This window comes from Athene noctua, chromosome 16 (genome assembly GCF_965140245.1).
Source record: "Athene noctua chromosome 16, bAthNoc1.hap1.1, whole genome shotgun sequence".
In the NCBI taxonomy this organism is placed as follows: domain Eukaryota; kingdom Metazoa; phylum Chordata; class Aves; order Strigiformes; family Strigidae; genus Athene; species Athene noctua.
Window position 1 is genome coordinate 1,176,715 of NC_134052.1, and position 141,233 is coordinate 1,317,947.

At 53.9% G+C, this 141,233-nt stretch overlaps 2 protein-coding genes across 13 annotated transcripts; both read right to left on the reverse strand.

Annotated features, from left to right (window-relative positions):
- Positions 1–4,555: 4,555 nt before the first annotated feature.
- AAR2 (AAR2 splicing factor) lies at positions 4,556–15,062 on the reverse strand. Of its 3 annotated transcripts, XR_012634623.1 has the most exons (5): positions 14,259–15,062; positions 12,773–13,002; positions 8,985–9,751; positions 7,900–8,048; positions 4,556–6,461 (listed from the first exon to the last, which is right to left on the reverse strand). XR_012634623.1 is itself a non-coding variant. In XM_074919978.1 (3 exons), the coding sequence occupies exons 1-3, from the start codon at positions 15,004–15,006 to the stop codon at positions 9,584–9,586; spliced, it is 1,146 nt and encodes a 381-aa protein (XP_074776079.1). In that variant the 5' UTR covers positions 15,007–15,062; the 3' UTR covers positions 8,938–9,583. The 3 variants fall into 3 exon arrangements, 1 of the variants encoding a protein (XP_074776079.1); XR_012634622.1 differs by lacking the exon at positions 4,556–6,461 and having other exon boundaries at positions 7,787–8,048; XM_074919978.1 differs by lacking the exons at positions 4,556–6,461; positions 7,900–8,048 and having other exon boundaries at positions 8,938–9,751.
- Positions 15,063–15,926: 864 nt separating this feature from the next.
- Positions 15,927–85,733, reverse strand: EPB41L1 (erythrocyte membrane protein band 4.1 like 1). Of its 10 annotated transcripts, XM_074920348.1 has the most exons (26): positions 85,636–85,733; positions 77,014–77,063; positions 47,857–48,052; positions 47,058–47,222; positions 44,147–44,251; positions 44,026–44,068; positions 43,289–43,364; positions 42,758–42,976; positions 42,565–42,652; positions 42,113–42,265; positions 41,230–41,327; positions 40,906–41,081; positions 40,339–40,487; positions 39,730–39,765; positions 37,575–37,766; positions 36,148–36,246; positions 28,725–31,406; positions 28,049–28,156; positions 26,413–26,811; positions 24,918–25,004; positions 24,415–24,495; positions 24,160–24,222; positions 22,242–22,337; positions 21,197–21,277; positions 20,196–20,312; positions 15,927–18,998 (listed from the first exon to the last, which is right to left on the reverse strand). In XM_074920348.1, exons 3-26 carry the CDS (start codon positions 48,031–48,033, stop codon positions 18,990–18,992), a joined length of 5,499 nt encoding a protein of 1,832 aa, XP_074776449.1. In that variant the 5' UTR covers positions 48,034–48,052; positions 77,014–77,063; positions 85,636–85,733; the 3' UTR covers positions 15,927–18,989. The 10 variants fall into 10 exon arrangements, with proteins under 10 accessions (XP_074776449.1, XP_074776453.1, XP_074776454.1 ...); XM_074920352.1 differs by lacking the exon at positions 39,730–39,765; XM_074920353.1 differs by lacking the exon at positions 36,148–36,246.
- Between the last annotated feature and the right edge of the window lie 55,500 nt (positions 85,734–141,233).

Genomic DNA, 141,233 nt, shown 5'->3' on the forward strand with positions numbered 1-141,233 from the left:
GTGCTGCCACCTGCCTGCGCTCGGCAGGGAGCGGGCCGGCAGCCTGCCTGCACAGCCAGGCAGGGCCAGGCAGCACTCATGGCCCTGGGGCTGAGCTCTTCACTGCTTGGAGCCCTGGACTAGCACATCACAGGGAGGAAGAGCTGCAGGGGGGCTGAGGTCATCTTCCTCCACTCCATCCAGCTGTCAGATTTTTCTGTCCTTTCTCATCATACCAGACACATCCTGTCTAGCTTCCCCCAGCTCAGAGGGTCAGCTATCCATCGTACCTGCACCACCCCTTGACTTATTCAAACAGCTCCCAAAAATGTGTTTCTAGGGTCTTCCTGCCAAATCCAAACAAGCACTCACGTTGCCATCTCCTGACTGACTCATCTCCTGATGACACAGGCCACCATCCACAGATGTGGAAAGTCTTCAGAGAAACCACTGCTCTCCTCAAATCCACAGGGGTTCAACCAACACAGTGCTCTCATGGAGACACCACCGTGTGTTTCCTTGGACGCAGCAGGGCTGCTGGTGCCAAACAAGCTCCAAAGCTGGGAAGGAGCAGGACACTGCCAGCACCTTCTTAGCCCACCCCACGGCCCCTCCAGTCCTCAGCCCCACACACTTCCCCTGCCCAGCAGCCTGCCCAGCATCCCCACACCTCCCTCACACCTCCAATGAGCCGTTCTGGTGAGATCAAACTGGTGTCCTTGTCACCAGCAAAACAGCTCAGACGCAGTTTCCGTTCCTGCCTTTGACTCCGCTGGTTCTTCAGGGCAAAGAGCATTTCCACTGTACACTGTCATCGTAGGACCAGTCCCACCACCCTGGGCACTTTGCTTACACATGTGCTGTCCAATCACACAGGGCAGGTTCCTGTCAGAGTCTCATGTTCCAGCCACCACCAAGCAGGAGCTCACAGCCAGAGGAAGGGCTGCCCTGCTGCTGATACAGATCAAGGTGCCTCAGGCACTCACCCACCCACCCATCCCCATCCCCTTTGGGAAGCAACCAAGTCAGGGAGGCAGGAAAGGCGTGCAGGGCTCTCCTCCACTGCATCTTCCCAGCAATTCACAGTAGAATCGGGAAAGGCCAGGATAAGTAACAAAGAGGGAAATCAGTGGGGTTGGGAGGAGGAGAAACAGCTTTGAAACCCAGATGCCTGCTGGTGAATAGCAGTATTCAGGGAGCAGCTGAGCAGGAGACCCTGCTCCTCAGCTCTTCCCTCACCTCCACTAACTGCAGAACAAGCATAGCTGCTGTTGGCTTAATTTCACGAGCACAAACCTTTGACATGGGCACCACAAGGGCTGTAGAGGTCCTGTCCCAGCAGCCAAGATGGATGCAGCAACCCTCTGCTTGCCTACCAAACAAACCAATTTCATTGCCTTGCACTGTGCTCTGATTACCGAGACATCCTCAGGACAACCCAGGTGTGGTCTCACTTGCTCCTTCCTCCATGGAGCACTTTACACCTGCTTTGCACTGGCACACTTGGAGCACGTTTGGTGTGTGTTCAGAAGGTGGAGGGCTGGCTGCAGATCCAGATCCTCTCCCTAGGCACTGCTCTCTTCAGCACCTCCCATCCTGCACTGCAAAAGCAGCAACTACACAGGCTTGAACCCTCCGATGACCCACCACGCGATATGAGGGAGAAAGAAGGTATTGAGAGGCACTGGCAGTAACCAGGGGAAGAAGTCACCCAGCTGCTCAGGAACTCCAGCTGTGTGATGCATACGCTGGTAGCTCAGCTCCGTGTGCATCCACACACCTACCACTTTGCATACACAAGCTGGTCAGACAGCTCTGAGGGACCCTACCTGGTGGCACATGTTAAAAAAAAAAATCGTTTACTGCTGGCACAAGACAAAAACTGCCATTTCCCTTCAGTACTGAAGCATGGGAAGACTGATTGACTTAAGTCACATTAGAATTGGATTAAGACCCCTGACACAATAAGAGAAGTTGTCTGGTTTTTTGAAGTAGCAATAAATGTTTTGTTACTGAAGAAGCAAAGGGGGAGAAAAAAATGTAAATCAAAGGTAACACTTTCTTTGGGAGTTTAAAAGAATCTTTGCAGGGAATGGTGGATAATAAGGAAGGTGGAACATCTTCTTGCTAATGCAGGAGAGCTCTTGACCTGCCTGCTTCTGCTGAGGAATAAAGTGAATGAGAGCCCCAGAAGGAACATTAGATCACACTGGTTATTGGTCTTGTTAAGAAAATAAGTCCATTAAATGAACACACTTAGGCAGCGTGAACTTCTAGTGATGATGAACATGCATAGGCCTCCCCAGTGAGCTCCTGCTAATGAAATAAAGCCATTAGAGGCCCTGAGCAACCACACACCACAGCTGGGTGATGTGTTTAACAGCTCCCGGCTGGATTGCACATGGAAGGTCTCTCAGAAGTCTGTAAAGCTCACAGCGACGATCAGCAGACTCAAGTGATGCTTTTTAAATCACAAAGTGGCTGTTTGAAAAACAAAATGAATATACCACCGGACAAGAGGCCATGCTTAGCACAAATGGAAGAATTGAGCGCAAGGGGCCACCCAGCACTTCTCCTGCCTGAATTGTTTCCTCTCCCCAGTTGCTGCGAGGTCTGCCAGCTCATCCCTGCTCCATCACCTATAGCAGAGACGACTGGAATTCACTTCAGCAAAATTTGTGACTCTCAGATGCAGCCAGGCATGCCCGGTGCGGACAGGCAGTCCTGCGGCAGGGGCAGGCTGTACCCTGCAGCACTGCTCTGCTCCAGGCCCGCCAAGCACAGCTCTCCCTGCAGAGCACCGATCCCATCGGGGGAACAGCAGCGGTCCCCTCGGCGCACACCTGCGTTCAGGTCACCCAGCATTTAATCTGTCTGGGCAGCTCACAGCAGTTTGAAGGGCACAAGGGGAGGAGCAAGCATGGAGTGAATATTTATTACTGTAGCTACATAAAATCCTCCAGCAAACCTTATTAAAAGAACAATTCAGCTTCCTATTACTGAGAACGGTCAACCTCTACTTGGAAGGAACCACCCTGAAATGCAGGTTGTTGCAGAACTATATGGTGCAAAGCCTGTTCTGTTACTCCATGGAGCAGGTAATACTGGGTGCTGGAGCAGCCAGCCCCTTTCCAGATCAGTGTGTGACTGTGGGGCCTCAGCACATGTGTGAAGCATCAGCTTCCCAGCTAGGATGTCCACTCCAGACCTGGGACACCTCACCAGTGCTCAGTGATGTGGCAGTGCTCCCAGGGATAACCACCTGCTATAAACAATTCCTTGACTGACCAGAGCAAGACTGTCTCCAGCTAGCTGCATTAGCCAGGCATGAATATTCACTGCTCCTGAGGACTTAAAACATAAGGATGGATCAGGAAAATAAAGTTGTTCATGTAGTACTCATGCAGAAATTACACTATCTAATGCCAAGTTTGTGAAGATGGAGCCACCCAGAGGTCCTTCTCCTTCCCTGAAAATCCCTTCTCTGCACAGTAGCAGCTTTCTCAATCCAAACAAATTTTAACAGTAAAATTTGTTTTAAAACACATGATGACGGCCGTGCTCCTGCCAGTGATGCCCTCCTCACAGGAACCTTCACAGAAAAGGCAGGGCAAGTGGCCCCTCCCTCCCAGAACACAATTTTTTGGGGGAAAATGTGAAAACTCACATCATTAACAGGACTGCTCCTAGAACATTAACTCACAAGCTTCTTACCAGTTCAGTAAACTACGAGCAACTTCCACAGTATGGAAGATTCCCCCTGGTAACCTGTGCCACTGCTAACCTTCCAGCTACAGAATTAGCTTGGGATACCCAACAGAGGCTCCTGAAAAATTAATTAACAGGAACTCCCACTGTTTAAACAAAGCTAGCTTCATTAAAAAAAAAGAAACCCACAGGATGAAGCAAGTCAGATTCTCAAGGGAATCCATGTCCCTTGGAGATCCTTTCCCAGCAGACATAGCCACCTCTTTGCTCACTCAAGTGCAAGAATCCCAAATTCTGTCCAGTCAAAAGAAACAGCTCGTTTCACACAACATCTCATGAAACAAGGACAAAACTGTGCCTACTTCAACGCTGAGAAGGAATGTCTTTTCCAAACCTAGCTTTTTCAATAACATCCTTGATGTCCCTCATTTCCAAACCTTAGCCACGTCCTGTGAGACCACAGCTACTCCTGGGTTAAGCCTTCCTGGATGTCACCAGCTCTTCCTCACACTTCCAGCTGCTCCACAGCTGAGGGAGAAATCAGGGATTTTTGAATATAGAACAATGACCATTTCCTTTTAATTTTTTTAAATGACCTTTAAACTTGTCATCATCTACTGTAATGTATAAAAATCATAGTAATTACCTTTATGCTGCCCTCTCATCCTAATGAATGCAGACACAGTGATCAGAGCTGGGGAGGAGAAGCAACTTTTGATTTTAAAATGAAAGTGCTGAAACCTGCAGCACAGGATAAAACCAACTCCCCTTCTGGTGAGCCCTGCACATGCCCCAGGCAAACTGCCCGCCCCCCGCCCCCCCGACATCCAGCCCAACCCAGGGGCTTTGAGCAGCTCCAGTGGCCATCCCCATCTCCCTGATCAATGCTGCACTTTTTACCACTCTTCCTTTATTTCAGTTGATTTCCTGAATTATTTAACGACTATGGTGGGAAGAGACATGATTTTTACAGGCAGAGGGACAGTAAGTAAATTGCAAGGGGGCACTGCAGGGGCATTACCAGGTCAGGCTTGCATGGCATCTGTAAGAGTCACTGTGCTGCAAACTCCCACGCAGAGGGGGAAAATCAAGCTATGGCTTCAGGGAGCTGAAGTCTGGGAAACCTCTGGACTTCACCTCACTATCCCATTTGATCCTCTGCAGGACAGTGGAGTCACCTCTTGCCAGTCAGGCCACTGACACAGCCCTCCCAATGGCTGCCTGAGAGGAAAAGTTAACCCTCTCATCATCTCCTTCTCACTCCTTGCCTGCCCGAGGTTGAGACCTGGCAGGGGCTGCCTCACCTGGCAACCACGCCAGGATGAGCACAGCCGTTTTGTCTCAGATCCGTGGAGTCCCTCAAGCCAAGGCGGAGAAGCGCTGCTGCACAAGCTGAGCTCTGCTGGACGCGGGCAAGGTGCAGAGCTGCCACCTCACTGGCCAGGCTGCTGCTGCACAACCCATTTCTGCTGTGCCCTGACACCAGCTCCTTCCTCATGCAAACACAAAGCCCTCTGGAACAGACCCACTGAGGCAGAGTTGGACCAACACACCCAAAGCAGTGGCTCTGACAGTCTGTGTATATGGATTTTTCCTCCTATTGATTAACCCATTTGGAGTTTATTTGTATTAAGGCTGCCTTGCAGCTCATTTATGCTCTCTTAATGAGGCCCCTGCAGAGTCAGTGCCTCCTGTGCATTAATTACAGGCTCCAGCACAGCCCATGCTTTACAGAGCATCCTCCACCCATGCTCCACCTCCACTCTGTGGTTTGTACACTTGCCTCCCTGGGACAGGCCCTGCACTGCCAAATCCCAGCCCTGGTCTGCCCAGCAGACTGCAGCTGGACAGGAGGTACACATTCTCGGAGAAGGAGCAGAAATAGCTATGAAATAGCTGACCACATTGGGAAGGAATGACCATTCACAGCACAGCCCTTTTATAGTAACACGGCTGTAGAATAAGCCACCGTCGTATCTTCCTTCAACAATGAACAGCACTATCAAGGGAAGATGATTTCCTTTTTCAGAGAAAGGAATCAGGATGTTCCGTTTCATCTTCCTGCATATTCCAGAAGCTGTGTCAGCCCCTCTATCTGCAGCAGCTGGCACAGTCTGTGTCCAGCTGTGAAAGTAGTAGCAGAAATAAATGCTGTACCAAATAAAGGTGGTGTGTGTCTAAGAGACCCCGAAAAATCTCTCACTCCTGTTAGAGGCACAAATGCCAAATTGATATCTACGATTTGTTATTTCTAGACTAAAAAACCAAGGGTACTATAGTAACAAACACTAGAAAAGCCTAATAAAAATAGGAAAAGACTTGAACTGAAACAAGACACACACAGAAAGGCTAGGTTTACCACAAGAAAACACTGAGCAAGTAATGAAAAATTCAACTTACCATGAATCAGTGAAAGTGAAAGCACCAAGGAAGAGTTGCTCTTTCAAAAGATTAACCCTGAGCTCATTTCAGATTTAAAACCACAGCACTAACAAGCCACACAGAGTCACTGATCACCTTCTAAAGCTTCCCCACCTGCTCTCTTTCATCTTTAGTTTGCATTTAGAGGACAAGAGCTGTGGGACATAAACACCTCTACATGTCTGGGTAACATCTAACACTATACGAACCTAGTGTGGGTCACAGTTTGCAAGCACTGTGGTCACTGGAGTTAAAGCATTGCTGAGGCAGCTGCCACACAAAACCGATTTGAACTGCAAACTACACTGTGGATGTTCATCAGTGACATGATGAATTCATCGGCAGCAATCCACCTGAAAAGAGACAGAAGTGGTCTGTCTACTTTTTTTGCAGCTGGGGAGGAGATGGTGGGAATCATAAAGAATGTCACATGAACTGGCAGAGCAAGATGTGCCATTTCTCTTCCCAATAAAAAAAGGGTGTATGATACTGGGACAGGAAGGCAGCTTTCTACAGCCTCAGGTGGCACATTCCGTACCTCTGAACTTGCAGGATTGATGAAACAAGAAGCAACTCTGTGGTGTAGGACAACACAGAGGCCCCACACAGGCTAAATATGTCTCAAAACTCTGGTTTGGCTAATGTTATTGAACCTATGGGAAAAGTGAAAAAAATAAAAAAAGTTGGACTAGCAGCTCTCAGGGTTGAATACACTCACACTGGGCCTGGCATTGTAAATGCAGTGTGCAGTGCATCTTTGGGGCTATCCAGTGGTCAGCTTGTGCCACTGCTGATTCACAAGTGATGAGCCTCACCTAAGTCTAAACAGGGCCCATGCTCCAACACAATTTGCAGTGAAAGCACATGTAACAGGACAGGAATGATGCCAGTTTGCCTCACTCGCACAACTCTGGCAGCCGGACAACTCTCCACATAAGCAGGAGGCCAACGTACCTCATGCTTCAGTGCCACTTCACAACACGCCCAAAGCTGCTTGTCCTGACCCTAATTCATTGCTGAATCACTGTTGCAAACACATCACATATTACACTTCATTAGTTTGCAGTAATGTGTATTTATACACACACAGTCTCTCTTTTGCTTTCAGATCATACTCGTCTTAGCTAGAAAAAGCGGTAGTGTTATCATAGCCATGGCTGGCCTAATGCTATATATGGGCAAGAAAATATTCCTTCTATTACATGTTACCACTTTCCTTTTATCCCCTCCTTCCTGCTGACTTCAACAGGAACAGCACTCTTTCCCTCCCAAATTTATAAAACCCCCCTTGCAAATGTCCAACATATGTTGCTTCATGTGCCATCAAAGTGTTCAATATAATGGAGTTGAATTCTGAACACCTCAACCTGTATTTAGCTCAAAGTTCACTGCTTCTGTTTCATGTCCAGCAAAGGGTCTGTTCCCAAAGCCCTATTTTGTGGGTCTAATAAGAGATTTATTACCTCTCCTTATTACTACCTTGCAAAGAATTAAAAAAGCACAGTGGAAGTATATTATATTCTCTTCTCTGAGTTGCTAAAATGGTAGTTCATCATGGGAACCTGACTATAACACACTTTGGAAGTTAATTTTCAGTTATTGTTTTTGAGATTTAACAAAGACACACTCAAATGACCTACCATCAAACATGTAGGAGCACTGCCAGGACAGCCTGCAAAGCACTGACACTGCCTGGCCAGCCCGGACTGCAACCACAGAGCGCTGTTCCTCCCTCCCTTACAGAAAGGCAGTTCCCTGGGCTCTGAGCTACCTTCACTACTTACTACTTACATCACTGATTGATGTTCTGCTCCGAAGCAACAGAACCAGTCATCAGGTTGGTGCTAAGAGCCAACAAACCGAAAAGGCACCTTTCCTCAAAGCTGGGACCATTCATTACAAATGACTTGTCCAGCTGGCAACTGGAAAGACAGCACTGCCTGTGGATACCAACAAAGAGCAAAAAGACAAGACGAGAGAACAGTCAAACTACTGTACAAAAGATCTCAAGGGTGTTAAGGACAAGAAAGCATGGAAAGAAAGATTTAAGAACGTGACACTTGCCAAATCAAGAGTAACCTCCCCTAAGGGTGTGTGGTCAATACCAAGGTCATTTAAAATGGACAAACCAAGACAGCAGCACAATGAAGTGCAGAGCCCTTGAGGAAAGGGAGGAAATGGCACCCAGCAGTAGACAAAAGCTTCCTGCGGTAAGTTCCTGATTACCTGGAAACACCTTATCACATACCTTCTTCCCAGAACCTGCTGTGCTTTCTGCCACGTACCGTTTTACTAGGAGTTGCCCTTGGATGTCACAGATATCAGTGTGATCCTACTTCTGGGGCCACTGGACATCCCAATGAGAAAGAAAGGGCAGCACCACTGTACCATAAGCTTTGGCTACATAACTAAAAAAACATTTGTACAGATGTTTTCTGTAGGCAAGGCTCTCGAGGTTTATTTTGAACTATAAAAGACTAACAAATAGCATTGTCTTGTTAGACATGCATACAGACAAATTCCTGAAGGAGTCTAACAGCCAAGAAGGTAACAAGCGAGTGGTAGGACTACGTCCCTGTGCAGCTCTGAATGACCACCACAAGTTTTCTTACAGCCTACCTGTGGGAAATGGGGAGAAGAAGAGACTGTCACAAGTGAAAATATGTAAGATTTCCAATTATAACAAAACAGAGGATCCAGTTCATGTGGAAGTCTGACCTTTTATCTCATGTTGGCTCTCTTCTTCAAGACCTGGATGACTACTGTCCAATAACTCTATTTCTTGTTACCAAACTCTTACCTTTCTTTTACACGAGGCTAAACAGAATGTCAGCAGTAAATACAAAAGGCTTTAATAAAAGGGAGGAATAAGATACCTCAGTATTAGGGGTATGAAATGGGAGGAATTTTGCTGAGGCTTTGGGTCCTCCTCCACAACAGATCATTGCAATAAGTCACAGTAAGCAGCATAAGCATCCAAACCAGTTCCAAACTAGCTGTGGTGACATTCCTGTAACGCAAGCCTAGGAAGAGCAGAGCTTTTCAGTTCACAGCTTGGGGTCGGGCTGTCAAAAGCTGCAGTGACCAGTCATGTGGGCTTTCACTCCTCGCTCAGGAGGCATCAAATCGGAGCAGCAAAGGCTTCAAGTGTAAACCACAGATGCTCTCCAAACAGGGTGTCACCCCAAGCCCAGGAGGACAGAAGGGACCAGGGAGCTAGAGGTCAGCTCCGTACAGAATGAGATGCTGCAGCTGTCCGAAACAGCCACGTGACAAAACTCCTCCAACAGTTGTGGTCTCCTCACAAAGTTAGGAATCCTCCTGGGTTTTCCACATCTGCTTCTACAGGACAAAGAGGAGTCAGCCTCAGAAACAGACTTTAGCAAGCTGGCAAAGTTGGAGAAGACAAAGTTGGAGAAGACATGAAGAAAAGACTTATTTTAGAAAACTGTTTGTTTCTAAGTGAGCATTTTGTTTAGTCTGCCTGCACACCCCCAGGTAGTTCTACCACTACAGGAGCACAGTCATCAGGCTCTGCTTCAAAGTCCCATTTAAATTTCTTCGTTAGGTGAGCCTTGAATTTTTCAGCCTTTTTCCTTAGGGTCCCATCAACAGCAGCACTGCACGTGCAGGAAAAAAACACCTAAAAGAACAGAGTAGAAGTCAGTAAGAACTCCATCATAGTACAAGCTGTGCATCTCTTTCCTACAAAGACATCATGAATAGGGTGCACTTTCAGGTTAGGCCACTGGTAAGGGATCTACCACACTGGAAACCACTCCAGCTTTGGGGCTACCTCAACAATGCCTACACTTCTCTCATCCCACAGGCAAGAGAGACATCCTACCTTCACTCCGAGTCAGCATTTGAAATATTTGCACTAAGGTATGAACTTTGTTTCAAACAGGAGTATGTATGCAATTAAGTATGTACTATGGAATTCTAAAACTCAGTTAAGTGTGAGCAAAGAAAAACGTCTGGGCAGCAGGAGAAAAAAAAAAGAGGACTATCAGTTTTCATGGCCACAAAATTATACCCACCTTTTTGATGGCTGGGCCAGGAGATGCCCCAAAGTATTTTTGTAATATAGTATCATCAACACCTCGGGATACAGAGGAAACTTAATAAAATTTACCTTGAAGGTAAGAGAAGCTCCCTGGAAAAAGTCCAGTTATCCCCAGCACAGCCATTACCTTGAGCAAAGGGCACTGAAATCTGGACTAACCTCTATGGGTGGCTCTCCTCCATCATCCAAACACACATAAGTCTATTAACTTTTCACAAACTCACAGCTTCTGTTAGCACTTTGAGAGTTAAAGCACCTGTGTACGATTAAACAGGGCATTTAGCCTCAGAGCCCATCTTTCATCAGCCTGCTTTTGCTCCTCTTCTGAACCTGTGATCCAGAATTCATTTCCATGGGAAGAATCTTATATTTCAAAGCCAAAAAAAAAAAAAAAATCATTGCATGATGGCAGTGAAGGGAAAGCCCTCTGGGGAAAAAAGCAGTTTCTTATTTGGGAGAGACATGACAGCAAGCTAGATAAAACACTGACAAGGAGCAGCAAAGTTCGTTTCTTTGTTTATGATCATTTGCCTTTGCCCTGTTCATTCTACCATCAAACTGACCCTTTATAACAGAACCCTCTTACACAGCAAGGCTGCTATTAAAAACATAATTTAAAAAAAGATTTAAAGATTATACTACCCATTTCTCAATGAACTGCACATTAAATTAGTTATTCCATCAATATTTTTTTCCTTTAAACACTGTTAGGGTTGCATATTCAGTGGAGGTTATGCTGTACTCTTCTTTCTTAGATCAAACTCCAAAAATAAAGTTGTTGTATTCAAAGCTGAGCAAAAGCTAACACAGATAATACACTCCCCCCACACAGACCATTTTGCACCTGCCCACATCCAGTTAAGACTGTTAACTCTGATGGCTGTGTACATAAAGTGACTGGGTAAGGCAACTCCCAGAGGTTCCCTGGCACTGTTCAGCACATGAGTGAAATCCCCCAGGAGCAGAGAAACAGAGAACTTTTAGCAAGGAGAGGCTGAGTTCAACCATAAGGCAATTTTTTTCTTTGTTACTAGCAATGCAGCGACTCCTGCTAGGGCTTAACAGAGACTGCTGGAGCCAGTGCAGCCACCTAAAGGCATCAGGTTCTACTGCTTAAATAAAAAACACAGACCGATGAAATCCAAGGGCATACAAGATTCAGGTACCCAAAAAGGGAAGATAACGAGCAAGACAGGGTGCTTCCAAAATTCCCATCAGATGGAAAGAATGCCTGGTTGACACATTCTTTGCACTGCTGTAAACAGTGTAAAGTATTGGCCTGCGAGTGTGCTGCAAAGAGAGCTGGGTTTTCCAGTCCTATAATGGGATGGAAAAAACAACCACCAAAAATAAAATAAAAGTAAAAAACCAAGACATTTATGAATCTAAACTGAAAAAAAAGTGAAGAAAGTCACTTGATTAAAGCAATGCTTCCCATAACATTTCACGCAGCAAATTAAAAACAAACACCTCCACCCTCCCCAAAGCTACAGGAAGAACTTGGGAGTTACAAGTAGAGAAATGGAACCATTCCCTGAAAAAGGAGAACGCACGACCAGTTTGCATCAAGCACCTGCAGCAGAACTTACTACTGTTTCTGCTAGGATTAAGTTTCCATTGCTGAACTTCACCAGTGTATATGGTTTTGGCTTTTCTTTTTTTTTTTTTTTTTAAACCAAGCTCTGCTTAGTCTGTTTCCTGAACTGTCAGTGTGGTCACAATCAGTGGAAGTAACAGGTTCTACTAGTGCCGAATTACAGATTTGCCCTGGCCTGTCTTAGTAGAAGCAGTGTTTTCTGCATTTTGGACTAACCATAAATTCTCTCTGGATAAGAACTTGATTATAGGCAATCTTCAGCTGTGCTTAAGGCTAACAGGAATGGAAAAGCTTCTTAAATACTATCAATGCCCTAAGCTCCATGAGGTTTCACTGCAACTTCTCTCCATACTAAGCATACCATTCAAGCTGGCCAAAAATCAGCATCATCAGTCTTTTATGTCAAAGTTTGGTTGGTTTTTTTTTTTAAAGAATGAAAGGCATTTGGGAAAAAAAATAGCAGACACCATATTGCACTTGCTCAGCCTCTCTCACAGCTGTTCAGCTCAATGCAGTCCAAGGCCTTAAAAACTTATAGAATAAGCATGCTGGTACTGTCCAGTTGCAGTAGATGCACCACTCCAGAACTCTAAAACCATGGCAATGTAGCAGGCTACTTTCAGCACTATTTACAGGAAAACATAATAAAACAAAACAGTTCCCATTCTCTGTTGCAGCCATCTTTGTTAGCCTTTCCTGTCACTGCCCCATTTTGCTGGCCCCTCTGCATGCAGACTAACTCAATTTTATACTGCATTAGACTCTTCTGGGCATAGCTTGAGCAGATCAAGCTCCGAGATGACAAGCAAATGGTATTTCTTTGTAAATAACACAGGGAAAAAGCAAAAGAAAATATGTGTGTGATCAGATAGACTCACTATCTCCCACACAGTTCACAACAGTAGCTTAATTCCTTTTGCAGCTTCTCCCTGAAGTTGCTCTGATGTCCTGTATGCCCTCTCCTCCCACTCCTATTTTTCAAGAGATAGTCACAAACATACCTGTAAGGTGCTGGTTAAAAAGTTGTCCTGGGAGACAATGTCCACAAAAAAATCAGATGGGATTTCACTAAGCTGATGATAAAGCACAGAAATTAGATTGATGTAAAGGTCTTGATACTTCCCTATAGCATCTTCAGATCGGCAGAGGATGTTTAAGAGTCTTTTCCAGTGCTCAAATGCATCATACACGTTCCCGATCAGGAAGCAGATGAAAGCAAACTGCAGCTCAGCTGTGAATATTCAGCAAAGGAAGACAAAACAAAACACACGTAAGATTAAAAACATATCCAAGGTACGTGTCCTCTTAAAAACTCTGTAAATGATTGCATAAAACTGGGTTAGCCTTCTGCACACACATTCTGCCCTTCTGGCAATTCTGCTAATAGCAATCAATACTCCAAACATTGACTATGTCCTAATGCTCTGCCCTTCAGCTAGAGAAAAAGCAAAGCATAATTGGGCAGGTCCACCTGTAACTGTAATTACCATCTTTGGAGAGTGATTTTACAGGCAGAAAAAACAGTCACCTAAGGCCTTCCACTGTCATCCGTGTTCTCAAAATGACACTCAAAAACTCAGACATTGCAGTTATTCTGCAAGCTTTCAGTCCACGTGTGCCTGGGTCTCCAGAGGCACATGGGAGTGCAAACGCTACTGCCCTCGAATGCAAGGGCTGTGGGAACACTGGGAGTGGGAGAGGTGACCAGTGCATCGACTAATGTTTTTTCCTCGCTGAATTAGGAGCCAGGCTTTGTCTCACTGGATGCTTTTTTGCTCAAAAATCAGCTATTTTGACAGCATGATGGCATCACCATTTCCTAAGGTAGTTTATTCTTTGTATATCCTAGTTGTCTTTTGATAATTTTCATAAATTGAGTAACATTAATATAGAGAAAACGGATGAAGGGAAAAACCAAGATTTATTCCAAACCTCAGCAGCCTCGAGGTTTCAGCTTGACTGGGTTCCCAAGCCCTCCTTCCATCCTGCCACGAAACAGAACCACACTTCAGGACCTCCTGGGCAACCACCCACTGGGAAACCCACACAGGAACAGGAGTCTGAAAATTATGATGTTCAGCCCCATTCAATGCGCCCAGAACTCCATAAGCTCCATCCTCAAGAGGTTCAGTTGACAGGCAGATTTGCCTTGCCGGTGCCAGACCACAGGCACCCTTTGTGCGAGATGTGGTTTGTGGCCACTCGCGATTGCTGCTTTTGACTTAATTTGAGGCAATCTGGGCCCCAAGCACAGCACAGAGAGGCAAAGGCTGGCAGCTCCGGCCACCTCACACCAGTGCAAGTGCAACAGGCCCTGCAGCTGCTAAAAACTCCACAAATTTCTGTGCTGCAATTAAGAGCGATGCCTGCGGGTGCCAGGGCACAGGGCCCACAGCACAGCACAGGGTTCATCCCGGGGCTCCCGCTTTACAGAGAAACGCCGTTATTCTCCCAAAGCGGCCCAGGACTCCCGCGGGCAGCGCTCACCCAGCAGCTCCAGAGGCCGGCTGGCGTAGCGCTGGGTGATCACTTTCTCCAGGGTGTAGCTGAGGTCCATGCTGTGCCTGGTGATCTCCTCCGGCGTGGCACCATCGGGGTACGTCTGCTTCGGCAGCTCCGTGAACCTGATCTCGGTGCCGGCTTTGGGCTTCATCTGGGGCAGCCGGGCCATGCCCTCGGCCAGGCTCCGGCACTCGGCGTCCACGGGGGGCAGGCGCTGCTCGGCCCGGTCGCGGGTGTGGCGCCCGGCCGCCACCGGCAGCACCTCCGAGAAGGCGCAGATCTGGCCGCTCTCCGGCTGCAGCTTCTTCATGGCCGCTTCGCTGATGAAGCTGGTGAGGGAGACCCACTTCTTGAGCGTCTCGTAGGGGTAGGGCCCGAGGAACGGGTCCATCTCCTGCAGGTGCTCTCTGAAGGCCGCCGCCTCCCCCGCGGCCTCCCACACCGCCTCGCGGGCGGCGTCCCAGCGCAGCACCCGCACCTCCCGCCGCTGCAGGCTGAGGAAGAAGCCGGTGCGCGGGCCCGTCTCCCGGCCGCCCGCCGCCCGCCCCGCGCTGCAGTGCAGGAAGTGGACTCCCGGCGGGATCATCTTGACGCCGCGGAACCTGGGTCCCACGGCCCAGGCGCTGTAGTCGATGCCGAACTCGGTGCCTTCGGGCACCCCCAGCACCACGACGGCGGCGCCCTCGAAGAAGAGCTGCCTGGCCAGCTCGGGGTCCGGCCGCGGGCCCGCCATGGGCAGCGCAGGCCGCGACCGGCACCCCCGGCCCCACCGCCCGGAACCGCCGCGCCCGCCCGGTCCGCCCCGAGAAGCGCCCGGTCGGCACAGCCGTTCCGGGCGCGGCGGTTCCGGTCGGCACAGCCGTTCCGGGCGCGGCGGTTCCGGGAGCGGCCGGCGGGGGGGGCCGCCCGCACTGCCCAGCCGCGCCCCGGGCCCGCGGTGGGTCCCCCGTGCCCTCGCCGCAGGCGGTTGTGCCCGCGGCCCCCGGCGGGCGGGGGGCCCTGACACCGCCCCCCGCTGATCCCCGCTGGCTCCCCAGACCCCAAACCCGGCAGGTGTCCCCCGCGGCCCTCCCGGGACCCTCCATGGCTGGCGGCTGCTCCACTCCGACCCGAGGGTCCCCCAAAGACGGGCTGACTCCCGCAGAGCCCCCAGCTGGCGGCCATTCCCCTGGCCCCCCCGTCCGCCCAGCCGGGGACTGAGAGCCCCGCAGCGGGACAGACGGACAAGAGCCCTGCTGTGGGACAGACAGACAGACAAGAGCCTTGCAGCGGGACAGGTGGCCCGAGACCCCCCCAAGCGGGACAGACACACAGAGACCATCACAGCAAGGCAGATCTGTGGGACGGGTGCCTCATAGCACCACGTCCTGCCCCCGCAGGAGCACAGATGGACCCTGACTCCTCAGGGACAGCCGCCACCTCCTCTCGCACCCACCTTCGCTGCCCCACGCTGTGTACGAGGGTCGGCAGCTGCCGCATGAAGCTACCCCCGGCTCCACCAGCCCCAATACGTGACACGGGGGCATCTTTCGACAGAGCAGGGCCCACTGTTTGCATGTGCAGAGACCCCAGCTGCAAGGTCCCCCCTTCCCTTCTCCATCCTCCTAGTAGGAAAGAGTCCACTGAGGCATCAAGCTGATTTAGCATCAAACACATTTATTTCACTTTTATTGAATACAAGAACAGTGAGCACACACGCATACACCACCGAGCACTGAAAAGGAGTATGACCGAAGGGGGGAGAGGGAGAACAAGGGAAAAGGAGAATTAGTGAAGGAACAACAGAGCGTTGCAGTTGGTTGGTAAGGTGCTTCTCAAATAAAAATAAATATTATTGTTATTATTGTTGCTGTTATTATTACTCATGCATTTGCAGGCCAGGTTTGGAATGAATTTGTGGCATCAGGTAAAAACAGGCACTCGTGTCTCCCACCCCTTCCAACAGAAAGGCCCCTGGAAGAAAACAAGCAGTGATCAGCTATCAGAAACAGCAAGGTGACGGGCAGGCTGGGGGAGCTGAGCCCGTGGGGGCCTCAGTTGTTGCTGAGCAGCAGAAACCCACACCTCGCCAGGCGAACAAGCAGTGAGCTTTTTTTTCTTTTTTTATTCAAAGTTTTTAAACACTGCCACCCATTAGACACGCTGCGGAAGCCAGGGACTGGATCTGCTCACTCCAAACATAACTCCTTTCAGTCCAAGCGCACATCAAGTCTAACTCTGTAAGGCCACTACTTTTAACAGTAACCGATTTTGGAACTATACACAATGTCAAAAGGAAGTATCTAGTTTCACAGTAGCCTCTGGTGGGTTATAAAGGTGCCAAAGCCAGGTGAGCTCCTCCAGCTATGAACCACACAGTGTGCTGATGAACATGAGCACTGTGTGCAGACGGTGAGCCCGCCGCCACCCCGCCTTGCTATCTGAAAGTGTCACTGCTGTTTACAGCTGGTTTGGGTGTATTGAAAAAAAGAAAAGAGAGAAAAGTAGCCTATTTGCAACTGCCTTAATTATTTTATGGCTGGGGGTCTGATCTCTAAAGGTAGCTGAAGGTGCTCAGATGGAAGCTGGGGAGACCCTCACGACCTGGCAGCACTGGTGCCAGCCAGCAGCTCTGCCCATGTCCCAAGCAGCCTGTGCTCACACCTTTCACGCTTGCAGGAGAAACCCCTCTGCCAGGAGAACAGACTTCACGGGGACATACCAGCAAACAACTGGTGAATTGTGGCTGCCAGGGAGCAGGCTCTCTGCTAGGACAGCAAAGGCGGTGAGCGGAGTCTGCCCACAACATCCACGGGGTGCAGGCTCTCCTGCTCGCTGTCTCCTCTGAGACGTTACAGGACCTGGCAAAACGCGCCTATTTCTGGGCACCGTCTGTGTGAGAGGTGGGAGACTAAAGGCAAAATGGTGCAGAATCGTGGGCCCTTCTGTTTCCACAGGAGCTAGAGACGATTCCAAGAAGGAAACCCGTTTATTTCCTTTCCTTTCTGATTTTGGTTCCGAGTCTACCCTAACCGCCTGGTTCACAGTGTACGAGGCCCTGGGCTTGGCCCATGATCCTCTTCCAAAGGCAGCCATAGAGGAAGCCTGTGGCTAAAGGCTGAGCTGGGATGAGTTGGGGGAAGGCAGCTCCACTGACATCTCCTCAACATGCGCCTTCTTATGCAGAGGGCTCTCTCACCCAGCCTGGGATGGCAGGGACGCTCTGCACTGATGGAAACAGCACTGTCTCTCCAGTGCCCATCCCCAGGCGGGGCGGGGGAAGGGCTGCCATTGCCCCACCACTGCTGCCACCAGCCCTCAACGCCTCGGGCAGCCCCTGCCATCACACCCTGGGCAGTGGGGGAGGCAGGGCAGGAACAACCTCTCTGCCTTCGCCCCTACTACAAAGCTCAAGTAACTTCATTACTGGGATCCAGAAACAAAGCAAAACCACCCCGACCGCCGGCATGGCTCAGTGGGCTGGAGAGGAGTGATGAACGTGGTCCTGTGGCTGCCACCTTGCTCCCAGCTGACTCCCATGGCTCTGGGTGGGGGCCGGGGAGATGATCCTGCCTACAGCTGCCAGAGCCGCAGCCTCAACCTCCCTCCCTGCCCCTACAAGTCACCACTGACCTTCCACATCCAACCACCACACACTGCAGATCAGCCGTCAGGACATCTCCTGTCTCTCACCCTCTCCCCTTCCCGCCCTAAAACAGCAGCAGCTGAAACCTTCCCCGTTCTCTTCTTGCAGGACTTAGAGTCCCACATGTGATCTCAAAATACACGTGTCTCAAAATACACCAACCACAGTCAATCAAATAGTTAATAATTTAAAAATGTTGTCATTATATTTACCAGCACTGTTGAATTATTTCAGTATTGTTCCCTCCCTCCCCCCTCGTTATATATAATATACATAACTTAAATGCACATCCATATGAAACCCTACAGGCTGCTTTTTTATAAATGAGAAACCATATACATATCATTTGTTTTGTTTGAAATGAAATCCATTCTTAAATACCTTCAGAGAACAAGAGGTTGGACAAGTGCACAGAGAAGAAGATAAGGAAGGGAAGGGGAAGAGTTAACAGAACCCCAAAAGATGCAAAAGAACCAGCATGGAATGAGGAGAAGGGCAAAACGACACTTGAGAATCGGAAAATAACTCTAAGGTAATAAATTCAATGGTTTTCTCTCTTCTTTCCAGAGGTGGGGAATGGTTTTGCTTCTGCTTGTGGTTTTTTAGTTCAGTTTGCTTATTTCTTGCTTTGTTGCAAAGCAGTTTTCCTTTCCATTCAGTGTGCAACAAATGAACTCATGATTGTGTATCCTTTAATGTAACATGCAAGATGGTGGCTTATTGTGTTGTTAACAATATTATTGTTGTTATTTTTTTTTAATCTTATTTCATCACCAATCCTGTAAATTCTTCAATTTTTCTGCAGAGGGTTGGCTTTGTTTGTTGTTGGTGGTGTTTGTTATTCATTTCCAGCATATAGCAGCAGTGCAAGGATGCATTTTGTTTCCTGTTTTTATATATATATATATATATATGTATGTATGTATATATATATATAATATATTTGCTATTCCTTTTTAAAAATTTTTGTCTCTTGCCATGAACATTTCAGCCAGGATGTCTATGTCTTGCTGACAAATCCAGCATGAAGGCTCCTTCTCCCGCTGTTCTCCAGGTTTGAATACAGATGCCAACTTCCATGAACATGTTGGTCAAGATTCCTGTACAAGGCAGATGGAAATGACCAGTCACGGGGTGCTGATTTCTTTGGCTATAAAAGGGGTCCTCTTTGTATGAGGCCACTGCACAGTAAATTTGCAAACACTTGGGGCCACAGTTTGCATTTAATTACCAAGACCTCTGGCAATTAGCAGGAACTCTTAATTCATTGGGCTGGTGTTGGTGCATGGGGGAGATGAGGATGAGTCACTGCTCCCTTATTTTAAGCCATTCAATTAAAACTGGGTGGCTCCCTAAAGTGATGCTGAAGTGTCTAAGGCTTGTTTGTTTGTACTGTGTGACAGGAAGTAAGATTAGACAGATGCAAGAGCCTCTTCTGACCTTCCAAGCTGCAATGGAGCTGGTCGCTTTTCCAAGCTTAAGAGCTGCCAATCAAACCCTTCATATGATAAAGAAACACAAAATCATATTTCCAAAGAGGCCTCTCAAAATGCACCTGCAGCCTGGCTGGTGACAGAGCTGCTCATACATTTTTCAGCAGTGAAGCTGCTTTCAGAAGCTCCCCCTCTCCTTCCCACCGTGCTCCCCCGCCCCTCAGCTGCTCTGACACAGGGGTCTGTTGGGCTGTGCCACCCCCCAAGGGCTGCAGCATCCCGCCTGATGGGGAGCAATGGGGGCAGAGTAGGGGGCTAAGAGTGGGGCAGGAGTGAGTCCTCAAACCAGCTTTTGCCCTGAAGAAAAATGTCTGGGGCTATGACTGCTTTGGGGCATCTGCAGGGAGGCGCAGACCTTGTGTGCTGCTGGCCGCACCTGCCTGTGTATGAAAGGACAACTTGGGGATCTGAATGGGCCTAAAGAAACCTCTTTTTTTACAAACACTGGTCTGATACTTTGGACTGGCTTTGCAGAACCTGTAGCCAAGTTTCTCAGCCCATCCACAAAACTGGTATCACCAGGTCCTTTCTTCTTTACATGCAAATGACTCTGACTCCTCTGCTGAGCAAGGTGACATCTGCAGAACTGCTTCTGGTAGCATGGCACCGGCTTTCTAACCACAACCAGGTGGCCATGCCCAGAGCCACCATCACACAGGGACAGCTGGCCAGGAGCTGCCTCTCTTAGTGCCAAGGAGCAGAAACACCTACCAGCACCTGCAGCTGGTGGGGATCAGAGACACTTCCCCAGTCACATGCACCCCTACGCAGCAGGTATAAATCTTACCTGGTAGCTTCACCTACCTGAGGTTTCTTGTCCCTTTCCTCTGGAGAAGGTTCTGTTTCTCTGTATACCACAGCTTTGGTTACCAGCATGTCGGGATGTTGTAGTTTTGCCTCTTTGATTGCTAAAGCCAGTGCCTAGAAACCAGAAGGATGAAAGCATTTATTGTCACTTCCCTTAAACCTGGTACGTTGCTCTCAGCCAGACAGAACAGGTGGACAGAAAGCAGCTGGAGCCCACCACTGATCAGGGATTCGTACACCACTGGGAAGCCTCATGCACTGCCTTTCTCTTGCTGTTTTTTTCTGTAGATCTGTGCTATGTACCAGGCTCCCTAATGAAACCCAAGCAAAAGGAATAGCAGTAATTCTCTCTGCAGGAAAAACCTAGAAAAATCTACAGTAATAATCTAATTATATTTATTATAGTTCTAAAAATGTCTAAGAATTATTTAGAGCATTTTAAATACTTTAGCTCTTTATTATTTCTTATTAAGCAAAAAATCCCAAAGGGATAGGCCACAGGAAAATGACCCTGTGGTCCTAGACGTTTGTGTCAATCCCTTTTATTTCATCATAAAAGTTTGTCACTTTTTGTTCCTCTTTTACAGAGGCAGGTGTCTCTACCATCACTTGGAGTGAGTCAACCTGTAATGAGACTGTGGTGGAAAGAGAGGAATAACCTGCATCACTTTGGAGTATTTTCACAGAGAAAGGGCAACTGGAAATGTATTTTAAGAAAATAAAAAGGTGATCCCATCACTGGGATCTGTGCTGCGATGTAACCTTTACCACTGCTCCACTGCTGCAGTGGGCACTGATGGGAGCTGGGCTGGGGCTTCACATCGGTGCCACTGCACCCTGTGGGGACCTGCACTGCCAGACAGAGCTGGTAGGTTTGGGGCATCAGGGGCCAGTTTTTGGAGAGAAGGGCTAAACAGGCACAAGCCAGAACCAGAAGCATGTGGCACTGCAGCTGGGGGCAGCCAGAGCCGGGCAAAGCCAGGGCATCCTGCTCCTACCTGGTCCTGGTCCACATCCTCATCTCCTGTGATGATGATGCGCTTCTCTATTCGGGTCTCGGAAAACCCTCCTTTCACAGTCTGCGCAACAAGAAGGAAAGCACTCACCCACAGCTCTCTGAGAAGTCAGCTCCTGGTAGATGTAGCTCTGCCCATGGGAGGAAGGACAACGCCAGAATTGCCTTAGGAAGTCCCCCCATAATTTAGTGTATCTCCCACTATGCTAGACTCAGTGAGTGGTGAGAACTGGCAAGACACAGCTGGCCACAGGTGGGAGGAAAGGAAAAGGCCCAGGAGGCAGGTACTGAGACCCCTCCTTCCTGCTCAGCTCCCTCACTGAGCTTCTGCTTTCATCTATGTGCACTTAATTTGGGAATGAAATGGCCATGGGCGAGGTCCTCTGATGCAGCCTCATCTCCTTCATTCCCTACCAGTGCTCCCCTTGCCTGCACCACTCCAGCTCTAATAAACCCAAAGCACCCCATGCTAACATGGCTCCCATCGCTGACACAAGGCCAGACGCTCCAGCACTGTCGCTGTGGGCTTCTTGGGCCAGGGGGACCTGGGGTCTGGTTCTAGGTGCATCTGGGAACACTCACCCCTGTTGCACAGGCAGGGACTCGCATGCACGCTGCTCAGCCTAATTCAGAATCCCTCCCACCCATGCAGTTGGCTTCAGGAGGTCAGTGATGCTGCGTGCTGCTCACCTTGTCACCCCAGCAACTCCCTGCCCTCCCAGTCTACCAAGGAGCAGAGATGGTCACAACACGTTCCCAGTCCCCGCAGGTGGTAGGCAGGGGATGAACACTCGATGCCTGGCTGTCCCTGCCTGCAGCCTGCCATGCTCATCCCTGGCTGGATGGGACAGGCTGACCTGGGCACAGGGTGCTGTGCTGGCTCGTCATTCCCCCACGGGACAGCATACACTATTTTGCCTTGTAAGGAGAAGAGGGGCATTTTCTGCTGGACCAACCACAATATAAATCCACCCATCCTCAAATTCCAGTGGCTTGCGTCAGGTTGCCCCCTCTGGAGCTGCTCTTACCTTGGTAACGTGGGTAGTGGTGGAAGTGGAGAGGGTTTCTGCAGTGGCACTGAATATGCTGGTGAGCATTTCCTTCCCGGCGGAGCCGCTGGTGATCTGCAGAACAGAGATAAGCAACATCAGTGGGGCTACTGAAGAGCTGGGACCTTCCCACTGGCATGTACCTACTCAGCCAAGCAAGGGAGGGAAGCAAGTGGCAAGGAAAAAAAAAAGACACTGTGCTGTGCTTCCAACTGGACCTAGTTTTTTGGGTGGGCCAGGGAGAGGTTTCCAAGGTACCCCAAGCCCAGAGCCCCAGGAAAGGGCCTCTGCAGCAAGGAGTTGATTTCATGGCTGCATTTCACAGAACCACAGAATCATCTCAGTTGGAAAAGACCTTGAAGCTCCTCCAGTCCAACCATGAATCTCACACTGACCGTTCCCAACTCCACCAGATCCCTCAGTGCTCGGTCAACCCGACTCTTCAACCCCTCCAGGGATGGGGACTCCCCCCCTGCCCTGGGCAGCCCATTCCAACGCCCAACAGCCCCTTCTGCACAGAAATCCTTCCTCAGAGCCAGCCTGACCCTGCCCTGGGCAGCTTGAGGCCATTCCCTCTTGGCCTGGTGCTGGTTCCTTGGCTCAAGAGACTCATCCCCCCTCTCTGCACCCTCCTTTCAGGGAGCTGTAGAGGGCCAGGAGGTCTCCCCTCAGCCTCCTCTTCTCCAGACTAAACCCCCCCAGTTCCCCCAGCCGCTCCCCAGCAGACCTGTGCTCCAGACCCTGCCCCAGCTCCGTTGCCCTTCTCTGCACACGCTCGAGTCATTCAATGGCCTTTTTGGGGTGAGGGGCCCAAAACTGAACCCACCCATCCAGGGGCGGCCTCACCAGTGCCGAGCACAGGGCTCAGATCCCTTCCCTGTCCCTGCTGGCCATGCCAGTGCTGACACAAGCCAGGATGCCATTGGCCTTCTTGGCCACCTGGGCACACTGCTGGCTCATTATGACCCCCCCCCAGGTCCCTCTCTGACTGGCAGCTCTCCAGCCACTCCTCCCCAGGCCTGTAGCCCTGCTGGGGGTTGTTGTGGCCCAAAGGCAGCCCCCGGCATTTGCCCTCAGTGAAACTCCCCCAGTTGGGCTCAGCCCATGGCTCCAGCCTGTCCAGGTCTCTCTGCAGCCTCCCTGCCCTCGAGCAGATCAACACTCCCACCCAACTGGGTGTCCTCTGCAAACTGACTGAGGGTGCACTCGATCCCCTCGTCGAGATCATCAGTAAAGATGTTAAACAGTTTCACTCTTCCCCCTCTATCCTCAGGGCCACCCTAAGTGCAGAGCTCTCAGCCTGCTTCTAGCTTTGTCCATCCCTGCACAGCAGGGATTGAGAAGGGTGTGCTGGTGCTCCTGGCTGCATAGAGTGACAAGCCTGGTGCACCACGTGGCATTTGGCCAGGCCTGACTCCATCAAAACAAGGCAACAGAGTAGAAGAACATTTTACAGAGGAAGGCCTGCTGCTGGGCAGGGTTGCTGATGGCCATGACCTCCACTGGGAGTCAGAAGACTTTGTGTGTGGCCTTGGGTGGCCAGGCAGAATACCCAGGGCTAAAGATATCTCAGCCTGCTATGTGACCAGGGACTGGGCTTTGTTTTAGGAATTATTCTTTCCCAGAAGATGCTCAAGGTGCATATCTGGTACAGGAGAAAGGCCATGGGTAGGGGGTCCCCTGCCATCTTGCTCCCCAACCTTCCAAGCATCCTTTTGCTTCTCCCAGTACCAACCCACCAGCCAAGGGTGTTCTCCCAGTACCAACCCACCAATGGAAGGGGACCCTGTTGAACCAACTCCAGCCTACCCCCAGCCCCCGCAGGGCTGCCTCCCTCCCTCCCTCCCTCCCTCCCCACCATTTGGCCTGGCTGGTGGTGCCACATCCCCCTCCTCACCGGTGAGAGGGAGCGAAGGTCTGTCGTGGGAACAGCCCCTTTCCCAGCCTTGGTGCTGTGGTCCTGAAAGAAGAGCAGATGAGCATGTTGGCTTGGATGCAATGTGGGGGCAAACACAGCAGGTCACCCTCCGCAGACATCCCCAGGGGGGCAGGGTTCCCCCCCAGCACAGCCAGCCCCAGTCGCCCTCGCCGGAGCAGAGGGACCTCAGGGCACGGCAGGTCCCCCAGCACTCAAGGGGTCAGCCCTGCTTACTGAGGTCGCCAGTGCAGTCTCTGCGGTGCCAGCGTGAGCAGTGGCTGCGGTGTCCCTGCTGCCCGGGGTGCCTCCTTCCACCTGCCAGGGCAAAGGAAACCCGGTGAGCCTGGAGGTGCCAGGGAGGGGGTGACACTCACAGGGATGGTGTGGCCATCCTTGCTGCCAGAGAAAGCCAGGGAGGGCCGTGAGGCCATGGACACGTGCAGTGCAGCAGGTATGGTGGCCATCACCCTCTGGAGATTGTCCCTGTGTGCCAGCGCTGCCCAGCAGCATGGCAGATGGAGCCAGGGACATACACAGAATATCTCTGGGTGGGCTTTGGTTTGGTATTTTGGGGACTCCAGCAAGAAAAGGGTGAGCAGAGGCCCCCTAACCCGCCCTCCCAGTGCTGCTGCCTGAGGACAGGTTTTGCTGGACTGAGGCTTGGCAGAGCCATTGGGGAGCAGGGCCACAGGAGGATGTAGCCACCACGTCACCTGGGCTGCCTCTGTGGTGCTGACCTGGTGGGGAGCAGAGCCATCTGCTTCAGGCTTCTTCACGCCTGGGCCCAGGCCGACGGTCACAGCATCCATTTTCGGTGCTGATGACTGCAGAGGAAACACAGCAAGTCAGGCACTGGGGTACGATGCCAACAGCCCTGAGTTTCCTTATGCACCAGCCCCCACGAGCAGAGCATCTCTGCCCCACTCCTTGGCAGGTGCCACACACATCTGATGTCCTTCAAGCCGTTACGCAAAGCCCTACCTGGCAAAGAGCAGAGGCCAGGCTGCTGCCCTGGGCAGGTGGCCACTGTGCAAAGGGCCCTGTGTGACTGACATACCCCAAATCAGACCTGATGCTCTGTCCCTGGGGTTTTCAGGGATTTTTTTGGATACAGACACCATGGGTTATGTCACACTCGTCTTCAAAAGGTGGGTGACACCCACCAAATACATCTCACTTGTGCCCTGCAGCAGGTTTATGATCTGCACCAGCTCCCGGCGGCTGTGGTTATACCCAGGGAGTCAGAACTTCAGGGGAATGGAGATAGGTTTTCAGCGCTTCCCTGCTACAGGAATCTGGAGCTGCCAAGCACTCCTGCACAGGGGCTGCTTCGCCAGTGCTCAGCATTCCTGAGCCAACAGTCTACCCTGCCCAGTGATGGCCATGGGGCATGGTGGAGCTCATCATCCATGTCCACAGTCCCGCTGTGACCCTGCATCCCATGGCACAAGTTTTTCCAGGTTGGTTCAGAGAAACCTCCCTCTAATTCTGCAGCTTTATCCTGGCTCCAAGTCTGGACTCGCCCTGGCAGCTCCAGGCAGCGTTGGGGACTCACCTGTCAGGGCTGGAGGGCTGCCCCAGCACTGACTGGGCAGGAGATGGCCCTGGCCTGGCACAGAGGCAAGGCTACATTTCGTCCGAGCTGAGGCTGGCTCTACCGTCCTCTCCCTGTGGCATACACGCAACTTCCACACGCATGCTGCATGCATTTGTCTTAGCCCTGTTACAGTCACTCCCAGCACAGGAGTGACCCTCCACGAGCTTTGGAGAGGCTCCCACAAGCTACTCTGTAAATCCCTCCCAGCCCCGGCACGACCAGAGAGATTAGTTGGCAGCACATTTCTCTTCACTACACAAACTGGTCACTGACTTCATGCAAAACACAAGGACAGAACTGCTGGTTAGTGACACGTGCCCTTCCCAGCTGCTGACATGCTGTAGTGGTGCAAGGGACAGGGTGGGCAGTCAGACACGGGGGATTACAAGATAACGATGACTTCTTATGGTTAGCAGTGCACAAAACACACGATATAGCCATGCAACGACAGAAGACAGCGTGCGCCAGGGGAAAACAGCTACAGCGGACAGGAACCTGGGGATGTTTGAAAGCTAGCATGCTCTTCCAAACCAGCGTGGGAGTGCACACCAGCGAGGTAATACTGGGCACCAGGACAAGGCACATGGAGGCATGATGCATGGAGACAGTCTCAGTGGAATGGTGTCCCTGTGTACCTCTAGATGGGAGACATCTGGGCTGGGTTGGGAGCCCTTCTCCCTGCCTTTGACATCCTCTTCCAGTCCGGGAACTACTTTGTCAGTGTGCTGGAAGGAAACCAGGCCTTCGTCTTCTGTTTCACTTTTGTCCTTATCCAGCTCAGGCAGGCTCCGGGAGATGTCCTCAAAGGCTGTGCCATGGAAGTCACCAATAACTGTGAAGTCCACCTCTGCTTCCAGGCTGGAGGTTGAGCTGACCGTGATGCTGGAGCACTTGCGCTCGATGGCCAGGTGGTTGTCCTTCAGAAAGACCGAGTCCTTCTCCTGGTCCTGCTCCTCATCGCCGGTGTCACTCTCAGGAGCCCTGTGCCGAGGTGGCTTAGCTTTCTCCTCGGCGCCCTCCCTCAAGCCCGCTCTCTGAATGAGACACAATGGCGGAGACAGACGGAGACAGTGAGCACCACACGGCATGGCAGCGCTGGCAGTGCCGACGGGGCAGAGGGGAGGAGGAGGAGGAGGAGGAGAAAGAAGGCTGCAGCAAACATCACAGAGTAGAGTCAAACACAACTCAAGCATGGAGACTCAAACCTTTCTGACAGCAGCGACTTTGCAGGAGTGGAGTGGGGGAGAAGTGTTATTCAATCTGATTTTGCCAAAAGTCTATTGGTAATTAATCATCTCACAAAAGGGTCAGTCACACAGAAAAGCTTGGCCAGCTTGGAGGCACATCTGTGCACCCAGTGGAAGCAGATGTATGCAAAACAACAGGTCTGTTAAGAGACATTCAGAAACAGCTCAGATGCCAATGCTATTTATGTCAGTAAGGTTGGGCACTCAAAAAAAAAAAACCAAACAAAACAAATGAAAGGAAAGAAAGAGAGAAGAGTTTGAAAGAAAAGGGCCCCACCAGCCACACGTGGTGAAGGAGAAGCGAAGGAGTGTGCCAATTCCAGCATCTGTGTGGGCCCTGCGGAGCGCCACCCCGGGGGGAGGAGGACCAGCCACCCCCCAGCCCTGCACGATAGGGCAGCTGCCTGCGCTGGGGAGTGAATCTGGTCCCCTACCACTACAGAGGCCTCACGCAGCCGGGGGTGAGTTTTAGGGATGAACTGGTTGAGTGTTTGGTCAGTGTAATTGACAGCACGATCAGAGCCAAGGGATGACCTCCCTCCTCCCTCCGTTAGCTCTACACCAGACATGGACATACCTCTCAACTCCACCACCAGAGGGTACATTTGTCCTCGCCACACTTTGCCATGAAGCCATGGGAAATCTAGATCCATGCTGGACTTTGCATCTCACTCTAGGCAGCTCTCCCTTAGGAACAGCTCTAAGCCCACTGATGCCAGAGGAAACCCACCTCCTGGACTCTGGTCCAAGTGTTTGCCGCCAGAGCCACCCCTGCAATGGGCCAGGCTGTGCCAGCACAACCTTCCCTTGGCACTGCTGGGAGGTTGAGAGGTATGAGAAACAGGGTGTCAGAAAAACTCAAGAGGAACACACCTGCATACATGTTTTCGTGTGTGTGTGTATGTATAAATATATACATAACAGCTCTGCAATGGGGAGAGGAGCTGGAAGCACACAGCCCTCAGCTGGTTAATGTGAGCTTTCACACTACAGTAAGAAGCAGTTAGTAAAACAGCACTGAGACCTGGAAGACCACTGGAACAGCAGTCTTTAAATTCTCTTCTTTCAGGCTGGATTTTATTGACGGGTGAGATAAATCCTTTTCTTCCCCACCTGGTTCCTGAGATTTGCTCTGGATTAGAGAAAATGGTTAGTTGTAAGGAAATGAACTCTACAGGCGCTGATCTAGAGCTTACAAGAGCGAAGAAAGCTATTTCATCATCCAGCCACCAGCTTGCTGAAGACAGGGGAGGGTGGGTGAGGCTGGCGAGCTAAGCAAGAAGGGATATCAACATAAGAAATGCAAGGGTGAAGCTGGAAGCGTGGGCACGCTGCTGTTAGGTGTGTGTGCGTGTCTGTGACAGTCGCAGCTCCTTCAGCCACCCCCCGTCTCCCTTTCCTGCTCCTGGACACGAAGCTTGGGTGCCCGCTCTTGGGTTTAGCGAGCAGCATTCTCCAGGGAGCCAAAATGTTGGGGGGGGGGGGTGGGGGGGTGTCACAAAACAGAAGCTAATGAACCAACTGGCCAGCGGGTCTGCATTCAGCAAATAAGCCTGACCACACACACACATAAAAGGACAGGGGATGCGAAGCGACTGCTGTCAGTCAATGGATGTGTGAGGAGCCACTGAACATGATAATAAAGAGCCACACAACATGCGCATGAACTTTCCATCCGGACAGTTCATTGGAAGAGTTACCACGGCTTCTGCCAGTGTGAGTTCGCAGCCAGAGTCAGGGGAGGCCAGGTCAGCACTGTCTTCTCCTTCGTGCTCCGGGTCAACAGAAACATCTTCCTTCAGAGAGAGAGGCTGGGAGGCGTCTCCCAAACCAGCCCCTTGCCCGAGGGCCAAGGAGCCCGCACTGGACGCAGGTCCCACCGGAATGACTGGTGCCACAGGTGCTGAGGCGAGGCCTGTGTTCAAAACCATATCCTGTGCCAGACCCATCTTCCCCTTTGCTTTTGCTGATGTCTCAGCTTCAGGCACATGCTCTTGTACCTCCGGGGCTGCCCTTCTCTCCACTTCGCTTTGCTCGAACATCTTAATCTTAGAGGCTACTGAGGTTTTCCTGTAGCTCTCACTGTCCTGCCAGCTACCTGGGGCCACAATGACATCTCCATGCTCCTGCGATACCAGTCCTGTCCTCCCAGCCACACACATCAACAACCCAGACTCTGTTTGATGTGCCCCACTGCTCACATGCAGCTCTCCCCCACCTTCGTAGATCAAGGTAGAGAGACGGTATGTCTTGCTTCCTTGACACAAACCTGCTACAGGGGTGTGGGAGTGCGGGACATCAGCAGCTTCTTTGGGAGGAGACTTATCCTGTGGAGGCTGCCCCAGAACACGGTCACTGTCCCTGGTGGTTTCTCCTACTGTAGGGCTCCTGCCCCGCAGATCTTGTCCCACATTAAACTCTGAGTCCCAGGATGGCTCTTGTCCTTTGGGATCTGCAGTGTGGAGCAGCCCTCTAGCCACAGGACCCTCTTGGGGCAGGTCTCTTATTATGGCCTCAGTCTGTTCCTCTGATTCTTCTGCCTTGGGAGGCAGCTCTTCCAAGCAAAGGCTTTTCTCAGGGGACAATTCTTCCATCCCACAGCCTTCATCTCTGGTCAGCTTCCCTGATGTGGGTCCTATGTCCTGGGAGAGCTCTTTTATCATGGGCTTCTCCTCCTGGAGCGGCTCTTCTGTGGCAGGAACTTTCCTCTGGGTTGCTCTCGCTGTGACAGGGTCCATGTCCTGGGCCACCTCCCCTGTGGCTGAGTCTCTGACCTGGATCAGCTCTGCTGAAGCATCTGTGTTTTGGGGTAGTCCTCCTGCAACAGGACTTGCAGCTTGGTGTAGTTTCCATGCAGCAAAGCCCACGTCTTGGGGTTGTTCTTCAGACTCAGGATTGGTACCTCTGGGTATTGTCACTTCTGCTACAGGGCTGATGTCCTTGGGTGCTCCTCTGCTGACTACAGGGCTTGCATCCTTGTGTGCCACCTCCACGGAGGGGTTCACATCTTTGGGTATGCCCACACCTCTTACAGGGCTGGTGCCCCGAGACAGGTCTCCACCCTCAGGCTCAGCGCCTGGGGCTGGCTCTGCAGGGGCAGGGCTGGACTGCTGGGGAAAGGACATAGGGGTGGGAATGCTGGGTTTATCCCCTTCCAACTCTGCAGTGGCGTGAGGGTGGCCCTGCTGAGGTACAGTTGATGGAGGTGACTTAGTCTCTATCTCTTCCATCTGAAGAATCTCTTTGGCACTTTCCTCCTTGTCACCATCTGCTCCAATTCTTCCCGAGACCCCCAACGCTGCTGTGCTGAAGTCCAGGCTCCGCACTGGGCTCCCTCTGTGCTCCTCAGCCTTGTGGCCATCCCCTGCCAGGCCACATGGCTTCAAGCCTCCCACTGGGCTTTGCAGATCCACCTCCTCTGGTCCCACCTCTCGGGAGCACGGCAGGGCTTCGCCTCCCTTGAGTGCTTCACAGCCTGTCAGCTCAGCAGATGCTTTCTCTTGCTGTAGGGACAGCCCTTCCTCCCACCCTGAGGTGGGACATCCTGTCCCGGGCTGCTCTGGTGCTTCAGCAGGTTTTCCAGACACTGCCCTGTGTTGCTGACTGGCTGAGGAAGGGGGTTGGAACCCTTCTGCCGCAGGTGCTGCGTGCCCGGATCCGTCCCTGGACACGTTCACAGGGGCTTCTGGTCTCTCCTCCAAGCCAAACCATCCACTAGTCTCCAAAAGCAGGTGTGCTTTACTATCCTTCTCCTCTCCCTCTGGATCTCCTAAGTAGATGATCCTCTGGGTTGCAGAAGTCTCCAAGCTGTCATCACTAGCCTTCACTTTAATTTTAACGAGCTCTGTGGCTGTGGCTGGCACTCTGGCCTCCTGCTTCCTGGAGGCTGCAGAAGCACACTGCTTGGAGATCACCTCACTTTCTCCCTGGGGAGGCTCTGGCCCCAAATTATTTGCCCTTTGCCTCTCCTCAGGCTGCTGACATGGTTTGGGCAGACCTGGCTCACTGGTGGTTGCTTCCTCGCTCTGTTCTTGGGGCTCCTCCTCTGTGCTCACAGCTGGCAGGTGCTCTGCCTCCTGTCTGGGCTCCCCGCTGGTTTCCTTCTCATAGATCTCATCCTCCCAGACAGACTCAAAATCCTCTGGACTAGCAATCATTTTTGCTCTTGTCCGGGTATCCAGGGCTGCATCTGCTGGCTCTTCCTGGCCTGCCATTTCCTTGGCTTTCCCTATTGCCATCTCCACTTTCGATATGCTCTCACTCATTTTCACCTCTGAAGTACCTGCACGTGTTTCTTCTTTCTTGACTCCCAGAGCTTTCTTTAGAGCTACTGCTTCCAGCCTAGGAGTTTCTCTCTCTATAAATACCCAATGCTCCGAGCCCTGCATTGCAATTGGAGCAAGAAGAGTTAGCATCAAACATACTTTACCTAACAGCTGATGATTGCTGTCATGAGTTAGAGAAAGCTGATCTGCCTCAGACAGGACTGTCTGAATGATTACTATTATTCATGCAAGAGTTGAGGTAGGGTCTATACAAAGAGCCTGGCAACTCGCTGATGGAGAGAAGTGACTGAAAATAAGGGGTCTGATGCTGTGACGGGGACTGAGATGCTCTATCCTCTCCAGGGACCACTTTTTGCTCTGGGTGGTGGCTCACTGACATACCTGCAGTATCTGCAGCTTTCTTGGAAGTACAGAAGTGGGAGCAATGCTCCCAGCAGACGCATTAGCAGCCATCAGGGTTATCTCTCATGAGGCAGGGGAACGCAGCTGGTTAAACCCAATGGGGACTGCCCATCTGACTCCTGTTTTCCACTAGCTCTAGCAATTTCCATGAGCAAAGGGCGAGATTTCATCGTAGGCAATAGTCTCTGTTTTGAGTAGATTCACTCTCAGCTTCATCCATGTGCCCTAAGACTATGTCAGACTGCCAGAAGCATGAGAAAGAAAAGAAACCACCTTTAGGCATCAGAAAGGCCCTTTCCCCTTCCTACCAGATGCTGCAGCTCAGATTCACTCCAAAGTCCGTCCTTCCTTTCCCGCTAGCCAGGGAAATCTCATCAGAAGCAGTTATTTAGCAGAGGTTTGTAGCAATGCTGAAACCAAGTGGTTCAGAAAATGTAAACTGTAAAAGGTTACCTGTGAAGCGTAAAAGAAGACCCTGGGCTTGGCAGCTGAGACAGCTAGGGGTTCTGCAGCAAGGATCAAGCAAAGGTTTTGGAGCATCCCGCAGTAAGGATGCGGTGGGTATGTGATATACGCCACAGTGTATCTGCACTGCTGCACAGGGGAGGATGCCATGTCCCTGCTACTGTCACAGCTTTGTCCCGTGAGACAGCTAAAGACTCCACAAGGGACAAGAACAAAGCACTGCTAAAATCCAACCACTTCTGGAACAGAAGGTAGAAAATAACTCATGACAAGACAGCAGCAGGAAAACACTTGTGCTGAGGAAGCTCAGCAGCCTCCCCAGCCATCCTACTGCAGGCAGCACACACGAAGGGCAACGCTGCAGGCACGGTCCTGCGGAGGTCGGCACAGGGCTGGCTCTGCCCATGACACAGGCTGCCGGGGCACCAGCCTGCAGGCAGAGCCAGCGTCACTTCTGCAGGCTGGGCAAGGCTGACCTGCTGTGGCACCAGGATGCACTTTGGCCCCAGAGAGCAGAGGGGCTGGTTGCCTGCTCCCTGCTCAAACTAGGAAAAATAATCCATGAAAATGTGAGCCATGCCCCACGCAGGGGTGTCAGGGTGAATGTTTGGAGCAGTTGCACCCAAAATGGAAACCTAATAACTGATATTGAATAAGGGGAAACGGGGGAGCAGATGGAAGCAGAGTGAGAAGGAAGGGAAAAGAAGATGAGATTAGAGAGAGAGAAAAGACGAAAACTGATTATTAGTGGAAGGGCTTCCACAAGGAGGGGAATCAGAAACTGGTGAAAGCCCCGCGCTGCTGCCTTCCTCATCAGGTGCCAAAGCAAGCAAAGGTCCCTAGCCTCAGTGCCCCAGGCCTTGCCCGGGCAGCACACACACCTGCCCCCCTGCCACGGGCTCCGGCAAGAGCATGGTTGCCCCCTGAAAATCCCCCAACGAGCTCCTGGGTGGGAGGCACAACGGGGGCTGACCGCATCCAGCCCACCGCAGGCCCGCTGCGAGAACGCTGAGCCGCCTGAGCTCAGAGGTGACTTCGGGCTCCTCGCGCTGCTGGCAGGGACAGCCACTGGGGTGGCACGTGTGCGCTGCAAGCCATGCCACACACACAGCAGTAAGGGCACCCTCCTCCCCAGATGGAAGACAGACCCCTGCCAGGGGCTCTGCCAGGGCACCTGCACCCGGCCACAGCGAGGCAGCCCTGTGCACACGTGCTGGAGGAGCAGCTCTTCAGGAGACCTGTCCCATGCCAGCTCCCACAGCATCACTTGCACAAGCCTCTCCGATATCCCTTTACCCTGCACTCTCAAGCACCATCTGCTCTCCATGTCCCTTCCTCCACACCAGCCTCCAATGACGGTTTTATTTCTTCCTAGTCCATGGAAATCACAAGAGGCAGTTGGTGACTGCCAGGTTGCACCTAGGCCTTTCACAGTTGAGGCTGACCATGAAAGCAACATTATCACTAACTTGGCGGCTGCATTCAGCCTGCCGGGAAGCCCAGGTTGGTCTCTGGCATTCCTTTAACACCCGTCTTCCCATTCAGTAGCGATGCTCGTGAGCAATTCAAACAGAAGACTGCTTACTTTCCTGAGGGAACAGGGGCTTCTCATTGCTGAGCCCTTTCCACAGCCAAGGCAAGGACAGACAGGTGGTGAACACATGTACAAAACTCTTTAGTGAAGCCCTCTCGTCCCCTTCTCTGGCCACAAATCTCTGACCACAAAGGGAGGAGACCTTCCCTGGACAAAGATGATGAGATTCTTCAGGCTCCCTTCTCTGAGTTAAGGCTTGAGATATATGTTGTAGATCAAAAAGCCTTAACACAAGTCTTCTGAAGCCTGGAATAATGTGTTCTTCCATGGCAGGACCTCTTAACCAGTAAGGAAAACCCAAAAGCTTCAGGTTTATTTCCAGACCAGTTTCCTTTGCCTCAAACTTTGCTGGGATGAACACAGCCCACTCCAAGGGAACGGCTCTGTGGTGTGATCTGAACTCTGGCTCAATGCCAGCTCCAGCCACAGCTCTAGCTCCACAGCTAACGGCAGCCCTTGTGTCTCCAGAGCTTGAGGACTCAGGGATGTTCAGAGCAAATACTTGAGTATGTCCTCCAGGAAAGAAGAGAGCTTCTGGATCTTTGGAGATCAGCAGTCTGGCAGGCCAGAGTGTGTGCCAAGGCAGGAGCTGAGTCTAAGAAGTGATGATGCTGGGAAGGGTCTGTCCATAGAGCAACCCTGACTTCCCAAGGGATAATTTACTTTCACACTTCCCCCCTGACAACACATCTGCTCTAGGAACAGGAGCATTTGGGAAAGCCGTTTTCCCTGTGGCCTAAGCATCACAAGAGAGAGTAAGCTGGTAGAAAGGAAAGAAATGATGGCATAGAGCAGAGACAGCCTTCTGCCCCTATCAACAAGGCCCTTTGGCATCCGTCAATGTCCCTGCCACCAAAGAAGAAAGCATGAGCTTCATGACAAGGAGGGGAGAATGAGTTAATCTGAGACAACAGACTGGGTTGCTTTGTCACCCAAAGCCAGAGAGACTCCTGTCATCTCCCAGCTCAGCATTCTGGTCCTCCGGCAGGAGTGAGGAGGGTGGAGACGCGTGTAGCTGGGGGTGACTGGTATCCCAACCTCAGTGGCTCTGAAGCCCATGAGCACTGAGGGACTTTCTGGCTGAGCATGATGAGAGCTCCAAGCTCTGCATATGTGCTGTACTCATGTCATTACCCTCTCAGGGCCATGAATTCCTCATGGTGACCAGAGGCCAGGGGGGTGCAAGTTCCCACATATCAACTGCTGAGTCTCAGCCACTAATGCCTGGAGAGAAATCTTGGCACCTGCACCCCAGCGCAGCCCTGGCATCCCAAGGGTCTGTGGAGGGCTGAGGGGAAGACTGTCCACATCAAGAGATGTGTGTGCACCTCAATTCTGCTGTTTCTGTCCACCATCATGTAAATACTGGCACGTAGAGGGTCCCAGCATCGATCAGGAGATGCACTGCAAAGCCCAAGCTTCACTGAAGGTGCCTGTACCCTTGCTGGAGCCTGAGGCTGTGCTAAAGCCCTCACTCACCCCCACGCTGCCTCCTAGGGACACATGCTCCAGCCAGCCCAGGTTCAGGCTCAGCCTTGCTGACGTTGGCAACTTCTGCACTAAGGGAGATGACAGGGTGCAAGAGTGGGACCAGCCTCGTCTGCCCCCCTGCCTGAGGCTCCTGGCTCCTGCCTCCTGCTCTGCTGTCTTCCCTGGGGGCACTCAGACAGGACATGCACCCCAGAACTGCTTAGCACCACACCGCAGTGTGGCTGAGTAAACCACACCAGAACCAAGTCTCAAAGACTACTTTCTTCTGCTCAGTAGTATTTCCTCCTGGCTGTCCTGGGAAACAACCACCATCACACGAGATAAACCCTGCACGCAAACAGTGCTGAGAGCCCACATTCCTCACCTGTGGGCACTGCACGAGGACATGGAGGGCAGCATGACCCTGCTTTGCACAGGCGTTAAGTCCAACATTTCTGATGCCTCCAAAGATGCACTATTTCAGGATGCCTGGGCCTGGGGAACTGCAGCCAAAGTGAAAGCACAAGGGATTGCTGAAGACAGCTTGTAGCTGCCTGTTTGCTTGCACCCACACAGTACCTGTGCCATAGGGCCAGCACTGGCCTCCAGCATGGCCCCTTCACCCAGCACACAGCCAGGCTTGGGGGTGCACAGCAGGGCTCCACTGGAAGGTCCCTGCCCAGACCCTGTCTCACAGCCCAGAAGGAACAGTCAGGGGAGCAGATTTCAGCAACAGCCCTGTCCTGGTGAGGGATCCTGCCCATCGCTGGAGAGGGGACCCACCCAGGGGGGCCAGCGATCGGCTCAGGCTCTGCTCAGAGGGCAGGAGCCACCTTGGCAGGCCAGAGGGCCCCATGGGGGGGAAACGGTGAGAAAGAAGGGTGGGAAGAGGAGGATGGTGACAACCTCAGGAGAGGAGACAAGGCTTTTCTGCGTGAAAGACTCCATGCTTAGGGAAGCTCCATGCTCAGATGCAAGATCGTCTAGGGTGTCCTCTTCCATCGTCTGTGCCAGCACGGAAACCCCAGCACCCACAGGGAAAGAGAGAGAGAAAGAGACAGACAGAGAGACACAGAGAGAGAGAGAGCACATGAGAAGGAATGAAGGAACAAATGGTGGGTAGGTGGATGGGTAAATGGATGGCTGGGTGGATGAACAGAGGTCACAGCTATACCAGCTCTAGATGCTCCATTTACAACTCTGCACTTCACGTATTTGCTTGTAAAAGAGATGTGGGATGAAGTCCCTCTTCCTCTTCCCAGCTCAGTGCTTTGATGAGGGGCTGTGAGTTCACCTCTGCCCGGGTCACCCTGCAGCCCCAGGTCTCCGGTCAGTGCTGGGGACCAGCAGGTGCACGTGGACATCACAAATCCCCTGCAGAGAGCCACTAGCCCAGCCACCCTGCAGCATCACGCACCCTCCCCACAGCCCAGGCCCACGGCCTCGCTCTGCAAGACTGTCCCGAGAGGGAGCCAGGGCAAAGTGGACTCCACACGTGGCATCCACCCTGCCCACAGCCATGCCCACAGGTGCGGGCACATGACAGGCTCCAGAGTCCCCACAGGGAGAGGAGAGCAAGCAGAGAGGGTCCCTGTCAGGGAGAGGGCATCCAGGCTGGGAGAGGGGATGCCCTTGCCACATACTGCCTGTGCTGAGCCAACCAGGAACCCAGCACCACAGAGCACCCAACTGTGCCACATCCTCGCACAGCACTGGGGGCTCTGCGTGTCCCAGCAGCCCCAATTCCAGCACCCCAGGTGCCTTCCTTTCACACTCGCAGCCCCACCACAAAGCCAGCAGGAGGGGAGGGCATGCGTGCAGGATGCCAGCGTGGCACTGCTCACCCCTCCACTTACTCCCACCACCCAGGTCCCAGCAGGTGAGAGCACCATGGTGCACCTCTGCACAGCTGCCGTGTCCTGCTCTGCTGAGGACACTCCCTGGGCCAGAGCTGCACCGCACACTGCCACGCAGCAGCCCAGCTGGGACAAGGGGTGAGGAAAGCCCTATCTCATGGGCCAACAAAGCCACAACCCAACTCTCAGGTACTCCCAAAACACAGCCCTCAGAGAAGGATGAGAAGTGCAACTCCATGCAGTGCCTGAGCACAAAGGGACATCACTACCAGGATGTGAAAACGGTTAGCTCGTTACAAAACTTAGAGACAACAGCCTGGCCAAAGGCCTCCTCCCTCCACCCCATGTCCCCAGCACGTCATTTCCACCATGCTGTCCCATGGTAGCACAGGAGGCAGAGATCCAAAGCCCAACAGCTGAGGAACATCTTCACGCAAACAACCTGACCCCCTCCATAAGAGAAGCAGCGGAACAAACCTCGCTGGCCTTTTCTGGGGTTCCCTTTGGTGTTTCATCTTCATGCTTGGGTGAGGAAGAGGCTGGTGAGGAAGGCAGCCTCCTGTCCCGGTCCCTGTGAACCAGCTTGCTGTTGGGCTCCTTCAGGGTCCGTTTCAGCTCATTGATGCTGGCCTGATGCTTCAGCAAAACATCTTCTGGCTTGTCTAAAAACTTGGGGAAGGAGAGAGGAAGATAACTATGATTAAAGCACTGGCCAAGGCAAAAGAGATGAGTGGGGGCACTGGGAGGGTTTGCTTCACACTGGGCTTGAGTTTAGGGTCTCAAAAGCCAAATGAACATTATGTCAGAGCACCCTGATCTGCAGTTCTCACTAAGACCATTGCAGGGAGCAGCAAAAAGGCAGTACGTGGCTGAACGCGCGTGGCAGGCTTCCCCCCCGTGCAGGGCACAGCACGCCCCTTTGGCATCTCCAGCACGGCCTGTTGAGGACAAGCTAAGCCACCGGGAGGAAGAGAGTGGGCTCTCACTCGGGATCAGCAAGGGATTGGACCCTGTTGGAAATACCAGCAGCCTCCTCTGCTGCTCTCCTGTGTCAGGCAAAAAAGGAGCCTGAGCTTCTGTCCCAGCAGGGCAGGGAACCAGCATTTCCAACGGAGTTCCTTCAAAGCGGGCTTCTGCCAAAGGGCAGGAGGTGAAGTGCTGGTCAGAGATGTCCAGCATGGATCACCATGGGCCAGCCTGCCCAACAGCAGTCTGGGGTGGGGTGGGGTCTGTCCTGCTGTGGAGAGAGGACAGCTCAAGAGCGATCAAGTGCAAGGGGGCGTTTAGGCATTAGAGCATCGTTTTGTGACGATGGCACAGGCACCAGGGTGGCTCCCCTCGTCCTGCCACAGAGGTGGGCAAACTGGCTCAGAGCAAGAACCAGTAAGAACCCTGGCTTCTCTTTCAAACTCAAACCTCTTCTGAGGTTCGAAAGGAGTCACCTAAAACACCTCTCTGGTACTTCTCCTCAGCAACAGCCCAAGAGAGTCCCATGAAAAACCCTACCAAATTTTCCAGATCCTGAAGGCTCAGTGCAACTCATGAAAAAGCTCCCTCCATGGATCTGTGTGTCTGAGCCGTGGAGAAGAGCTTCGTGGTTTGCCCACCTCTGGGCTCGGGGTGTGCCAGGGGAGCAGCACATGCACATGCAGCGAAGTAAGCAATGAGGTGGTCAGGGGAGGGACCGGGACTGGTGCCCACTGCCCTGGCGGGGTCTGCCCTGCGGTGCCGAGTGGGACAGTGAGAGCTGGGTGATGCCAGCACAGCAAACCCCATCTCTTGGCCGTGTTTGCGGACAGCTCCAGCAAGAATCTAGGTCCCACTGTGAATAGAGGGGAAACCCCCAGGGGGCAGCTGTGGATTTTAGGCTGGGATGAATCATTCCTGATGGGGGGCCACCATGGATGTGGGAGTTTGTGCAGGGGAAGGCACAGCCTCCCTCTTCTCTGTGACAGCCTGCTCTCAGGGCAGGCAGCTGCCCTCTGGCACAGGCTGCCAGTGCCTGCCCCCACGGGCAGCGGAGCAGGCGCTGGAGGCAGATCAGAGACTCATTTGCCATCGGCAGGGTGGGACGGCAGCTCGGCGCAGTGAAGAGCTCCAGCCCTGCTCTCCGTGGAGGAGAGCCACGCTGCGGGAATCAGGGTTGGGGGGACTGTGGGCGGCTGCGGGAGCGCAGAGCCGCTGGGCAGGGCAGGCGGCGGAGGCAGGTCAGGTCCGGCAAAAGCACAGCACAGGTTGGGGTGCCAGCAGGAGCGATGGGACCAGCCTCCACAGGAGAGCTAGGGCTGCAGGGCTGGACGGAGAGAAGACACGAGGCGAGGACATGGCAGAGCCAGTAACACGAGCAGAAGCCAGGTCTTCCCAAGGACTCAGCGTGGGGGCCTGGCCCTTGCGCCTTGGGAGGGCTCTTGCTCACACGTACGATTAGGACTACCTTACTTAGTGGGATAGAAGATGCCGTGCGCACACTGGGGCAGATCCCCAGCTGTCTGCTCATTGGGCTTCTCTAGCATCCAACCCCCTGCCCCGGTGCATCTTGTATTCCAGTAAATAGGGTGACACACAGTGTTGCTTTGGAAAGGATGGACAATATGATGCACCAATGAGGACTAAGATACTCCAGAGAGAATACCTCCTGCTTGTGCCTGGGGGTTGTTTCGTGCTCCGGCTGGCAGCAAAAAGAGGGTTAGAAGTAACCAGCAGGGTCAGTCGAGGGAACTTGTCACAAACATCACAGTTAAGCTGATGGGCTGGTAGGTGCAGAAGGACTGGACCCCCCCTCCCCTCGCAGCGTGTGGCTGAAACGGCCTGGGGTGTCCCTTGGCTAGCCTGGGGGCCAGGGCAGGGAGCGGGTGGGCTGTGCCTGGGCAGTGGCAGGCACGAGTGTGCACTGGTGTGCCTGGCCTGTCTCCATCCTTGTCCTGGAACAGGGCTGCTCCCAGGTCCAGCCCTGCCTGGAGACGACCCTTTAGACCACCTGGAGGGTGCTGGAGAATCAGACTTGAGCCAAACCCCAGGACAGCCCCATTTTCACCAGCGAGGCCAAGAGTTGTGTCCTAAGGGTCCCATGAGCCTGGGGCAGAGGTGGCAAATAAAGGGCTGCAGGGGACCGTGCCCCGAGATGACCCTTACTGCCTGCAGCCCAGCCCTGTTGCCTGTGCCCAGTCCCCTGCCTGCCCTCTTCAGGTGTGAGCCAGCCTACCCCTCGACATCCACCCTCCTCTGCCCGCCTCATCTGTACCTTTAGCTCCTTGATTTTCGTTGGGGTGGTCACCTCCTCATCCTCTGTCTCGGACCGTCTCCTGCTGCCAAACTCACCATCCTCATCCCGCTTCTCGCCCTCCGCCCCAGCGTCGTGGTTCTCGCTGACAGAGGCTGGGCGCGAGAACTCTGCCCGTGGGGGAGAGCCCAGGTCACCCCAGCCCTGCCACCCCCAACCCCCACCCCAGCCCCCCAGCCCCTGCCCCCCACCCTGACAGCTCAGACCTGGGGGCTGAGCAGCCCCAACGCCCTGAGCAGGGACAGCTGGTCCCAGGGCATAGGGGGCCGGGGGGAGCCCCATCCCCAAGCTGCCTGAGCCCAGCCCTGCCATGTCCCCCTGCTCATGCGCAGTCTGAGCTATCACTTGGGGTGGGTTAAGACCCTCTGCCACGGGGATGCCGCTGGGGTCAGCCTCCAGAAGGAAGCCTAATGGCTGCTGTAACCCTGCCAAACAAGCCAAAGAGCTCGCCGAGACGAGCCAAACAGCATCCCCCCTTGCTCCCGCCAGCGAACCAATCTCCCACCCCCTCCCCAATTTGGGGCATACCTCCGTCAAGGCTGCGAGACATGGTGTACCGTTTGCTGGAGGAGCGCTCGAAGAAGGGAGCCGGGCGGTCGATGAGGGCACTGGCCTGTCGTGTCTGCGCCTGCGTCCGCCCGCTGTAGCGAAACTTGGAGCCCATCACCAGGAAGCCCTTGGGGGGTGGCTCTGGGGACACCAGCCTAAGGGTGAGAGAGGTGGAGTGTCATCAGCAAGCCCCAGCCATGCCCCGTGGTGCTGCTCCCCATGTGTACCCACTGCCACAGAGGCAGAAGCATGTCTGCCTCCAAGAAGGGAGGCCTGGAGAAGGTCTGGAGAAGGTTCCCTCACCTGAAGAAGGTGTGATGCTCTATGCAGACCTTCCAGAGACGCTTGGCAGAGCGGTGGTTGGGCAGCTTGAAGCCAATGGTGCTCTCAAACTGTTCATACTTGGGGGAGACAGAGACACACTGTTACAGGCAGATCCTGCCCTAGAGAACATGATGGGATAGGACATGCCTTGCCAAGGCACTCAGGTTCCCATGGCACAAGCATGACCATGCCAAAAGCAGTATTCTTCAAAGCAATGCTGGAAAGGTTCATGCCCAGCCCCACTCGGTGGTGGGATCACACCCCCACACTTTTGGCTTAAGAACTTTCCTCAAATGTAAATGGCTTTTCAGTGCAAGATAAATTCCCTCAAGAAACACAAATCTTTTACAGCAAATTCTGGTGAGAGGGCATCACTCTCCATTTTAGATGCACTGTCTTTTGTCCTCCTGCCTGCTGGAAAATGTGGGTGGAAATGCATTCTCCCATCAGTGCACATAAAAGTGAAAAGAGTGAAAATAAAGTTTGAAATGAACGAAAAAGCCTCCTGATGTCTTTCTGTGAAGCATGGAAGACACATCAAAAAGGGCCCTTAACCCCCCTTCCTGGGCAACCTCCCTATGCCAACAGGGTCACAGTGTCTGGCTGGTGGGGAAAGGAGCCTGGGGGTGCCCTCAGCCTGCTGAAGTCACTTTGCCAGTGCAAAATGAGAGAACGAACAAGAAAGCACTTGCTGAAAGCCTCCGTACACCTCAGGAGATGTGGTCTCTTGGCCAGCGTGGTCATTAACTTGGGACCCTTGGGGCAGAGGCTGGAGCCAGGTGACCTCCCCATGGGGCAGCCCCAGTCCAGCCAAGCAGGCACCCTGCTACACCCTGAGTCCGCACTGGCGCATGGCACCCACCTCACCCGGGCGGATCTTGATGTAGAAGTTGCTCCTCTTGTAAGAAATTTTGAGGATTTTGGGCCAGGCAAAGCGGTTGATCCTCAGCCGGTCCCTGTAGATGAGGAGGCCATTGGCGCAGACACCCAGCATGATGTCGATGCCCTCTGAGTCCTGGAGGAGGCAAGAGGGACAGGAGGGGACTGCTCAGCTGCCCAGTAAGAACCAGTCTGGCCATCAGTGCTATGTTCCCTCCTCTTCAGTGCTCTGCTACTGGGGACTGGCTGACAGAGACATTGAGACTGGACCTCTGAAAGCCCTCTGGTCCAGTGCAGGGCCACCCAGAGCTGGCTGTCCAGGACCTCAGTGAAGCTTCAGCGTGTGAGGAAGGGGCTGGGCAGGGAAGGGTGTGCAGGCAGCAAGACAGGATGGGGTGGCACTGACCATTGCTCTGGCAGCCCCACGGCCCCTACCTTGGCGTGGTGCAGGTCCACCCCGTACATGGAGAGCTTCTTGGCGTTCTCCAGAAAGTGGATCTCTGCTTCCCCAGGGGTCATCCCCCTGCAGGGAGACAGAGAGGGGGACACATGGCCGAGCGCCCCACCAGGCGTGGGCCAGCTGTCTGGTGCCTTCCTCACCACCAGCCCGTCCTCTCTCAGGGCTCACCGGTAGGTCTTGTGCAACTCCATGATGCGCTCCTCCAGCTCCCGCGTCTGGTTGGGGGCAAAGCGGAGCTCGCTGACGTAGTTGCCCACATGCTCCTCGGTATCGTAGTCGCCCAGCTCAGCCTGCACTGCATAGGAGCCCAGCAGGGCGTGCGTGACGAAGGAGCAGGGCAGGCGCCCCGTGATGATGTCCGCACGGAGCTGCAGGCACAGGTAGTATCTGCAGGAGGGGGCAGAGGGTGAGAGCGGGGCAGAGATGCGTGCCCTCCGGAGCAGATTGGGGCTCCCTGGGAAGCAGCAGCGTGCACCCCACTTCGAACTGCTCTCCATGGGGACCGTCACCTCCCACAGCCACCTTCCTAGCCCTGCACTGCATGATTTAGACATTCCACATTCAGTGGGAAGGTAGTGAGCCCCCAGACACCTCCCTCAGCTGCCCATGTCCTGCCTGAGCCCTGTCCCTCCACATACTCCCAGCCCATCCTCTGGGAGCTGCCCCAGCCACTGTGCCCATGGAGGGTATGGTCCTCACCTTGTGATGTCCTCTGTGAGCTGGGCAGGATCTGGAGGGTAAAACTTCACCGTGAAGGCAAAGTTCCAGGGCCCACCTAGGGAGGGGAGAGAGCAGTAAGGGCAGCACCTCCACTATCTGCGCACAGGCATGCAGGAGCACCCGGGCATCCACTAAAGGTCCCCCAACTCCCCCCAAGCCCAGCACAGGGCAGGGAGAAGGATGCTCCAGAAGCTGCTGGGAGAACAGTCATCAAGACTCCAGCATGACTTGGTTAATCCTCCCCAAACAGCTGAGGAGAGAAATGCATCGCAACTTCAGCAGCCACCAGCTCAGCATGACTGCCAATGTCACAGCAAAAGGCTCACATGTCCCAAAAGGTGACACCTTAGGCAACAGCGCTTCTGCTGCCCCAGGAAGTCAACCTGGGCAAAGGCACCCCAGGACCTGTCCCAGCAAGCCCCCGACTCTTCCCCCCATCCCTGTCCTCTGCTCAGGACAGGTGAGGATGGCACCCGGAGAGGGATCAGGTCTCAGCCAGCTCTCCGGTGGCAGAGATGGGGTCCTGTGCCCCCCCGCCTGTCACGAGTAAGAGGAGAGGTAACAGGCAGCTGAATGAGCAACAGTATCTCTGTCCACAGGTCAGCGGCCAAAGGCCCCTCCAGGGCAGGTGGGGAGAGGACCCACCAGAGGACAGCTACAGCCAAGCCATCTGGAGCCCCAGGGCTGAGGAAGACGGACCCTCCCCGGGCACTTACTGCGGATCTGCTTCTTGATCTCCTTGGAGGGATCCAGCCAGTTCTGCAATGAGGAGACAGCAGGTCAGGGCAGCCCCCCACCATGGAGGGGGAGGCCGCAGAGGGACCCCCCCGTGCTCACCTTCTGGCTGTCCGAGTCGCAGAAGGTGAGGCCAAAGTAGTCCTTCTCCAGGAGGTTGAGGTGCTCACACACCATGTCGAAGAGGACCTGGCCTCGGGCATGCTTCTGTTGGAGACATGGAGGCTGATGTGAGCTGGCTCCCTTGTGCTCTTGGGAGACCCAGCAGGCACAGGCAGCACCCGCTGGGTACAGGCAGGGAGCACTGGGGAGGGTCAGAGCAGGCCTGGCCCTCCAGGCAACTACTAAAAGGTGCTGGACTACCTCTGAGAGCAGCCCTCTCACCCAGCAGCACTGCTCTGGGGATGCCCAGGCAGTCCCAGGGCTGCAGGGACAGGGCACGGTTGAGCCCAGTGTGGTGCAGGCAGCAGGTCCCACGGGCCGGGGGGACCTGGTGCCCACCGGTTCATCACCCATCACACCAGGGGACAGTGATACCAAAGCAGAGAGGGGTCCAGCCAGCCTAGGAACCTCCACTCCAGACCAGCAAGCTAGGAGAAATGTGCCCTAGAGCTCATGGCAGCCAGAGCTGCCCATGGGACAAGCTCCTTCCCAACGCCCTCTTTGCTGGTGGCAGTGGTGGCTGGGTCCCCAATCACAGCATGTCAAATAAGAGCCACAAAGAGCCTGAACCACATGCAGCGATGGAGGACACCCTCATTATCCAGTCCTTTGAGTTCCCCTGAATTTCCCTCCATTACTGGTGGCAGCAAGGTCCAACCTTGTTCATGGAGATGGAAGAACAACCCCTCCCATGTGTTTCTGCCCTATTTACAGCCTTCCAGCCTGGCAGCTCCCACCTCCCCTCTCCAAGGCACCCATTTACCAGAGCACCCTCACAGGCAGCCCAGGGCACTGAGCAGCTCAGCCCTTGGTAGCTCACTGCCCTCAGCTGCAACCCTGCGCTCCTGCTGCCTTGCAAAGCTTTTCCAGCAGTTGCAGTCATCCTTCCTGAGTCTCCTTCCTCCTGCTGACCCAGATTTTGAAGGCAGGGGCTCACCTGTGGCACATGCCAGGGTGTCACACTGAATGGCTTGACTCCCTTTTTTGATTTTTATTGAATTAAGCCCTAAGTAAGCATGTGGGTAAGGCACAACTATTCCCACAGGGCCTATGAGAAAGAAAGAAGAAATGTAGCACCAGCCTTTCTACACTAAACCCTCACGTCCCAGGTGGCTTATTTAGAGAGCCGCAGCTCTCTCAGAGTTGGCCCCATCCTCTGCATTGCAACACCGAAGAGCTCGTCCTTACCCACTCCCGGTGAGGGGCACTGCTCTGCTCACCAAGCTGCCAGTGAGCCTGCAGCCTGGGTTTCTGCCTGCATGCTGGTTTTGCTTGGCCAGAGCTAACGGGAAGAGCCAGGAGAAGGACAACCCTGCAGGGCTCGCACAAGCCGCTCCTGTGCCCCGTGAGTCCCCTGGAGCCCCTTGAGTGCTCTGATCCTTTTCCAGGAGGGCTTTCACCTTTTTGACAACCCTTCTTCCCACAGCTTTGTGACAAGTGACAGGGCTGCTGGGGCGCAGAGATCAAAGGTGCTGGTGCTTGTGTCGCGGGCCTGGGGCCAGATCCCCCACTGCCAGCTGCCTCGGGGTGCTCACTCACCCCAGGCAGGCACAGCGAGCAGGCAGCCATGCTCCTTTCCTTCATGAATCCTGTGCAGCCAAGCCCTGGGGGAGGCAGGACCTGCATACAGATGCAGGTCCACTCTGCGCAGCCAGCTCCGAGCTGCTGCCAACAGAAAACTGCCTGCCCACTCGCCAGCAGCAAGTGCAAAGGTCTTCCTGGCAAAGGTGCTGGGATTTCTGCTCCTGAACAACCTCAGCTTTTGCACTTTTAAGCAAAGTTGCCAGTCCTTAAAAATGTCCCTCCCATCAGGACAAAGCCGCAGTCAGAGCAGCGCTGTCCTTCCCAACCTACAGCAGGAGACAGCAGCAAGTGCTGGGGACAGAAACAGGCACTGCCAGCAAGTACTTCTCCTCCCAGCTGGTTTTGCCCCTTCAGCAGGGCTCCAGGACCCTTCCACAAAAACAAGCCTCGACTCTTGATTTAATCCCACGTGTCCCCCAGCCTGCCCTAGAAGGGAGAGGTCCCCATGCTGACAGCGGCCGAAGCAGCGCTGCAGCATCTCCCACTGCCAAGGCAGCCACTGGCAGGCACCAGTCCCCCCAGTCCCTGCCCCGGCATGGGAAACGTGCTCCCCAGCGTGCGTGCACTCGTGCACACCCACGCCACACACTTGTGACACTGCACAAATAGCGGGTGGCCCACACACCCAGAGCTGGGGGCTGGACCACCTGCCCGGGCACACCGCCCTGCCTGCACACATGAGGATGGGCACGTGTACCACACTCATGTACACGTGTGCACACACACGCGTGACACTGCCAGGGTCTAACACACCTCCCCACGCCGTCCCTGGCCTGCTGGCTTTATGGGGAGGGACAGCAAGGGATGAGAAAGTGAACAGAGAGAGGATGGGCTCAAACCCGCCTGGGGCAGCCGTGAGCCTCCATGCGTGTCAACCTCTTCACACCAACACATGCACACACACCCTGCACCTCAGTGTGGGGGACAGCCAACATGCTGGGCTCTTGAGGTGTCGGCAGGCAGGCTGGCATATGGATGTGTGATGCACATGTTGTTAGGCAGAGCTCTATCCCCCATCTATTAAGCTTCTGCTTTTTTCACTGGGCTGAAATTCCCTGCCAGGGTCTGTCTTTCCGGATTTCTTCCTTAGTTTGCAATTTCAACTTAAACAGCTATTTCTGTGGAACCTTTTCCCTCGGAGAGAGGTACTACAAAGATTTCCTTGGAAGAGCCCTGATGTCGGGGACTCACTGGGCTGGGCAGGGTCCCCGGGCGGAGACGTGTCCCCTCCTTGGTGCCAGCACAGTCCCCTGAAGATAGGACTCACCTCCACCTCGCATTCGTACTCGGAGCCATCAAGCAGGGTCACTCTGCAGAGAGCACTCTTCACTTTCTTGGTGGTTTTCTGGGGTGACTTCTGGGTCTTGCTGGGGGTTGTTTTGTCAGAGAGCCCATCTGTCTCACTGTAGTCCTTCTCCTCCATCTCTGTGCCCTGGAGCAGGGAGATGCACAGGGTTAACAAGCACCAGTGCCAGGATGGACGGACAGAGGAAAGCCCTCCAACAGCAGGCAGAAGATGGCAGGGAAGGCCGATGACCTCTTGGGACTCCACAGCCAAGCCCAGTTCCTCTATCCTACACTGCCAGCACAACCAGTGTCCTAGGAAAATGGACACCCAGGAGCCTGCGGTCAGTTCTGCACCAGAAACCTCACTGCCCAACTCCTGGGTGCAGCAGGCAGGGCCAGGGCAGCACCGTGGCTGTCACTGGGGTGCAGGCACTGCTCACAGCCCTGCCAGGGGCAGCTCAGTCCTGAGACACAGGGCCACCCACTTCCTCCCCCTGCCCTGGCCAGCAGCCATGGCAGGGCCATTTCCAGCACAGTCAGCACTTCGGGCTGCTGTACCGCTCCTTCTGCCTGTCCTGCCTGCAATGACCCGTGCAGGCACCCATGAGGCAGCCGGCAGAGCCCATCCACTGTCTTGGTTGTAGGGGGCTCCCCCCCCTGCAGCCCCCGTGCTGCAGCAAGGACACAGCGATGGGCAGCAGAGAATGGTGGCACGTCCCCTTCGTCTGCTGCGCCCTCCCCTCTGCACATCTCACAGCACCCAGCCACCCTCTACTCACCGGCTCCATATTTCGGGCATCAGCCTGTGCCCCAGGCTTCTCATTGGCCTCAGCGTCGCGGCCGGCGGGGTTGGCAGCCGCGGCGGTGGGGCCGTGCGCGGCCACCTCCAGCTGCTGCTGCTGCGCCTCCTCCTGCGCGTTCTTCACCTCCGAGCCGGGGCCCGTCTCCGTCGTCATGGCCACTGGTCACCCCGTTCTGCCACCACCACCCACAAGGAGAGACAGGAGGGATCACCTGGGTGTGTGGTGACAGAGGGTGCCCGTCCCCGCCCCGCTGCCGCCACACACCGCCCCGCTGCCAGGCACGGGCCAGGAGGTGGCTTTGCAAAGGGCCGGTGGCAGCAGCACGGGGTATCAGGATTTCATACTCGGTCAAGCCGGAGAAGAACAGCCGGTGGTGTGGGGAGGGACCCACCATGGTCAGGGCAAAGGGCTCACGCCCCATCCCCATGCTCACAGCAGGGAGCAGGGCTGGCCGCACCCCCCAGCTCCCCCCAGCCCTGGGGCCTCCGGTACCTTCAGTAATATTTTTTATGAGTGGGAGGGTTTATTCTGGGAGGAAAACCCAGGCTGTGTGTCAGCTTAAAGGCTGCACTGACACAGGAAATTGCAAACATAGACAACTCCACACATTACATCTGGGATGGCTGGGTTTTTTCCCCTCTGGACTTCCCAGCAGCAGCAGCACGCTGGGTTCCCACGGCCAGCGTGGCTGGACCCTGCGCGGTGGCGGCAGGACAAAACCTGCCTCCAGCTCCAGCAAGATGAAAAACAAACCCGAGGTCAGCAACAGGGGATGGGAAGGCACTTTCCATGTGGGGTGCTCAGTAACATGTTTTTGCAACCTTTATGTTTTTGAAACCTCTATGCAAATGCAGCGTGGGGCTGGCAAGTGCTCCTGGGATGGTTCACACACACACAGGTCATCGAGTGCCTTTTGTGACTGTCCCCTGTCCACCGCTTGGGCTGCTCAGCCCCACTAGCCCCCCAGGGTTGTGCTCCCCGGGCTGTGTCCAGCCATACCAGACCAGTTGGGATCTGGCCACCTCCACAGAGCCTGAGGGCTGTTGCTGTGGCTGCTGCCAGAAGAGCCAGCTCAGAGCACTGGCCCACAGTCACATCGCCTACAGAGCACTCACACAAGCAGCCCTGAGTAATGCCTGCAACACCCAAAAAAATTAACTTTTTTTGAGTGTGGAAGACCACGTGGGATATTTCTGATCCCCATTTCTGGAATGACAGTTCATGTGGCCTCTGGGAGAAGCTGCCAAATCCCAGGCTTTGCCCCAGCCTTGACAGCACTAATGCAGGGATGAGGTCCAGCACAGCTCCAGGCCATGGATGTGGCCACTCTGGGGCTGGAGGAGTTGCTTGGTGACATGACATCCCACTACCATCACCTTCTGTAAGTCCCAACTACCTAAACGCTGTTTTAGCAGGTATGGGAGAGCAAAAGCCCGGTCAGGACCATGACCTAAGGCAGGTGGAGAAAGACCACTTTTAGAATCACAGAATGGTTTGGGTTGGAAGGGACCTTCAAAGACCATCTAGTCCCATCCCCCTGCCATGGGTATGGACATCTTTCACTAGCCCAGATTGCTCAAAGCACCGTCCAACCTGACCTTCAACACTTCCAGGGAAGGGGCAGCCACAGCTTCTCTGGACAACCTGGTCCACTGTATCACCCTCATCATAAAATATTTCTTCCTTATGTCCAATCTAACCCTTCCTCTTTCAGCTTAGAACTGTTGCCCCTTGTCTTGTCACTACAGGCCCTGGTAAAAGGTGTTTCTCTGTCTTCCTTATAAGCCCCCTTTAAGTACTGAAAGGCCACAATAAGGTCTCCCTGGGACCTTCTCTTCTCCAGACTGAATAATCCCCCAACTCTCTCAGCCTTTCTCCACAGGGGAGGTGCTCCAGCCCTCTGACCATTTCCGTGGCCTCCTCTGGACCCACTCCAACAGATCCATGTCTGTCTTGCACTGGGACCCCAGAGCTGGACACAGGGCTCCAAGTGGGGCCTCACAAGGGTGAAGCAGAAGGGGAGAATCCTCTCCCTCACCCTGCTGGCCATGCTGCCTGTGATGCCGCCCAGGACACGGTTGGCTTTCTGGGCTGTGAGCACACGTTGCTGGCTTACATCCAATTTGTCACCCACCAGTATCCCCAAATCCTTCTCCGCTGGCCTGCGCTCAACCCATCCACCCCCCGGGCTGTGCTGGCACTGGGCACTGCCCCAGCCCAGGTGCAGGACCTCGCACTTGGCCTGGCTGAACTTCACGAGGTTCACATGAGCCCACCTCTCCAGCCTGCCAAGGCCCCTCCAGATGGATCCCTTCCCTCTGGGGGGATCAGCTGCACCCCTCAGCTTGGTGTCATTCGCAAACTTGCTGACTTTCTTTTACAAAGAAAACATCTCACACCACAGATCATGTCCCACTTCTGCCTTTCAGGTGTCCTCAGCACAATGGGAAGATGTGAAATCTTACCCAGAAAAACTGCTAAAACTGGCTCCGAGGGGTGGGAAGGAATGGACAGACAAGATGGAACGAGTCAGCCTGCGCCTCCCGCAGCCGGGCTCAGCCTGCCTGGGAGCAGCCCTCTCCCGTGGCTGCTGGGCAGTGACACCGCCACTGGCCCCACTGGCTGGGCAAGCACGGCACCGTCACCACAGAGGACTTGGTTCACACCAAAACAGCCAGGATTTCACCCCCTTGCCCCAGGGTCATGCTCTCCTGGCCAGAACAGGCAGGATAACCTGCCACCAGCCCCTGGGAAACATCAGCTCAGCTTCTCTTAACAGACCCTAGTGCTCAGCAAAGGGCACGAGAAGATTTCAAAGGTCACCAGTGGTGTATTTTTTCCACAGAGGAAGCAGGGCTGCTGTTTTTCCACTGCAAATTCAAGCAGTTGCACGCTCCCAGCTCCAATCCCTGTGTGGATCATTCCTAACCACTTCCGTTTGGACCTCAGCATGTGAATTTTTTAATCAATGTGAAATCTCTAAGATGATAACCATTACTTTGGCCAAAAACAGACTGAGTTTTTCACTCAAAGTTTCTAAACTTTCTTCAAAGTTATGTTTTTCTTCCACCAGGAAGCACCAATTCAGGTGCCAGTGGGGCACTGGTGCCACATCCATGTGGGTAGCGGTGCTGCCTGGGACTCCCTGCCCACGGTGGAGCTGAGCCGAGGCCGGGAGCACGGAGCCAGGGCCGCCTGCAGCCCTGGCACGCGCAGCAGCACTGGCAGCGGGGCTGGGGGCTCAGGGCTGGCTGGGCACTGAGGGTCGGCCTCAGCCCGGCAGCACCCAGCCCACCAGACCAGCAGTGGGATGCAGCCACCCTCCACCACAACCTGCTCGCCTGTACCAAGGGCTGCTGCAGGCCCATCGTGAGAGGAGGCCACCGCAGTCAGCATGACCACCAGCCCCCCAACCGTGCCCTCTGCCAGGCTAGGGCAGTGCTCAGCACCCCGGGGGCAGGACTCGTGGGGACCTGGCAGCACTCATGGCGAGGCAGCTGGTACAACCCGTCCCAACCCCTTCTGCCCCCTGGGGAGCTAGATTTTTTCCTGTGCACTTTCTGACAGTGCTCAACAGCTTCAAAAGCAGATGATGTTCATTTCGGGAGCATCTCTGTGCCTTAAGCAGAAACCACCCCTGATGTGACAGTGGAAAGCACACTTTCAGGCTGCAAGAAGCCGGCCAGGTGGAGCGCCTGCCATCACACAGCACTTGCCAGATGCAAAACTCAGCTCCTTCTGCCCCACCTTGCAGGACAGGCTCCAGAAGACCCTGATGTGGGGGGCCATGGGTTGAGAAAAGACAGAAGTGCCAGAATGCTGCCAAAGGGACAATTTAACCCATGTATTAGCCACGACAAACCTTTAGAAGAGGTTTAGAACACAACTACAGCAAACTTGATTGAGATCAGTGGAAATGATGTCCTAAATAGTACCCCCAGCAGGAGCAGGACCCAATCCTGCCAGGCAGGCAGCCCACCCAAGCTGTCCCAGCCCTTCCCAGCACTCAGCCTTGCTCACACATGTTCCCTCGGGAGCGAAGCCAGGGCCAGAGCAGCTCCCATGCTGAGGTTGGCAGCTGCCCGGGCAGCAGCTGGCAGAGGCAGGACGCAGCAGGCACCATCTCCCCAAACCCCTTCTCTGTACAGGGTACGGATTGAAGGACTCCTGCACACCCACGGTCCCCAATGCCACGTGCCAAGCACAATGCTGGTTTTCAGCAAGGGCTGGCTCACTTCTGCAGCTGGACCCAAATTGGACTGGGGAATGTTTTCCTTGGGGTAAATATCAGGTGAAATGGCTGGAACCCGTTGGAGCTCCAGGCTAGTGAAACAGGCACGTCAGAACAGTGACTGCTAAGAAAGCCTTAGCAGGATCAGAGGTAGACCTGCTCATCATGCCTATAATCTCCTCCCATCATCTCCCTGCTTGCTCCTCCTTCCCTTGGTGTTTTCTTCTTCCCCCGCTTCAAGCTGGAGTGTGGATTCACAGCTTTCCCAGACGCTCTGCCCCCGCACTTCCCCAGCATATCCCAGCTTCAGCCTCCGCAGCACTCCCCTCCCAGAGCCCTTCCTTTTGTGCCACCTCCAAACAGGGTTTTGCCCAAGTCTGCTTTCCCCTTCCCCATTCACTCCCTGTTGCTGGGCTGGTTTTCAAGGCTGAGCACCTCCCTTTGCTTCTGGGCTCTGCTTCTCCCCCTCACTCCCCGCTGAGGATGCTGCCCATCCATGATGCTTCACTTCTGGAGCATCACGGACACAGGCAGGCAGGAGTCTCTGTGCAGTCCCATGCTGAGTGCCCAAACAGGCCTCCATGGGCTCCAGTGCAACTGGGGTGCACAGAGCTGGGCAACAACCAAGCACCCTCCTCCCTTGCAACTGTTCAGCAGCAGCTGCTGAGGGGTCTGTGGGACTGATCCTGGCAGCAAAGCCCACTGCCACGTGGTGGGACAGACGGCTACCACAGAGACAGACGGACATGGGGAACAAGCTGGGCACAGGCAGCACCCTGTGAGGGTGGCAGTGGCTGCATGACAGGGGGTCCAGGTACTTGCTGGCCCTAAGAATGGAGGAGCTCAGAAGGGCTGCAGCACTCAGCACCCCTGCCATGGGGCAGAGGCTGAGCTGGCAGAGGACAGGCAGGACCGCAGCACAGGCAGTGCCTTGCAGCCATCCTGGAAACATAAACGGAGCCCCAGCAGTGAGTCCTAGGTATCCTCCAGAGACACATAAAAAGCGAACAAGGAAAGCAGTCCCCAAGCCCCAGCAACATGCAGCACCCATGTGCCCTGCCGTCACCCAGCCTTCACCCCCCCCAGCACTAGGGAACGTGCAAATCCCCAAACCGCTCCACAGTCAGCCCGGAGAGCTCTCCTACGCTGCTCTGCAGCAAGGCCAAAAAAAATAATCACATGAGCTGCCCTGTTTATGCTGAAGGGGGCCAGATCAGAAAAGCAGGGTGTCCCCAGCTCCTGGAGACACACACCACTCCTCCTCATGTGGGACTGGCAGGGGCAGAGATCTGCACTGCCCTGAACTGTTCCTCAGATGGAAAAATGCCCCGTCCCCACCACCTCCCGAGGCTCCAGGACCCGCATACCACCCCAGGCTGACAGTCCCCGGCGCTGGGCACCCACTGCCGGCTAAAGCCAAGAGCATCCCGCGGAGTTGCCTTCTCCATGGCAGGGCCGGCCATACCTTGGTGCCGGCTCCCCATGTCTCCAGCACAGCTCGTCGCTGCCAGGCTGCTGCCGCGTCCGAGGCAGCGTTTTCTGCAGAGCCGCCTCTTCCCCAACCCCAACACCCCCGCGCAGTGATTGATGTGTACCGCAGCCGCAGCCGAGCTGAGAACTGGGCTGCCTTCCCATTCTGCCGCCGGGCTCCCCCCTCGCCAGGAGTTCTGTGCCCACACCGCAGCCCCCTGGCGCGGCAGGAGGGTCCCACGTGGGTGCTGGTGCCAGCCCCATCCGTCCCCCATCTCCTGCAAACACCTGACTCATCCTGGGCCAGGCAGCGGGCGCAGGCTGCCATCCTGCCAGGATCCTTCCCTGTGCACGCACTGGCAGGGAAGGAGAGCTCAGCTCCTGTGCTGGCTGCTCAGCAAGGAGCTGGACCCACTATCCATCTTCATCCCAAATTAACCTGGCACTTTCCTGCATCACCCGCCCCATCTCTTCCACAGGCCCCAGGGCAGCAAACACTGCGCTGCCTCCAAACCACGTACTCGAGCACCCCGCTAGCACGAGTCAGCCTGGAGATGTACCAGCAGCGAGAGCTGAACAGAGGCTCTTTCATTGCCCTCGTCCGCAGTGAAGTGCACAGCGTGACACCCAGCACATCCCTGTCCACAGGGCCCGTGGCTCCTTGTCCCCACCTTGTCCCTTGAGAGGCACAACAGCCCAGAGCAAACGCTGGGGGTAGGTACTGCCCCGCAGAGGTGCCTCATACCTGGTAACACACAGCACAAGGTGCCCGTAAAGCACAAGCGCTGACAATGCCACAGCCAAGGGACAGATCCTGCCTTCAGAGAGCAGTGGGAAAGCCCAGAGTGTGGGCAGGGGCACTGCCAGAGCAGCTGGAGGCTGGCAGCGGGTGCTGCCCATCACCCCACACCTGGGCAGCCCCGGGGAGCAGACAGGGCTGGCTGTGGCTGGGCAGGCTGTAGGTCAGGCAGGTAATTCTGTGATTCTGTAACATTTATACCAAGTGTAGGCAGCCTGATGGGAGCAGTAGTGCTCAGGTAGCACTCGTCACTTTGCACACATGCTTATGAAAACTCCAGAGCACACCAAGCCATCAGGAGCCCCAGGGGAAGAATCACAGAATCATCTCAGTTGGAAAGGGCCCTGAAGCTCCTCCAGTCCAATCATGAACCTCACACTGACCGTTCCCCAACTCCACCAGATCCCTCAGCGCTGGGTCAGCCCGACTCTTCAACCCCTCCAGGGATGGGGACTCCCCCCCTGCCCTGGGCAGCCCATTCCAACGCCCAACAGCCCCTTCTGCACAGAAATCCTTCCTCAGAGCCAGCCTGACCCTGCCCTGGGCAGCTTGAGGCCATTCCCTCTTGGCCTGGCACTTGTTGCTTCGGTCAAGAGACTCATCCCCCCTCTCTGCACCCTCCTGTCAGGGAGCTGCAGAGGGCCAGGAGGTCTCCCCTCAGCCTCCTCTTCTCCAGACTAAACCCCCCCAGTTCCCCCAGCCGCTCCCCAGCAGACCTGTGCTCCAGACCCTGCCCCAGCTCCGTTGCCCTTCTCTGGACACGCTCGAGTCATTCAATGAATTCAAGAAGCACAAGCCAGGCAAAGTCTGGCAACTTTCTGGCAGACTCCAGGTAGGCTCCTGCTTTTGGGGTGCAGGCACCCACCCACATGGTACAGCCACACAGAGCCTGACCATGCTGGATGCAGAGAGAAATCCCCACTCATCCCCAACTACCCAGTTGCTCACCAGTATGAGTTCTCCAAATGGTACCCATGGGTTGGGATGCTCAAGTTTAGCCGGGTCAAGGACCAGTGGGGATCACAGCTTCCCCGGCTCCCCTGGGAGCAGCACTCAGGCAGCCCCATATGCAAGAGGGTCTCAGCATCCTCAGTGGCATTTCCAGCCTTGAGCCCCTCCTTGGCCTCACCCCGGGGGAGTTGCAGCCACAGAGGTGTGGGGATGGGGGCCACCAGTTCTCGGCTGCTCAGCACCGCTCCCACTGTGGTCAGGGCTGACATCACCAATCTCCCAGCACCCACAACTATCAAACCTCCTTGTCCAGAGCTGCCACATGAACAACGAGGAGGAGACACAGAAAGCAGAGGGAAGAGTCAGCCCAGAGAAGAGAGAGGAGACAAAACACAGACAGGAAAAGGAGGGGGAAAGGGAGAGACAGCAGCAGACAAAGATCCCAAAACCCCAGCCATGCCTCAGACTGGACGTGACACGTGATGGGAAAGACCGAATTTATCACATCCTGCACAACTCCCTGCCCAGCTCAGACAAACCTCCCCCCAGACCGGGGGAGCGCTGCCCGAAACAGGAGGGGGGCAGCAGGAGCTGCCACTGCCCCATGCCCGTTTGCCTCAGGGGAGCGAGCAAGCCAGCCTGGGGGGGTGGGCAATGACCATGGGACACCCCCCCTCTGATCAGCACTGAACCCTGTTTCCTGTGCTGGTTCCATGAGGTAGTCTACAGAAAACAAGAGCAGAAGAGATCTTCCCTCCACCCCTGGCAAGAAGCAATGATGCACCCAGCCAGAGCTGCTCCGGCACCAGCGTGCCAGGCTGGAAGGAACCCACTAGCAGGGATGGAGGTGCCTGTGGAAGCATTCTTCTTCCTGGCTCCAAACTCTGCCACTGCTGGGACTCATGGGGTGCCCAAGGCATTGGGGAGACCTGAAGAGCCATGAGTTTCAAACAGGGCCCTGCTGGCACCTTGGCCCCTGTGGTATCCCACTAAGGACCCCCCTGCATTGGCTCTTGAGTATCTCCATGGGTGGAGCCTCCACAACCTCCCTGGGCCGCCTGTGCCAGCGCTCGGCCACCCTCACGGTGCAAAAGTGTTTCCTGATGTTCAGAGGGACCCTCCTGGGTGCCAGTTTGTGCCCACTGCTCCTGTCCCTGGGCACCACTGAGAGGACGCTGGCTCTGTCCTCTTGGCAGAAAGCCCTGGCAGCAGCCAAGAATGGCTCCCGCTGCTGGGGAAGTTGCCCCGAGGATGAGCTCCCCCACTTTTCACACTAAAGAGTGGCACATGAACCCCACATGGTGGCACAGACCAACTTGTGTAACACACTTTTCCCTTTAAAAGGGAGGGGATGGCAGAGTCCTGGGAGAGCCCAAGAGACCTCCATGTGCATTTCAGCAGAGGGTTCAGGACAGCAGGAAGATGCCAGCCATGGTAGCACCCCACAGAAGAGCACCCCTCACTGCCGTGGTGCCACTGGGCTCAGCGAGGACGCAGCTAATGCCTGAGTTGTCCCACAGAGATGCGACTCATGGGTTGGGCCTGATCCTGCACCTCCTCACCCACCAAAATACCACACCAAGACCCCTCCCAGGGAAAGGACATAGCCTCTTGGATTTTGAGCATCAAAATATTTCTGATCAATTTGGTAGAAATTAACCTTGGGCTGGGGAGGGCTGACAAAGCCAATCCCTACCTGGGAAATGCTGGAAAATCCATTGAAAAACTTCATTCAAACTCACATTTTTTTAAAAAAAAAGTAGCTTCTGATGACCACTAGCACTGGGCACATCTCTCATGTAAGGAAGGCTTAAAGAGAACAACCATCCCCATATTCTGACATCCTGATGGAGGGCAGCTCTGGGGCGAGGGCAGGGTGCTCTGGGGCCGCTGCACTGCCAGCCCACCCGGGAAGGGGCTGCCCAGGGCTGAAGAGCGGCCAGCACAGCTCGGGGCCAGTGGGAAGGGCTGCCCAGAGCAGTGGGAGCACAGTGCCAGGCCCTGGCTCGTGGCTGGCTCTCCGGCCCATGGGGACACACAATGGCTTTCCCCACTCAGGAAGGGTCTGTGGGGCCAAGGGGCTGCAGGGATCAGGAGACTCACCCAGTGCTTCTGCACCACCAGCCCTTTGCCTCGTGCTGGAGTGAAAGCACCTTCTCCCCTGTGCCGTGTCCCCCAGGGGTGCCCTGCCATGAGGTCCATCCCCCTGCCCCAAGCCCGCACACTGGGAGCATGGTGACGTAGCGCTCACCACACCAGGAAGGCAGACAAGGAGGGGAGGGTGGCACAGCCCTGCCGCTGCCTTGCTGCCGGGCCTCCTCCACGCACCGCCAGCACCAGCCAGAGGCTGGGAGCTTGCCCGGCTCCTGGCAGGGGAAACTGAGGCACACGGAGGGGAAACTGAGACACACAGGGCTTGGTGACACAGCAGCCATGGCAATGCTCTCTCCCTGCCTCTCACTCTGGTGGGGGATGTATTTGGGACAGGCCTCATCCTGGAACCATTCCCCCTGCCAGGAGCCTGCACCCAGCTGTCAACTCAAGCCTGTCACTCCCACAAGAGGGGCACAAAGGGGTAGGCATAGGAGAAAACATGACATTATCCTCAGAATGCTAATCATTACTTGCAACCTCCAGCCATCAGAAGCACTCACAGGCACCCCACGGCAGGTCACCCTGTGCAGGGACACTGTGCCTGTACCTGCCCTGCTGCCCTCCACAGCCCCAGCAGGAGGGAGGATTCGGGAGGCCAGGGGCTGCAGCACAGCACACCTGGTCCATTTCCCAAAACACCCCACCTGAACCTTGCATTAGCAAAAAAAGAGTTCACACCTACCTCGAAGGTTCGCACAGGCTGAAGTAAGTGCTGGAGGGGCTGTTACTAAAAGATTTGTGGGTTTTAACGCAACTCCCCTGTTTTTGGGATGCCTGGATCACGCTTTCTCAATGCCTAAAGACACCAGCGTAGACTTCACTCTGGTTTCTCCCCATCCAACCTTCTCCCAACTATGCCCAGGAACGGGGAGCAACAGCACCCCTGTGACTGCGCAGCTGTGAACCGCATTCCCACCAGTGGCAACAGACTGACGCAGGATCAGGATTCTAAGAAATCCCAGAGCATCACCAAATGAGACTAAATAACATAAGCACATGCAGCACAGCCACCCCTGCCCACCTCGGGGTTCAACATCCCACTAACAAGCCAGGTTGGGGTCACTGACCCACTGGACGAGGCGAGGTCCGCTGGGGCAGCGCAGGCAGCCAGGGCAGGAGCGAAGCAGGGAGCAGCCTGTCTGCTGGTGAAGACCCACAGCTCCAACAAGGAGCAGGAGGGCAGGAAAGGAGGAATGCTCTCCTGTGCACAGAAATAGTCCCCCCAGTGCAGCAACTTCACAGGCTGTTGCAGAGAAGGACACGCACCCTCTGCGGGTGCCCAGACACAGGAGAAAAGAGCTTTTTAGCTGTTTCCAAGACAAGGACAGCTCTGAGGCCTCGGAGATGTTTGAGCCTTGCAGGCAATTATCAGAGATAAGAGACAAATGTTTTAAAGGCCAAAAGGGATAGAAGAGGGATAAAAGAGGGTGTACAGTAGAAAAAGCAAGTCACAGTGGGGTGGGGAGCAGCACAAGGGCTTTCTTCATGAGATCTGACCTTCCACACAGAGGACAGCTTGGGACACAGCCAGGACTTGGGCCAAGTGGGCAGATCTGGGGCTACTGAAGAGAAAAAGAAATGGTGCTGAGGAGAAGGTACCTCAGTCCTGCGCCAGGACTGCAGCTGCACTGTGGGGTGCACCCCAGCCCACCCAGACACCCCACTAGTGCTGCATACACTGGGGTCCTGTCACCTCCCACCACCCCACGGGCAGGACACGCTGTGCCGTGCCCCTGGGACCCCCACTGCTTGGGAAAGCCTCTAGGGGCCTCTCACACTGGCTAGGTTCATCCCCACCTACCCTCACATTTTCCAGTTTGTCTGGGACAGTGCCCCAGTGCCCAGGGTCCCCAGAGACCTCCTTGGGCACCCCCAGACTTGATGCAAAACTCACCAGGAAATGTGCTGGGCAGATCCAGGGCTCTGGTGGGGACCCGCTGAGGGGAGCGCCCCACTTCACTGGACCGGGGCTTGGTTCCATAGGGTAAGCCTCAAGGGCAAGGAGGAAAGGGACCCCCAACCCTCCCCACCCACTGTGGAGGAGACAAGGAGGGGACAGGCCATGCCACCAAGCCTGGAGGAACAGGAGTGGAGCTGCCCCAGCCCCTGCACTCTCCCACTTTCACAAGCCCCACATATTCCCAGTCCCCCTCTCCTCTCCCATCAGCTCCCCACCAGGCCACATTCCCCAGGAGCTGGGACACCGTCAGCCCCCAGCCCTGTCCCAGCTTCACTGTGGCACAACATGAGAAGTGCCCACACACCAACCAGTTCTTGGCCACAGATTTGCTCCGATTCCCTCCTTTACCTGTCCCCCGTTTGTCTTTCAGCAGCAACTAGCCCTGCCCAGGCTGCTTTCCCTGCCCGTTTTATATTCAGAATGCATATATAATGTATTACATACATTAATGCAGTGTCATCACCGTGCAGTCAAACATGCCGTGCACCATCACTTCAGAAGGTCCAAGTCCCAAAGCCAGTGCGATGTGTCCCCCCCAACACTGCAGCGCCCGCTCCCACACCTGGGTCCTGAGAGATACATGCAGCAGAGCTGGATTCCAGCTGCTGCAGGGAAAACTGTAACTTGGAAATTTCCATGCTCTGAAGCATTTCACAGATATGCAAAAGGACCAACAAGGTGTCAAAGGAGCTTGAACAAGTCACAGGGCTGAGCAGGAGCCAGAAATAGCAACCAGGAGTCTGGGTTCCATGTGCTGAGCCAGACATGCCCCATCAGGCTGCCCCATAACCGAAAACACCTTCAAATGCTTGTCTCGGTAGAGATGGACGGCAAGACGTTCATGGCCTTGAACAACCTTTATCTGGCTCCGACTCTACTTTGCTAGTCTCACTTCAATAGATATTGGCAAGCAACAGCATTTGTCTCCCTGCAGAGCTGGGGAGAATCCGTCTTCTGGCATCTGAGTGCCTGGACACCACAGACACCCAAACCACAGACAAACAGAAAACTCCTCAATGACTTGCAAAATGCAACAGAAAAAAGCCTGCCATCAGGCTTCAGCTTGCTGCAGGGCACCTGGTCTGCAAATAAATTCTTCAAACGGAAATGAGAGGCTGGCAAGCACCGACCTGGACATGCATGCACCGAGGACACGGTACTCCAGCCTCTGACCCATGTGTGAGCTACAGCATCGAGGATGGGGCCAAGCCTTCCAAGAGGATGTTCCGACAATTTACGTCTCAGGTTGAGGGTATCTGAGCCCAGAAAGGACACAGAAAGATGCTCAAATAATATTTTTGAAGCATAACAATTTTACTTGTCTGTCATCCCTGAGTTGGTTCAAAATAGCTCAGTGGATTTACAGTTGTGCCAGATGTGCTAGGGGTTAGCTGGCTCCCATCGGGAAAAGGGAGGCAGGTGACCTCCAGTTTTCCTCTGAATTACAGAAACATTTGATCAGCAAGCAGACTCACAGCAGAGTTTGCAGGGACCAGAGGTCATCCCATCCTCCCCGCCAGGTCACAGGAGGGCAGGGGCTGCCTGTGACCGGAGCAGCATACCAAGAGGTCCAGCCATGAAGGGGACTGTGCTTTTGGGTTAGGACAGTGATGGCTGGAAGCAGCCACCAACTTGCCAAGGTGCCAGAGCACCAAACCCTGTGCCACCACCACTGCCATGGAGGGGTCCAAAAGGTGGAGCTCCCTTTGCAGGCAGAGCGCATCTCTCTCCAGGTCGGTGCTGGCATACCTTGTAGCCAGGCTTGGGAAATGCCAATAAAATAAGGGAAAACATCTCTCCCTCCTCTCGCACTGCTCTCCCTCCAGACAATTAATTTCAGCCCTGCACCAGCCCGTGGCTGTCTTGCAGCGCCGCTGTGAATCATCAGCAGCGAAACGCTGACTCACAGAGGTGAGGCTCCGGATGCAGCTGACGCAGAAGCCCTGGTCCCCGCAGCCTGCTCCTGAAAACCCTCCTCCAGGTCCCCACAACATCTCTGCGAGCCCCAGGGAGGCTGCAGCAGCCACCCACTGCAGCAGGGAGATGATGCTTCAAGAGGCCATTTAATCCCACTTGGAGCAGTTCCATTCATATTGCCCCAACAAGCCTTTAATATTCTCTTGTGGTGGAAACTCCTTTCCCTACACCTCTGTCTGTGCCAGAGCTTTACCCACATCAGAGGTATTCTCCAGCATCTCACCAAACCTTCTTCCCTGTAGTTTTGGGCTACAGGGCAGAGCTCCTTCTGCCTTTCCATCATTTCACAGAATCATAGAGTGGTTTGGTCTGGAAGGGACCTTAAAGACCATCTAGTTCCCATCCTCCTGCCATGGGCAGGGACACCTTCCACTAGCCCAGGTTGCCCAAAGCCCTGTCCAACCTGGCCTTGAACCCTTCCAGAGAGGGGGCAGCCACAGCTGCTCTGGGCAACCTGTGCCAGAGCCTCACCACCCTCACAGGGAAGAATTTCTTCTGAAATCTCATCTAAATTTACTCTCTGTCAGTTTAAAACCATTACCCCTTGTCCTGTCCCTACACCCCTGATGACGAGTCCCTCCCCCCTTTCAGCCCTGGGAGGCCGCTCTAAGGTCTCCCTGGAGCCTTCTCTTCTCCAGCTGAACACCCCAACTCTCTCAGCCTGCCCTCACAGGGGGTGCTCCAGCCCCCCGAGCACCTTTGTGGTCTCCTCTGGCCCCACTCAAGCAGGTCCATGTCCTTCTGCTGTTGGTGCCCCCAGAGCTGGACCCAGCACTGCAGGGGGGTCTCACAAGAGTGGAGCAGAGGGAGAGAATCTCCCCCCTCAACCTACTGCCCACACTGCTCTGGGTGCAGCCCAGGACACAGGTGGATTTCTGGGCTGTGAGCTCACATTGCTGGCTCACAGTCAGTTTTCCACCCGCTAATACCCCCAAGTCCTTCTCAGAGCTGCTCTCAATCCACTCGTCCCCCAGCCTGTGTTTGTGCTGGGGATTGCCCTGACCCATGTGCAGGACCTTGCCCTTGGCCTTGTTGATCTTCATGAGGTTTGCATGTCCCACCTCTCCAGCCTGTTCAGGTCTCTCTGGATGGCACATCCCTTCACTCTAACATGTCACTGCACCACAGAGTTCGGTGTCAGTGGCAAACTTGCTGAAGGTGAAACTGTCCTTCTCACCAACAAAAACATTAAGCAGTGCCGGTCCCAGTACAAACCCCTAAGGAACACCATTTCAAGCTCTGCAACTCCCAACCGTCCCCAGGCCACTGTGACCCTTCCACAGGAGCAGCCCCACAGAGAGCCAGTGGCAGCTCAGCTCTGCACAGAGAAGGCAACACTCGTGCCCAAGGATGGCAACCTCCTGCGGCCACCATTCAGCCAGCAGGACCTGCATCCATTCCAATGGGAAAGTTCCTTCTCAGGTCAATCAGGTTCCAGGTTTGGTCCTTCCCAGAGGTGATCTGGAGGCCCTCAGAGAGGAGCAGCTCTTCAGAGCCACTGAACCAAGGCAAAGACAGTTGCCCAGGAGGTCCCTGCAGGACCAGCCCCAGGAGCTCCTCTCTGCTCAACCCTGAAAGAGCAGAAAACGGCTGGCAGAGACATGGGCAACTGGGCATAAGAGAGCTGCTGGGTGCAAACCAAAAGCATTCAGTTCCTCCTCCTGCCATCAGTGTCTTGGCTGTGCCATGAGGGTCTGGTCCATGTGCCCTTGCTGCCTCTAGCTGGATGGACCTTGGGGTTCACTTCTGGTCTGTGCCTGGCTCCTGCAGACCCCTGTTAGCTGGAACAGCACGGCTCTGAGACTGCAGCACTGAGGTTTGCCATCTGGTGCGTAACCACAGCTTTTTTAAGACCCTTCATGCCTGCACACTTGTCTCAAGCCCCCGTCTCTACATTTCCTCCTCATGTCCTGCTATTTTCTCTGTTCCTCAGATCAGTCACACAGATGGATGTTGTAGCATCCAAGTCTTTTTCCAGATAATCACAATCTCTTCTGATGTTCTCCATTTACAGCAAAGCAGTTCCCCCTTTGCCTCACATCAAAGACATACTCCAGTTCCCAGTGACCCAGCTCTGCTGCCCAGCAAGCACTCAGAGGTGCCCACAACAGCCAGGGCTAAAGCACATGAGCACAGGCACTGCATCCTGTGGGCACGCACAACAGAACTCAATGACTGCAGAAGCAGCAGGGCACCGGGGTGCTGGGAGAAGCCTTATTGCTCACCCATCCCCTGTCACTACCATTCACCTCATCCAGCCCTCCCTGCAACCACGGGGTGCTTGCAGGCACCCTCCCTCCATCCACCCACAAGCCTTGCACCACACGTCCCTCCACGCCGCTGCATACACATGTAGTCTCGCAGCCACACTGCCCACAACTCACCCTCTTCCCATCACCTCCAAGCCTGCTCCCTCCCACCCACCTGCCAGGAACATTAGGAAAGGAGATGTTAGACCAACACAGCACGATGTTCTCCTGCCCAGCAGGATGGTTTGAGCTCAAGTAGGTCACACTGAGAACACAAAGGATAGTGTCAGTGTTCCCTCTTCACCTCAGATGCCTCTCTCCCCAGCCTGTGAGCAGACTTTGCGTTGGCCCAACTGAGCTCTGCTGCTTGTCCTGCTAACCAGAGCAGGGCTGGCCCACCACATGACAGCAGAGCATCAGGAGGACCCAGCCCTGCCACCCATCCTGCCTTCAGGTAGGGAAGAGCACTGAGGTCTGAACCTGCTGGTGGAGACGATCACCACCAACTAACCACAGGAGGCCGCTCCCAGTGAAACTGCAGGGACACGTCAGCTCCTGTCCCTCCAGCGGCAATGACAGGTCTAGCTCAGAGCCTGTCTGGTGATGGAGGGCATGAAGGTCTCATCAAGTCTGTCTGGACCAGTATCTTCTTGAAGACAAGCCCAAGCCTGCCCTGTCATGGGGCCTTAAATCAGCATAGGGCTTTGATGGCTACTACAGACACCTTTGTCAGGAGAGGTGGTTGCTTTCCAGCCCTAAGTAAGCTTGGGCTGTTGAGTTGGCATGCTCTGCAGTCACTGACCTGACCTGGAGTTCCTGAGGGACTCTGCACTGGGGAAAAGGAGTCAAACCCAGGGCTGCAGTAGCCACTGAGCACCACAATGAGAAGTGGATGGTGGCTCTTCATCAACAGGCTGACGCTGTCAAGCAATGAATTGGGTCAAGTGGGGAAAAATATAAGAATAAAGGCAGCAAGGATAAGATGATCCAGTGGCAACACACTCATGTGAGAGCAAGTGATCCTGTGTAACACCCCCAGAGGCTCTGGGATCCACCATGTGGAAGGAGCCCACGGTGTGGGGGTTTCCCACCTATCTGAACAGGGCTGGCAAAGCTGCTCTCCTGCAGCAAGCTCAGACTTAATTGACACATGTTGAATCTGTGTTTGGGCAATTATGTATTTATATTATGTCAGCAGTTGCCAAGAGCCTGGACATCTGCTCACTCATCATGCGTGAGCCAGGCAGCGCGGAGACATTTGACCCCAGAGCAGGATGCTGGGCTTTTGCAAATACAGATGACAGGCAGAAAAGTGCCTCCCCTGCCACAAACAGCACTGTTCTCCACTGGCATTGCCTTCGTGAGATGGGCAGTGACCTGCTGCCCACAGTGGCATCCCCCTGATTCAGGGTTAATAAAGCAGCCTGAGCTTATTTCACCAAACTACACTCTGGAAGCTGGGCTCAGCTCCCCTGTGGCTCCAAAGGCATTGTGCCATGGGTCAAAAATGAATCATGAGCAAGTTAGGGGAAAACAAAAACAGCAAAGTTAAGAAGCCACTGAGTTCACAGAGAGAGGGGCTGTCCCCTAAGTCAGCCTTGAGTTAGGCAGAGACAGCAACTCACCGCCTCCCTGGCTCAGCTGCCAGCACCGAGAGCAGCCAGGGCAGAGTCCATCCCGAGAGACCAAACGCTCCCTTCCAGTTTGCTCCCTCCGTGCTTTGGCCCCAGCCCTTTTAGCACCAGGAAAAACCAGGGAAGAGGAGTATGACTTCTGCTGTGTCCCCGGGGTGGGGGGACCAGGGCTGAGGCACCTCCTCCTCCAAGCCTGCCAGGAGGCAAAAGCAGCATGTCCCCTCCCTGCTGCCCTGCTCCCGCCACCCACAGCGGCACACAGTCGTTTTGCAAGACCCATGCAATTTTGGGCCATTTTAAAGAAGGTTTCACTCCTACCCTTTTGAGTGACACCTCCCAGACAAATAAATAAGTTCAGGAATAAATCGCTGTGACCCCTCAGAGCAGACAGCTTGGAAAGCCAGGAAACACCTTCCACACACCATCGTTAACATGCAAACGAAGATCTCTCAACCGGTGGGTCAGGAGAGCAGTGATTCAGCCCCTGCAGAAACACCCTGCGTTCTCCAGATGGAAGTGCAGCCAGACACCGCCCATCAGTGAGAGGAACGAACCCGCGCAGGCTGCAGCCCCCAGGCACCCCTCGGCTCCTGGTTTGCTCTCCCCGCTCCCAGAGGCCCACGTGAGCACATGGGATGGGACCGGCAGCACCAGCCATGGGATGCCACGTGCCATCGCTGAGCCCGGACATCACAGCATTGTCTCACTAGCAAACCACAGCCTGCCTAGTGCTCTGGGGATTTCTTTGCTTTCCTCAGCACCCATGGGTCCCTACAGTCTCACCTGCTTTCCCCTCCAAGAGCCAAGTCCAATCGATGCCCTCGGTCACACCAGGCCCGTGCTGGCGCCTGCCCAGCGCAGCCAGGGCAGTAGCTCTGCGGTCCTGCAGCCTCTGGAGGTGCCAAAGGGACAATGCTATTCCAGAGCTCTCCGGTTTCAGCCCGACTCCCTCACACTTCAGCTCCCTCCCCCTGATGACAGCCACTCAGCAGCACAAGCAGAAATGCCTACCTGTCACCAGACGGCTGAAAACCATCCCCTGCTCCCAGGCAGAGCTGCTGCCACAGCTCACAGAGAGCCATCCGCACTGCCTGCCGGCCACCCTCCCCAAAGCGGCTCCAAAGCAGCTCAGCAGGCAGATGCAGGCAGCCACCGCTGCCTCGCTGACTCCTCAGGAAGACTGCCTGGCTGCAAGGCTGAACCACACCAGCACCATTGCTGGCTCTCAGGAAAAAGGACATGTCTTGGCAGGGAGCAGCTCACCGGTCCCCTCCCTGCCCGAGGACAGCCGCACCACCACGCAGCACCTTCGTGCCAACACAGCCACAGCAGTCCACAGGGTGACAGGGACCCCAAAGCTCAGCCCACAGCCGGCCCACAGCACAGGCTCCTGCCAGCAGCGTGGCAGCTCAGCCCCTCGGGAGCAAAGGGCAGATCCTCACATCAGCCGCAAACCAGGCAGCCCCTGCGCCAGAAACCACACAGCCACCGGCAACCCCGCATCCCCCTCCGCTGGCTGCCCACATCCTGCCTGCTGCTCCAGGAAAGAGTCCAGGGGGGTGTGGAAGTTCATTAAGGCTTCTTGCAAAACCAAGGGCTGCCAAGCTCGCTCGCTCTGTCACGTCAGGCAGCCCTGTAAAGCCGGGAATGTGCTTCTTCCAGGCAAACGCATACCTTTAAAAGGCATGCTTGCACTGTCAGCAGAGTTCAGAGCACACTAGGAGTGGGGAGCCAGGAGATTTATGATACGATGGTACACCCAGGGCATTCAGCTCTTCCAGCAAAGGTCCAGCAAGAAGCACTGGCTGCAGGCAGGAATATTACAGGAGAGGGCAGGGGAGAAAGCGAGTTGCTTAACATTCAGCACACAACATCCTCCAATGCGATGGCACATGGTGAACCGGCCCTGTGGATGCACTGAAGGGTTTAAGCCACCATCCAGAGTAACCTCCCCATCCTCCAGCCACCAAGCAGTCATCGACACAGCTCGTTCCCACACTGCAGGATATCATTTGATCCAAAGACTCTCCAAGTGCCTTACAAACACCCAGCCTTGGAAAGGCTGTAAAGAAAAGGGATCCAAGGTCACAACTTACCCAGGCAGGGTTGCAGGCACCCTGAGGGGCAGCCCTGAGTCGGGGCACCTGAGCAGTACAGCCACTGAGACCTCCCCAAACCCCCCTGCACCACCCAGCCTTCCTGTACCACCCTGACCATCCCTGTCCCGACACACCCATCACCCAAGGAGGACCAAAGGCTCCCAGGCTCCCTTGGCACAACTATCCCAGAGGGGAAACACGCTCCCCCAGCATTTCAAAGCCAGCCCACCCTGCATCCACAGCCCCCAGGCCAGCCAGGGGGCTGCACATGAGCCACAGGGTGCAGGAGCCTTGGGGCTCCCCACTTTTTGCCCTGCCTCGGTGCAAAATGGCAGAACCAGGCAGAGAAGCAACGCTGAGGTGGAAGCCCCAAACAAAAGTGCCAACAGAGCTTCAAGACAACTTTCATCCCCAATTTGAGGGTGTCAGTGATATTGGGCAGAGGAACCTCAAATCAGGGTTCAGCAACACCCAGATACACCCTGGGGTATCCTTCTGCCCTGAGACAGTGGGGTGCAGCCAGCAAGACCTCCCACTGCACTGCCTGGGGAGGATGCAGGCTATGCCGGAGCAGACAGGCAGCAGCACAGGCAGTGGTGCTGGGGATGATACCCAGAAAGCTCCACCTCTGCCAGTTGCTTAGCGACCAGCATCCCGCAGGAGCCACCTCTCCCGCACGTCCCTGCCAGCAGCACAACAGCTCTGCTCCAACAGCTCTGGCAGCAGAGGTGAGACCAGAAACCACCACCTGGTACCTGCCAGCTTCCCCCGTCCTGCTGAAGGTCCAGGGCCTGGCTGTGCCAGGGATGTGCTCCCCTGCACTCTGACCCTGCACCCCATCAGCCCCCACATCTCAGCCCCCAGCCTTGCCTTGGACCCAAGGCCTACAGGAAAGGGCGCAACACTTTTAGGCGAGACAGATACCCCACCTCAAGTCCAGTTGCTGCCCCCAGCAGCTCATAAATGCTACACAGGGAAAGGAAAAGGGCAAATGGAAACCACACCATCTCAGCACATTTCAAGCAGCCAGCCCAGCTGACCAGGAATGAGCATCCCCCACAGCACCACACAGCCGGCTTTCCCTGGGACACTGATGTGTCTGAGCTCCACCCCACACTCTGGTCAGCACCATCCTTCACAGCTTCACTCCTCCTAGCAAGTCCCCAGGCTGCAACAAGCCCCAGCATCACTGTGCCATCCCAACTGATAGAGGCCAATGTACTTGGGAAAATCCCTCTAAACATCTCAAAAGTCCTTTGCAGGGAAGAAAATGCTACAAATTCACAGGAAGAAAAGCAGCAGATCAGTAAGTGAAACAGGCAGGAGCTGGAACTCAAGGAAGAGAACTGCTCTTGCACACATCTTTTTGGATTGTGCCTGCAATTTATACTGCTGTTCATCTCACTTCTGAGTGAAGACAGATTAGCTGGCTAGAAAGAGGAGCAGAAAATTGCTATTTAACCATGGAAAATCAAGACTGGAAAGTAGACCTTCTGGTGCCTCTTTAAACTATCCCCAGCACTGGTGTCTAGCAGAGGTCTGACCTCTCACGTGTCAGAGCTAGAGAGCAAACCAAGCTTTTCCTTCGACTTGGCACTGAAAATCTGATTAATCACCAGTGCTGCAAGAAATCAATGTGACTGCAAGCACATTGCCCCAAGGTCTTGTTAAAAATGCTGAGAGGCTTCCACGACCTTTCAATCCTGAAGCCACAGCCTCCTTGCAGCTCAGTACTGGGTGCCAGCACTGCAGGAGGCAAAGGCCCAGTGCGTTAAAGTAGCCGAAGATATCTGCAGTTGGGTCTCCAGTGGCTGCTCTCCCAAAGGTCCCCACCTTCCCTGCACTCCCACCCCGGGCCATGATGGATGGCAGGGGAGATGCTACCAGCTGACATGGCCCAGCAGCCATCCCATGCCCAGCATCATCAAAACCAAACGTTTTTTTGTGAAGCAGAGTGTAGTATCTTAGGTGGGTTGAAGTTTTTTTTAAGATATGGGAAGGAGATACTGTATGCAACAAAACGACTACTACTACAGGGGTTTTTTTTAACAAAAAACCCAAAACACATTCTTCTTTAAACACAGGTCTAATAAGACACAGAGGACTGGTCAACAGCACCAGCATAACCAGGGCAGCAACTGGGAGCCACTGCAGGCTGCTCTGCTAAGGCCCGTGCCACGCTCCCTCCCGCACGCCAGAGACCTCTCCCACTGCTGGTTTGATCTGCTCCTGAGAATACAAACCATGCCACTGCTTGGGGTTTATTCCACTTTCTCTGTATTATTCCAAAATACAAAGCTTAAAATTCGCTTTTTTTTTCCTCCCTCGTCAACTGAAGTTGAAGCCCGATTTACCTACCCCTCAGGTGCAGGCAGGTCTCTGCCAGTGGCAGGCAGCAGTGCCCCGCTGCACGCAGACAGCTGGGTGGGTGCAGGTCCACTCCTGCTGCCCAGAGGCACACCTGCCCACGAAGGAACCCAGCCCAGGTATGACACCAAGTTTGCCACTTCATTTTAACCCTTTTAATCCCTGACACTGCTCCTCTACTTCCATGTGACCAGATTCCTGCCAGAGGGGTGGCAGGAATCAGAGTCATTTAGATGATGCACAGGTATAATCCTGATGATGAGCTGTACAAACCCCTGCCAGGGTCAAAACTGGGAGAGATGCACAGAGAGCCCCAGGTCCCTCTGCAGAACTGCTCCAGCCTGGTGTTCCCCCCCAGCAGCCCCCAGGCCTCACCCCAGGGGCGGACCCACCACACCAGCCAGCCCCCAGGCACGAGGCAGACATTTTCTGGTAAGCAAATATTGCTGGTTTTCCCTCGCCCTCTCCAAGCCCTTCCATTTTACCTCTTGGAGAACCCTGAGCAGTTGTTTTTCTCGGCTGTTTAATCTCCCTCCAGTTCCCAGAGGATGTACGCTTATCGCCTGCACAAGCTCATCTAGCTTTGATGTGTCTCAAATTCTACCCCCAGGCAGGTGACGAGTATTCAGGGAAGTTGGGCAATTAAATGACAACAGAAGGAAGGGCCAGAGGAGAAGGGTTTTTTTTTTAAAAAAAAAAAAAAAGGGAGGAGGGGAAAGCAAACCTGACTGAAACCTCCTCCCCACTGCATCCATGGGCAGAGCCCGTAGTACCCACCAGTGCCTCCTGCTCTCGTGCTCGGAGAGGAAGGTCCCAATCCAGGCACCCTGGGCACAAACCCTTGCTCCTGGCACAGGAGGGTGCTGTGGCCAGTCTGAACACAGGGAGCAGGGACCCCACCACCACAACCAAGCTGGCTGCACCATGACACAACCCAAGGGAGAAATTTGTGTGCAGGAGGTCCTGGACACGAGTGGCTGACAGAGGCAGCACTCCCCAGCACACAACTTGTGCCAAGCAGACCTGGGCACAAGCTGGCATGGCTCCTGCCCTCCCAGCTAAATCAGGGCAACCTCAGCCAGGACCAAGGATGCAAAGACAGCAGTGGCTCCGTGGCAGATCTGGGCTCAGCCAGATCCATCCCAGCCTGACCCCTCTGTCCCACATAGCCCAGCCTGGCAGCAGGGCTGCAGCGCATGGAGCAGTGACACCATGGACGCTGCAAGCAGGAGGCTGCAGCGCTCTCATCACAGCATGAGCAGGACAGAGATGCCTCTTATACCTGGCAGCCACCCCCGATGAGTTCACACTTTCCACTGTGGCCTGTGGCCAGTAGGCAGGGCACCCATCCCGCAGCTGGGAGGAAGGCACGTGGGGGGAACAGTGCAGGCAGCTGCCAGAGGATGCCCGGGGCTGGGTGTGCAGGAACAAGGCACGGTGATCTTGCCTGGAAGGTGGTGGATAGGTGGCGGCCACGTGGGGACTCAGGCAGGGCTGTAGCCCTGGCAGAGCACCCATGCCCGGGTTGGCACAGCACTGCATGCCTCTGCTCACCAGTTGCTCCTCAGGGACCTGAAGGTGGCGCATGACAGGCACCTTCTAGAAGAGGAGGTAAGTCTAGGCTTTCCAAGAGGTGAGGCTGCCCTCCTCAGTCAGCAGGTGGACGAGCTGAGTGGCAGCAAGGCCACAAGCCACCCCAGAGAGCCTCTCACTGCCCACCAGCATCACCCCACCGGGGCTGGCACAAGGGACTCACTTGGAGATGGCTCTGGAGTGCAGGCCCCTGGCACTTGCCAGAAGCCCCAACATTTGTCCAGCTCTCCCCAGACTGCCCTGACTTTGGGGTGTCCACCCAGGGTACTGGTGCAGCCACAGCCACCAGAAGCCACTGCTGTGAGGGCTCCATCACCAATGCCTCTTGGGACAAGACAGCACACACGCTGCCCCACACTGCACTCCCTGCAACAGCATCAGAGAGCCCCTGGGGCTGGCTGAGCGGAGGGCTGGGACAGCAATCCGCCCGGCATGGCCGCAGCATCCGCCACATCTGAACGTCTCCGTCTCCCTGGCAACCTGGGTACCAGCGCCTTCTCACTTGCAGCCCAGCAGTCTTGTGCAGCAAAAGCCATGCTGAATCTGTAGCAGGATTACAGCAGCCCTCTCTTTCGCTCACCCTCCTGCCCTTTCCATCCAAAATTCATCATTAAAACATAACCTTGTGGTGAGGAACAAGAAGCATCATGCCAGGGTCATGGGGAGCGATAGCACTCCCACTCACCCCGCCAGCCACCACTATCATAGGGTTTACTGGGCACCACAGAGCTTTCAACTGGAGGAAAGTGGGATCTGTGCAGCAGCCACATGCTGAGTGACAGATGCCATCTCAACACTGGCAACCTTGAATGGCTTGGGCCATCATGCTCACATGGGAGCAGGACAAGCACCCTCCAGGTGACACCAGTGGCAAGGAGACCCAACCTCACTCTCCATCCAGCATGTTCAGTGGTCTCAGAGGCTCTAAAAGCTCCTCACCAAAGTGCAAAACTCCCTCCAGTGCCTGCTTCCTCATCACCCTGCCAAGCGTCCAGCCTTATTTGCAGGTGGGGAAGGACACAGGCCAAGACCCCCGTCCTAGGGCAGCATATGGCCCCTTTTCAGAGGTCCCTGAGCAATGTCACATCAGAAAAAGTACCAGCTGTGCCGAGGACCCTCTCAGCAGGATGAGACACTGTACGCAAAGGAATGACAAGCACCCAGCCCCCATGGAAGGAGCATCCCCTGGGGAGGCAAGTGAGCCCCAGCACCCCAGACCTGCACCCTGGATGGGGCTGAGCCTCGCAAACCACAGTGATGGGAGCAGATCATGCACAGAACCTGCTGGCCTCCCACCAAGCAGCTCTCAGCACCTGCTTTTGTAGCTGCTGAGGATGGGAAGTGGCGCAAACATTGTTTAACCCCTTCAGCAACAGCAAGGAAAGCCAAGAAAGGAAAATCAAAAGCCTCTGTCCCAGAATAAAGGAGAGAGCAAGGGTTGTGGGGAATCCAGGCTAGAAGCAGCCCAGAGAGATGCTGTCACAAGCACCCATCTGTTGGGAGATGATGCCCTGGAGCATACCCACACCAGAGCTGGGTGCTCTCCTGCATGTGATCCAGCCTCCACATCCCCCCTTGGGAGCAAGTCCTGCAGATCCCACCCCACACCGCCTGCTCAGATACTGCCAACAGCTCCTCATCCCTTGGGTCCTGCTGTGCCAATAAAGCTGCTGAAACGCCAGTCCCAGGTGGCAAATTCTGCTCTGCAGGGATCTGAGAATGGACAGCTCTTCCTTTCCACCCAGCCCTGGTGGGATCACCAGATCAGTAAGGCAGGGGCCCATGCCAGCCCTTCACACCTCTGTCCAGAACCAGCGGCGAGGCTGGTACATGTGGATGGCACATCCCATGCTGCCCGCTGCGTGTCAGAGGTGAGGCGAGGTCCCAGCCCAGCCCAGCTCTCTGGCAGAGAAGCCTTTAACAGCCAGGCAGAGAGGGGGGCAGACGGGCGGGCACCCCAGCTCACCCCCGCTGTAATGCAGCATGGCAGATGCCCAGCTCCTAACTGACGAGGATGCAGAAGAGGTTAAAAGTATCAGCCACAGGAGGCAGGGTGCCTGGCCAGAAGCCAGCCTTTCCCAAGCTGAGATTGAGGGAGCTGGCAGCTCTCACCCGGCCTTCAGGGCACACATTGCCACATTCCGCAAACCTGTTTGCTCAGCCCAGGCCAAAGCATCTGGGATGGCACAGAGCAAGCTTCATTGACCAAGGCATGTCTCGCAGCGAGGATGGGCCCCAAATCAAGAGGAAAGTGCACCCGCAGCCCCGAGCCAGGGCAGGGGAGCAGGCCCAGCACTGAGGCAGCACTGCCCCGGGGCTGCCAGCGCCACCTGCCCAGCCAGGGTCCCGCTGCCACACAGGGTGAAGGACAGGGAGGATAGAACGGCCTCAACTCCGTAACTTTAGACTGGCTCTTAGGAAGTATTTCTTTGCAGAAGGGGTTGTTGGAACGGGCTGCCCAGGGCAGGGGGGTAGTCCCCATTAGAAACTGCCTGTGAGCAGAACAACAGGGCTAAACTATCTCAGTGCCACATCTGGGGGCTCTGCCTGGGCGATGGGGCTGCCCTACCACAGACTGGCTGTGCCCCACGGGCCCCTGCATGCTGCTTTGGGTGGGGAAGGGGCTGCCCAAGAGGTGCCACAGCCAAATGGAGCAGTCAGTCCAGGTAGGGAGCAGCCCAGGGAGACACGGGGAGCACCAGCACTGCAGCCAGTCCTCTCCTCCTACTCCAACTCTCATGCAGGGACGGCACCAGAGTGGAGCCCAGGGCTGTTCTGGTGCAGCAGAGGGGGAAAGACTGACCCAAAGGCTGTTATGGTAACAACCAGCACTCAGGTCACCCAGCTGCAGGTGTGCCCCACGACTGACCACTGCAGAGCGCCAGCAAGGCACCTCACATACACACCAGAAGCAGGCAGGGGTGTTGCAACCCATGTGGACCACCCATCACCAGCTGGAGTCCCAAGAGTGGGACTCTTCCTCTGCCGATGACAGCTCCTGCCCCAGCTCGAGGTCACCCACTGCCTCTGCAGCCATCACTGCCTGTCAACAAGTGCAAGCCGTGGAAGGTAGAGACCATGGGTTCAGCCATCTTGCATTGGGATGTGGCAGCCAGGGAAGGTCAGCTGCCTTATGTACAAGAACACAGGACCAGACACCCTGGAAACCACAAGGCCAGCCTGTTAGCAGCATGCTGGAAGAGGAGAGGAGCTTGAGTAGGTGAAGAGCACCTAGAGCAAGGGAAGCCACTGAAGGGAGCTCAGCTCAGGCACAGACTCAGCCTTGCCTTCTCCCATCTTCTCTCTCCTTCCAAAGGAAGGCCCAAGCTCTCTGCCTACAGTCATCATCCTCCAATCCACAGGCCCAGAAGAGCCCTGTCTGAGATTTAAAGCAGTGGCTAGGAAATACCATTTTCCCCAAGGTAACAGTCATGTCTTGTGAGCCACTTCCCAGGAGGATGGAGCAGTTCAGTTGGAAGGGACCTACGATTATCTAGTCCAACTAACGAATGACTATCTTCTTTGACCAAGCTCCCGAGGAGAGAATCCTTTCCCTTCACCCCTGCCTACCAAATCCCAGCAGCAAGCCCTTCATGACATCCAGGAGGTAGGATTTTACATCAGCTGTGAGGGAGCTGTAGAAATACAGAGAAATGAGAAGCTCATCACCAGCATGAGCACTGTGCCATGGCCAAAGCATCACCAACCTTTCCAGAAGCTGGGGACACCTCCCTTGGCACAAGGCAGCAGCTGGCCCAGGCTGAGCTGGTAAGGCTTCGCTGGCCCAAACCTGCCGGGAAGCTGGGACCTGCAGGCGAGTCTGCCTGAGCACACAGCCATGGAGCAGTTCTGCTGTGCCAGTGCTCCCCCAAACGCCCAGTGCTGGCTCAGGAGATGCAACCAAAAGAGGGAAACATGAAACCAAAGACACCCAGACCTGGGCCACTAACCCCCAGATGCACCCAGGACACTGAGGCCACCAACAAAAGCGAGGGGTGGGCTGGGTACCAGGGGTCATTGTGGAGGTGGTGTGTGTCCTGTTCCCCGTGCTGCCCCAGTGCAGGGAATCCCAACAGGGACTCACACCCCCAGTGCAGGGGCAGAGCTTACTGCCAGGCATCACCCAGGAGCCGAACACTCCCATGTTGGCAGTAGCCGGTGCCCAACATCCCAAGCAGCTTTCCTTGTGCAGAGCCCCAGAGCAGAAGCACACATGCACCCATCCCATGCTGGAGGGAAACTGAGGCACACAGCAATGCTATTCACCACTGAAGTTGGGCCCGCACTTCTGCCCCCACCGATGCCAAAACTGGTCTTCCAGCACCCAGACTCGTCAGCGTACAGAGATGGGACAAGAAACCCCACCATTATCCTTGCTTTCCCTACAGACCTGTGTCCCTGCATGCAGGCGGAGGTGGCATCTTGCCAGGTCTACAAAGAGCCCTCCTGGAGGGATGGTCTTGTAGCACCACTGGTGAGAAACCGCTCATAAAAAAGTAATGAGCTGCCCCCTGCAGAGCCAGAGGCACCTCTAGCCCCAAGGAACACATCGAAACCCATCGCCAGCCCATCACAGCCCTCGGCAAGGACGCAGATCCCCTGTCCACATCCAGGGCACTGCCTGCCTCTGCGCCCTTTGCCTCGTGTAGGCAGGAGCCAAACCCCGGCAGGCAGTGGGGTCCCACGGATGCCACGAGCCTTGCAGTGCCCACTGCTGCATTCTCCTGTTACCCCGGACAGAGCTAGGACAGCGGGGTGCCGCCACGGAGCTCCTTATCCCCAGTTTTCAGATGACAACACCTTCCTCCCATCTTGGGCCAGAGTGAGGGGAGTGCTGCGGCACTGCTCTCCATCCAGGCTCACCTTGCAGGTTCAGGGAGCAAAAGCAGAAGCGAGCCCTTGTCCTCCCAGCTATCCCCAGCTGCAGGACATGTGGAAACAGCTCACATCTGGTGTCACATACACCACGCAAACCCACTGGGCACTGGGGACCCGGAACAGAGCAGCTCACCCAGCTGGAGGAACCCCAGAGGTCTCCAAGAAAGAAGGCCTGGACCACAAGCCCTCAACACTTTCAGGCATCCCAGCAATCAATCCTGCAACTCAGAGTTATTGCTGTCCTCTCCCATCCTTCACTCCCAGCTGCCCGGCAGTGCCAGCCTTGACAAGACGTGCCTCAAGCTGGCCATGCCCAGCCCCCATGAGCCCAGGACCAACTCCCTGGGCTCAGACCCACACCCAACAAAGCACAAAGGCTGGTTTGCAGACAGGCCACCTTCCTCAAATCCTCTGCACAACAGAAAGCATGAAAACTCAGCATTAAGCATTGACGTCCCAAAGTCACTCCATCAGCAAGCAAAGACTTAGGCAGCCAGAAGGAGCTTTCCTGTTGGCAAAGGGGCTGTTGCCCAACTCCTAACTAAACCAGGAAAAATCCCAGCACATAAAGGAAGTCAGAACAAGCCCAAGCCCAACAGTTTTGTGCTTTGGTGGTAACAGGCCAGATTTCCAGTTCTGCCGGGGGTTTCTGGCAGATGAGCCTCCCTGCAGCACAGGCTCCCCACTGAGCAACTCCTTCTACGCTATGAAATCCACCCAGCCTTATGTGGGATCTGGAAAGAAGAATAAAAGCTTTCAGGATAAACTCACACTGCTTCCAGGGGCTGCTCTCAGCACTCTGCCTGGGCACAGTTCAGAACCTGCAAAGAAGAAATCAGATTTGGTTAAAAAGAAAAAAAAAACCTTCCCAGAGATGATGGCAAGTGCACGGAAGGACATTAGCCAGATAATTCATCACAAGATGGTGCCCGCACGGCTCGAGTACTGTGTTTAGACTCCATACAAATCTGCTTGCTGGAGAACGTAAGCTCCACATTATGTTAGATGCTGCTTTACTCTCAAAAAGACTGATGTGAAAACAGCACCTTCTCACGCAGCCAGTCTGCCCACTGCGTGCATTGTGAGCCAGCTCTGCTCATTTGAGTGATAAAAGCAAATATTTACTACAGGCAGTGCCACACAACCAACACACCTCCGAGAAATGAAACAGATACCCTCCTGGCTCACACTGCCGGGCGTTGCCCAAGTTCTCTTCTCAGGGCCATCTGTGCCACCCCATTGTCATCCATCCCTCTGGCTCACCAGCACGGTCCCTGTGGTAACGCCGAGGGCAACATCTGGTGGGCAGGACTTTTACCCCGGGTAATGATGCAGGTCAGTGATGCAGCACCCATGGGAGCCAGCCTCATTCACTCATCCGTGGAGTGACCAGCAGCTCTGGCACACCATTTCACAGGAGTAAAATAAGCAGTTTTAATAGGAACAGCCCCAATCCTGCAACAGCGTTTTTAGATAACTACATCTAATAGGGGAGGAAAAACTGCCAGCAGGCACCACAGCTACATGAAGGAAGAAGATGTCTCACAGCACAGCAAGGATACCTTCTGCTTTTCCAAGGGTTAATTTTCAAACATACCTTCAATAGGCAAAGACCATCCTCCCATAAGCACAGAAGTAAAGCAGGCAGGACCCAGCTATGCAAAGCACCCACCTCTCCCATGGATTCAGCAAAAACCTTTCACTCTACACAAGCAAATACCATCTGCGTGTAGCCAAACACAGCTTGCCCTGAGCGACACCCATCCACAGCAGCTTTCCCAGAGAGGGACATAAAAGCTGTCCCACTTTCCACGTGGACAGAGTCCCCAAGCAGCCTGGCGACATGTAGCGATTGATCTGTGGCTGGGCAGCTACCACGTGGGGCTCCAGCCTCCCAGACAAGAACAGGACCTGCTGCTGTCCCCCAGACAGAAAACCTGATGCAGTAAGGCCAGGAGCTTTGGCGCCTCCAAGCAGGGAGAAATTGCACCCCCAAATGATCTGGATGAGAGATACAGAGAGAGGAGGGAGTTACAGCTATCGCCGCCTGTGTGGTCCTGTTCCAGCTCTCCGCCGCTGTCACGCAAGGGGAAGCACAAGCAGGACTCTCCCCTCTTCGGCACAGTCTCCGTGGCCCCGCTCCTGCCAAGCCCAGCGATTTCTGTGCAGGCCCCATGCTGCTCCCAGGTTTGTACACTTGGCTTTCTCCCATCCCAGCTCAAGGGCAAGTCAAGAGACACACAGCAGAGACGGGCAGGCAGACGCACAGCCAAGCACAGGAGCAGACAGCTTTCGGCAGACCCAGAAGAAAGGGTATCACACAAGTGGCCCCAGCACCTGGGGCGTGCCACGGCTGCACCATGTTCCTCCTGCGAGGGAGGATGGAAGATGCAGTCACCAAAGGCAAGGCAGTGGCACTCAACACTTCCCAACCTGCCTGTATTAATGCTGCCAAACAAAGCCCCTGTGTTCTCCATCAGACACCGACTGTCCCTCCTTCCCGTCTTCTCCTGCGTGAAGCAGCGTTCACTGGGGCTGGTGCACCACAGCAGGCTCTGAGCTATACATTTTGGGATCTGAGCTACTGCATCAATTAGTATCATATTAATGAAGTGTTCTGAGAACACAGGCAGCAGGAGCAAGACCCTCCCCCAACCCTGCTCACTTCTGCCTGCAAACAAGCAGCTGCCCATAACACTCCTGCTAGTGAAAATCCATGCTAGATTGCATCGTGATCTCCTGCCACGCAGCTCTCCCCGGCGCCGGGCTGGTGCGTACACCATCTCAGCCACAGACAGTGCCCCAGGCTTGAAAACATCCCACAATAACCTACATTGTCACATCATCGTCATCCCAGTTGTCCAGCCTGACCCTGACCGGGTGAGCGTGAGTGCTGGTGGTGGAAGCGGGCGCTGGGACACCAACGGCAGCGGCCGACAGCTACAGTCTGAGCAAGGGGCAGATCCTGGCCAGCATGGCTGGCTGGGGTTAGGAGGGAGCAATACGCTGAGCCCAGCGCACTCAAATCTAGGCCAGCACATTGCAAAAGTGCTGATGGGTCCAGCAAAGGGGACAAAGACTCATAGTGTCTCTTTCCCACGTCCACCCAAGCAGGAACATAAACAGGGCAGGGCAGCGTGGCAGTCCCAGGGCAGCTTAGCCAAGCTCGAAGCAGGACCAGAGGGACGTCCAGCTGTGCACGGCTCACCACACACTGGGATCACATCAGCTCTGGCCAGCAGAGAAGAAACAGCCCAGCCAGAGCTCAGCTGGGGGCAGCCATGGACCACACCACCATGGGCCTTGCAGGGTGCCCTGGCTACACACACCAGGCAGCCACAGCCAGCAGCACCACAGCAGAGGAGCACTGAGCTCCAAAGCTCTGGCAGCAGCACAGAAGCGGCTAGGTGGGCTTATCAGGGATGGTAGAAGTTGCCACCAAAACAAAGCATGGCCAGCTGTGTTTTCTCTACATCCTGTAGTATTTCCAACTGTCACCCTAAAGTCAGCTGCATTGCTTACAGATGTATCACACACAAAACCAGGGTGACCAACAGGGATTTACTCATGCCGTACTACCAGAAAGCATTTTTTGGCTCCCTGAAGAAGAGCCCCAGTGAATTTGCAGAGGGAATGGCCCCTGCCTCACACAGGCATGCATATACCCAAAAGCAGAGCAGACCTCAAAGGAAGTTTCTCTTGTTCTGACCAGTTCACTCTGCAGAACCTGCACCTATCAGGACTTGCAGTAAATCTCCTAAAAGGCATCACTGATGAGAATTCAGGCTGGAGGTTTCCCACCCTAAACTTCACCATCAATGCTTGGTTAGCATCCTTGCCAAAAACTAAACCTTCCCATAGCAAGCAGCAGACCCAGCTGCATGACCACCCCTTAGGCCTTAACACAGCACTGCTCTCCCACTTTGAGTCCTTTGCCACGTCCCTCTCATCACTGGCAAAGCAGAGACCCAAAGCTCTGTCAGGTGTCATGCCATCCCATGCTCAGCAGGAGCTCCTGCGAGCAGAAACACTGCCAGATCAATAGCGCACCTATTCAGAACATTTAATTGCTTCTCTCACACACAGGGGGTACTGCTTCCTCAATAGGATCATTAAGCAGAAAAGCCTGCACGACCCCTCCCAGCACTGCAGCCCTTCATGCGTGGGTAAGGGTCCTGTGTGGATGGGGCAGGAGGAGGATGCGAAGGGCTGGTCCAACCCCCCTTCCACCCTGCAGCCTGCCAGGGTACGCACCTGCCTGCCTCTGGCCTGGCCGGGATAGCTTTCTGCTGGCACTCACCCCAGCGAGTACGATTAGCTGATTACAAAGGGGAATGTGTCATTTAAAACGCACAATCAGATTTCCCGGCCCTTCTGCTCACAACAAAATGTCTCGTGAAATGGCTCATTCTGTTCTCGCATAGAAACGCATTTCCCTTCAAAAGCCTGATACGAGGAGAGGGGGGGGAAAAAAAGGCAAAGCTAAAAATATCTTCTGAAAGATACCATGACAGCAACAGATTCACAGGAAAATGAGGTGGGAAGGGGGCTGTGAATGTGTTAAGATCCTATTTAATCTCTCCCCAGCCACCTAAAAAATCCACCAAAGGCAGAAACGATACCTCAACATTTCCTTTGTGCGAGAGATGACTCCACCCTGTGTTTTCCTCTCCATCCGATACTCAGGGAAGGATACCAGCACACATCTCCGCTCTGCTGCCAGGCAGCGAGCGAGCGGGCCCCGGCAGTGGGTTAGTAGGAGCAGAGGGAGGAAGAAGCCGGTGGGTGGAACCTGGCAGCAGGGCTGGGCTGTGAATCCTCATTCAGTATCGCCTCAAACACAGGGTGCCTTTTACGCTAGCGCAGCACCTGGTCCCAGTTTCCACCTCGTCCCCAATACCTTGCAAAGGAGCATCAGTCTTTGGGACCCAGAAGGGCTCAGGGATGGTGAAGCCCACCGAGATGGCCACAGGGTCCAGTTAGAGCTGGTGGGCAGAGGGCTGGCTTCTGAAAGGGGGATGGAGCAGATACTAAACTGCCACCATATTTCACCTCCACAAAGAGGCCAAGTGCCCGAGTAAAACTGCTGACCAGCTGGCAACTGCAAATCTGCAGCTTCAGCCACATTTGTCTCGTGTTTTGAGCACAATAGGGTCAGCCCAGTCTCCTCTCTGCACTGTGATCACACCGGACCCGGGGTGCTGCTTACCCAGAGCCAGCTGCTCCCGGACACAGCAGCTTCTGCACAGGGCAGACCCAGCCCGGGGCACTGGTATTGCTCCCCGCAGGGCAAAAGACAGACATCAGCAAAAGGTGGAAAGGAATTCCTCTTCCAGAGCATTATCATCGAGATTTTAAGGCTCTGTCTGCTACTCCCATCCTCCCAGATGGCAAACCTGGGCGTGTGCATTAGCATGCACACACTATAGGCAGGGCACTGCCTAATTCTCAGCTGCAAATCAGAGCACCTTCAGCTGTGTCCTGGGACAAGCAGACATGAAGTATTTGCACCAAATCACCCACCCGGGGCTCTGGGATGACTGCCTCTTTCCACGCAGTCCCACAGCTCCCTGTCTAGCACAAGGAGAGCAAACCTTGGCTCCAGTCCCAGTTGTACAAAAGCTCAGCCCAACAGCTCTTGGTACAGATGCCTCCATGCACTCCCAAATGCTTCACCGCCTTGAAGCAAGGCAGGGCTGAGGGAGCCACCGTGACCCACGACAAGAGACATCCATGGGACCTGGGCCCAGCGCCCTGCTCTGCCCCAGGGGAATGCTGCACGGATAGTAGAGCTGCTGCAGAAAGCAGCCACTGCTTCCATGGTGGAAGATGTGGTTGCCCAGATCTCCTCCTCTTCTCTTTAAGGCACACTTAGGTCCTGGACAACCCACAAGCTTCCACCCAAGGGCTGGGAGGAGAGGAAAGAGGATCTGCAGCCAGGGGGAAATACTGCAACAGTCCCCATCAAAGATGGTCTCCTCCCACCATGCTTCCCATCTCCTTAATCCAGACAAGGTGATGTGCACGAGAAAGACTGGTTCGCTTGGCAAGCTGCCTCACTGGCATTAGCGATGCTCAACTTTATAGACCCAAATGGCACAGGGCAGGTGTTGGAAAGGAGGCTGTTGTCCCACTCCCACAAATACATACAACTCCTTCAGGAATGCAGTGACAGCACAAGCCAACACTGAGCTTGAGTCCGAGCTCAAACCCAAACGTGCCTACACAGGAGGAGACAGCCAGGGCCAGCCCCTCCACTCAGCACCAGAGAACCTCACAGGTCTTCCTGGAACAATCACCCCGGCTGTGACAAATCCAAACCTGCTGACTCAGAGCCACCCGACTGCTCTAATGAGAACAATAAGCCTCGCAGCCATCACTGTCACAGCCTCAGCGCAAGCACATTTTTAGATGCTGTATGAGAATCAAGTATTTGTAGCTGCACAAGTCTTCATGCACAGGAGCTTCCAACCACCAGGGACTCAGGAACTTCCACCGTTTTGCATTTCTTCTTTTGCTTCTATGCTTAAAACAGAGCTTCAGACTCGGCTCAGACCTCCAAGTGACAGGCACCACATGAAAGTCTACTATACATCCAAACACAGGCCTTACAGACGCCCACGCTGATCTGTCGCAAAGCTTAAGCCCGTACTCAGCCCATCTCTTCGCACACACTTGCTTCCCCATCGGTATCCCAGCTGTCATTCAGGCGCCACAGCACTGTGCCCAAGGCGGCAGGGAAATATCCCCGGTCCAGAGCCAAATAAAATTAAGGCAAAGGACACTCAAGCGATGTCTGCGAGACTGGGCAGGAAACTCAGAGCAGGCCCAGGAAGAGCCAAGCCCACCCCTGCCCTTTAACCAACAGGTCATTCTCTGTGAATTCCTGATTTAGAAATCCTAATTAACTTTGGGAAAGATTTCTTCTTTTAAGGACAAAATTAATCAGGCACCTGACTGCTCTGTCTCTGAAAACCTCCTCTAGTAATGCAGAAGTCATCAGCAGCGCTGGAACAAGGAGGAATGCAGGCAAGACAGAGTGACGCCGGAGTTACACACGGGACAAGGGCTAGGCGCTGCCAGCAGAAAGCACGAAAGGTGATTCTGTAAACCAATGAGAGACCCAGCTCCTCACCAGGACCAAGGTTATCACCCCGAGTTTAACAGGGAGCTCAACTGCCTGGAGGAAGAAAATTGATTTTTAAGATTTCCCCCATTCTACACTGCAGTGACTTCAGCTGAGCCAGCCACCCCTCCTGGCCACCCATAAACCACATACCAGAAGACACTTACCCTGGAAGGTTGTTGTGGTGGTGGCAACCATGGCAGCAGCCCAGGAAAGGGGGCCCAGCAACCTCCATGCCTGCACTGGACAGGAAAGGTACCAAAACCTTCACTTTCAGCAAACCAGGAACACAGGCCCTCTCCCATCCACAGCCATGCTTTTTGACTAGAAATACAACACTGGACTTCAAAAACCTTTTTTAGAAGCTTACTCCAAAACAAAACATCTCCCTTGAGAGTTCTGGACAATGGTGACTTCTCAAAAATTGGTAAAAATAAAAAGTCTGGACAGTTTTAGCTACACAACATCAAGAAGCAACCAAAACAGCAGAGGAATAAGACATCACCTGCAGCCAAAGCAGCCTACTGTCAGCACAAACACAAGGCTCTGCAGCTAACCCAGAGCTGCACCACACCCCCCCGAGACACCCTGCACCCCTCTGCAGCCCAACCCAGGGCTCTGCTGTTTACAGTGGTGATGTCTGGTTTAATGCCTGCATTAACCTCTGAAGTTGCAGCTAAAGCAATCAACACGGCACAAGGATGGCGCAAAGAGAGGAGCCGTGAATACTCCGCTCCCCGCAGGGGCTGCAGGCGGGGAGGTGGCTCGGACCCCCAAAGGGAAAGGTACATCATGGTCCTTTGACACCAAACACGGAGGTTACTGTGTAAGGGGGGAAGGCTCTGGGAGAAGAGGGTGGCTGTGGACCTGCCGTATTCTACAGCAGCCAGGGTCTGCCACAGCTTCCAGAATATGCCCTGGGTCCCTGAGGCAGCAGAGACCAGGGCCCTCATGGGCTCGGAGCACCCTGGGGACAGACAGGCTCCGTGCCTATCAAACCAGACTCAAAAAAAATATAATTAAAGAGTAATTCCCTTCTTGCAAGCACCATCGCCCAAACCCAGCCTTCCCTCAGCTCCAAGCTCACTTGACAGCAGCAAGGACACATAACTGAAGGCCCCCGGAGCAGCTCCCCAGCCTGCCCAGCCGTGGGCAAAGGGACCTGACACACCGAGTCCTCCAGCAGAGGACACGGAGATCTGCACGGCAGCCCCAAGGAGCAGACCTTGGTAACAATGTGCTTCCCACATCTTCAGCTGCTTGGAAGCAAAAATCACTTTGGACAAGTCTCACATGAGAAAGCGGGAGGGAAAGCGGCAGCTAAGTGCAGGAAGGAGCCCGATGCACGGGCTGGTCTCTCCAGGGATGCTGGAGAAGCCACACCTCATCCACGGCAGTGGAGAGAGGCCTGATCAGGAGTCACCTCACAACATCCACAGCTGAATCAAACACAGCTTTGCCATCGCCTGCTCCTGCTACACATTGTGAATACTCAACCACGCATACCCGGACCATTGTTTGCCCACAGAAGGGTCCCCCCCATAACATGCTGAAGGCTGGGCATGCCAGAGGGAAACAATACCCCCGCGCAAACAGCAAAGATTATAAATAGTGTTTTATACAGAAACTACCGATAGAGAAAAGGGCCACGCAGGTCCTCTAGTACAATCTCCCGGGTAACCAGCCTATGGAGAAAATGCTGAGCTCAAGGATACCTCCAGAGCCCACCTCCTGCCATATGACGATACTCCAAAAATAACCACAGAAATATGCGAGGACCCATTCCAAGTTGTTCCTGGCTCTCTGCACATTCTCCCTCTAATGTAAATCGTCTCCCTGAAATCCCAGCCCGGCAGTTAAATGCAATCAGGGCAACCCGCACAGAGGGCTCCGGCTCCCCGGGGCCGGCTCATCCCGGTGCAAGGACCCGAATCGCGCTGCTGCCTCCCCGCACTCCGCTTCGCTCCTCCGCGGGTGGGAAGCGCGGTGTCCCCCGCCCCGGGCCCGCCGGACCCCCGCGGGGAGCCGCCCCCCGGCCCCAGCATCCCGCCCCGCATGGCGGGCAGGGAGGCAGGGCAGGATGCGGGATGCGCTGCCCGCCCGCTCTCCCTCCCTCCGCCGCCGAGCAGGGGAGGCCCGCCCTGGAGAAGCTTTCCCAGCGGCGGGTCTGCGCCTGCCTGCCGCCCCGCCTGCCGCTCCCGCGCAGGCTGCGCACCTGGGGCTGCCGGCGCCGCCCGACCCCCTCCCCGACTCGCCCGGGCGCTCACCTCGGCTCAGCCCGCTCCGCCGCCGCCTCCGGGCGCGGCCCCACGCCGCAGCGGCCGCTGCCCGCCCCGCCTGCCGCCCGCCTGCCGCCCGCCTGCCGCCTGCCCGCCGTGCGGCGGGAGCGCAGCGCAGCGCGGGGCGGGGCGCGGCCGCTCCCCCTCCGCAGCGCCGGGGCCGCCCCGCTCCGCCCCGCGCGGGGGGAGCCGCCCCCGGGCCGCGCCGAGGGGCGCGGGAGCTCCCGCGCGGGGGGAGCGGCGGCGGCGGGGCTCCGGTCGGCCCCGGGAGCACGGCCGGGGGTAGGGGAGGGGTGCCGCCGCCGTTGCCGTTGTTCTCGCGCGCGACCCACGGGCAGGGTCCCGGGACCCCCGGCTCGGCGCCCCCCCCCTTTCACCCTCGGCTCGCACGGCTGCGCCAGCCGCCCCCCCACCCCCCCCGCCGAGGCCTCCGGGCCCCGCAGAGCCGCCTCCTGCCCCCTCCCCGCCGGGAGCTGCGGCCCCGCGCTGAGGTTTCCGTCCTCAGAGAAGGAGCTTTGCCGCGGGGGGACATGTCGGCAGGTTTTGCAGCTCCCAAGGGGTGACAGACCCTTCCCGAGGGTCACTCCTGGGCGAGCGTCCGGGGCTGCCCACCCACTGCCCGCAGACCCCGAGCACCTCGTGCGGGGTTGGTGCAGGACACCCGTCAGCCAGTCCCAGGAGCCATCCCCATCCCGAGGGATCCGAGTGGTGTGTTTTGGGTGTGTCAGGGCAAACAGCCCCCTCCCAGAGATGCAGGTGGAAAGGGGGGCAGCTGCTCCCCCACACACACCCCCACCCGCAGCTTGGATGCCCTGGGTGCGCCGGGTGCACAGCATGGCTGCAATGGCCAGCGGTGAAACCCTTGGGGAGGTCACATTGGTGCTCACAGACTGGAGGAATGAGACTAAAGGTGTGCTGCACACTCAGCCCTCTGTCTCGTCGATGCTGAGGAGCGAAGGACGGAGGGGATGTGTCATGCACGGGCTAGCGCTGGGTCTGGTTTCCTCGTTCCCAGAGCCTGTGGCTAGTCCTGACTTGGTACCCAACACCCACTAGCCCTTGCTGCATCATGTAGGGCTCCAACCAGCGTGTTGTGCCCCTGGACTTCCCTGCAGGGCCTTTGCTTTTCTGTTATCCAGTAGCACATCTGCCATCAGGTACTGTATTGGTCCTCTGAAGTCACAAGAGGCCCCGGAAAGGCAGGTCTCCAGTGGCAAGGGGGAGGCCTGGGGACTCCTCCCAGCAGGGAAGGTCTGACCTGGCTGCCTCTGCTTGTCCTCTGCAAGCCGGGGCTGGCCTGGGGCGGCTCGTCACGGTGTGTCAGCACATGGTTGCCTGCCTGGCAGCAGTGGGTGCCAGGGCTCTGTGCTGGCTGCCTCCAGGTGCTGCTCCTCAGCTTCCTCCCCACCAGCCTTCGGGAAACCTGCCGGTACCACTCACACAGGGAGCCTGACCCCTACACCACCATGTCCGGGACCAAGTGCTGGAACGAGGTGGGCTTTTTTCTACTACTTTGTAAAGTGCCTCCTTTATTAGCCACACTGAGGCTTTTTTCCTGACAAACCACATACCAGCAGAGAGTACCAGGAACAAAATGAGGCTGCATGGTCCAGTGGTTTGAGCCAAGGCAGTGATGCCAGCAGGATTGTGGGCTCTAATCCCCTGCTGAGCTGTTGACTCACTGTACAAACTCAGGCAGGTCCTGCCTCTTTGTGCCTCGGAGAAGCCCAGCTGGAAAGTTGGGTAAATAGCAGGAACCTCTTGGAAAAAAAAACCCAACCCACCCCATCAGAGCCAAGCTTGAGGGAAGGCATTCATTTACAAATAAAAGACGTTTCAACTAGCTGATCATATTCCCCTTGCAGGCATGGTTTTCACCTCTGGCCCTCCACGCTGTGCATCGTTAAGGGGCAATGCTGAATAGATGCTTTACCTCACTGCAGGGGTGGCTGTGCTGCAAGTGACATCATTCCCGTGTCATGCTGGGCTGAATTTGTAAGGAACTGGTACATGAGAAAAGTTGCACCGTACTGTTGCAAAAACTTATTGCAGTTGTATCTCTGTGCGGTGTCTTGAGGACTGTTACTGTCTTTTTTTCATCTTTCAGGTCATTCAAAGGAAAAATAGCAGTTTCCGCTCAGTGGGTCAGGTTCTGTCATACTGTAAAAAAAAAAAAAATGTAGGTAATTTTAATGTTAAATTCACTTTTAAGTGAATTTGGTTCAAATAAGTCAGTGGGTGACCACATCAGCAGAGTTATGAGCACAGATATCCTTGGTATAGTTCCTCAGGACCCACTGCAGGGAGCTTCCCTTTGCAAAGCCAAGGAGCCAGAAGAAGGTATAGAACAATATTCCTCCAGTGAATCCTTCACTCCCCTTCTCACACCGGTGCAAACAGCCCAGCCTGAACTGTCTTCCAGTTACCACCAAGCTAAAACCCGAAACTCTTCAACAGTCCTGAAGACACAGAAAATGCAATCTGTGTGCATACCTGGCCACACAGCCCTCTGCCTGCTGAAATGAGGAAAATGAGTTGAATTTGCAAAATAATCACCTGTGAGCAGCTATTGATCACCCCACCATGTGCTGGGCTCTCTTCTGGTTATTCAATAACAGACAAAGGAGCTTCCCTGTATCCCTGTTAGATTCCTGCTGCAGGGATGCGAGCGATGGAGATACCTGCTCTGGCCACACATTGCAGATGGCATGTCAGGGAGGGGTCAGTAAGTTGGGGTTTTTCCCCAGAAAACACTGAGGAAGTGTAAACTTTACAAGGTTTCCTGGAGCTTAGCTGAAAATGTAAAGAATTGAAAGAAATCTAAAGGAGCTGACATTTGTTCAGTTATTTTTTTCAGATAGATCAACTACATTTCCAGAAAAGTTAGTTGTTTTAAACACCAAAACCAGCCATTATGCATCTGGGTGGAACTGTCTCTCTGTCTGCCCACTGGACACTGGAGACTTTTGTTGCCCAACAGTGCACAAGGGAAACCTTTGAGCCTCCCGCAAACGTGAACGGAGGAGCCTGCAAGCCCTGCTCACTGCTGGCCAGCACCTCCATGGGAAACCTTCTCTCAGGAGTCGGGTCATTTTTGCAACCCAAGTGAGGATCTCCCAGCCAGATTCCCATTGTTCGACGGAATGAACTTGAAACAACAATATAAATCACAAATGCCCACACAAATACATGAGGACTAGCATAAATTGTAAGGTCTTGCAGATGTTTCACGGTTCAATATTATCACAGGTTCAGTCACCAGGCTCTTGCCATATCATCTTGAGAACCTCCAAGGTCTTTTATTACAGCAAGTTTTCCCCTTACAATTTGACTCTACAGCAGCTCTGGCCTGGCTTTATGGGATGGAAAGTAAAGAGGATCAGCGCATCCTCCAGTAGTGACCCTTGAGTGTATTTCTACATGGAAACCTGCTCTTCCTTGGAGAAGATAGATGACACAGGGGTGCAGCTGGGGGTCCAGCTTCATAGGTGCAGCTGTGAAGAGGAAACCTGCAAGGGAGACCACCTTGGAGCTTTTGGAGCTCCACCTTCCAAGCACAGAGCAAGCTGTTAATTAGCCGTCGCAGTCCCAGTGTCAGGGAAGCACACTGCCAGTTACCAATAATCATTGCAAAGTGTTCTTCATCAGATTTACAAACAAGGATGCAGCAAATGTTGACGTGTGGTTGTGTTCTCCCTCACTTCCAACACAAGGTGAAGGTGCACATGTGTGTGTACACACGCAGGTGCCTGCTGGGGCACGGCCAGCTCTGCCTGTCCTGGCAGGAGCACTGGCAGGCACGGGGGTCAGGCCCTGCCCGTGAGCCAGCTCTCAGGCTACAGGGTTCAGCAGAAGAGCTGGATGCACCCAAAACCTTTATTCCATAAAGCCCAGCAGCACGGAAAAAGGGGTGTGCATGTCTGTGTGTTTTTGGGAGGAGGTTATTTTGGGAATCCCCGCCTGAGCTGCTGCTAGTGCTGATGCTCTGCGATAACAACCTTTCATGCTTCTCGCTTGTTTATGCAGGGCATGAAAAGGCCCTTTGTGCAGTTTGGGAAGCTGGCTGCCAGCTGGGATTAGTGAGACGCTCCCTGTGTGCTCCTCAGCTCCATCCCCTCGGCAAAGTAGTGCCCGGAGGGAGACATGTGGGTGCCCGTGGGCTGAGGAGAGCTTGCAGAAACGGTCAACCTGCTGGACAGGGCGCACAACTCCTCTCATTGAGCTCCTGGACACTTTCTGCCCTTCACACGTTTTGGATGATGGGAACACAGTGCTGAGCTCGGGCTGCTTCACCTCCAGGAGCTCCAGGCAAATGTTTCCATCCAAAGAAAGTATTTCCAGCTCTTGGTGCCATCTTCCTCCACACTGTCTGGGTGGGATCCAAAGCTCAAAGAAGTCCCTGGACTGAGATGTCATCAGAGATGTCAGATCTATCCCTGCATGTCCGGAGCCCTAAAGTGTTGGGGAACGAGCAGGCCACCCGCTGCCTTCATCCCCTGCTTCCCAAGGAACAGGACCTAGTACCCAAACGCTGTCAGTGCCTGCTGACCTTTGGAGAGTTGGGCATAACTTCAGACAGTTATAGACATAGTGGAGAACTAGGAACAACAGGGGCAGGAAATACATTATTTTAAATTTACCTCAAAGAGATTAATGACCCATATAAGAGTTATGACATATCCCATCTTGACACCTTGCAGGGGTAGGAGAATTGCATTGGAAAGAATTGCAGCAACCCTGGGAGGAAGGAATATTTGCCCACTTTAGAGGCAGGGAACTGGAAACCCAGGGCAGGATGTAGGTTGCCCGATGCCACCCAACAGAGCTGTAACAAGGTGCAAAGTAACCTCAGAAAGCACTTGAGCTATGGCCATCTCAGCAGACTTTTGGGGCAGATGGGGTCCCCAGTGAGTCAGCGATGGGGTTAGGAGCGACCAGCAAAGAGAGTAACGATATTAATAACAGATTACTCCTGTCCTGTGAGCTGTGAGGGGAAGGAGGAAGGGCTGGGCAGGTCCTGCCCCCAGCAGCAGCTCCAGCCCTCTGTGCTCATCCTGCCCCATGCAGGTGAGAGCCCCGTGGGAGCTGCTCCCTCCTTAGCTGGGCTTTCTGCAGGGACCCGCTGGATGCAGCCTTGGGCTGAGAGGCCCTGGAAAGCATCAGTCCCATCCTGTTGAGGAACGTAGCAAGGCCGAGGCTCTGCCCCAGACTGCACAAGAGGCAGAGCAATGGAACATCCTCTGTCTTTCCATCCTGATGCTGCCAGGGAAGTGCAGTTCTCCTGAGGGGAGCCCCTGGCACGGCTCTGACATGCTCTGATTAAAGGGAAGGCTCTGACAGCTTAATTAACTGCCAGCTTGAAGATGGCAGGGATTGAAGGAAGAGGAGTCTGACACCAGCCTGCCCCACTGAGAACAGCTGAGATGCCCAGCAAAACCCATGGCACCAGAGAGAGAAAGCAGGGGAAGATGAAGAACAAGGTGCAAAGTGGGGAGTGGATATGGTCATCTTTGCTCCTTTAACCCATTCTGCTAAGCACTCTGCTAAGGATACTGCTCTGAGACAGGGAAGATCAGGGTGATGTCACAGCACCCCTCAATGAAGCCTCATGTCTTCTCACACAGCTCCTCTATCCCTCAGCTGCCCTCATCAGAAGGATGCTCCTTAACACTGACTGTCCTAAATCACTCTGCTTTGGGGGGGCCACAGAGGAGGGTGCAATATTAACTACAGGGTTGCAGCAGGAGTACTGACCTGGGGGACTGCACCACCAGAAAACGGTATTTCTCCCCAAGAACCTGACTTTGTACTGCATAATCTCTCATGCTGCCCGAGCTATTACTTCTCAGGGCAAACATTTTGAGCCTGAGTGAATTTTGCTATTAAGAATCACAGGCATGAAGGGAACACCTCCCAAAAAAATCCATCTGTTCTGAATTTCAGGTTACCAGTTACAATCTGCAGTGTCCCAGCTTGTGGAGCCTGGTGACTATGTGAAAATTGCAGCTTCTAACTCTTCTGGGTACAGCAAAGGCAGGAAAATATGAAACATAATGGCTAGAATGGCAGAAAACAAATCAAGAGAGGGTCAAGAATGATCTAAGGATCTATCTCGGTGGAAAAAGCACCAAGCTATGCAGGACTGCTACAATCATCTGGCCTGGTGCCTTGTAGAGCAAGCCTGGAGGCCTGGCCCCACAGCCTCCCCCAAGGCCAGGACCGGTGGCTGAGCAGGCACATGTCCCTGGGAGGGACAACCTGCTGAGCACTGATGGTGAGCTGGCCACAGTCCTAAGGAAATCAATGACCTGCCGTATGAGCAGCACCTCAGCCATCATTTAAAAATCTCCAACGACCAGTTAGTAGCTCTTGCTGCATGTATCTGGTTACAGAGTGCTCTGTTACACACGAGCCTCTCCCCACACTGGTGCCTACGGCTCCCGCAGGAACCTCTGGGCATTTTCCTGGAGAAACCCAACCAGCTCAAGTTCTTCAGTCTGCTGCTGCCAGGCAGGTTCATCTGACCATGGCTGGGCTTGCGGCCCTCTCTGGATGTCTTTCAAATTCATACATGATACCAGGGAATGTCTGTGGTTTTAAGACACATTTGAGACTCAGCTTCACACAGGAAGGGTTCAGGATGGGTGTAGGAAGCATGACACTTCCTTTACCAAGGGTTCCCAGGAGTCTGTGCTCCAAACCTGGGCTGAAGTTAGCTAAGTGGTGGGCACAACCCCCTTCCCTGCTGATGCACAGAGGTGGGGATGTTGTTGTAGGAATGTGGGTCACAAGGAGCAGAGGCTTCACTCCAGTATCTTCAAAGAGACAGTGTCTTCCTGGGATGTCTTCTGAATGAAGGGAATCCATGAAAACTTTTCCCCTGGATACAATGATTTGGATAAAGGATACAATACATTATTGTGAGGGCTGTGCTGCAAGAATTTGCCAGGGACAATGAAAAAGTACTCCAGTCCTTTTGCAAACTGAACAGCTTGCAAACCCCCTGCTAAAGCCACATTTGGTCCTAAACCCTCTGGACTGAGGTCTGGATGTTGGCAAAGCACTCATGGGTTTGGATGCAGGATTCACAGGGTTCCCATCTCATGCCAAAGATCCCAGAGTATGTGCCAGCAGTTCACCCAGAGACATGGCACTGATGGGAAGCAGATCCCAGTGCCCCATGTGTAGCTGGAGGGTGCTCCAACCTTCCCTGAGTAAAAAGAGACCCATCTCTCACATTTTCCCAACAGCCACAATCACACTGCTAGTCATCAGTGGGGCAGCAGGCACTGAGGAAGGCCCTGAAGGGCACCTGGGAGGCGTTTTCTGAGCAGAGCAGTGATGTGGTTGGCATTGGCAGCCGGAAGACTGCTGGTATAGGAGACCCCTCACCAGCAAGCACTTTACTGGGGCTATTGGCCTAGTTACTTGACCCCTATGGAGAAGGCCTGAGACCCATCTTTTCCAGGAGAGGCACTAAATTGCTTGGCATAGCATGGCAAGATTATATAGGTGGGATTAGGTCGGCTAGAGCCCAAGTTTCTTTTGGGAAGGAAAGGATTTGTTTCAAATTGATCTACTTCAGTCCTGACTGCTCCAGCAGTATCTTACAAACTTCCTCATCCTGAACCTGGAGGGCAGAGCGGGCAGAGTGGATGCTGCCAGGTCCTGGCCATGGCCAGTGGGAAGCTGAGCAGGAACAGATGTCATTCGGGAACAGGGAAGAACCAGCATTTCTGGGCCTCAGTGATGAGAAACCCTGTGTGGCCACCCCTGGGGACCACCTCCAGGAGAGCAGGGCCACTGGTCCACAGCCTGTCTAGAAGGCAGGGACAGAGTAGATTGCCTAGCTCTAGGTAGCATCTTTGCAAAGGGAGTGCTTGGGGCAGTTTCCATCGGGCAGGAGAGGTGTCCCAACCAGCACCAGAGCCCTCTCTCCCATCTGCTTGTGATGGAAAGATGGCTGCTGCAGCTGGAGCCTCCTTCACTTGTTAGCTCCCAGCCTGTGCCACTTACTGTTCTGTTCAAAAAAGCCTTAGTTTGCTCCTCAGGCAAGAGTGTGGATTGAGATTGGCTTTGCCCAGTCTTATGACCCAGGTCTCATCAGAGCAGGGGGTTGGCAGCAGGGCAGGCAGGTGGGCAGGGCAGGCTCACTCCTTGGCAGGCACCTAACTGACTCCCGATGATCCCAGGCAGCCTCCAAGATGCTGGGTTCCTACTACTTGGTTGCAACCCTCAGGAATATCAGGCTTTGGTCCATCTCTGTTGGAAACTGAAGTTCTGCAGCTCCTGGGACAGAACAGCCTCTCCCTGACAACTACCCAGCAGGACAGAGAGTCAGGGACACCAGGGAGCCCGAGAGCAGCCGGATCCAAACCCGGCTGGATCACCTGCCACTACCAGGTAGGAAAATGCTGGTGCTGGAAGCAGGAGCCTTGCCTACTCCCTCTGTCCACACGCCAGCCAGAGCAGTCAGGGCGGCTCCGTATGTCTGGCTGGACCCATATGGGAGGCTCCCCAAAAAACAAGGGAGGGCTCCTGCCCCCCCTGATCTGCCTACCCCTGGCATCATTCTCTGTGCCCACTCTCCTGCCTGTCCCTCCTGCCTGTGGTGCCCGTGGGCAGCCCGACAGCCCTGGCCCGTTGCAGCACGGCAAGTGTTCTGCCCAGCGTCAAAGTCCCCCACCAGCTGGCAGTTTTCCACAGAGACCCAGGGCAAAAACTGAGCCAGTGTTGCTGTTTTAGGCAGTGGTGTAGGGTCAGAAGCCATGGTCTTCTCCAGTCTCCCAAAACAGGGAAGTACCTGCCTTGTCCTGCCCTGGAGCACAGGGCTTGCTCCCAAATGGTCTGACCCCCTAATGGGGGGCTCCTGTGAACTGAGCCCCAGCATCACCCCACTAACCTGACACCTTCGCGGTGTGTGCAGTTCACCCCACTTCCCAAGTGTCTGGGAAGGTGTGAAGAGGGCAGTCTCTCACCACTGGACATGCTGGACAGAAGCATCTGGCAGCCTGGGAGAAGTTAATAAGAAAAGCCCGAGCCAATATTGCTAGATTACAGCCATCTTTTCCAGATAGGATTAGCTACCAAATCCCCAGCGATGGGCTTGTGGCTGTGCCACCAATGCTGGCCGTGCCCATGGGTGGGAGGGCAGCACAGAGACAGGACCAGAGTCCAGCTCCAGCTGGGGCCAAACCACTGCCAAAATCCGGGAAGCAGCTCTCCTCTCCTTCCCGTGGTGCAAGGGAGACTGTCTGTGCCTCGCTCTCTCTACACAGCCTTGGTCCAGCAGCCCCCAGGCAGGACCATCGGATTGCCTGCGGATGTCCCATGGGCAGGATGATGCAGAGAGCTCTGCACCCTCCTGGGACCCCTGAGCCACAGGGTCCCAGACACGTGGGGTGGGTACAGCACTGTGCCATCACTTCCCCACTGCTGTACCCATCCCAGCATCCCTGAGCCTGGTCTGGAGGCGCCCCCTCAGCAGTGTTGGCCCCAGAAAGGCAATGGCTCGCCCTCTCCTTGCGTCTGTCCACTCCAGCTCCTTGCAGGATGCGATCAATGGCCCAGGGTCTTGCTGAACCCTACTTCTCCGCAGCCCTGGCTAGCAGTAGCTCTCCCCACGGGGTCCAGTCCCTCAGGCTACACAAGAAGGGAGGTCATCCGATCCTCAGGAAGGCTCCAGTGAGGACAGAGGACCTTTGGCCTCCACACCACAAATTCCATGGGACAAGAGGAGCATCCTCCTGGGCGATGCCACCCCACTGAGATGTGGGATGCAAGCCCGCAGCTGAGCTGATGAGAGAAGTCACGGCTGAGGAAACAAACCCTGTTTTGTCCCAGATTCCTGCCTCAGTGGACTCTGAGCAACCTCCACTGCAGCTTCTGGCACGAGCTGCCCACAATTCTATGGCCAAGGGCACAGAGAGCAGTGAACAGCCTCCCCACTGTGGCTGTGGGGCTGCCAGGGCTCAGCCCCCCACATGCTGTGGAAGCACTTCAAACACCTCCACAGCCAATTTTCTTGGCCCAGGCAACCTGGCAGCAGCACACAGTGAGATCCCAGCCTTATTATTGCTCATCACATACAGGGTCACGAATAATATTTGCAAAATAAAGATCTGTGCACAGTCAGCCCCTGCCAGGGGTGTCCAGCACCCAGCTGGAGCCTCTTCCAGCAGCACAGGACCAGGCTTGAAGGTGGGGTTCTCTTTTAAGGGTTTTTATTTGCATTGCTGAGACCTCCAGCTCCCTGCCAGCTTCAGGTGAAGCTGGTTAATAGGACCAGAAGTAAGGAGGAGGGAAGGGACCTGCGGGGCAACTTGCCCCAGTGCCAGCTCTGCTCCCTGGCTGGGGCTCCCATGGCTGCCATGGTCTTGATCAGCCCCTCGCAGACAGTGTGGGGCTTGCCTGAGGCTCCCCCAGCCCAATGGGATGGGGGCCAAGCAAAGGCTCAGGGAGGAAAGCAGAGGGCTGCTGGGGAAGGACTGGAGCTATGGAGGCTTCACACTGCCAGCTGGTCCCCCTCCAAAGCGCACGGCTGGCAGGAGCAAAGGGGCCATGTGGCTATGGTGCAGGATGCACTGGGCAAGGTGAGGAGGTGTAGGAGGAACCTCTCCTGATCCTTGGTCCTGCCCTAAATGTCCTGGGTGAAGGACTGGGGACCCCAGTGCTGGTAGTGGCCACAGAAGCTCTGGGCTCAGTGACACACTCCCATTAGTCAGTTGGAGGGATGAACGTGGGTACTTGGCACTTGTCTGGATTAGGCCCTCACTGATGGCTGTTTTGAGGTGCTGGAGCCTGGTGAGTGCTCAGCTGGGTGCCAGAGCTGCCACTGCACCCGGGTGGCATGGGGACAACCACCCGATGCTGACAGCTGGGTGCTTTTGGGGACACACTCTTGTCTTTCACAATGAGAAGGGCTGGGCATCCCCAGTGCCAACAGTCAGCTGGGGCCAGGGGGACCGGTTCCACTCCTTGCATATCCCCCCTGCAAAGACAGCGTTTGAGGGGTGTCAGCCACATCAGACAAATCAGCAGGTCCCCACCTTCTCCCTAGCAAGGTACCCTGCAAGTAACTCAGCCTAGAAGACTTCCAGCTTAGAGCCTCATCATCCTCAACACATGTCCTTTCCCTGTCCTGGGGGGGGGACCGGTGTGGGTGCCAGCTTCCTTTCTACAGAACAGGGTACAGGGAGATGATGGTTAATGGTCTTCGTGAGTGGGCAGCTCTGGCAGGCTCTGAGCTGAAGGTGCTCACACAGACAAGTCCAAACTGCTGGAGTCAGTCAAACAGACAAATCTCTGAAAATCCCGACATGCTAAAATTGAGGCTGTTATATATGAGATCTGGACTAGACACAAGCACCAACACAGAAATATCAGTGATTTCCTCTTTGCATAAACCAGTTGGACTGGCTTGTGGGAGCACTGGGGTGTTCATCCTGCCCCCTTGGCTTTGGTGCTTTGCACATAAGACACATTTTCAGCCCTTGCCTTTTCGTCCACCCACGTGGCAGAAGCAGCAGTGCCAGCCCTGCCTGTGCACCAGGGCCGCGTGTCTGGGCATCCCTGTGGGCAGCTGCACCGGCCCGGTGGCTTGCACTGATACTTCTGGCTGACAAATCACCCCGCGGCCAGAGGACACCCAGACAAACCAGGCTGCCGCACTCCTCCGCAGCACCGCCTGGCACCCCGCTTCCCCGGAACGCCCGCCAGCGCCGGCTGGCACCGTTCACCAGCTCCAGAGGCCCTGCAGACACACTCATTTATTTGGGCAGAGGAGAAAGGTTAATGGCTGGTACTATGGAAAGCAGTTGGTGAGCTCTGTTGTGTCAAGGACTGTGCTTTATAGTGCTGCAAAGGCTGGAGCAGGCTGGAAAACTCTCTCCTCATTGCTGCAAAATGTAAGAATATGCTCTGTAAAGGCTCTGCAGGTCTGCCTGTGCCCCTGAAACACAAGCTCCCTGGCAGCAGCGCCAGCATCCCCACTGTGGAGCCATACGTGCTCTGCCTTGTGTCCTGCTGAGCCTTCAGGCCACACATGCTAAATGAGAAATGTGTGCTGCCAGTATCTGCAAGCAACGATCACGCCCTGGTACATGTATGGTGATGCCTCAGCAGGTCACACTGCACATAGCTGCACTCGGGGCTGGAGTGTAGGATGGGATCCACGTGCCCACCTAGACCTGATGTCCTGGAAGGGACATTTTCTGGCAAAAGCCCCTTGCAGGCATCCTCAAAAATACCACTCAGAATGTCAGACCTTGAGCACAAGCCCACACTGGGCACTGGAGCTGAGCCACATCCTGCCTCCTGAAAAGCCAGATGCCTCCGAGGGACTGGCAAGACACCCGCCCGCCAGGCAGATGTGGGACAGCCTGTCCCATGGAAGAAAGGAGCCCAATTTCTAACAGCTGGGTGCTGATTTATCCTCCAAAGGGAAATTTTCTTTCAAAAAGCCACGTTAGCACTAGTTCTCATGATCCATCTAAACCTTTCCTCTCTCTCAGCTGCAGAAGGTGGATTTTTTCTGACTGAATGAGCTCTTTGCAGCTGTAATTGCTGGGATAAATATGAGCTGATCATTTCTATTAAGGAAAAATTTTAGGACCAAAATTAGCATTATCATCTCTTATCAAATGCTGCTAACAATGTTTCCCAGGTCAGCTTTTTTCCATGACAAGACTCTGAGCAACAAACGAGCAGCTTCCTGCTGTCACATTTGCAGCCTGGGCCCTGCAGCCCAGGAGGTGCAAAGAAGCTGACATTAGCTGGAAAATGACTCTCAACCAGCCTTGCTAAATTGCCATGAAAATTTAACAACCCGAGCACAAAGCCTCTTTACCTGTTTGCTTTTTCCATCGTGGCAGAGAGAATGGAAATCAAGTGATATTTTAACACACCAGTCAAAAATGAAGGGATGAGGCGCTGTGCCACGCTGCTGCCACCAAAGGGCAGCCCCCGACGCTCTGCTCGCGTGGTCTGAGGGTCACCACGTGTTGGTGGCCATCAGCGAAACACAAACAAGACTGAAAAATATTCTATCCTTTTGCACTGTTACTAGCAGAATCTGACCCTCTTTCAAAGAGATGAACTTCTGGGTAACAGCTCTGCTTTTAGAGACAGTAAGCAGAAACCTGGGCGCCCATTTTTCTTCCATGATGAGGGAGCTGATGGCTGCAGCTGCTGGGGAGCTCCCAGCTGCCTGCACGCTGGGGGTGTCCTGTGCATTTACAGGTAAATCATAGAATCATAGATTCATTCATGTTGGAAAAGCCCCTCGGGATCATCGAGTCCAACCCTCAGCCCGACTCTACAAAGTTCTCCCCTACCCCACATCCCCCACAGCTCATCCCAACGGCCCTGAAACCCCCCCAGGGATGGGGACTCCCCCCTCCCTGGGCAGCCTGTTCCACTCTCTGACCACTCTGTCCGGGAAACATTTTTCCTCGTGTCCAGTCTGACCCTCCCCTGTTGCAGTTTAAAGCCGTTCCCTCTTGTTCTGTCACTAATCCCCTGTGAGAAGAGACCAGCACCAACCCCTCTGCAATGTCCTTTCAGGGAGCTGCAGAGGGATGAGGTCTCCCCTCAGCCTCCTCCTCCTCACACTGAACACTCCCAGCTCCTTCAATCGCTCCTCACAGGATTTGTTCTCCAGGCCCTTCCTCAGCCTCGTTGCCCTCCTCTGCACTGGTGTAAAGGGCTTGAGGCTCAGCTGAGTGTATCAGCACACCAACCCCATTCCCACCCACTCTGCCCCCGGAGAAGGAGTCAGGCAGAATTTTGATTTACAGCTCAACGGGGACCATAGCCCTTTTCCTGACAGTAAACAGTTGTGTTGCTGCAGGACCCCCACATCCTCAGCTGTATCTGTAGCCCTCCATAACACCGAGCTTCTACATCCTGTAAGTGAAGCAGAACCCTGCCCAGACCCTCTCCTGTACCGTGCCGTGGCTGGCTGCCCACAGCCCGCGCTGCCCTGGAGGTGTTGCCCTGCTCTTCTACCATGGCACCCGCACAGAGGCATCTGCAAAGTGGGCACCGGTTCCACCTGGCATGGAGAGACGTTCACCAGAACCAGCTCTTGGTTTTTCTTTAACCAAGAGGTTAAAGAAAATGTTGAAGGGCTCCCTGTTTGCTAGGAGGAAAACTCCTCAAAGTTAACCATTAACAGGCACCTGATAGAAAAGAAAAGAAACACCCTGTGAGGTTGGAAGCTATTTGCCTGGTGCTGGGGAGAAAATAAATCATATTTAGCCTGGGCAGTCTGCAAGATTACAAAGGAGAGGGATAGAGCTCTGCAAGGCTGATCACTGAAATGAACTCAAGAGAAGAGAGAAGGAGGTGGGGAGGGTGGGCAGTCCTGTGCCCCACAGGCCTCCACCCCAACCCTCCCTTCCAGACCAAGGGACCTCAGGGGACACGCACTTGGGGGCAGAACTGTTTCTTGCTCTTGAGGACTTTCACAAGGGGGTCTCTCATTATGGAGGGGTAGCCCACAGGGTGACGTTTCCTGGCTCTCTGTCCTCCCAGTGAAGGCACTGGGGAATCAGCCAGCAGGCCCAGGGGGTCCTGGGGAAGCAGAGGAGCTGCCACAGTGGGTCCCAGGCCCAGTTCAATGGCCCCTGCACGATGCGGTCTGGTCTCTGATGGATGTTCCCATGTGCTGATGTGCAAGGAGTGAATTCACACGTGTGTGAGTGGGTGTTTGGGGGTACACGCTCCTCTCAACCTAAAAGCCTGGCTCTGGGAAGGCTGGAGGAGGGAGAGGCAAGGTACAGTTTACCTCTGTTTTGGCAGGGTCCTGGTGAGGCTGAGCACGCAGTTGAGCAAAGCGGAGCGACCCCAACCCGCATGGCTGTGGCATTCTGCGTGTGCCGTGGGGACAGCTGGGGCAGGTGTTTCGGCAGGGATGGCTCCACCAAAGTCCTTGTGCTGAACTGCTGCCTCTGGTAGAAAAACAGCCGCTGCCATGAGTGACTGAAGGGCAAAGTGTAGCTCTGGGAGCATGGAGCTTGGTGACGTGCTTCTTGGGGAACATACACACACTGTCTGCTTCAGCCTGAACATGGCTGGCTGTGAAAAACAGGAGAAATTCAGACACTTTGCAAAGACCACAGCATCATGCTCACAGGGTCTTGAGAAAATGCAGAAAAGAGTGAATTTGCCCCAAAAGACTGCCCTCAGCACCCAGATGAGCAGGAACATGTGGAGATGGTCCTTGGGAAAGAACGGACTTTGCCAGACCCCAGTGGCTAATCTGAGGGTCTGTGTAGAGCTGGGGAGGTGCCTCCACTGAGAGGGCTTCAGAGGGGCTGGGCTGAGCCCAGCACCACCACCCAGCCACCCAGCGAACACCCGAGCTTGCACCATCCTGGTGAGACCAGACCTTCCCTCCTGGCAAACCTCGTGCCTGTGAGAAAGACTGTCTGATGGCTGCATCCCCCCGATGACACCCACCCTTCACCAGATGATCCTTGTCACCACTTATCTCTTGCCTTTACTGTTTTGGTGCCTTTACTGTCGTGGGGCTCCCAGGCTGGCCCACGAGGCCTGTTGGGCAGAGATGGCACAGATTAGTGTATGCCTTGTACCCTCAGAAACGCAGTCTGCAGATCCAGCGTATTCCCTGGAACTGGGGGGCTGCAGCATGCCCTTTACTCTGCTGGGGATGCCAGTGCGGAGCACTCAGTCTGTCTCCAGGCGAGTCACTGTTGCTCCCTCCCCGCACGGCAACTGGAGCTCTGCGGGCCCTGTAATCCCTGCTTAGCTGTGCTCGCCAGGAGAAGAGGAGCTCCCACCACAGAACGGGCTTGCAGGTGACAGCCAGCACCGCCTGTGCGACACCCGTGAATGTGGGGCTAGGACAGGAATCAGCACCCTGGCTCAACTCCTGCCCTGGATGGAGTCAGGGAAGCGGTTCTAATGGAAATGTTGTGCTGCTCAATTAAAAAGCTGGTGTGAGGAGGAAGGAGAATAAGGAGGGAGAGAGTAGAAAGGAGGAGTACAGCTGGAGGGATGGGGAAGATGGAGAGCAGGAGGCATACAGCACAAGAAAGATTATGGAGGAGATGCAAAACAGAGGCACAGAGAAGTGGGAGAGGAAAGGATGGTGTGGCAGAGGGACGGATCAAAAAGCAGGAGAACTGGAGATACAGTTATGGAGCTGGTTTTCCTATTCAGTTGTGCAACTCACCAAAACAGTCTCCACCCTCTGCCAGTGGGCAAAGACCTCCTTCTCCCATGGCAAGGAGACGGTCAACTTCTCCAGTAGTGTGAGCAAGAGCCTCTGCTGCCTCCCCTCTCCCCTGCTGCCTCAACCCCAGTGCTGGGTGCTCAGCCCAGCCTCTCCCTGCATGGCTCTGATTTACTGGGGAAGATTTCCTGGCACTGGCACAGTGTGGTCCCTCCGGGGTGCCTTGCAGCCCCGAAGGACAAGTGGGACTGCAAGGAGCTGCTCCCCTGCATGCTGTTTTGGGGAAGCTAGATCCCAGCCAGCCTTTGGTATATCATGATGTGGCCCAAGGAAAATCTCTTTGTAATCCTAATACCTACCGTAAATCTCTCTAGATGCAAATTAAGCCAATTACTGCACAAAATATCTTGGGTAGACCTGAGAATAAATGATCACTAATTTCTTTCTAGTGATTTTTAGCACTTTAGAAGGCTGTTCCCATATCCCTGCTCAGCCTTTGCCCTGACAAACCAATAGATTCAGTTTGCTCTTCCTCTTCTTGCAGCTCATGTTTTTCAGACTTCTAACCAATCTTGTAAGCATCTCCTCTGGACTTTCTCCTGTTTGCTACCTCCTCCTTATGATGACCAGCCCAAATCTCTGGCTGAAATTCCCCCAGGCCAAGCAGAGCAGCATTGCAGCTGGCCCTGCCTGAGGAGGGATATTTGGCAGGCGCTTGCCTGGCTCACAGCAGCAGAAGGCTGCCGAGCCTGATCAGCAGTCACCCACCGAACCCCCCAGCAGCAGCACTGCTCCCCAGTCAGAGAGTTTCTGCAGGCTGCCTGCTTTGCATTTGTCTTTACTGAACTGATTTATATCAATTTCAAGTAATTCCTAAGTGAATGAGTTTTATTTTAAATTCTGATCATGTCTTTCAAAACAGTTGCAGCCCTTTGCTATCTGTTATTATTTCAGTATTTTATAAGCACAATTACTTTTCATCAGCCTCATGGCGAATGAAAACACCGACCAGGACCTGACTCAGGACAGACCTCACAGGATCTCACTCAACAAGTCTTCCCAGTCTGATAGCATCTGAGCAGTCCCCGCTCTCAGGGTTTTTTAACCATTGGACATCTATCTCAGCAATGTTGCAATTGCTCTCCATCGCCTCTGTTTCCTGAAGAGCATGTCCCGTGGGACAGCACTCAAAACTCCATGGAAGTCAAACATACCATATCTATTGCTTCCTGTTATCAGCTGGGCTACTTCCCCATCAGTGGTGGAAATTAGATTGGTTCAACATGTTGCATTATTAGCAAATCCTTGTTGTCTGTTCCTTATCGCATATTATCCTTGAGATGCTTAACATGATTGTGTAATTATTGAATTCTGTATCTTTTCAGGAATCAAAGTTAGTCCGACTACCATATTTCCCTTTCTCCCTTTTTAATGCTACATTCTATGTTTTGTCCTGCTCCACTCCACAAGAACCTCACCCGTGCTCCAAATGTTTTCTGAGATAATAGCCAATGGGGTCAGAGATTACCATGGCTAGTTCCTTATGTATTCCAGAGTAAATTTTATCAGATGTTGACAATTTGAATATTCTCATGCTATATTCTTCAACCTTGTTATTCTGTTCTTGTTCCTAGCCTCTTGTTGCTAATAGTAATTTGGTCACAGTTAACCATACGGTAAATACTTAAAGCATAAAAGATACCAAACAATTCAGCCATCTCATATATCATCTGATATTTGCTTATCTGTACCATCTAGACTTTCCTGGATATACAGGTTTTTCTTTTTCTAGGCTTTTACATCTAGGCAGAACTAATTTTCTGCCTTAGTCTGCTTTATTTTCTCTACCCATATTTGTGTTTTCCTCTATATTAATCTTTATACATACCTCCTTGATGTGTAGTAACACTGCACTGTTCCCTTTTCCCAGGTTCTGCCTTCTGTACTGGTGTACCCAGCCTGTGTTGTCCCAGCAAGTCCCTGTGACGTTCAGCTCCCAGGGCATGTCCCCAGCTCTTCCCCTTTGTCCCCTTTGCTGATGACTTTTGTGTCTGCCCTACTCAGATCTCAGGAGTCACCACCATGCTCCCTCCTTCAGCCCTGTTCAGGCTCCACTGCACCTTCCCACTTTTCCTGGAGGCTTTTATCCAGCTTTTTTGTTTCTTCCCCTTGGTTTTTGTTATTAATCCTTTCAAACAGGAAAGAAATCCCTCCTCACTGGACAGGTACATTGGGGTCCTTGGATGTTCTTTCATTCTTCAGGGCCCACCTCTGGCCAGCTGTGCTGTGAAGGGAACCAAACCCTCCTTTCTGCACCACTTGCACTAAATGATGCATTTACCCCTGCCTTGAGCTCAGAGGATGGCCAGGCAGTGGTCCACAAAACCTTTTGGAGTACTGCATATATGACATTGCATGGACTAGGGGAGGGAGGGCAGCTAGGAGTGTCCAGAAGTAACAGCAAAGGCTTGAGCTGAGCAGCAGACACACCACCTCTCCTGCACAAAACTTCCTATACTCTGTTTATCCAGGTCCAGAAAGGGAAATCTCAGATTTTTTTAGTGAAGTGGAACTGTGCAAGGAACAAAACAAAAGTGTCACTTCTGGAAAGGAAAGCATGTGAGGGCTTTTTTTGATGTGTAGTCAGCAAGTATTACCAAGGTGGAAGGAACTCTTGTAGTTTGATGAGCAGATTCAAAACATTTCATATGGGTCAGTTCAATGCAACACTTCTGTTTCCCTCTGGTGCTGTGTTGCCTCACTTGTACTGAGGTTCAGGAGCCAGTCATCCTCAGCTCACTCCTGAAGTCATCTTCTGAACTGCATCTCCTGGGTCCACTGGATGGTGCAGAGGGACATGCCGGGGATGAGAGGCAGATAGCTGAGCCGTAGCCATCAGGAATGGGGCAGCAGCTGCTGCGGCAGAGTGGGGAGATGAGTACACAGGCTCTGCAGGCAGCTCACCAGCCCTTGGTAGGTAACAAGGTCAGGGATGCCAGGAAGCACCAGTCAAAATCCCCTCTGGGGAGATAAGCACTTTGGCAGGAATTGTTCCTGCAGGCCATACCAGCTGTCATCAGGGGTTTGCTCATCCTCAGGGACTGCTATCCGTCTGGATTTGTGCATGGAGCACATATTGCTCCTATTGCTCCCAGGCCAGGTTTGAAGTGATGTTGTACGAGTGCTTTGAAATGTAGCTGGCAGAGAGGGAGGTAAGTACCCCATTGTATTCCCTGGGTGCCCCAGGACCCCCAGGCTGCTGGTGTTGTTGGGAGACCCACTATGCTGAGGGTATGGGTGTCTGGGTGGTGACTCAGACTGGTAGGCAGCACTTTGCCAGCAGGACGAGGAAGGAGCACTGACTACTGTTCAGGAATCTGATCCTGGAGCCCCCATATGCCAACATGCTGCCTGCAGCCTGCTTGGGTCACTGGGCAGGACTAGGGAAAGACACAGTGTCAGGGAGCAAGTCTGCCTTCCTCCAGACCATCCAGGGCTCAGGCAAGACCTCCCCTTGGCACTGGGGTGGGACTGCTCAGTATGGCCCTTCACTTCCCCATGGCACCAGCAGGAACTTGTATGGATAGGGAGGCAGAAAGCAGGTAGCATCAAGTAGCAATGTACTTCAGATCCAGTGGGCAAATCCAGAAACTCTGCACTGGTCTACAGCACTCATCTCCCCTGGTTTGAAGCTACAAGGAGGGCTCACAGGAAAAGACTTGAGCCTGAGTCAGTGCCTGGTCCCATCGTGGCTCAGCCATGGAGCAGGAGGCACATCTTCTCCCTGGGTGTGCCTCTGGCAGTGCTGGGAACAGGCTCATGCAGGGGCCAAGGGGCTGACAGGACCACTGGCTGCACTGGTGGCTCTGGGCTGCTGCTGGCCCTGGTGAGATGGTGCACTGATGCGGGGCGGGTGAGTGGAGGAGACCCTGGGCTGCTCTGTCGGCTGAGGGGGGTCCAGCTGGCCCCAGGGCTGGAGAAAGGGTTGCACAGAGTGCAGGGACCTGAGAAACGAGCTCTGTGCCTGTCTCGTGGAGGGCTGGCCATGTGGGTAGGAGTTCCAAGGCTGTCAGATTTAGCGCCTGCTCTTTTGCAGGTGGTGATGCCTTTTTGTTTTTTGACATGATTGCACCGGCATAACAACACTGAAGAGGCTTTTTTTGACAGTGCTTCCTGCTTATGCTTAAGGCTATCCACCCCCTCATTGCAGATGGGCTTAGGCTGCACAGAGATGAGCGTAATGCTGGGGAGGAATCCCTGAAAGTGCTGCACTCTGCCTGCCAGCCCCAACCCTGCAGTGACTGCTCTCGCTGGGCCATGTGGTCTCTCTGCTACCAGCACAAGGGCACAGCAGAGGTTTCTATGTGTCCTTTTGTCCTCAACACCCAGAGGAACAACTATATTGTTACTCCAGCTCTTTCGGCTCCTGGTTCTTCTCTCCTCTTCTTGCTGCTCCCCAGCAGTGCTGCACAGCCCAGGTCCTGTTGCTGGCTGGCACTGCCACATCCGCATGCTGAGATGGCTTCAGGCCCTGGTTCATGTGCTGGGTTGTGCTGGAATAACCCAGCACAGAGGAGCTTCCCCAGTGGTGCTAAACTTTCTCTCGGGATACGCAGAGGTTGCCCATTCCATCAAGGCACCCTGATGCACCACAATGCACATAAGGTCCAGCAGCTGGGTGAAAAGGTGGCTGCGAGGCCCCAGGGCAGCCTTGCTCTTTATTAGGCAGGTAAGCAAAGGCTGCTCTGCTCATGGCACCAGCCCAGCAACACAGCACTGAGAACTGACCTCCCATGGCCAAACCTTCTGGCACCTGGGCACAGTGGGGGATGCTGCCTAAATGGAACGGGATGTATTTCCTGCTCCCCAGTAGATGAACAGAGGAGGCATATGGGCCAGTAGCAAACCCATTCCCACTGCGTCGCTCATCAGCTGGGCTCCCGCAGGCTGCAGAAGGCAGGTCCCATCCCTCACTGCTCTCTGGAGGGCTAAGCTTTGCCATGTACATGGTAGCCGATAGTACTCCAGTGTCTGGAGGCACTGACAGAGGGGGAGAGGGAAGATTTCCCTGGGGAAGTGGGGAAGGGTACTGATCCCACCAGGCCCTCGGGAAGCTATGTCAGGCTAGTGATGCCAGAAAGCTGCTCACTGGTCCAGCCTGGGCTGCACGTCCTCAGGTCTTGGCTCTCAAGTTCTGGGGACACTCAAAGCTGGGTGTGCACCTGAGCTGTGCAGCTCCAGCCTGCTTCCCAGCCGAGTGAGTCAGGAGAGGAAGCAATTAGCTCTGCGGTTGAATGTCTGATGAGTCATTCCTCCTGCAGGCTCCTCTCCAGATCCACTGCAGGCAGCTGTGACATCCAGGGCACAGGGAGCAGGGACAGGCATCAGGGCAGCTGAGACATCTGGGTGGAGGTGGCAACGCAGGTATAGACGGGATGACAGATGTTAGAAGGCATGTCAGACCTCCCCAGCTCACCCCCTTGCTGTCATCCCTCATCCTTCACCTCCTCACTTTGCTGCCAGCTTCCAGGATGCAGAGGCTGTGTCCCCACACTGACACTGCAGCCCCCTCCCAGCCCAGAGGGCTCCCATGGGTCGATGTGACTGCCTGGTCAGGCTGGTGGCTCATCATCTGCTACACATCACCTCTGGCTCAGCAGGATCTGGAACCGGAGATACACCACAGCAGAGCCTTGCCAAGGAGCTGTGGCAGCCGCTGGGCTGAGAAGTATTATGCAGATGGGTAAAGATGGATGAATCTGGCCAAAAGATTGTCTGCTGCAAAGTTCAAATGCTCAGGTTGAGACGTTTTGGGTCAAACTTTCTAAAAGGTCATGGCCAAGGGCAAATTGCCTGTTAGAGAGACCAGATTTTCCAGAATGCACCGCTCTCACCAGGCTGAGACTGCAAAGCCAATGGCAGCTTACAGCCCCTGCAAAGCCCAGCCCAGGAGCCAGTGCCTGTGCCTGCCAGACAGGTTTCTAACCTTCAGGATGACAGGTGCCCAGATATCTTTCACATAGCAATGCTTCCCCACGTGGCAAAATAAATCCATGGTACTTAACCAGATTTTGCATGTATCCAAACGCAGCCCGTGAGGAAATGCAGAGTTGGTGGTGGAATAAAGCAGTAAATACTGGGAATTCCACTCAGTACATAACAAATGACAAAACAACACTAAACTTTTAACACTAGAAAAAACAGAAAGCTATTCCTAGATTGAAATGAAATCTGTAAATGGGATGCAGGCTCGGAATTCAGGGTATGTGAGTGCTGGCAAGTCCATGTTTCTCTGGTGATGTAGGATTCTGCTTATAGGAACCTGAATCTGCTTTTCTTGTGAGTCCTGTACCCACGTGGTGCTCTCTTTCCTGGCTTCCTCCCAAGTTTACCAGGTTCTTCTTGATTTCTGCTGGTTCCTCTCCCACTGCTACCTCCAATTCATCACCAGAGCTCCTGGGGTTGGTATAGAAATAAAGAATGCAGCATTTGCTTGTGATTTCTGTGGGTTTAATGTTTAAGCATTTGTTCTTGAGTAGTGTCTCTTAGTTTGGGTTGTACTTACAAGTCTTGGTGATAAGAGTTATCTTATGTGGGAATTTTCTAGGTTTAGAGAAACCCAAACATTACAGTACATGAAAGATGGGCTGGGAGGAGCACTGGGTGGCTGGGCTGGAGGACTCCATGCTCAGTTCCTATTATGCTTTCCTTCTTTACCATCCTCCAGCATCTCTCTCCTCATTGCCTGTTTCCTTGTTCTCGCCTCAGACTCCTGCTCATCCCTTCCCTCCCGGGTTTCTGGTTTTCCTGTCACCAGGCCTGAACTGATAGCTGAGGGCAGAGAAAAAAAAGGTAAATATCAGCCTTGTTCTTGAACCAAAGTATGCTTTTCTAAAACTCAGAGCAAGCAAAAGCAATTTCCTTAGAAATCTGGATCCTTCCTCCTTGCTGCAACACCCCCAGGAAGCGCAAGCTCCTGGTGTCCTTCCAGAGCACAGCCACCAGTGTACCCGCCTGCCACCGGCTCCTGCTCCCACCGCTGCAACCAGCAAACCCCCAGGCCCTGGGAGTCTCAGCTGCAGGGACTGAGCTCCTCATCCACAGGCACTGCAAGACTGAGGACCCGCAGCCACGAGCCCTTTCTGGACCACAGTGACTGGGGATTGCAGGTATTCGGGAAGAGCAGCATCCTGCAGGCCCTCTGCTTCTCACTCCGTGTGTCCCATTCCCTCCTCAGGTCCCTTTCCACACCCAGGCACGGGAGCTTCTCTCCATAGTCCCTCCACAGGAGGAACCACCTCCTCCTTCTTACTGTCACCTTTCTCTTCTTACCCTGGTCCCAGCAGCAGCAGTAGTGAAGCCTGCTTCTAGGAAATTAAAGCTTTCCTGAGTCACACAGGGCAGGGTATGTGAGGGTAGAAACATGCAGGCGCCTTTTGTGAAGTCCAGCAAAAGGTGGGCTAAATACCTACTGGATCTGAGGAATGAGGCAGGTTCTGCAAGGTGTGATTGCTCTGGCATGCTCAAGAACTTGTTTGAGATACCCTGACCAGTAAGAAAGAACAAGAAAAGTATTGGGATGGTGACAGATGAGGAACACCCAAAACCAGCTTGTCTTGACAACCCCCATCAGACTTCATGGGAAATACAGTTCCTTCTCTTTTTGGGTTGGGCCTCACTCTGCTGCACTTTGGATGGACCTTCCACCCTCAGCACCAGGATTAGAGAGGAGAAAGACAGCAACTAAGGCAGTGGGACATCTCCGTGGGGCTAAAGGAAACCACAGCTCGTGTAGAAACCCTGGAGCTCTGCCACTGTGATGCTCTATGACTCAGCAGTGCTGAGGGCAGGCAAGGGAAGGAGGGCTGCAGAGGGGCCATCTGCAGGCAGTGTCCCATGGCCCCTTGACCGTTCAATGGGAGCTGCAGGCTGTGAGCACCCCCAGGATCAGCAGTGCTTAGGTGATGCCCAGTCTGGGCCACCAGCCCCACATGCAGAGCAGATGCCACCCAGGCACTGCGAAGCACCTCATTAGCGCTCGTTAAGTTCAATCCATCTCCTGTGAGCTGGGAAGGTACTGCTGGCGGGCAGGGAGAGAGGCTGTGGCAGTGGCCACACAGCATGTCAGGCAGCCCAGGGGACCCCTGGGCTTGCAGGCTGCCCAGTTCGCGGAGCGGATGGCACGTCACTGAAAGATTCTGATCTGTGGTCCCTGGTGTGCTGCAGCAGCACAGCACTGGTAGATGGTTCGTCTTGAACACGCCCTTGTCCCTGGAGAATGCTCATTAGCAGGGACAAGGTGGCCATACTACCTCAGTCTGGCAGTTGGTGACCTTTGTCATGAAGTATGCCCCAACATGCAGCTCCTGGAAGCCCAGGCTGGCCTCAGCATGGCTCACTCTCTCCCTGCCTTGAGTCTAGTTCTATTTTTCTCCTTCACAGCCCATGGCAGAATGAGATTCTGGTTATATCTCCAGGGCTGGATTTCTCACCATAAACTGCCAGCTCAATCCAAGAAACTTCCCATGGTTTGGGAAACTGGAGTGCCCAGTGCCCCTGGCGAATGGCAGGGACGGAGAGAGGCCACAGCCCTATGACCACCCTGCTTCTTCCATCTGCCCCTCACACTAGCAGCGGAATGAGAACTTGTAATAACCTGCAGGAAACAGAAGCCTGTAATTGCTATTTTTCATAAGTAGCCCAGAAGATCCTACAAGACTGAGCAGTGCATGGTCATGGCATCACAGCTGGGACATCACAGCTGGGATGTGGCAGAGGGATCCTGAACAGGAAGCCCAGAATCACCTCACACAGCAGGGAGGGATCCTGGCTCCGGAGCTCTAGACCAAGGATCTAGACTGTGTAACCGTGCCGCATGTATTCTGTATGCCTGCTGATCTACAGAGCATTTCAAAGGTGTGACTTAGTCTATGACCTTTAAATAGCTGCTACATCACATTTATAATTTTAGGAACTTGGCTGCTACCTTCCAACCCTTCCCAAAGCCCGGGTGAGAAGCCACTTGGAGCAACAGGGGTGGGCATTACTCCCTGCTTTGCTGCGGTTAGTAAGCTAATAAATGCCCACAGGGCTGCAGAATCCTTAGCAAATTATTATGCGCGCATTTCCCAGAACCCGTGTTCTTACAGCAGGCAGGCAGGATTCAGCAGCTCCTGTGTCCCAGATGTAACAGGGGTACCTGCCTGGGCGCCTTTCTAAACTCCACTGTGCAGCCCGAGGTATCTCAGCATGACTTCTGCCCTTCTATTGCTGTCAAGAGGTATGCAAACCCACCATACCCACAGGGTGCCAGCCCATCGTACCCATAGGACTGTATTTCTACCCACACTGCCGGGAAATGTGTGCCAAGGAGCCAGGGGCCTCTGCATATCTGGATGTCCCTCCCTCCTTTCTTGAAAATCCAGGAGCCTGCCCTGAGCCTGCCCAGCCATCACTCATTATTCACCATAGTGTGTGCCACAATTAGAGTGAGGGAAGAAAAAGCAGTGCAGATGGCATGAGGAAAACAGCAAACCACACAATCTGGCCATGGAAAGATGATACGAAGCAGAACCCTTGGGAGAGCTGAGCAAAGCAAGAGGTGCAGGTCCCTGCACCAGCTGTGTCTGGGTGGATAACAGAGAAATGGTCTCCAGTTAGGAGCAGCTGTCCCCATACCACATTTATTACATTTGTTCTTAGATCCCCAGCCACTCTGAAGAGTCTGGCTGCATGAAGATCATTGTATTACAGCCAAGAGTCTTAATGCTGTAGCATCTACTGGTTGTAAAATGAGGCTATAATGGGGTCTGCTCGGGGCTGGAAGTCACTGGCCTGGTGGATGACCTGGCCAAATCGCCTCCCCAGTTTGTACATCAGTCTCTCCACCAGCAAAACAAAACAGGAGACATAACTCTGCCTTCCTTTTAAAATACCAGCGGAAAACACCTTGTCTGAGCTGTGTAAACATTGCATGTTCACAGGCTATATCCTGAGGGGGAGAAACATATGGCCCTTTCCCTTCCCATGGCAGTTACCCAAAGCAGGCGCTGGATGTGCCTGGGGAAGCCCAGCCTGGGCAATGGTCACATCCCCAGCTGTGACACTGGAGGCAGAGCAGTGCAGCACCCTCTGCACGGAGCTGCATCCTACTTGGAGAAGGCAAAATCTGGCAGGAAATACAGGCATTACACAAGCAGACATGACACTTGGAATATGACCATATTTGAGCAGCTATCAAAACTGTCAGAAAACAAGGGAAGAGTTAAATATAAGACATGAATGAGAGTCCAGAGAAAGAGAGAAAACAGAGGGAGATGCGAGAGAAACTGAGAGCCAGACGTCAGCTGTCAGAGTTGATTCCTTTGCAGTGTGAAATGCAATTGCATGCCCAAATGGAGACTGTTAGTAGCGTAGCAAGGTCCAGTGCTGGAGCTGGGAAGTGCCAGGCCAATGCTTAGCTGTGTCCATTTGTTCCCTCGTCACTCAGCCACACTTTTAGTGATGTTCATTAACTTTTTTTCCATAAATTCCTGCCTCATTCCATGGACGGGGAGGATTCCCCTGGTGTCTTCTTGAGAAGAAACCAAGGAGAGGGAGTCACCCTTTGTGTGAGGGAGCAGTAGGAATGCCTGGAGCTCTGCCCCAAGGTGGATCATGCCCCAGTCAAGAGTATCTGGACTGGAAAGCAAACTGATGCGGGTGTCTGCTACACATCACCTGATCAGGAAGCAGAAGATGAGGCCTTCTTCAGACAACTGGAAGAACCCTCACATTTTCAGGCCATGGTCCTCAGGGGAGATTTTAACCCCTGCAATATCTGCTGGAGCCACAGCACAGCAGGGTGCAAGCGATTGAGGAGGCTTCTGGAGTGCTCTGACAACAAAGGTGATCAAGGAGCCAAGAAGGAAAGGCACTCTGGTGGATCTGATACTTATAAATACAGAAGAACTGGTCAGGGATGTGAAGAATGTGGGCAGCCTTGGCTGCAGAGAGCATGACATTGTGGAGCTGAGAGTCCTCAGAGAAGAGAGCAAAAAGCAGGATCACAAACCTGGACTCAGGAGAGCAGACTTTGACCTCTTGAGTGATCCACTTGGAAGATTCCCCTGGGATGCAGTCCTGGAGAGAAACAGTGTCCAGGAAACATGATTCCTCTTCAAGGATCAACTCCTCCAGGCCATCCTAACAAGCAGGGAATCAAACAAAGGCAACAAGGCACTCCTGACAAAATCCAGGCATAAAGAGGAAGTGTGTAAGAGGTGGAAACACAGAGGACAATGGAGGGGGAATGCAAAGACACTGTCCAGGTGTGCTCGGATGGGGTCAGAAAAGCCAATAGAGTTGAATCTCTCAAGGGACATGATGTCAAGAAGAAAGGCTTCTACAGGTACACCAGCAGCACAAAGATGATAAAGGGACTGGAGCACCTCTCCTGTGAGGAAGGTCTGTGAGAGCTGGGGCTCTGGGTAAGAGAAGGCTTGTGAGAGATCTTTTTATTGTATATAAATAACTGAAGTCGGGTACAAAGAGGACAGAGCCAGGCTCTTTCAAGTGATGCCCAGTGCCAGGACAAAAGGCAACAGACACAAACTGAAATACAGAGAATTCTACTTAAACATAAGGAAACGCTGCTTTACTGTGAGGGTGACTGAACACAGGAGTAGGTTGTTCAGAGAGGTTGTAGGGTGTCCGTCACTGGAGCTACCCAAAGCCCAGCTGGACATGGCCCTGACCAACCTGCTCCTCTTGACTGTGCTTTGAGCAGGGGGTGAATGAGACACGTCCAGCATTGCTTTCCAATCTCAGCAGTTCTGTGGATCTTCGTTGAGTCAATTTGTTTAACATCATCAGATGCGTAAAGAAAGGGCTGTCAGATCCTCGGCAATACGGGAAATGATTCCTCTGGTGGTGTTTTCAGCTGCAGACTCCATTCTTTCAGCTCTGCTGATAAACAGCTGTGCTATGCAGGATCCCAGCTTCAGCCTCCCCTGGAGACATGCACACACGGCCTGCGACCAGCACAGCCCACAGCTCAGCCATGTTGTGAACACACACCGAGGGTCGTGTCTCCCCAGCTGGGCTCCCCCTCCTGCCGCAGAGGAGCCTCCCTGCAACGCTGCTCGGGCTGCTTCTCTGCACACGTGCGACAGCAGTGTTTCTAAACAAAAACCTTCTCGTTGCAAGGTTTTAGGCAAGGTTTTAGGCTGCTGTCAGCTGAGCAACTCTGGAAGTGTTTTCTTTTTCTCTTCCTGCTCCAGGGCCCATTTGTCTGCATTGAAAATACACCCCAAACACCCCAGTAAGGTTCAAGGGTTTGAGGGACCCCAGCTCAGGTATGACATATAAGCAACTTGTATTACATTAAAAGAGCTGAAGTGCTGAACTGAATCATGAGTGCAGCTGAGGGTGTGGAAGGGAGAGGGTTTTGTTCTCAGAAAGGCATTTTTTTTCCGATTCTTTCCCCCAGCTGCCAATTAAGCACCACACTCCCAGTCCCCGGTGGATAGAGGACAGAATCATTAAAAAAAAGCCAAACTTGTGGATTAAGATAAAGACAGTTTAATAGAACAGTAAAGGAAGGGGGGGGGGGGGGGAGAAAAATAATAATATGCAGAACAAGCACAATACAATTGCTCACCACCCGCTGACCACTACCCAGCCAATCCCTGAGCCGTGGTGCCCCCTGGCCAGCTCTCCCCAGTTTATATACTGGACATGATGTCATATGGTCTGGAATAGCCCTTTGGCTAGTTTGGGTCGGCTGTCCTGGCTGTCCCCTCCCAGCTTCTTGTGCGCTCCCAGCCTCCGCTGGCGGGGCAGTACGAGAAGCTGAAAAGTCCTTGACTTGGTATAAACACTGCTTAGCAACAGCTAAAACATCGGTGTGTTATCAACATGATTCTCATCCTAAATCCAAAACACGGCACTGTACCAGCTACCAGGAAGAACATTAACTTTATTCCAGCCAAAACCAGGACTGAAGTGAAGAAAAACAACAGATTCAAGCCTGCTCAGATGTGCCAGACCTCCAGGCTGGGAGGAGAGGAAATGTATAGGTAATTAAGGCCTATAAAAGAACATCCAAAAAGCCAGATCCATCTTAAGTGAGGGCAAAGGGGGTTAACTGCAGCTATTAGCAGGAATACTGATGAGAAAACGAGTGAACTTTGGCCTGTTTTGATCTTACTTCTGCTAATACAGGAGTTTTAATCATTACATGCAAATGAGATCTACTTACCCCTCATCCCTGAGCACTTTGGCAATGTGTACCAACAACCGGGCAGCGATACAGCAATCTGTTTTACACACAGGGAAACTGAGGCACAGCCAGAAACTGTGTAAATTTTGCAACGGTGCTGGCACAAAGACGGGTCATTCATCTCCTGCGGATAAGCCTGTTTGTGAGGTCACGGTGCTCAGGGTTCGGCAGAAACAGCTCCCTTACATTTGATTTCTTCCACTCTCACTGAGGGACTGGCCAGATAACAAAGAGGTTGGCATGGTGACTAGAGCAGCCCAGTGGCTGCCAGTTGTCCCCAGCTCCATGAGGAAGGAGGGCAGGGGGTGCCTGTCTTCTCCCACCTCTTTGGGGTGATTTAGGATGATCCTTCTCTGCAGAGCCCTGCACCCTGCCAAGGTTCCTCCTCCGCAGACAAGAGCCACCATGCTGTAAGCTCTCCCAGCTTAGGTCTGGGGAGAGCTCCACTCCTGTTGCCCTGGGCACAATGATTTGGAGACACGAGTAAAACCAGTACTTGGCTGTGACACCAGAGAGCAAGAAACCAGAACATACATCTGTGTTTTTAACATCCTTACAGAGGTTATTGGGCCGTTGATCTTCAAGCCACCTCTCTCCAGAGGCACACTGCAGGGCTTTGGGGCTGCACAGCCCCAAGCATGCACATGGCAGGGCCTTAACCCCAGTTTCATGCCAGGAGCTGAGTGCGACCTCCTTGCACCCGGCTGCTCTCATTCGTGTTGGCTTTCAGGGCTCCCCAGCTATGACACGGTGGGGAAATATTCACATCAGCACCCAGGGCCACCAGCCTCCCCCGTGCCATGCCAGACACAGCCCATCAAGCCCGGGCTGCTGCTGGAGCCTGGGAATGGTGGTGGTGTGGCCCCAGGTGATGTTTCAGAAGTTACAGCACTCCCCAGTCCCAGGCAGCTTTCAGTGACACCCTGAGCCAAGTCCTCCCGCAGCCAGCCAGCCTGGTCCCAGCTGGGGCACCCCAGCAACCACCACCCAGCGGGGCTGGCAGAGCTAAAGGTGAGGATGATCTCCCAGCACCTGGAGGAGAACACATTTCTGCTCACCTGAGCTCAGGCTGAGCCCTCAGCCAGTTCTGGCAAAACCATTCACTTTTACAGCCGGAGAAGACTGCTCGCAGTGCTTCCAGCTTCCAAGGGTTCCCAAGTCAGGGTCCAGGCCCTCAAAAATATGAGGTATTTTGAACTGATCAGTTTGGGGACTTTTTTATTCCTCTTCTCGTTCCTAAACCTGCAATTTACAGTCCCCTTGAAAGTTCAAGATCACAAGCGCTGGAGTGGCTTTTTCTAAGGAAAAACCTCCAAGGTGAAGTTGTGACCTCTATTCCAGCAGCACAATTCTGGGGAAAAACAACAGACATCATCAGATGGAAATGTGGCTTTTGATTCTCGCTTGCCTGGGGTTTCATCTGTGTTCACAACCCAGGCCACTTCACCTATCCCTGGTTTTGAGAGGTGACATGGTGATAAACCACCTCTCCTGTGCAAGGCCACCAGGAGCTGAGCCAGTGCCACCAAGAGCCCTGTGCAGCTGCTCTCCAGCAGGCAGAGGACAGCTGATCACAGCAGTCAAGGAGGTCACACTGGAAGACTAGCCCTTTTGACAGTATCCCATCAATCTAAATAACACATCCCCGTTTGCTTGCTAATTGCCTCCATTAAAGATGATTGTGAATCACTCAGGCAGTCGAAGTGTAGGTTTTGATGTGGAAGAGGAGTGTGTGTTGTGCACAGAAACAGCACCAATGTCAAAGTCAACAACCAACAGAAGTGATGGGGTCTGTGTCCTTGGGATTCTCAGCTCAGAAGGACACAGGTACCTCTCTCCACATCGATCTGTATGAGGGCTGGACAATTCAGGGTGCACTAAGAACGATAATCCATCTGCAGGGAAACTTTTATGCTAGCACCAGGTCAGCAAATGGCCCCCAAGGGCTGTCAGTGCTGTAGGGTAAGGCCAGTGGCCCCACAGAGGGGGCGGTGGCCCTGCAGGGCGCGGGGTGGAACGCTCTGCAAAGGGGCTGCTTCAGCTCTGCAAAGCACCGCTGCTGCCGGCAGATGTGCTCAGCCCTGGGTGCTGCTGACACCCTCTGCCCTCTGCTCTAAGCAGGACGATGAAGAGGAAGGAAGGACCAAACTTGGTTTGACTTCTTTGGTCGAATTCTATCCTAAATCAGAAACTGCATGAAAGACTAGAAGGTTGGGATGTTAATTTTGCAGTGAAATGGGATAAATTTTGCAATGTTGAAGGCAGTGCACTAAGTCACAGTGAACACAGCTACTCGTTGAAAGGGTTGGATTAATGAGGTGGTGTTCACTAAAGTGTTTGGAAATATTAATTGTTCTTAAAAGCTAAGTGTTGTTCTTACTCCCTCTGCTTTCCCTGGCAATAGGGTTGCCATTAGCAATTGTGTTTGTGCTTGTCCTCTAATAACTGATTCCTGTAATGCTCACAGCTCAAGGGGAGACTTGTGCTGGATGCCCATTTTCCCCATCAGCTAATCTGGGGCTCCCACAGCTTCCTCTGGAGCACCCAGTGATGGCCAGTGCCAGCATCACGTTACTGGGCTCTCCAGACCCACAAACGAAATTTGTTCTCGGACACTGGGGAGCTTCAGTAGTGCTCTTCCTCCCAGCAAACCCGTGGGACACCCAGCCTGGGGAGTGGTGTGCAGTGCTGCTGGCTGTTTGGTGCAGGCAGCTGCCTCCTCCCCTGCCTCCGCTGCTGCCAGCACCCCTCACCTCCCTGGGGAGAAGGCGTTTGTCTGCACGTCAGCCTGAGATTGATGGATGCCGGCATGGAAGAGCTGCTGGCACAGAGGAGCTGGCATTCCCATTTGAAAGGGGCCTTCTGCAAAAGGCAACAGGGTTAAAACAACGCTCCATTTTCATGTCCCCAGGCTGCTCTCCAGTACATTTCTGTGCCCCCTGCCTGGGCGTCCAGAAGGAAATTTTCACAACAGATGCATTAAAAGCGGATAACTGCTAGCACTGCACAGCCTCGATGGCACTGGGCAGGAAAAAAATCACCCCAGGAAAAACAAAGGGCATCCACCAGCCTTCCCTCCTGCCAGGAGGGATGTGATGGGTGCAGGGCTTGTGCTGTGCTCCAGACTCACCCCTTGCCACCCCAGCAGGGCCCTGCAGCCACCGCGCTGCCCACCCCAGGTGACCTGATGGGTATCGGGACCCTGGGCAGCTCTGCGGCCCCCCAGTTCGACCAGCACATGGAAAGGACCTTGGTGTGAACTCACCCCAGAGGGGAAACTGAGGCAGAAGTGAAGTGACTTGCTCAAGGTGAGACAAGAAGTGGGACATGCCTTGAGCATCACATCAGGTTTTGTCCACCTGATTTTTTTTTTCTTAATTTCTGGCACAGCTCCCCTGAAACATGATGTCTGACCCTAAGCATTAGCCACACTCACTCTGCAGCAAAGCAGGCAGCACAGACAAGCCCTGCTCTGCCCACTTCAGCACTGCATTAGCACTCTTTCCTGACAGGTGAGCGGGAAATAAATCAGTGAGAACTATGGAAAGAAGAAAACATGATAAGCAAATCCCAGTCATTAAGATGTGAGGTTTGCTTCATTTTTCTTCTCTCTCAATCTGGAAGGATTAGCACCAGCCAGATAAGAGACCTGCTAAGGCACTTCCAGCAGCCTTGCTCAGCCTGCACTCAAGTTAACTTCCAGCCAAGACTATTCCTGAAAGCATGGGCATCTCTGCAGCACCCTCTGAAAAAAAAAAAAAAAAAAAAAAAAAAAAAAGAGAGAGTCAGAGAGGAAGCTGCTCTGGAAGCTTTTCTTGCACAAAGAATGGCTTTCCATCAGTAACGCTGCCGGGCCCTGACAACCGTGTCCCCATCTCACCTGGGAGTGCTGCCAGCGGGTCAGTGTTTGTGCAGCCCTTCTGAGGAGTCTGCCAGGCTTCCACCAGGCACAGAGAAGGGCCCAGCATGGTCCTTGCCCTGGGCACCCCGGCTTCAACGTGCCACAGCTGGGTGCCTGCAAGAGAGGATGGCCCAGGGCAGCTGCGCTCTGCCAGGAGTGCAGATGTGGACATGGGGAAAAACACAACTCTGAGCCTAAGGCCACGCTGTTTGGGCTCACAAAACACGCACATTTTGTTCTCAGCTAATAAAGCAGGTTCTTTTCCAAGGGATGCTGCCCTTGGCTCTCTGGGATCTCACCAGCCTTCCCATCCCACCTCTGCTGTGGCAAGAAGGGGAAATGTTTTGGTTTGGGGTGAAATCTGAGCTCTTCACCAGCCTTCGAGAAGTGGAGCTCCAGCAGGGACCACGTGCCATGGGGCTGCAGGGACTGGTGCAAGATGGCAGCACAACTGCCCCACAGAATCACAGAATCATCTCACTTGGAAAAGCCCTTGAAGCTCCTCCAGTCCAACCATGAACCTCACACTGACCGTCCCCAACTCCCCCAGATCCCTCAGCGCTGGGTCAGCCCGACTCTTCAACCCCTCCAGGGATGGGGACTCCCCCCCTGCCCTGGGCAGCCCATTCCAACGCCCAACAGCCCCTTCTGCACAGAAATCCTTCCTCAGAGCCAGCCTGACCCTGCCCTGGGCAGCTTGAGGCCATTCCCTCTTGTCCTGTCACTTGTTCCTTGGCTCAAGAGACTCATCCCCCCTCTCTCTGCACCCTCCTGGCAGGGAGCTGTAGAGGGCCAGGAGGTCTCCCCTCAGCCTCCTCTTCTCCAGACTAAACCCCCCCAGTTCCCCCAGCCGCTCCCCAGCAGACCTGTGCTCCAGACCCTGCCCCAGCTCCGTTGCCCTTCTCTGGACACGCTCGAGTCATTCAATGGCCTTTTTGGGGTGAGGGGCCCAAAACTGAACCCACTCATCGAGGGGCAGGAACCATGCCCCGTGGACCACAAGCACTTGCCACAGTGGGCCAAGCTCTGGGCACAGCTGTGGCTGGGGGTTTCACACTGATCAGGGTGATCAGCCACAGGGGAAAGATGATGAGACCACTGCTTGCGTGAGCCCCAGGGACACTGGAGCAGACAGGGGAGCTGTGGGCAGCCCACCTCTGCTGCTGCTTCTGCCAAAGCCAAACTGGTGAGGCTGTCTCAGCACAACTGCACCAAACCAGGAGGTTAGATGCCTGAACCTATGATGTCTTCATGCACAGGGCAACAGAGGACTGCTGGGGCTTTTTTATTTAAGTTAGATTTGTCAAACTAGGGGATCAAAGGCTCTTTTTCTGTTTCTTCATCTTACAACTGCTGCTTTAAGGAGCAGGACCATCACTGTCCACAGGCCCAGAGTAGGCAGTTGGGAAGGGAAGAGGCAGATCTGATCATGCAACAGCAGCTGGGAGGGAGGATGACACAGGGAACCATGAGCAGGGACAGAGGTCTTAAGGATGGAAGGCAGGGATAGATGTTGGCTCTGCCGATGTCTGTACCCCTCCACCCGTTCCTTTCTCCAGCTGCACAGTGAGAATAATGCCCAGGCTGGGGGGTCTTGCCAATACCAAAGCAAGGCCAATGAAGCTTGGAGCCATCCAAACACCTTCCTGGGAAAGTAAATGTTAGTCTAAGTGTTCAGAGCCTCTGAGCCTCCTTTGGGCTGTCTCTGCCAACCCTCTGAGCTGAAGGCTGGCAGGAGCACTCAGCCTCATGCACACTGCTGCAAGCATAGGTTCAGGCTTGGCTTTTCTTTGTGGGTATAACAGCATCCATCCTTCCTAGAGTCCTGCAGCCCTAAGCAGGGTATAAGATTTCCAGTGAAGACAATATTCATATAAATCACAGCTGGTCCCCCTCAGAGCAGCCTGAGTGTGGCACCTGGGGCAGGCTCTGCCTGCGTCCCTGGGGCGTCTCCAGAGGCTGCCCTCCTTGACCTGCGCCTTGGCTGCAGATGGAGGCACAACTCATTGTCCCTGTTTTCCAGGGAAGAAGCCACAGGCCCATGTTTTAAGTAAGGCCTGAGACTGTGGATGCTGCTAGATCTGGGTACCTAAACTGAAACTCCCACAGGGATACTTTTGTTGAGCTGTTTGCGGATGCAGTGAGGGGCCCAGGAGGTGCCTGGACCACTGGCTGGTATGGAGGCAGATGCTCAGGAAGGCTTCAGCCTCCCTGGGGCCCAAGAAGCTCCTCCAGGCACTGAAATTGCAAATGTGATCCCCCACATGCAGCATGCTGAACCCCAGGGCAGCCTCGGCAAGCTGCTGGTCCTGTGGTCCCAGACGGCCTCACCTGCGGGGTGGGTCACTTGTCCAAATACAGGCAAAACCTCTGGCTGAACATCAGTCATCAGCCCTGTGCTGTCAGGCGCTGCCACATCAACTTCACGGTGAATTCCAGCACAGTTACCTTCATCCTGCTCCCAGACTGATGACTACACATCCCAGTTGCCTGTGCTGGGCAGGATCAGGCCTCCATGGCCAGGAGCCCAGGGCAAGCTGCTGGCAGGGGGGCACATGGGCTCCACACACAGCCCTGTGCTGGGTGAACTGCCCTGCACTGCGCAAGCAGGTCACATGGGGGTTTTATTTTGTTCTGAAGCACTTCTGACACAAAACGTCTCAGGGGAAGCCGAGAGACACTTCCCACATCCATTTCACCTCTGTGAGAGGCTGGCCTGACTCTTCATCTCAAATCTCCCAGCCTGGAGACCTTTGCTAGTGAGGATCCCCTTGATAAAAATGGGGACTCTTCTGCCTCTTCAGCAGCAGTATTAATTCTTCACACTCCACCCTAGGATTTGCTGCACTTCAGTGCTGTCTGTGGCTGCAGGTCATGGAAAAGGTCACTGAGGATCGGCTGGTTTTCATTTAATTCTCCTGCGGAAGGGGAAACACTTCTGTCTTTCAGTCCAAATGAGGGAAATTTAAACCATGATGATATTTTCCTTAGTCTTTATCAAAAAGACAAGAAAATATTTGTTAAGGAATACTTTGAAGGGATAAAGACTCCAAGCTGTCTCTGCACAGACAGATTGGTGAAGGTTTGGAGAGCCCTGGGCTGCGGAAGAGAGGTGCCTTTAGGACGGTCAAGAGGTGCCTTTAGGTGACAGCACTGGACTTCCGCTGCTCCAACTACAAGCCACAAATACTATTTTTTGCCTTCTCCCATTTCATTTCAGCTGCCAACAGCCCCTCTCTCAAACATCGCCACAGCACCGAGATGGAGCCCTGCCCCACTGCCTGCCCCACATGAGCCAGTGGCAGATGGAGAGACAGACATGGCCTGGCAGGACAGGCAGCACCAGGCAGCGCTGCCTTTTATGTGCTGGGATTTATCTGACTTGCCTGCCCGAAGCCAAGTGGCCAGCGCTGCCCAGCTGTGGCAGAAGGGGAGCAGGGGGGTGTGCTGCCACCACGCCGGGGGGGCACCATGGCTTTGGGTGTTCCCAAAGTGTGGGATGTCCCGTTTCTGCACAGCACCAGTCATGGGACCCAGTAGCCACCAGAAACCCAGACAGCAGCAGCGTGAGCAGGAGTCTGGAAGGAAAACAGAAGCATATCCAGCCATCACCCCCCGCGGGGCAAGCCAAGGGCTCAGAGCTGTATGCTGAGTCCACACAGGGAGCTCTCAAAGCAGGGACAAATCCAGGGGAAACAGGGATGTTTCCAGGGGAAAATCCACCAATTTTTCTTCTCTGCTGTTCAACCAGCTCTGCAGCAGTCTCCTTTCTGCCTGATCCTGCATCTTTTTCCTTTATGTTCTGTGCCTCAGTTTCCCCACTTAGAGAATGGGAACATTGCTCCCTGCTTCCCCAAGATGCTGGGGTTAACTCCCTTTCTGCTTCTGCTCTCTCTCATTTTATGTCCTTCCCGGTAAATGAAGAAATGTTTTACAATGAGGGTGGTGAGACACTGGAAGAAGTTGCCCAGACAAGTTTTGGATGCCCTCTCCCTGGAAGTGTTCAAGGTCAGGTTGGACGGGGCTTTGAGCAACCTGAAAAATGTCCCTGCCCATGGCAGGGGGGGGTTGGACTAAATGATCTTTAAAGGTCCATCCCTTCCAACCCAACCCAACCCATTCTGTGAGTCCATGTGCTGTCCCAATGGGGAACACCAGGGAGACCCCTACAAGTCACTCACAGCCTGTCCCACACAGCTGACCTGCTTCCACCCAGACACCGGTCACTGGACCTGGAGCACCCGGCAGCAGCGTGGATGGGACGGACGTGTGGCTGCAGCCCCCCTCGCCACCTCTTACTCGGTATCAGAGAAACCTGGCACATGACAGGTGGAATTGTACCTGGCCAGAGCAAAGCAGCATCCGCAGCCGCACGAATCACGCTCGGAGCCCGTCCCCAGCAGGGACCACACTAAGTGCTGAGAGCTGAGGCGAAGGTTCAGGCAGGAAAGAAATCAATAGACTGTAATTTCAAAAGCAAGTCTCAGTGGGAGAAGCTGCCTGGGAAGGCAGGTGCAGAGGGCTTGTCTCAGCTGCAGCAGAGTTTGCTTTTGCTGTGGGCTGCTTGCTATGCTCGGACAACCTCTGCGGCAGTGCCAGTGTGGCCGTGCAGCCATGTCTGCACACTTGCTCCACTTTTGATCAGCTTGTCTGAAAACAAGACAGCATGTCAACTCTTTATGGCCGCTGAAAGGACATTATATGGGATGGGATGATTATTTACAGCTGAATATACCCATGTGGACCTGAATGCCTCAGCAGCAACGGCTTGTAGGATGGAAGCTTTCTCTCCCTGCACAGGCAGGAAAAGCTGAATTTCACCTGTAAAGCAGGGTGAATAACTCTGATTTAGGAACCTAATCGAGGTTTACACTGCATGTCTGCAGCACAATGGGATAGCACAAAGCAGTGTGCAAAGTGACCCTGTGACATCTGCTCGTCAGAGACATTTACTCAGGACTTGGTGCTATAGGTGAGATGTTCCTGGAGTTTCAAATGCTTCTGCGTTGGTAGGTGGATGGTGACCTCTCTCCAAGGAGCAGCACAGATCCCCTTCCCTTTCCTTCTTTGTTCTGGGCTCTTGTCAAGAATTGTGATACCGAAACACAGTTCTTCATGTCCAAGTTCATATGTCTCACATCAAAGCAGAAACACTCTTTGTCCTGGAGGATGGAAAGCAGCTAGTGAAAGACTAGTGAAAGTGCGGTGTCTAGGGAGGGAGGGAGAACAGCAGTTACTCACCTCTAGCTGATGCAAAGTCCCCCAGGGAGCACCAGGAGAGTGGAGGGAGCTTGGGCTCCCTTTGATATGATAATCTCACCATTTATGAGAGATGCAAACACAGAGTCAAAGGGGCTGAGGAAAATCAGACAGGCACAGGAAGGGCTGGAAAACCAGTAACATACCTCCTGGTTTCTTCTTCATCATAAGGGAGGCAGCAGTGACTAATGAGCAAAGTCCCGGGGTGCTTGGATGCTTCTCCCCAGAGGCAGGGACCTGCCCTGGCACCCAGTTCCTTCAGCTCTCACCCCCTGTCCCCACCTCTGCCACCTTTGGAAATAACAGACATAGGAGAGGACACGATGTACACCTGACTATGAGGACTGTGAGCTGCAGAGAGTCTGTTTTAAAAAAGGGAGAGTTTTAAAAAGGGGGACTGGGGGGGTGCCCCCTGCCCCCCAGGGGCGTGCCAAGAGTCTTGCTGAAATACCCAAAGGCAGTGGATTGTCACCCGTGGCAGTGATCTTACATTACCTCTAAAGAATAAACACGCCGACATGCAACCTGTGCACAGGGATCCTGTAACCAGCCTCCGAAGTGTGGCAGCTGCTTTCAACACCTGGAGAGCCCACACAAAGAGACACTTGGAGATTTCCCACTTGAAGCCAGAGGAGAGGAAAGTGGGATTGTAATTTTCCAGGAAATTCTGTCATTTTGAAATTTCTCCTAAGAAAGGTAAAAGAAAAAAGGTCACATTCTTCTTTTCTTTCACACGCCAAAAATCACTTTGGAAGTGTTACATTTCAACAAAGTCGCTACCTTTCCTTCTGATCCTTTAAAATGCTGCATTATAATATAATTCACAGTATAAAACATGATTTTGGAATAAAAAGGTGCTTTAAAGGAAGGATTTTTTAAGAACTTTTTTCAAAACCAGAAGTCACTGACATTGACAATTCATACAGAATGTCTGATTTCTGTGAAAGAGCTTCCAGAGAAATGTCCAAGAGGAAAATATTCACCCAGCTCTTGTGTGAGCTGGGTTATCTGTGATCATTAGGTGGCTTCAGGGGGGCTGTCCTGGCCCTGGGGTGAGAGCTTAGGTGGGAGGGGGTCTGCACCTTACTTTTTGCAGCTGTGGCGTGCCAGTGTGGGTAAGGAAAGGAGGTTACAGCACTGAGTGTTGCTGGCTCAGAGGTGCTCTCTGGTACCTGCCAGATAATCCTTCCCTTGGTGTAGTGTCATATCCAACAATCAGCAGCTGATGGCTTCACATCGCTTCTCTGACCCTTCATTAATTTTTCCTAATATCAATGTTCTTCCAGAAAGAACCATTTCTCTTTCTTCACAGCACACGTGGGGCCTTTCAGTCTTATAGCAATATGAGAAGGGTCTCCATTTCAAAGGGCGAGTGATGAGAAGAGGTGGCTGGGCGGCATGGGGCAGGGGACAGCAGGACGGGGGGGGCCGGGGGGCAGCAGCAGCAGCAGCAGCAGCAGCAGCAGCAGGACAGCACAGCCAGGGGAGGTGACACTCGAGGCGCAGCGGCAGGGGATGAATGATTGGGCACATATTTGGAGGTTATCAGCATGCACATATAATAAAAGCCAATTAGACGCCTATGACAGATTGTAAACCTCTTGTGTGTTGTTTAAAAAAAACATGTTTTCAGCTTGTCTGTCTTTATAGAGCTTCTCAATAACACAGTTTTACTCTGGCTGAGAAATTACAGGCATCCCGCCCACACCACACAAAGTCTGACATTTCCAATCACATCATCTTCCTTTTCATTTTTAACAGGAAAAAAAAGAAAACACAAACCAAAAAACACCTCAACATGACTTATCATTTTCAAGTCAAGCCAGATATGGTTTCATCCATAACTGCTGAAGCTGATCAAATGGTATTATGTTTTATAAACACCATACCTGCTTTGCTACTGCAGCACACATGGGTCGAGAGACTGCTCTATGCACGCTTCCAAAGCTGACAGTATGTTCAGCAAACCAGCTCTGGAAAAGATGGTGACATAATTTCTGCCATGTCTTCAAGCAAACAAAGAAGCAGGTTTGATCTTTTGTGAGCCCCAACATGTGGCTGTGGGTGTCAGCTCTCTCATCCATCAGAGCTGGCAGGGACTGGTCTGCTGCGGGAGCGAGGACAGAGGTTTGAGGGGTGTGAGGTGGCAGCAGGCCCATGGTCAGATGTTTCCACGAGGAGATGCTGAGTGTGAGGAGCCCGCTCCCCCTACAAACTAAGGACAGGGTGGTTGAAGTGGTCTTGGCTGTGGGCAGGGGGGAGGCAGGAGGCAGCACTGGGGAAGGGAGCAGCTCTCTGCCACCAGCACCAACAGCACCCACTGCTCCAGCACCCAGAGGAGCAAGAGGACAACAGGCTGCTTCCCGGCATGGAAAAAAGCCCCAGGAGGGAAAAACCCCACCCTGCACAAATGGCGGGTGCTTCTCTCGCCAGTATCAGCGTCAGGGGATGGGCTGGTTTGCTTCTCTTCATTTTACATTCAGCTGCTAGTTATCATGCCAAGGGCTCATGGCTCTTACAGGCTTCCTCATTAGAGGAAATACATTAAAAAATGGGGAATGAAGGGGTTCACGGGCAGGCCCTGGGCCTGGCTGTGCCAGTGTCTGCTGGCCAGGCGATGATGGTAGGCGCCAAAGCAGGTAAGCACTGGCCTTTTAAGTCACAAAGAAACAGGAAATTTCTATAGCTCTTTGCAAACCCACACACAAAACCATGGCACCAGAGTGTCTTAAAGGCTTAGAGACAGCAGAAAGGAGAAAAACAGCCTGACACTGTGATCCTTTTCTAAATTTTATGATATTTGAGCCAGTTACATTTTTACTCTTTTTCCTGATGTCTGACTCAGAATTTGAAAAAATTTAATGCTGGCATTACTGGAGAAGAAATATGATGTGAAGATAATTTTAGTTTCCAAAGAGCCTGCTTTAAATGGCTGTGATTTCGCTTTCAGCTAGTGCAAAAAGCTGGACTGACACCTTTTGTTGAATAATGCATCTGGGATAACCTCCTTCACTGCAGGGAGAGGTCTGGCACACAGCCCTGCTCCTCTTACACCCTGCTCAAGTGCTATTTAGTGGCTTCCAGGGGATTACAAACAGGGAGTGGGCTTTGTCCTGGCTCCCAGCACAGCGAAAGATGTCATTATTCTCCAGGAAAGCCAATCTACAGATGGATCTTTGTGTTATTACATGCAAATAATCTTCATCTGAAAGTACCTGCTGCTCACAACATTGAATCTAATGTTCTAGTGTTCAACTGACAACTGCAAACCTTAAAAAGAAGAAAAAAAAAACAAACCACAAAACAAGCTATAGGGCAGGAGGTTGGTTTATCATGGAAGCACTGCTGGCCTCGGCTGCTGGCGCCGCAGGCAGCCCCGCAGGGCCGGTGCTGAGGGGCCGAGACCCCAAGCCCAGCTGCAACAGCGACTGCCAGCACCTCATCCCTACCCGCCACCACGGCTGCCTCCGCCAAGCTCCCCCAAAAAGGATTTTAAATGTGTCATTCATTATCTTGCAACTCCCAACAGAATCAGCCCCAAAACTCCCTGACTTAGCGTTCGGCGTGCAGTAAACAAATCAATATAGGCATGACATCTCGTATTTTTTGTCCTGCCTAACAGCACTGGCAGTGCTCCTTCAGGGAGAATATTCAGTTAATCACAGCAGCCATGCAGGGAGGGCAGATTTAGCAGGAGGGTCCTACTGATGTTGGCAGGTGAAGCAGCTCCCATCGTCCCGTGGACTTGTAAAAAGTCAAAACTGACCCTCACTGCCCGCTGTGGAGGTGATGAAGCGGGAGGGCTGCGGGCAGAGCTGGGTGCGTGTGCCAGGGCTCGTGTGGGGACAGACACCGGGAAGCCTCCAGCAGTGCTGGGGACACACCACCGGCACCCTCAGCAGCTCCCACGCAGGGTGCTGGGCATCTTCTCTTTTTTTTTCACCAAACACTTTGAGAAATAGCTGCAAAACACATTATATAGGTGCACACACCTCTGCTGCAAATACCCCCGCTGCTGCTGGACACTCAGAGGCAGCCTCGGCTCTGCCCGGGTGTGGGGAGGGTGGTGGAGGCAGACTGGACACTGGTGCCTTGGGGACTGACCATCAGCCAGGACAGCTGCTGCCACCCTCCTCCTGGGTATCACCCACCCCCTCTGATCTCTGGGCACAGGCAGCCCGGCTGCAGGGCACACTGTAACCTTCCAAGGGAGGAGACGGGTGGTCTCCCCACAAAGTGATGCTGGGAGCAGCCCAGGACCCTGCTCTGAGATGCTGGGTGAGTTGGAACCCCTGCTCCCCACTACAACATCCCCCCCCCCCCGTCAGGCACCCACAGGGCCACCATTACCTTTACCAGCACACAGGGCTGCCGTGTGACTCTGTCCCACAGTGTCCTGCTGTGCCAGCCCACCGTGCCCACCCCACGAAGCTGTGCCCTCTCCATCAGCTCTTCTCAGCTCCCAGTGGCACTGCGGGGAGCTGGAAGCAGGGACGTGGGGCAGAGCTCCTCTCTCCCCATGCACAGGAACAAATACACAAAGAGCTGGCAGAAAGGTACTGGGAGGGCCAGGGTAGGGATGCTGTGACAGTCCCAGGGCTGCGTGGATCCACCCATCGATCAAGCTGTCATTGTGGTCACCTCAGGGTCTGTCTGAACACTGGGAGCATGGGGCTGCCAGGTCATGCAGTGATGGATGGGGCACGGGGGCATGGGGCCATTCCTAAATGCCATTAGGAAGGCAGAGTTTAAGGAAAAGTGAAGGGTGCAATAAAGAAAGGGCCTAAAGCAGTGGGGTTAACCACATTAACTGGTTGGTATCATTACTGATTAATAAAAATACATCCTGATGAGGCATCTGTCCATAGGAATATTTGCTGTGATTTCCATGCAGTCCAAAAAGACGTGGTGAGATGAGATGCAGTGTCTTTGTCTCACACTCATCTAGCAGCTTTCTGAGCACTGATAGGAGATGACACTCTCTGCTCCGCAGAAATGAAGAGACAGGACTGGGGAGTGCTCCAGTTTTCTTTTCTGAAGCAACCTCCAAGCTAAGGAGAGCTGCTGGGCTACTTAAACCTCAACCAGCTGCAAGGGGTCACCCAAACACAGAGCAAATATCCTGTCTCCAGAATGATGAAGGCCCAGAGAAGCCAGAATTAAACCAATTGCAGAGGAAAAAAGGATGGAAACTATGAGAAGGAGATGCAGGTCACAGGACAGAAATGAGGGCTGCAAAGGGAGAGGTGGGGTATTGATCTCCTCTGCATAGATCAAGAATGGCCTGAACTCACATGCAAAAAGTGTGATTTTTACTGGCAGGGAGCTGAGTCCAGCCCCAGGCCAGCCGAGGCCAGCTCCAGGAGCTGCTCAGCAGCAAACACAAGTTAACGTGCTGTCAGGACACGGAAGCTTTAAGCCCAGAAAACTCTGAAGCTCTCCTGGGGAACATTTCTGCTCAGCTGACTTCAAGTGAGAGATGGCCGTGAGATCCCGGGCAGGTGAGGATGGGAGGTGCGGTGGAGCAGGGACATGTGGGACATCAGTGTTCCCACCACGTGAGCACTGGGCAAACTGCCATCGGCCGTGTGTGCGGGAGCAACCTGAGCCTGCGACCTGCAGGCGCAGACCGTGTCCAGCACAATCCATCCTCGCAGCTCTGCCCCGCCAGCACCTGCCCCCCTACTCGCTCAGGAGGTCCCCTCGTCAGCAGAGCCCTGTGTGCTCAATAAAAAGGTGCATTCAAGCAAAATCAAGGTTTTAAAGATACCCATGCCCTCCAGAGAGGTGCTTCTCAGAGCAGCCAGCCAGAGACATGCCCCATTTCTTTGCGTTTACCCTTTCCTGGAAACCCAAGAGACTGGCTGGTGCTCAGCACAGCTCTGCCCTGGTGCCTTGTGGCCTGAGACAGCTGCATGGAGTTGCTGCTCTCCTCCCCAGCATATCAGCCCCCCTGCATCATCCCAGCCACGAGTGGGGACCCTTTTACTATTCCTCATTTGAAATCAACCTTCACTTGAAGCTGTCTCTGTATAGGATGCAGGGTACCTGGCTTTCCCTGAACTGCAAAGGACAGAGCAGGTCCATGTGTCTTGGTCTGGGGGATTTAAGTGCCAGGCCTGTACTGATTTTCTTCACAGCCTCGTGTGGATGTTGCTGTCACTTACAGAATAACAAGCAGCTTTGAAAGCAATTGGATTTCACAGCATATCTTCTCAGTCCTAGGGAGCTGCCTAGTACCAGCGTGCATTCCCTGCATGGGTCTCCATCCTTGGCCATGCTGGCACCAACTGCACAATGGAACCTCTGCACAAACACCCCGGGACAGGAGCTCAATGGCTGGCACATGGCTGACGTCTGGGAGTAAGGGATGGCGCTGGCTGGTGATGGTGCCAATGCCTCGGACCTGTAGGGAAGTGCTAGGGAATGCTTACAGTCAAATACTGGAACCCTAAAGAAGGAAAAGTGGGCAAATCCCCACCTGTGTAAAACTTTTGCAAGTCACCTCTAACCTCGAGGGCAGGTGAAAGCCTCTGGTTACAGTGGGCAGAGGATGGAACGCGGCGGGGAGCAAAGGGAGCATCTGTGGGCCACTCTCCGGGCAGGCATGGCAGCCCCTCCGGCCTGGGCAGCAGCTGCAGCCCATACATGCCTCAGCCCTTATTTTCTGCTGAGGACAAAAGCCATCAACAAAGTCCTAATTAAAAAACAACCATGAAGCAAAAAGCACAGCTAATTGCTTTTTGACTGCAGAACAAAAGCCGCTCCTCTGCCTAATTACACTGTGAAAATGAGAAGAATTTAAACAGGAATTATAAGTAATCACACAAGCAAAGAAATGGGAGTGAATGCCTATAGAAACCTGAACGCTCGCCTGAGCACAAAGACAGGCAACAGCTATAAGAGGGGGATGACAAGGGAAGTATTTAAGACTCATTATATTGAGCTAATCGGCTGCTTCTCAAGTACCTTCCTCCTCAGGCACTCCAAGCACCTTGTGCATCCTGGCGAACTGAAGCTCCATAATACTCCAGAGAAGTCCTACCGGTCAAAATCATGGGCTGTCTCTGACAGGGGGGGAAACACGTTGCTCAGCAGCAGAATGAGTCACCCGCCCACCCAGGCCAGAAACCCTCCAGTGCAGTCCCCACGCGGGGCAAAACGCACTTCTCCCACCTCATCTTTCTGTCCGAACCACAGCTCTGCAGGGCAAGAGACTGCGCAAGGTCTCCTGAGAGCAGAGCTGCCCCACGGATAGGTGCTGCAGGCTCCCTCTGGGGTGGACAAAGGCCAAGTTTACGTCTGGGGAAAGGGTCCCCAGGGAAGGAGAGTCCAGGTGAGAGCCCAGGCCCAGCAGCTCACCTCATCTTGAGCCCAGGGCTACACGCATCCAAGCCCAGGGCTACGCAGTGGCCCACATGAGGTGGGCTGAGTGGCCTGTCTCTGAGACAGGCAGCGAGCCTGGAGCACCACCAGGGAAGAGGGAAAAAGTCATTATGTTCCTAGAATAATCAGCTGGGGAGAAAGGAGATGGGGAAACTGGAAAAGTAGGTGGCATAGAAAATCTTGGGGTCTGCAGTGGAAAAGCGAGTCCCATGCTCCTGAGGTCTGCATGGAGATGATGACCAGGAAAGATGGAAACAGTCAAATTAATGTTTCCTCACCCAGAGAATAGTTAAACTGCAGAGGTCCCTGTGCCAGGAGGTCCTTGCATCAAGTGTAAGGTGTCAGGCCATGGGAAAGCAGCATGGCACACAACAGTAAAGGGTGGTCCAAGACCTGACCTGACCCCACCAAAGAGAAGACTCACTGCTGTCCCAAGGCCCTGGACTCCACCTGGCCATGAGTGCCAGGAGGGCAGTGACACAGCGGGCGTGTGTCCCGGTGGCCAAAGCACAGGGCTGTGACTCAGCCCGTGGCACAGGCAGGTGGGAGCCTTTGCATGAGCTGCTCTGGCTCAGTCTCCTCTTCTACTGTGCTGTGGATGCTGCTCCTGTAGCTCCAGGGGGGCAGGCAGAGCTTCCCTGAGGAGCTGGGCGCAGGAAGGGCTCACACTGCTGTGTAGCCATGAGATGTGCTACCAGGAATCTGCTGTTTGGGCTAAACAAACCAAACCAGCCCCAGATGCAGCATCAGCCACAGCATCTGAGCCTGATTATTCCCGCTTGCAGGGAAGGACAGGAGAGCACTCTCCCTCTGAAACGCCAAGTGCTGCATGTGAATCAATAGTTCATTTCTTTCTTTTATCAGAGGGGACTGGGGAGGGAGAGACCATCAACATGAGGAAATAAAAGAAAATGGAAATGACATAGCAACAAGCTGATGTCTGAGTGAGCCCCGTGATATCAGCTGGATGTCATTCACTCTTCATGCTTCATGAAGAGTGCCAAAAGACTGTCACATCACTATCAAATTCAGAGGTTCTGGGAGATATAAAAGCCAAAAGCCTTTTGTCACCAGGTTTGTAAGCCCAGCTTTGTGTTCCAGCTGATCAAGGGGGTGGGAGCTCTGGTTTGGCCCCATGTTGAAGACACAACCTGAGGCCACCAACCCAGAAGGGACAGACTCTGACCACAAGCCAAGTCACAGCCTTGACATTCTGCAGCCAGCAAAGGAATGGCAGGAGCTTGTGCTCAGCACCACATGTGTGGTTTGGGCATGGCCAGTGGTTACGGGGGACCAGGTCATGCTTCAAGTCAAATCTGACAGGCCCCTGCAGAGCTGGCTGTGTTGGGAGGGCCAAACTCAGGAAACAACATGAGGGCAGGGGAGTAAACTCTCTGGATACTGACCTCCTGGGACCATGGTGTGGCTGTCGGTGCCTGGCAGAGAGATGTGTCCTGGTGCAGGACAGTACATACCACACCCATACCCGTACCATGCCATACCAGACCCTACCCATTCCAGAGCTCCAGCACCAAAGTCCCACAGAGAGCCCAGACGTGGCTGCAGGGCTGCCCAAGTGCACTTTGCTCCAGGGCAGGCCTTTTCTCAGCAGTAATGATCTCACCTTTCACAGACAAATCTCCACAGGTTTCTAAAAGAAAGTAATTGCTTGAATATGTCCCAGTCCTCAGAAACAGTGAGGGGGAAACTGCTAGCCTATGATTAAAGATTTTCCAGTGGTAAAAGCAGCATCACAAGACATGGGATGATGGCATTACCCAGCCTTCAAGACTCTGTTTTGCAATGTGCCAGCAAACACAGCCAGCGTGCACCAGTGGATGCTCTTCCAAGGCTGCTGGGGAGGTGCTGGGGAGGCCCCTGTGCACACCTCACCCCTGCACTGGTTGGCCACTCCACGACAGGGCTAAAAGGCCCATCCAGTGCCACTGCTGAAGGGCCCAGCCGTCGAGCCCATCTTGGAAGCAGGCATGTTCAACTCCTGTAGGAAAGCCCATCAAGTTTTTAACTGCAATAAATCCTGACCACTAGTTGCCCAGTTAGCCAGTCCAATAAACTATAAACTACTCTGTGCATGTTATAGACATCACCACCAACCCACTGTGCCATGATGGTTGCCTGTATCATTCGTAAACACAAAATTACTCTGACAGTCTGTAGGAGGGTGCTGCTTCCCTTGACTCCCCAAAGAACCAACTCCATTTCAGGGCAGCATGCAGGAGGCTGGCACCCCCAGCTGAGGGACCCTGGGTCAGAGCCTGGGAGCACCCACTCTCACTTCACATCCCAGCGTCTCACAGGTGCCATCTTGAAGGAGATGCTACCTTGCACCAGTGGCTGCTTTTGAAAATCCTGGTCTAGCTTGCTGTGCCCAGATACCTCTGAGGTGGCCAAAGGTAAATAAGATTTGAGAGGAATCACATCTGAAGCATTTGCCTTCCCCAAAATCACATGCTGTGATGTATTTCCCCTCAGTCCTCAGCCGAAGGCAGATGCTCTGCACAGCGGCCTGGAGAAGGATGACCAAGATAAGCAGATGAAGTAATTGAGCTCCAGCTCACATCTTGCCCTTGCCCCCCATGCTTGATGCATGCTCTGGACACAGGAGAGCCGCACACTGGGGTTGTATCAAGTTGTCCTGGTTTCAGCTGCAATAGAGTTAATTTTCTTCCTAGTAGCTGGTACAGTGCTGCATTTTGGATTCAGTGTGAGAATATGTTTATAACACACAGATGTTTTAGTTGTTGCTAAGTAGTGCTTATCCTAAGTTAAGGGTTTTTCAGTTTCCCGTGCTCTGCCAGCGAGGAGGTGCACCAGAAGCTGAAAGGGAGCATGGCCAGGAGAGCTGACCCAAACTAGCCAAAGGGCTATTCCATACCACAGAATGTCATGGCCAGTGTATAAACTGGGGGGAGCTGCTGGGAGGGGGGAATCACTACTCGAGTGATGAGCAATTGCCTCGTGCATCACTTGTCTTTTCTTGGGTTTTATTTCTCTCTCTTTTTGTTATATTCCTTTTCATCATAGTATAATTATTATTATATTTTATTATTATTGTTACTATATTTTAGTTATTAAACTGCTCTTATCTCAACCTGTGAGTTTAACTTTTTTTCTATTCTCCTTTCCATCCCACTGGGAAGGAGGAAGAGTGAGTGAGCAGCTGCGTGCTGCTTGGTTGCTGGCTGGGTAAAACCATGACACAGGTGAAAGACGGTAGAGGGTAGTTGGGGGGCGCTCACAAGAAACAGTAGATTTTTTTTTTTTTAAGAGGCTTTTTCTACAGAAGAAAGCAACATATCCAGTCAAAAAAAAAGAAGTGAGGGCAACCACAACCAGCCAGACAGGCTGTGGTCATCACTCTCTGAGTCCCTCTAACACTCTGGATACAACTGAGTACTTTGCCTGGTGGATCACTGGCAGGTGCAGTCCTCTGACACGGAGATGGCTGATGGAGAGGCACCATCTTCTCTGCTGCTCTGCTGTGGCATCTCTGCCGAGAGGCTCTTCAAAAGAAGCTGACAGCCAGGATGCTCCACAAGCTTCTCACTCCTGTGAGACCTTCTGCCCACAGAGAGCACACCCTGGCAAGACCTCAGCCAGCTTTGCACCAGCCCCTGCTGCACAAGCCCCAGCACGGCCTCCAGAGGTGCAGCAGGAAGCTGAAGAGCATCGGCCTGATCCAGCTGTAGGCAGCTGCAGTCCTGTCTCCTGAGGAGAAGAATCTGGGGCCCAGGAGAGCCAGATTCACCAAGGCCAGCAAGGGAGGTCGGGAGCAGGCTGTAGGGTCAGTCTGGGTGGCTGGGGGAGCAGGCAGGGATGGGCTGGGAGAGGGAGGATGGGGCAGCTCCAGGATGGGGCTGTGGCAGGGGGGCTCATCACTAAGACTCATCAGTCTTAATCTGTCCCTCCTTCTTTCTCCTGCTCAAAAAGCTGGGCTTGGGTTTACCTCGGGAAGGAGAGATGCTATTTCTCACATTTCTTGCAAGTGTTCTGCTTCAGCAAACCAGCACTGGCTTACGTAAGAGACCTCAGGGATATTTGCAACAGGCAAAGGCATTTGAGCATGCAGGAGGTGTGTTTTGTAACAGTGTTCACTTGTGCAAGCAGGCTGGGATGCAGGAACTTTGCTTATGCAAAGAAAGAGTGAGCACTACAGTCCCAGAGCTGTGATGGCATTTTTAGGTCCTTTTCCACAGAGAAAAGACCAGAGAACAGGGGTGGCATTCTCCTTGCCAGCTTGTACTTAGCAGACTGCCTCTGAAAGAGGAGAGCCTGTGCACAAGAGCACAGAGGGCTGTCACAGCCCTGGAACCTCAGGGTCTGTCTGATACCTGACAGGACCTTTATTCCACAGCTCAAGGTGTTTAGGGTCCAGAGCCAGAAGTCAGTATCAACTCTCCTGGTTTGGTTATTTTGATTCAGCATAGTGTCTCCTTCCTCCTCCCTTCCCTAAGCCATCCCAGCCACCAAACTTCCCACATGTTTCAGGCAGCACCCTGGCTGCTGGGTTAGAGGCACCTTCCCAGCAGCAAGAACCCTGTAGCCTCTGTGCTAACCATAAACACATCTGCAGCTATGGCTGTGGGACTTCAGGAAAACACCTATCTGACCTATCTGGTTTATTAAACTAGTATAAAATCTTTGCCGTGTTTTCAGTTGACGCTGGTACAGAAAGTCTGGGAGAAGCTCCAGGTATGTCCTAGGACTTTGGATCTGGGGGTGGTGGAGCAGGAGTATTTTATGGTTATAGGACTGGTAATATTGATTGTAGGATGTTTATAGGTCCTAGCACTTAGGTCACCTGGGATCAGTCTCAGTTTCATGTGTGCAGGCCTCTTGTCTGACCTTATTCCAGGCAAACCAGCAGGAAACCCAGACACTTTGGCATCAGGCTGGCCCAGAACTCTTACCAGGGAGATGCTGAGCGATGGTGGGAGCTTTGGGAACTGGACCTTCAATTTTTCTGTGCCTAGTTCTGCATTTGTACCAAGGGGTTGCAAATATGCCTGCCTGGATCTCATTTGCTTTGTCTCCTTCCATGGTGACACTCTGGTGCTGGGACGAAGTCATGACAGCAAACCAGGCTCCTGCTGAGCTGAGACCTTGTGCTTGTGCATTTCTAGTAAAAGTTGACAACTAAATAAGACCTTGTGCTGGACTGCTGCACAGGTAAATCCTCTTCCCTGGCCAGATTTACACCTCTTGGTACAAAGATAAAGACAGATATGTTGTGTATAAAACAAGAAGGACATCTTGGGCAGTGGTCGCATGACAGGTTGTTACAGGATTGTGGACATCTTAGAGGTCAGAACATCCCCCTCTCCGCATTGACAAAGGATAAATATATCTAGGCCAGCCTTCGTGGCTGCTCATTCAACCTGTTCTTCAGACCCTTGTAGTTAATGGACTCCACAAGGCCCTTTGGCAGCCTGAAATATAAAAGCTATTTTGGACCTGCAGTAATGCAAAGGGGTTATGAGCTGTAGGCTGGGGCCAGGCTGCTCATGGGCACATTCCTCTGCAGTCCCTATAATTTAGTAAACAACAGGGAGGGTGGTGCTGACAGGTTGAGGCAGTTTGCTCTTGCAGATGGGATCACTGAATTCCAGGGCTATAAAAACAAGACTTTGCAGCCAGAATAAGGCAAAAGACTGGTGGATCACTCACCTGGATAAAGTCAGGTATGATCCCACTGCAGAGGTGAAGGGAAGATTTAATTCCTGCTTATTTTCCAAATGCTCTGCTGTTTCTGCACATGTGGGCTAGCTTTACAATCATTGTGCTTCTAAGGGGAGCTGTGACAGTTGCTGAGCAAGAAATCCTGCAAGTAACAACCACCTGAACTCACCAGAAGAGATTATGGCCTTTGCACCAAGCCACACAGACCCTTGCCCTGCCCAATTTCTTCCCCACCCTCCTCTGCTTGTGAAATTACCCTTACGCCATCCCATAGAGTGTCAGAGGTGGCACACACTGAAGTCACCACTATGCACTGCACCATGGTTTATTCTGTTTGCATACGCCTCTTAGCATTATAGATTTGGCCTTTGTCTTTGTTATTTGCGTCTCCAATTCTTCCCCGACTAAGTACATTAGTTGCTATGGAAACAATTATTTCATTGGTATGAGTAATCTTCATGACAGCCACAAAAGCAGCAAAAAGTCAGTTCATATACTGCACCTTCTACTTAATTCAGCTAGTTGTTAATTAGCTCTTGCCTTGAAAGTGATCAAAATCTCTGCCACCAATAATCCATAGGGAAAAATAAAGTTTTGACTGGCTGCTTTGATAATTTTGTGCTAACTTTGCAGAAATCAGAGAAAGCCAACAGGTAAATGCTGGAGCACTAACCGCCATCCAGTCCCTCAGTGTAGGAGGGCCAGCAAACATCAGCTGGGTGTAGGAAGCTTCCAGCAACTTGCAGCATCGGTGCCTGAACCGCTGAGCAAAGCAGAAAAGCCCAGCACATTCCAGCACTATGGAGCTGACAAAGTCATTGCACCAGGGCAGGGAGGCTGCAGCATCCCAGCGCAGTGATATGGGGACTCCATGGGGGACACCTTGCTTGGGAACCTAACAGAGCACCTGCACTCCAGGCTGAGCAACCCTTACTTAGCAAGACTGGAAACCCGCCTCTTTTGTGCCAGGCAGGAAGTAAAAACATCACTTCTTGCTATGTGCCAAAATAATGGGTCCTCATGTGAGGAGAGAAAAATAAGTGAGATGACTTCTCTGCTGGGCATCACAACCAGCAATTCCCATCTGCAGTGCTGACAGGGCTGGCTCTGCCAGGCCAGACTCTGCTGTATCCATGTCAGACATGGCCTGTGCCTTGGCAACCCCTGGGCAACAGCTCGTCAAAAAATAAACCATCATTTGCAATATACCAAAGGTTATCCAAGGCTTTACGTTAATGAGAGATGATTAAACTTCCAAACCAGGCTCTCAGAAGATGCCCAATGGCGTGCCCACAGCTGCCAGCGGAGCCACCCAGCACCCCCTGAGTTCTGCCCGGCGGCTCCCAGTTCACCCACACCCTGCCCAGTGCTGCCGGACGGACAGGCACAATGGTTCACCTACCCTTGGCCATGGCAAGCTCCATGGAACCAGTGCTTTGGAACAAGTCCCAGCCAGACCTCGGGAAGCAGGTTTAGATGGCTCCAGGAGCGAGAGGCAAAGGGCAGTTTGAGCAGGGCATGTCCTCATACCTCTGCCCAGTGAGAAGTGGCTCATCTGAGGATGGTCCCAGATGACAGCCTTGCTCTCTCCTCAAGTGCTGCTGAATGTGAGATATCAGAGGAGCACTTGTAGGTCTCTGGTAAGAGCTGATTATACAGAGCCAGGCTAATTTTAGCAACCAGACAAGCTCTTTGGTGTGAAAAAGAACAGGCAAAAAGCAGACTGGAAAAACTAACCTGATCCCGAATCACTCCCAAAGAAGTTGACATCTCCAGTGATCCATCCACAAGAATAAACCCAGGGAAATCCTTTGGATTGTGATCACTCATTGACAGACTGGATCTGCAGGCTACAACAGCGAGGACTGAATGTGTCAAGGGGATGGGACAGACCAAGCTGGTCGTTTATTTCTCTCCTTCTTCTGTACACAGGGAAAATTTACTGCAGCTCAAATAACAACAGCAATTAATTCTTTCTGCTTTCTCGATTTGGCAGTCAGGGAGTTGATACCCACACTTCTGAAGGATAGGAGCAGTGCTATGCTCCCCTTCACCTGCCCTGGGAGCACCTCCTGCCCCAGCACCCCTCTCCCCTTGACCCATCTACTTGGCTGCAAAGGCAGCCCACTGCTTCCAGTACCCGCAGGACCCTGGTTTACCACCACGGGGGTTTTCCTGACCCTGTGGACTGCCCATGGGATGGTAGGGAGCTGCCTGCTGCCCAGCACTGCACTCAGGCACCTCCAGGTCCCACGGCAGGGGCAGCGTGTGAGATATTACATGGGTGCTCATCCCCGAGCAAAGAGCTTTACTGAGCCACGGCAACCAGAGGGGGGTTGTGTTCAAGCAGTTGTGTGAGCACTCAGGCTTGTGACTGGTCCAGGGGACAAGGGCAAGTGACAGCTCAGACAGGGCTGGCGTGCAGCCTCTCTGGGGAGTGGGAAACATGATGCAGCCCTTGAGAGCATGCGCTGTGTGCTCTGCTCATCTCCATCCCTGGATGGCCTGGGAGCCCGCCTGCTTCCCCTCTCTGTGGACACCTCTGGCAGCCAGCCAGCACGGTAAGCGCGTCTGGAGCACACCACCGGCCTCATTCCAGCTGCTGGGGATGGAGCCACTTGGGAGAGGAGGAGAGCTTCCTTCCCACCGCAGGGAAACTGCTCCCAAAGTAGTCCCTGAGCCCTGCTGGGAACAGCATGGAAGTTTTGGGCAATGCAAAGGAGAAGAGTATTGACTGCAGTGCCCCTGCAATGGTGCACCAGCAGGTCAGGGCAGAGCCCCACCCTGCTCAGCACACCCCACACCTGCTGCCTGACCAACCTCCTCCGAGGATGCCCGCAGAGAAGCAGAGCACACCCATTAACCCTTATCTTTTCCATGTTAAAAAGCAGTCTCCATCACCTTTGTAGCCACCCTTTAAATACTGGAACATGGTGATGAGGTCTCCCCTAAGCCTTCTCTTCTCAAGACTGAACAAACCCAGCTCTCTCAGCCTTTCCTCACATGGCAGGATGCCCAGTCCCTTGATCATCTTTGTGGGCCTTCTCTGGACCCTCTCCAGCCTGGCCACATCCTTTTTGTACAGTAGGGACCAAATGTGCACACAGTATTCCAGGTGTGGCCTGACAAGTGCTGAATAGAGTGGGATAATGACTTCTTTATGTCTGTTGGTGATGCAGACCAGCACTCCATTGGCTCTCCTTGTCACTGCAACACACTGTTCACTCCTGTTTAGCTCCTTGTCCACCAGGACCCTCAGAGCTCTTTCCACAGAGCTACTCCCCAGCCGGGTAGATCTCAACCTGTGCTGCCCTCCTGGATTATGTTTTCCCAGGTGCAAAAGCTTATGCTTGTCCTTGCTGAATTTCATAAGGTTCTTGTGAGCCCACTCTTCCAGCCTATCCAGCTCTTCCTGCAGGATGGCTTTCCCTTCCACAGTGTCCACTTCTCCACTGTTTGGGATCATCAGCAAACTTAATCAGGGTGCACTTGATCCGTCGTCCAGACCACTTATGAAGATATTATACAGCGCTGGGTCCAGTATCAATCCTTGGGGGACCCTACTTGTGGAAGGTTGCCAGTTTGAAAAGGAGCTATTTCCCACCACCGTCCAGGTGCAGCCTGTGAACCAGTTCCCCACCCACTGCACAGACACTTGTCTAGACTTTAACATAACAGTTTCTCTAGGAGGAGGCTGTGGGGAACCATATAAAAACTTTGGAGAAATCCAGTTTGACAATGTCCACCACTCGCCACATATCAACCAAGTAGGTTACTTTGTCATAGAAGGTGATCAGGTTTGTCAAGCACAATTTGCCCTTGGTGAATCTGTGCTGGCTTTTCCCAGTCACATGCTTCATTTCACTTGTGATAGCCCTCGG

Excerpts from the sequence above, each read along its gene's own strand:
- EPB41L1 (XM_074920348.1), bottom strand. The coding sequence starts at position 48,033 with ATGACGACGGAGACGGGCCCCGGCTCGGAGGTGAAGAACGCGCAGGAG. Across the intron at positions 37,767-39,729 it reads CCCCCAGGCACAAGCAGGAG|TTTTTAGACAAGCCAGAAGA; the intron begins GTATTCTCTCTG and ends TCCTTCCCCAAG. Across the intron at positions 28,157-28,724 it reads TCACACTGGCAGAAGCCGTG|AGCAAATCTCAGGAACCAGG; the intron begins GTAACTCTTCCA and ends TCTCTAATCCAG.
- AAR2 (XM_074919978.1), bottom strand. The coding sequence starts at position 15,006 with ATGGCGGGCCCGCGGCCGGACCCCGAGCTGGCCAGGCAGCTCTTCTTC. Across the intron at positions 13,003-14,258 it reads CCGGCCTCTGGAGCTGCTGG|CTGAGCTGCAGTTTGCTTTC; the intron begins GTGAGCGCTGCC and ends GAATATTCACAG. Across the intron at positions 9,752-12,772 it reads TTTTAACCAGCACCTTACAG|GTGTTTTTTTCCTGCACGTG; the intron begins GTATGTTTGTGA and ends CTGTTCTTTTAG.